At 43.8% G+C, this 144,179-nt stretch overlaps 2 protein-coding genes across 2 annotated transcripts; both read left to right on the forward strand.

Annotated features, from left to right (window-relative positions):
* Window positions 1-14,025: 14,025 nt before the first annotated feature.
* On the forward strand, window positions 14,026-88,338 carry LOC148532440 (sodium-coupled monocarboxylate transporter 1-like). The gene is made up of 15 exons (XM_088467875.1): window positions 14,026-14,376; window positions 21,096-21,161; window positions 23,095-23,146; window positions 24,669-24,736; window positions 34,853-35,007; window positions 36,681-36,821; window positions 43,491-43,620; window positions 53,009-53,097; window positions 54,164-54,273; window positions 65,111-65,178; window positions 67,293-67,379; window positions 77,406-77,614; window positions 82,216-82,319; window positions 83,940-84,028; window positions 88,243-88,338. The coding sequence occupies exons 1-15, from the start codon at window positions 14,026-14,028 to the stop codon at window positions 88,336-88,338; spliced, it is 1,815 nt and encodes a 604-aa protein (XP_088324001.1).
* A 23,394-nt stretch (window positions 88,339-111,732) lies between these two features.
* LOC148532441 (paraneoplastic antigen Ma3 homolog) lies at window positions 111,733-112,479 on the forward strand. Its single transcript, XM_088467827.1, has one exon. The coding sequence runs from the start codon at window positions 111,733-111,735 to the stop codon at window positions 112,477-112,479; it is 747 nt and encodes a 248-aa protein (XP_088323953.1).
* The last annotated feature ends 31,700 nt before the right edge of the window (window positions 112,480-144,179 follow it).

The following is a 144,179-nucleotide window of genomic DNA, read 5'->3' on the forward strand; positions in this document are numbered from 1 at the left end:
ATATCAGATAACATTTCTCAGATCTTCACTTGACCAGCTTTGGTGAACCTGTGCCTACTGTATCCTCAGTTTCCTGTTGTTAGCTGACAGGAGTGGAACCTGGTGTGGTCTTCTGCTGCTGTAGCCAATCCACTTCCAGGTTCAGTATGCTGTGCATTTGGAGATGCTCTTCTGTATACCACTGTTGTAACACATTGTTATTTGTGCTATCATCACATTCCTGTCAACATTATCCAATCTGGCCAATCATCTCTGTCCTGTCTCATTAACAAGGCGTTTTTGCCCACAGATCTGCTGCTCACTGGTTGGCAGGATGTATCAAGCTTTGGAGAGACAAATTGAGTAGTTGCCCAAAGCAATTTCAAAGACTGTGCTACATAAATGATAGAAGCGGATTGGATTCTTTATTGCAACTTCTCCACTTTATCTCTCTCCAAGGCTTGATACGACTCCCCCTCCGTCTCATCTCTAGCTCTTTTTGTGCATGAAAACCCCAGGAGACCAGCCATTTCTGAGATAATCAAACCACTCTGTCTGGCACCCACAAACCTTTGTGTGATATGTACAATAAAGATATTGTTGTACTTTTGCTATTATGTCTTTTCTGTGCGAACTGGGGACTCAGGAAGTGTCAGGGTACCATGCTCGCTATAAACATCTACCTTTGTCAAAGCAATGAGGCACACAAACCTGGTATTCTCACAAAGGACATCATACATTTCATAGATGGTACTAAGCCAAGCTATGTAAGTTGGGCAATATAATGGCTGATAAACTTTAAAATATACTCCAAGTTGAAGAAATATGAAGGAGTCTTCTTATTACAGATGACCATATGTTCCCATATTTTCAAAAGTAGAAATTGCAAGGACATTCTCACTTTTAGTGCAATAATATACACTCCCCCAATGTGTTTACACAAAGGCATATGGTGGTTAGCTACACACCCAATATCCCTGCTTAAGACTCCAATTACATTGTTTGTCAAATCGAGCAACACATACACACACACACACACACACACACACACACACACACACACACACACACACACACACACACACACACACACACACACACACACCATCTCTATTTCACTCCCTTAACCCTTTAATAAGCAACACAATGGACTCTAATGCAAGGATTGCAACGTTGTTATTGAGTAATATTGGGCGCAGTGACATAAATGGGTTCATTGTTGCATATGATGATATTTGAAACAATTGATCGTAACTGCATATAATACTTTATTATATTATAATACTTTATTCTGTGTAGTATTTATGTCACTACAGTGAACCATGATAGAAATATAATTGCCCCTATATGACATAAATAGCATGTGGCCACACCGGGATGTAGTTATGATCCTGGCGATCAAGATGCTGGTGCTCACAATGCCGGTGTCGGCATCCCAGTACCAGTGAGATCCTGGCGCCGACATCCTGATGGTAAGTATTGGGGTTAGGGGGAAGGTTAGGGTTAGGCTACATTATAGGTTTAGACTGCGGAAGGGAGGGTTAGGTTTAGGCTGCAGGGGAGAGGGTTAGGTTTAGGCTGCGGGGAGGGAGAGTTAGGTTTAGGGGTAGGGGTAAGGGTAGCCTACTTACCATTAGGTGTCGGTATTGTAACCCATTCAGGATGCCGGGATCTTGAGCACCAGCATCCTTTACTCAACCCTAGTAACAGTGCTTCATTATCTCTTCATGTTGACTTAACAATTAGCATGACAAACGCACTATTACGGTTTCAAAAAGATAGAATTCGACATTGGTGGCCATTTCACCAATTCTTCTTGAAACAAAGTTGTTGCTGAGTGCATCTGATTATGTGAAAATTCACTTACATTAGGCCCCATCATAGTACTGACAATTTCTTTCACTGCTGGCAGAATAACATTTTCCCCAATGGAATCCAGAATCACACATTGTACAATTAATAATGAAATTTTATAAAAAGCAAGAAGTCACTGATTAGCGTTAAGTGAACGGTTTTAAATTGTGCATCCATTTCTTGAAGATAGCCTTCAAGTCTACTCTCAAAAAAAAAAAAAAATATCCATGTTGGTTTTATCTGGATGTTTCTTTCTCAGATGTCACTGAATCTAGAAGGCTTCATGGCTTCATTTGAAAATGTTTTTTCACAAAGTAGGCTTAATGGTAACTGTTCATTCATTGGCAATGGAACAAATCAAATTTTAAGTAATCAGTTAAATACTGATGCCACTTCCTTTTCTCCATAATTTTGTCAGCTTATGTTACTGTTACTAAGGGCTCTATTTACTACAATACGCATTTTGAATGCAGATCATAGTGTGATATTATCAACTGAATTCACATTGCGAATTCACTCAGCCAATATCAAAGGGATTTACTAAAAATTCCTTGCAGGGACAGAGCTTGCGATAAAGCTCTGTCCCTGTGAATCCCCTCCGCACACTTATCACGGCATTTTCGCAAAAATTACAGTGACAAGTGCCCGCGCATGTGCCGACCGGCTGCCGTTAAGCACCGCCCCGTCGCTCAGCACCGCCCCTGTGATCGCGACCCCCCCGTCACTTAATTGCACTCACCTGCAGGGATTGGGGCTTCGGTGATGTCCTTCATGGCTCCGGTCAGCTGACATCCCATCCTGCACTGGGACCCGGTCACCTGATGACCTGGTCCCAGTGCAGGATGGGAGACCAGCTGACTGGAGGCAGGACATCACCAGACACCGGAGCACCGATCACTGGACACCAGAGCACCGATCTCCGGTTCCTGGACTCAGGTAAGTTATTTTTTTTTTACTTTTTTTTTTTTAGCAGAGATCAGCGTGTGGTCTGTTTAGACCACACAGCTGATCACTGGGGCCGGCTCCGGGCTCTGCTCTGCATGTTAGAGCGGAGCAGGAGTCCCATAACCAGGAAGACCCTGTATAACGCCACCTCCAGGTGGCGTTGTTATTATCACAGGGCTTCCCCCGGTATTTTTTTCACAATTTATTTTTAGTAACTACCAGGCAGATCGTATTTCCCATTACAATTATGGGAAATGCGATCTGATTACTAAAAATAAGTGATCATTAGGGGTTGGAGTAGAATTTTACGAATTCTACTCCAATTGCCCTTTAGTAACTTTAGATGAAACTAAAGTTTTACTTTAGAAAAAATAATGATAATAAATATAGCCCTATAAGACTTACTTATTATTAACACAAACTAGAGAGCTATTTACCACCCACTTGTGATTATTTATACCAAGATGTGGCTAAATTGCCCAGAAAACAACTAATGCCACCATGCCACCCATTTAAAAAGTAACGACCATTAAACAAATAGCAGGTTTTGCACCATTGATTTAAACCATTACATAGCCAACATTTTTCCCAGTCTGAAATCATAAAGTGGCCTATTTATTGATAGTTTTTTTATTTAAATATATGAAAACAGATGGTTGACCTTATTTAAGTATCTCTGAACTTTATCAAATTTGCAGGAGATTTTGTAAGAACCTGTAATTTGACCAGGATTAGGTTTTTGCCTAGGTTTGAACTTCGTCAGGGCCACAAACTGTCATACAATCGCTAAAAATAGGGACACTCTTAAATTACACAGGTTCCAGGGCTGGCGCCAGTGGAAATTGGCAGTCTGTCAAAAACCTGTGAGAATACAACAAAAGTATCCTTTTCACCTCAGTTGGAGCAAACTTGATGACTCATGTTAGTTCATATTAAATCCAGAGCTTCTGTATGTGCATGCAAGGGCGTAACCAGGGGTGTAGAGACCCGCCTCAGGCCCGGGAGAAGGGGGCATGACCTAATTGTGGGAGATGTGGCCACACTCCCTTAGAAAAAGAAAAACCTTTTTGCAGCACCACTCCAATAAGCCTGGGCCATTGCAATTAGTACCCTCTCCCGCAATTAGTACCCTCTCCCCCCTCTCTCTCTGCGCCCTTGGGCGTAACTAGAACTTTGTGGACCACATAGCAAGATCTTAAAAGCCCCCCCATAGGTAAACAAAACCACATACATTTGCCCCTACACAGAGTCCATTCATGTTATGCCACACAGACCCCATTCAGGTTATGCCACACACAGGGCCCCATTCAGGTTAGCGACACAGTAGCACCCCTTCTGCATATTATGCCATGCAGAATGGTGTGGACCATACAGGGAGGCTGTAATCTCTCCCTCCCCATTGGGGGGTGTCCCTTATACATTATGCCACACTGTAATACCCCTTACACTACACAGTAATGCCCCATACACGTTATACCACACAGTAATGTCTTTTATAGATTATGCCACATAGTAGTAGTGCCCCATATAACACATTATTCCACACAATATTAGTGTCCCTTACACCTTATGCCCCCCAGCCAGCAAACTCACCTCCCCATGTCCCTCCAGCAGCCTCTCGCCTTCCCATGTGCACCATCAGCAGCAAGCAGGTGTGGATTTGGGGCCGGGCAGCCAGCTAATTACAGCTGGTGCACTGACAGGCAGCGGCAGACATAGACATACAGCACCAGCATAATTTTAATCTGGCACCAGTCGAGAGCAAATTGGAGCTTCTAGACTGGCAGCCAATCAGGTGTCACCACTGCTGATTGGCTGCCAGTCTGCAAGCGCAGATTGCCTTGCCACTGGTCGTGTTGTCTCTCTAGGACTGCCTGCTAGTGCGCCAGCTGTAATCAGCTGGTGGCCCGGCAACAAATCAACATTGCTGCCACCCTGGCTACTTTCAACGGCTCTGACTGGACCAGCCTACCTAGTGTGCGTGACTGGGTGCAGGGTCAGTGGCAGGCCACAGAGGCAGCTCAGCACCATAGCGGCAGCACATCTTGCACCCGTGGTTTACCCCATTTCCACTGTGGCGCTGACCCAGAAATACCCGCACTGTTCACAACGCACCTGGGTGCAGTGCCTTCACTTGGAGATGATTTCATCACCAAGTGCCGGAAACTCCAGCTCTCCACTGAACGCCAGACCGGAGCGGACCGATGATCAGGGGAGGGGGTCCTTCCTGGGGTGGCGGGTGTACTTTCAGGAGGCTGTGATGTCACAGATGTCACTAGGGAGAGGTTACAGCTTCCCTGTATGAAGTGGGGAAGGAGTAAAAACCGGAATGGTCCGGACAATGCAGGGAGGCTGTAATCTCTCCCTCCCCATTGACAGCTGTCACAGACAGTTTACGAATAATGGCCAATCACCATGCGGTAAACGGGTCCCGGGTCGGAAGACCCGGGTTACCCATTTCCTCTGAGCCTGAGCAGGGTTTTACATGCATAAAACCCTGCTTGAGACTCGGGAAGAAATGCTGTGTCAATCGACCCTGGATTTTTTCCTAGAATCCATTTCCACTGAGCCGCTACCCGGGTTGACATGCCAATAACCCTGGTATTTTGACCAGGGGAAAAGGGGTATGGTGATACGGATACCCTGTGTGCTGCAAAGTCACACCACTTCCCCACAAGGCCAAACCCCTTTTTAGGTGGTGGTGGTGGTGGGGGGGGGGGGGTACACACAGGCCTGGTGGGCACCTGGGCCCACCAGGCCTGTCTTAACAGCATTGCAGGCACTGGGCAAAACAATGCAATAGGGCCCCTACCCACCCATCACTGGAATAAAAATGTAAATGGTCAATAAAATTAAACCTTTAGATGTATTGGTACTTTCAGCAAAATCAATGTTTAAACATAAATAAACAATGTAAAGAGAGGCTTACAGACTCCACCTTCCTCTTTTCCAGCTCGCAGTGCAGTTCCTGCTCTTCACTGCAGCAGCGATTAAATAATGGTGGCCTCTTGAGAGAGAGGGGGCCCAGGAGGTTGTGCACCCCCTTATATCAGCACTGTGGCTGCAGGCTGGGTGGCAGGTAGAGATTGCTGCCTGGCCGCTCTAATTGTGTGTAATTCATCAAATCAGCTTGGGAGCATCTTTCTCTGCCTGCCTCTAAGCCGGCTGCCCTTTGCACGGATAAAGCATCCACAGACTCCACATAGATGCCCGTCCGTCTCAGCCAGACCCTGCTCGAAGGCCCCTAGAATAGTGGGGCCCAGGCAGCTGCCCAGTGTGCCTAAACGTTAAGATGGCCCCTTGGGCCCACCACTCACTAGTTGCCACTGTCCAGATGATGGTGATTAGCAGCATACTGCCTCCAGAACAGCTCCACTCCATGGATCTCTAGCAGCTCCTGTGTCCCTGAGAGACAAGCACTTCGATATATAACATGAAATAATGTCCCGTACTGGTGCCAATAGAGTTTTCCAAAAGAGGAAAGTACTTTCCTTATAAATTTCTTTCCAAATTTTGAATGTATTAGTTCCAATGGTTGCTGTATCTTCTCTTTGGCTGAGTATAATCACTCCAACTCTCGGTGTGCTCAAAGAGAAAAGAGACAAAACCAAATTAGTGCAATATTGCCAGAAAAAAACATGATTTATTCAGTACATTACACTCACATAGAAAAAATTATTTCACCATATCACCACAAAGTCACACATGGTAAATTTCGATCCAGACCATCCTCTCGTCCGTGTATTAAACAGATGGTATAGGGACCAGGGCCGTAGCTAGGGTAGTGCGGCCGGTGCCATCGCACAGGGCACCACAGGTCAGGGGGCGCTGTTCGAGCTTGTCAAATTTCTGTTTATTATCATTCTTGCTTGTAGCTTCCACTTATTTCATCCCCAGCATCTCCTGGTCTCCTATATCTTCCCTGGCCCTTCCCCATGAAGCCATGACCCTTTTTTGGGTGCATTATGTCCCTTTGAAAAATGAGGGGGGCGCCAATGCTCTTTCTGGCACAGGGCACCAAAAAGTCTAGTTACGGCTCTGATAGGGACCAAGGACTGGAGACAGGATACCACCAACAGAAAGTAATCCACCAATGCTTAACGCGTTCGGACGTTGTCCTTCATCAGAAGCATGGTGGTAAGTTGAAAAGGGACCCTTTTTATACCCCTGTGCTGTAATCATCCTCCCATAGACAGGGCTTTCCCTTTCCTGCTATTTTTCCCTACCGGAAGTGTCGCAGAACTCTCTGCGACCGGAAGTAATGCAGACCAGGACGCACCGAAAGTGACGCCGCTTCCTCCATGTTCACGAGCAGCAGCGGATGTTAGACAAGGAACAACATCCACGTTCCACCTTGCTCAGACCAAACGTTCCATCTGTATAAAATATTCAAGATAGTCCATTCTGTAGCAGCAAATATAGTCCATAGCAGCATATCAAAGTATTGGGGGGTCCGGGTCCCGATAAAATATACAAAGCATAAAAATAAACATTAAAACAAAAAAAGCAAATTAGCAGAGAATATAATTAAGAGATTGCTTAAAATAACCAGAGAAAAAGGACAGTTAAAAACAAAGGGACTAAGGTGCAATCGAATACCTTCTAATAAATATTGTTAAAAATCTTGCAACCATTGGAACTAATTCCTTTTAAATTTGTTTCCAAATTTTGAATGTAAGTACTTTCCTCTTTTGGAAAACTCTATTGGCGCCATTTATCCAGACAAGCACTTCGGCCATTGTCTCCACAAGAGGTATTATTCACCAGGACGAGGCTTTCTAACAAGCTCTGTCCAGGCATTTTTACAATGTGAGCTCAGACAAAAATATCACTTCACAGCCACAAAACATCATGTCATGCCAACATGCTGGCATGGTTGATAGAAGTGAGGGGAGGGGTGTAAGGAATCAACATAATACACACCATAAACACAAGCATAAACTGCCTCTGGCATATTAACATTATGACACAGATTGCAATAATACAATATCCAATATCCGGCCTGAGCACAAGTATTGGTTACTTCTGTATGTCAAATATAACCAGTTTTCCTAATACAAAAATATATACTGTATATCTAGTCATATGAATGGATCAAGTTTTAGATTGTCTGTGGATTTGTTTTGAGAATTACTGTTCCTAGAAGAATTTACAAGATTATTGTGCATAAATGTGCTGCAATTCATTGGCTCCTAGTCCTGTATTGTTGTATATGTAAAGTGGAATTTCCAATCTATGCACATGATAAGTGAATAAATATTTGCCATCTTGGCATGTAAAATACTTTTATTCTATCTGGGCATAGTTCTCCAATAAATATTGTGATTCTGCTTGTTTAGAGCCACCTTAATAATAAACAGTAGCAGAACAGCTAATAAACTCCAGCACAGAATGTTTCCAGTGAATACAGAGCTTTCTTTATATAATGCCCACTATTACTATTAGAGATGTGCACAGACCCTGTGTTTTGGTTTTGGTTTTAAATAGTCATTGTGTTTTGGTATTGGTAAAACCACTCTATAGTGTTTTGGATCCAGTTTTGCTTTTGCTTTTGGATTTCTTTTTTGTTTTTGTTTTTATAGTATTATTAACATCAATTACATTATTATAGCTTGCTACTTCCCTTGTAAAGAACAATATTATTTCACTAGCGGGGAAGACATCAGGAGGGGGGACCTAATTTTTTGGGGGGTCCTGACTTTCAGAGGGAATTCCTGTCCTGTGCTGATCAATTTAGGCCTTGTTTTACATTATGGCAGGAGCTCCAAGCTGTGTGTCTCCCCTGTTATAGCGTTATCCCCCCGACTGGTTCAGCCCGGTGCTAGTTATGTCAGAGCTTTAAGTGGAGTCCCCAGGTACTCATCACATTGTTCATTCATGATCTCTGGCAAAACGTGTGTACACTTTAAGGGGCCCATTTGCAATGAAATATTTGTGGCTTATTTGTGGTGTAACCCATACATGCCTACTCTCCCGATTCGGCCAGGAGCCTCCAGAAAATCGGGTGCCGCTCCCAGCCCCCTCGGAAAGTAGGCAAGCCTTCCAACCCCTCCAGTCATCCCCCGAATTCAGCCACAATCTACCCGCAGCGGAGGGGCTGATGACACGATTCAGTGCGGAAATCTCTGCATTCTGTAGCGGGGGTGATGCCAAAATGCAGCGATCTCGTTGCCACACCCCCTGCTCTGCCCATAAATGCCATGTAATGTGCCCCCCTGCTAAGGGCAGCCAGAATATTGGCAAGTATGGGGTAACTGAAAATATTTAGTATCACCCCCATGTATGAAGGAGGGACCGAAGCAGATATCTCCGATACCTGCTGCGATCCCTCCATTCCTGCCGGCAGCCGCAGCCCCCATAGGTTTCTATGCTGCCAGATTCGCCAATTTACGGAATGCCCCCGCAGCTAATGCCAGCTGAAGATGTGGTAGCCTGTTGTAGCCCATGGGCTACACTTCGCATAATTAGCTGGGAGAGGATTCCCCCATGACCTCCCCGGCAATGGCGGCCGTGCATGTGCAGTAGCTCCGGCAGTACTTCTGGCACATCACAGGGATGAAGAAAAAAAATTTGGGGGTGAAAAACACGGGCGCAATCTAATATGAAGCAGCCACCACACGTGACCCACTGTCCCCAACAAGAACAGCTAATAGATAGAGATACACAATACAAATTTTTGGTCACATATATCAGGCGCTAATTAGTTGTTTCATATCATCAATTATAACAAAATAAAATAAAGAAAAGTTCTTTATAATGTCTCGTTTCATACATATACTGATTGTCCGTCCAAAATTTTCTGTTGCTCGTCGGAAAATTTCACTTCCAAAGGTATATAGAAAAAAAGAGAGAAAAAGGGCTGTATAGTGTAGTAATTTTTTAAAAAACTTTTAATGACACATACACTTACAGATAAGTATAAAATTCAGACTTCTTGCTATCACCTATAGCCAAGTCTCACTTATTCTGAGAACACTCAGAGTTAGAACATATATAGAAAGAGGAAATAAACCAAAAAATACCAAAAAAAAGTAATAAAGAGACAGTATTTGCTACAATTACTGTCACATCCAACAGTTTTCTTAATTTATCCAAATTTGTAAAAGGTTTGAACCGTACCGTGGTTAGCACCAGATGTGGTGATATATGTGACCAAAAATTTGTATTGTACATCACAGGGATGGGCTTCCTTTTGCAGCTCCTGGCCCTGCGGGTGCCGGGGGTGATACATTCATGCACTATGATTTGCTTGTTTGCATCACATGCAGCATTATCAACAAGTATTCAATGCTGCTACTATTGACTACACTGACGTATCGTGATGCTGTTTAATGTGCTTCCTTATACTAACAATGTTTGCTACAACTTACAAGCCAACAAAATTTTGGAAGCACGCTCCATAAGGAATCGGATTCCCGGCAGCGGCAATCCGACAGATGAACAGATCCCGGCAGTGGCAGCCGGCAGTGCTGGAAATCCCGATCATCCTCAGGTGAGTAATAACTAACCTAACCCCCCTAACCCTCTTTAGGGGTGCCTAACCCTAACCTCCCCCCCAAGTGCCTAACCCTAATCCCCCATGTAAGTGCCTAACCCTGACCCCCCCTTTCCCCACTGCATAAACCTAAGTCCCCCAGGTGGGTGCCTAACCCTAAGTCCCCCCCCGGGGGTGCCTAACCCTAACCCTCCCTCCCCCTAGCCTAACCCTAACCCTCCCGGGGAGTGCCTAACCCTAAGTCCCCCACGGGTGCGTTAAACCTAACCCTTCCCCCCCACAGCTGTCCGCTCGCGGCGCCCTGCATCCCTTTGATCGGGATGCCGGGCGCCTGTCTCCGGCATCGGGAAAATGATAGGTGTCTAGATTTAGACACCTGTCATTTAACCCACGCCGGGATAAAGCAGTCGGGAAGCCGGCTATCGGGATCACGTCCGCCGGTTTCCCGATTGCATCCCCTCCATAAACTGCTTCTGGTTGTTTGGAACATTAAAGCCAATACTAACACCTTCTAATCCTGTGTCTAACTCTCTGTAGCTCATACACTAACAAATTAAACATTGTCTACATGGAAGGCGACTAGGTGCCCTTTGTTCCTATCTGTTAAATTAAAGAGAATTAACCCTATACACATGCAGCCATCTTTTTGGATCACAAGGGAATCTCGATTTTGTTTAATGATTTTGAGTGTATTTCAAACACTTGCACCCATATGAAATGATTATTCTTCCTGGCAGCTTTTATTGCATATCATTTTTGTTCATGTAATCATTTAAAGAAAATAGTTTTTTTTAAATTAAATGTGTTACACAGTAGAGTAACTAGGGTATTTGGAACCCAAGGCAAGATGAAAAATGGAGCCCCCCATATGTGTGCCGAAAAATGGCCGCGGTCACATGACACAAGGGGCGTGTCTACTGAAAAATGTGGCCTGTCAACATGACACAAACCCCCCTTTCTCGTCACTCTGGGAACATTCCTTTCCATTCCATATGCACCTTAATGCCCTGAGTAGTAGTGCCACTCTTGCAATGCCCACTGTAGTAGTGCCCCAGTATACATAGGGGGAGGGGCCCTAGATTGCACACCCTAAGCACAATGTGAGGTGCTACCTGCTGAGACTTGTAGTGCTGCAAGCAGATAATCAGAAACAAATGCAAGTGCACACTCTATGCTCAGCATAGTGTGCACTTGCATATGTTTCTGATGTAGTGCCCCAGTAGCAGTGCCTCATGTAGTAGTGCCCTTTATACAGTGCCCCCAGTAGTGCCCTTTGTAGAGTGCCTCCAGTAGTCCCTTATACAGTGCCCCTTATACAGTCCCCCCTATGCAGTGACACTTATACAGTCTCCCCTATGCAGTGCCCCCAGTAATGGTCCCCCTTATGCAGTCCCCCAGTAATGCCCCTTAAACAGTACCCCCAGTATGCAGTGCCCCCAGTAGTGGTCCCTATTATGCAAGCCCCCAGTAGTGCCCCTTATACAGCGTGCCCAGTAGTGATCCCCCTATGCAGTGCCCCCAGTAGTGCCCCTTATACAGCGCGCCCAGTAGTGATCCCCCTATGCAGTGCCCCCAGTAGTGACCCCCCTATGCTGTGCCCCTTATACAGTTTCCCCCCTTATGAAGGCCCCCAGTAGTTCCCCTTATACGGTGCCCCCCACAGTGATCCCCCCTATGCTGTGCCCCTTATACAGTGCCTTCCGTAGTGCCCCCGGCCAGTAGTGCATAACACACACACACAGACATACACATAACACTGACTTCACTTACCTGAAACCCCGGTCCTTCCGCACCCCCGGCTCTCTGCGTCTCTGTCCTCCCGCTCGGTCCCATGGGAGAGACGTCGTGATGTGTGTGTAACTGTGTAGTACGGACCGCACTCAATGCCTTCTGCACTACACTGACTGACTAGGTTGGGCCTGCACTGTGGATGACGGCGGCGCCCACCACACGTGCCGCCGGTCCCACGGCGCCCAAGGCACGAGCCCCGGCAGCCCTGCCCTAGTTACGCCACTAGTATTACATTAATCAAGCTTAGTCAGCACTATTTCATTTCTTCAGTGCTCACAAGGGAGCTGAGCTGATGAAAGATTGATAATGTATGAAACTCAGGGAGTACCGACAGCTGAGGTAACAGCTACAGTATGTATGTGACACAGGGAGAGCTGGGGGGAGAGTAATGTATGTAACACAGGGAAATCAGAGGGGATAGTGATGTATCTAACATGGGGATGCTGAGAGGAATGGTAATGAATGTAACACAAGGGGGAGCCTGGGGAACAGTATTGTATCTGACACAGGGTGAGTTGAGGGGTAAGATTATCACCTGTCCAAGATTACTCTGGACAATCCTGAAATCAGCAGTGTTGTCCAGAGGCTTACTAGTTTTGGATAGGTGGCCCAGCATTAAGGACATGATGGGGCTCTGAGGCATAAAGAGGGGCATAAGGGAGCTCAGAGGCATATATGAGGGCATTAGGGACTAACATTATTTTTACTAAAATAATGTGAAAAAGGGTGTTTTCACACCCTTTTTACATTATTTTAGTATCACCTATGGCTATTACAGGGCAATTGGAGCGGAATTCGTAAAATTCTACTCCAACCCCTAAGTATCACTTATTTTTAGTAAGCAGGTCGCATTGGTACAAAAATGTTTTACTTACCTGACTCCAGGGACCGGTGATCAGGCCTCCGGTGATGACTCCCCTCCGGTCAGCTGGTCTCCCATAGTGCACTGCTGCCCGGTCATGAGGTGATCGGGTCACAGTGCAGTATAGGAGATCACCTGACCGGAGGCATGGAGAACACCACCGGAGGCCCGGAGCATGCAGGTAAGTGTAATTAAGGGAGGGAGTGTCCGCGATCACAGGGGGCGGGGCTTAGTGCCAGGGAGGGTAGCAGTGGCGGCCGGTCTGGCGCATGCGCGGGCACTTAGTCACGGTATTTTTTGCGAAAATACCAGGATAAGGCTCTGAAGGGGATTCACAGGGACAGAGCTTTATCGCAAGCTCTGTCCCTGCAAGGCTTTGTAGTAAATCCCTGTGATATTGCCTGAATTCGCAATGCAAATTCAGTCGATAATATTACACTACAATCTGCATTCAATATGCGGATTGTAGTAAATAGAGCCCTATATGAGGGCATTAGGACTCTTAGGCTTATAAAGGGGCATGCATTGGCTCTTTATTACAGTGTGTGACGTATACAGAATACAGATATTAGATGACAAATAAAGTTTTAAAAACTTACGGTAATGTAAACATTATATTAATCTGATTTGTTATTACTAGTTCCTATTCAGGGTTTGGCGTGTTTCCGCACCTAACAAAGCATTGCAGGTGCACCTGGTGAAGCAATAGCTGAATCATGTACAATGTAATCTTGGCCCAGCCCATTAGTGTCTCTTTAAGATATTTAAGTACATTTTCCAGAATGAACTAAAAGCCCCAAACTTGTCATTTTCTCCGGAGTTCTGCCTGAACACTATAAGAAGTAGGCGTAAATCAGCAGGAAGATTTGTTTATTTTAGAGTGTGGAAATTATTGTTCCTTTATGCAAAGTTGTTTCACACCTCATACCAGTTAATAGGCAGAGGTTGATGGCAAATTCCCTCTGGCTATTGCGTCACAGTTGGCACCCGGAGAGATGTGACCCTGCCTACCCTGTGTTTTGTGATTTATAAACCTGTTCTTCAATATAGTTAAATCATACATATAGGATACATGCTAAGAAGTCCACCTGCAAAAGCTATGGCTGATTCCACAGACATTGGTTTATTTTCCACCTGGGATTATGTTGTGTTTGCTGCAGTTTTGCTGATCTCTGCAACCATTGGAGTATATTATGCCTTTGCAGGACGAGGGAAAACCACATCACAGGAATTCCTGACAGGAGGAAGAAGTATGACAGCACTGCCAGTGGCTCTATCCCTCACTGCCAGCTTTATGTCAGCAGTCACTATCCTAGGAACTCCTGCTGATGTATACCGCTATGGGGCAATGTACAGCATTTTTGCTATATCCTATGCACTGGTAGTTCTTATTTGTGCAGAAATCTTCCTTCCTGTTTTTTATAGACTTAATATAGCAAGCACATATGAGGTATGTCATAATTGGATTATTATACTGTATGGTAATAGGTTCTATACGTAGCCCCTGCTCACTGGTATTATATGGGCTAAAACTCTTTTGATTATTTCTTCTCTCTGTTGGTCTATCAATGGTGCCTCCAACCAAGCTTCCAAATGTTAACCCACAATCCACCTGGGGTAGGCATTGGAAATACCCCAATTTTCTCAGGAATAAGGGTTAGTGAATTGTGGGCCTGATTCAGAGCCGCTCGCTAGATGTGATCGCTCGCACGATGTGTATGCAAATTGTGTAGGCAGTTATCACACAGCAATGCATTAGCACGCCCAGTATTTCTTAGAGAGCGATCACATAGTGTATGCAGACACCCACCAGCCTGTTTTAAGACACCTGGGCACATCATGTCCAGGAAGTGTATGCAACCATCGGTACATCGTGTAGCATTGGATGCTATTGCAGCGCTTGAGGTTGACCATACCCTGCCGCAAGCACTGCCAGCACTTCAGTATAAGAACAAGCCAGGTGACGTGTACTATGATGGTGTCTTATAATTATACACACCTCCAAAACGCCGTTGAGATGCTCAGGCATGCCGGCATTTCCACCTCCCCACCCCCGTTTTTAATGGCCAGCCCCTGTTACAACCTACAAACAGCTTCCCCTGCCACTCACTGTGCTGGGTTGTCTAAGTGCAGCGAGCGAATGCATTGTGTACTTTCGCTAAGGTATGCGCATGCGCACAATGCATACACATGCGGACAATGCATATACACTGCATACCAGCGAGAGTATGCATCTTAGCGAGCGGGTCTGAATCAGGCCCTGTGTTCCTTAGGAATAACTGTACTAGACCAATGAATATATATATAACAAAGAAAAATGTATTTTTATTACATAGAGTAAGAGTTACTGGAGAGGTAAAACAGGGACAAATAAATATAAACTTTAAGTACAATTTAACATAAAAATTTTACTTCTTAATTATACCAGCTAAAGTAATAATCATCAATTAGAATCCATGGGATACTGATTATTTCCCCAACATAATACTAGACAAGCTTTCCCAGGTAATTTTACCTCTATATTCCACCCTCACCCCCTTTCTAATAACTTACTCGCACTTTGTTATAATATCCCTATCCATAGCAATCCAACACTTAAGGCCCTACCCACCTTTTGGTAGATGCAATTTCTGTGTATATCTAACTTCCATCTTCAGTCCCCAGTATCCCACCATGCATCCCACTCATTCACTCCTTAATTCTCCAGATGTAATAGTACTATATTTATTTAACACTTGACAAGGAATATAATGCTTCGATAATATCACATCACTTTACTCAACAGTAAATGACTCAACCAGATATGTTTGCAGAAACTTTAGTGCACATTATGTCTGATGCATATATAGGTTTGTGTATCATTTTAAGTATTGGCTTTCTCTTAGGGGTAAATTTACTAAAGTGAGAGTTATTGGAAATTAATTTTAAAAATGATGTTGCCCATAGCAATCAATCAGATTCTGGCTATTATCTTCTAGAAGGTGCTAGTTAAATGTTAAGTAGAATCTTAATGGTTGCTATTGGCAACATCTCGTCTAAAACTCACTTCCCCTTAGTCTTTATATCCAAGATTCTCATAATGTATTAACATCTGTTTGTAGTGTAGTTGATATTATTGTATGTATCCTTTAGTACAGTGATTCCCAACCTCGGTCATCAAGGCACACTAACAGTCCTGGCTTTAGTGATATCCATGATTGTGCACAGATGGTTAAATCCAAATAACTGAGGTACTAATTAAGTCACTTCTGCTCAAGTAAGGATATCCCTAAAACCTGGACTGTTAGTGTGCCTTGAGGACCGTGGTTGGGAACCCCTGCTTTAGTAGGTTTTACTATTAGATAGCTTGTCTACTGAAAGTGGCAGTCGATAATCTTTACTATCTTCAAAAGTGATTGTTGCTGGAGTTGCTATAAATCAGAGGATCCCCTCTCTGTCTCTTGGATCTACTCTCTAAGGGCCGTATTCAATTAGAGGCAAAAAGTCCCGAACTTTTCACCTACCCGACTTTCCGCCTCCTTCACCTGTTTTAGAGGTGAAAACTTTTCATGCGCGTCCCCGCTTTTCACCCTATTCAATTCCAAACCATGCAAAAACGGCAAATGCGGAACAGGCGGAAAGTACTATCTGAAGTGGGGAAGTCAGTCTGTACCCCAAAAAAAGATGCGCTAACATAGGGCTGTAGATGTGTAATAAAAGCTCTAATAAAAGTGTTTGGGGTACTTAAGTAGTTTAAATTGCTTCTTCTTAGCGTCTATGCAAAAGTGGTGAAGAATGGCATACAGCAGGGTTTTTGGTGAAAATAAGTAGGCCAGTCAAATTTGGGGTACTTGAAAATGGGTGCTAGAATATTTAAATGTTTCTAAAGTGAACTTTTAAAAAATTTCAAAAACTCATCTGCTACATGCACCTGCAATCCTAAGAACACCTGACCCATCCTTGCAGACCCCCAAGAAGTCTATTTAGCTAGTTTTTATGCTTGTCCCCCCACTTTTTACTTTTTTGCCCCAAAAATGAAAGTACTTTTTTGCCCCAAAAATGAAAGTACTTTTTTGCCCCAAAAATGAAAGTACTTTTTTGGGGTGTTCTTAGGTTGTTTTTTTTCTTCGAGATTTGTCCTTTGGGGGACTGTCACAAGGGTTCTCAGTCGTTTCCCCACGTTTGCACCCCAAAATAAAGAATTTGCACTTCTTTTCACCTGCTATTCATAGGCAAATCTTTTTTGCTTATTACATTGCATTGAGTTTCTGCATAGGCGAATTCCGGCTGGAATTGAATTTGGAGATAAGTTCCAAACAGGCGAAAAGTGGCAATAGGCAAAACTTTTTCGGCGATTGCGGCTTTTCACCTCTAATTGAATACGGCCCTAAGTATCTATATCATTGTTTTTGTAGCTTTAATAATCACAAATGAATACAGCATTTCCTGTATCCTCTCTGAGATAGTGGCTTATCAATATGTCTCCTTAATGGCCATGGATGATAAACTTTGTTATTACGCTGAGGAGCATAGTTGTTATGTAGCAGTAGTCTATATGGAGGAGCTCTCTTGTATTAAAATCTCTGACAAACTGACTGCCTTTAAGGGGACTAAGGGGGAGATGTACTAAGCCTTGGAGAGAGATAAAGTACCAACCAATCAGCTCCTGTCTCTTTACAGACTATGGGCCAAATGTAATAGGGTGAGAGTTTAGAAAATGTGAGAGTTTAGCAGTAAACTTTCACATTGGTTGAGTTTTATCTTCAAAATGGGAAAACATCTGAATGAGATTTTAAATCGTGAGAGTTTTTTAAGTCTAAAAAAACATGCAAGTTCGCTCTGTTACTTTGTTTTTGGACTCTATTACATTGGCAGAGTTTAAAAAGTGTCAGAAACTCTCACTTTTCTAAACTCTCACCCTATTACATTTGGCCCTATGGGTCTATTTACTAAGCAGTGTTAGGAGACAGAGTGAAAAGTGATAAGAAAGTGATAAGGTGCCAGCCAATCAGCTCCCAACTGTCATTTTTCAAACACAGCCTGTGAGGTGACAGTTGGGAGCTGATTGGCTGGCACCTGATCACTTTCTTATCACTTTTAACTCTGTCTCCTATCACTGCTTAGTAAATAGACCCTTGTGTTTGAAAAAAGACAGTTACTAGAGGATAGGTATGTACTTTATCTCTCTCCAAGGCTTAGTACATTGTTAGGGAAAGTCCAAAGAGCTAGTAGAGTACTTGTTTCCCTTATTGCAGAGATACTGGCGATGTGTAGGATTTATGATTAGACCTGATTACATCCTCTTCTTTAGATCTGTTCGGCAGCTGCAGTCACTGACAGCTCAGAAGCTCAAATTTCTCTCACAGGCTGTTTAGTTGCCCTGACAGCTCTTATCAATCGCTGCCTCCCTCTCTCTCTGGCTGTGAAAAGCACCCATCTGTGGGCAGCACTACAACATCAGTGGGTACCATTGTCCTGACTCTCTCTCTGGCCGGTGGAGCGACACCTCAGCGTTGGGCAGCTCTTTTTTGATACCTCCGGGAAACCATTCCCTCCTCTTTCATCCACCACCTCCAGCCAACTGTCACTCTGCTTGCCTGACAGCTATATATAGTGCCGAGGCAACCTTCCTTCAAATCACCCCATACCTGTTGCATTTACATTGACCCCCTCTTTGCTGACATGCACAAATGGCAATGGGGTTACATATACTCTAGTTACACTATGGGTCCTATTCATCATCACTTAATTGTCACAAAAGCAGATGAAAAAGCACATTTTCACCTGCAATTGTGACAATTAAGTATTCAGGCCATTCATTAAGAAGGTGAAGCAGGAGATATCACAGATATCTCCTACTTACCTTCCGTTTGTGGAATGGCCCGCTGTCCCATACACTAGTATGGGGACAGAATTCATCAAGCTCCGAAAATATAATATTTTCGGAGCGTGACTGCGGAGGCATTCGCCATCTTCACATGGTGAATACTCCCGCTTGGGGTTCGCAACCCGCTCTTCCCTATGGGAAGTAGGACCGGGTTGCGAGAAGGGATCCGTTTGGATCCCTCTGCCCATGTCCGGCTCCTTCCGCTGGACGTCGGGGCTCTTGTGCGCATGCGTGACCTGTAGGTTGCGCATGCGCACCGCCGCCACTGCTCCCACAGGAGCAGTGAAAAGATTCACTGCTCTGAAAAGGTGAAGCCGCTCGCGGGGCCAGCTGATTTCACATCAGCTGCCACCGCGCCGAAGCAATGCTGAATTGCTCCGGTGGCCACAGCGAATTAGAATGTTAATTATCGGGGTCCGTTTGGACCCCGATAATTAACATCATGAATAGGCCCCTATTACTCTTACATTGTCCTGTTGATTGTTATATTTCTTGATTATCCTGATAAGTTACATCTTGCAAGCATTAAGGAAAGAGAACAGAGATAATCAGGTGCCCACAGGTAGAATATGGAAAATGAGTTGTAAAGGACATAAACAGCAGGTGCACAGATGTGAAGGGCAGAGGAAATGTATAGATAGTGCAGGTAAAAACAGAACAAATATAAGCATCAATGGCAAAAGAATTTAGAAAAAGCCCTCAAAAAATATTGGGAAGAAATGCAGTAAGGAGGGAATGGACTTAGGGGAACAATGTGGGAACAGTGTTATGTAACGCACTCTGTACATCAAAAACAAAATAGAGTAATACCCCTTTCACACTACAAGCAATACCCTGGGTTATTGCACGTGAAGGCGCAGCAACCAGGGTTACTGTGCAGTGTGAAATGGACAGGTTGAAATAAGCCGGGTCACGAGACCCGGCATTTCATCTCTGGCCAAGAGAAGGGTTGAACACGGGTTCAACCTGGCTCGCGGTGCTGTGTGAACGGGTAACTCATGCTACCCTGGTCCCGTTCAATGCTTATTTCTTGCCCGAGTCTCGATTACAGAACGGGATTGTTCTTATCCCAGGTGCATCATACTAACTGGCTATACACTGAAAGTACAGTATATACAGTTCATTCAAACAATCAGACCGACAGTTATTTATGCTGAACAAATTTCAGTACATAATATTATCAGATATAATTGATACTTTGCAGTGATACAATAATTTCCTGCAATTTTTCCACGTTTTCCAAGCTACATGGTATCAGATTGATTCTAACATTTTAATGCAATTCTATATGAATGTTTTTATATTGTGAGTTTATTGTTGTCCAATAAATAGCCTACATAATTTATCTGACACCATTGTTTTTTGTGATCCTTAGCGCAGTTAGTTTATTTTGTTTTTGATCTCCTACATGTCTTTAAACCCTCACAGAATTTTACTCTAATGGTGCATACACACGGTCAGATTTTCTGTCAGATCTGAACGATAACGATTTTAAAAATCGTTCAGTCATTCATATCTGAAAGAAAATCTGACATGTGAGCCTGCAACGATGAACGATGCGCGGTCCCGCTTGTCAGATAACAATATCTGACAATGTCTGTGTTTGCAGTCAGATTTGGTCAATTACATTAATTTTAATACTGGCTGAAATCGTTCAAATCGTTGATAAAATCGTGTGTATGCACCATTACAGAGGCTTTTGGATCACAATTGTTTACGGCTATTCATATGGTATTATCCCCAGTATGTTTTCCTAGTTTTTCATTAGTGTCTGAGGTTGTTTTTTGTATTTGTGCTAATACACTCTGTACATAGCTTAATGCCACAAACTGGATAGATATCACCGTGTAAATTCTGGAGAAGAGAAAGATTAGTACAGTCACAAACTAGAGCATCCAGGATTAATGGAATATGTGGAAAGATTTTGCTGACCAAAAAATGAAAGACCTCTAGGTGTTTAACTGGCTAAGGAGTTTCCAGCTTAAACGTAACATTTACTTGTTAAAACAGTACTCAAATACCATATTATTAGATACACATGAGTCTGGTCAGGCAAGTGTACAGTATAGTGCAAGTACAAAATCTAATTATGATTCTATGAAATTTACACAAAAAAAAACAAAATGTAAAATTCAGTACTTTCCTATAGTCAGACTACTGTACGTTCTAATTGATCCACTGCTGGATGTGATTTGTGAAATACACTATTGCATCTAACTTGTCCTTAACATGCAGAATGTGGACTATTGATTCTCTATTATTATTGTACTCTTTCACAGTGATTAATGCAATTTTTCTTATAGTATTTAGAACTTCGCTTTAACAGACATGTGCGGATACTTGGAACAGTCATTTTTATCATAGAGATGGTGAGTGGTAAATTATATTCCCTATATTGTTTAAAGTATAAAAAATATGTTCTGTTGCTTGTCTTGGTGTAACTGGTTAATACTTAATAGAGCACAAGGGAATCTTCAATGGTTCCATGGTGGTGGTATCTACTCTTTATACACTAGAGTGGGACACCATTTGCTCAGTCTAGGTACATAAGATAGAGCAACATATAAAATCATACATTTACAATGAAAAAATGCAAAAAATGGATGCTTAAAAGAAAGGTTGGGCAATTTGAACCTGTGTCCAGACTGCCAGCAATGCTGAGAGGTCATAATTGTGAGAAGGTGCTTCTACGGTTCCATACACACTGACTGTTGTATAAATGTATGAAATAACCTCTGCTCCACACATCCCTCATTCTCCAATTTAATACTTGCAAAATCCTGGGATGTGGTCCTCTTTGTTCCATGTAGGCAGCCATGGCTGTTTGCAAAATAACAAACCGACAAACGCTGGAACCTTTGAAGGGCGACAACGAATGTGACAGGGTCACTCCTGGCCACATTCCATTGACATGAATAAGGAAGTCCCTGGTAAGGGGAGGGGTCCCAAAGTTCCTAGGGACTCCCACCCTGGGCTGACCACTTTGGGAGACCTCAAACTGTCTGTCTCCTTGCTATAGCATTATACCCAAGGCTGGTTCCGCCTAGCGTTAGTTATTTGACAGAAGCGGAAACCCCATGCTGTTTTTACCACCCTATTTTCCAATACCAGCCTAGGCTGAGAGGTCTGAGGCTGGGTACTGATATGGTGGGGGACCCCAGGCAATTTTTTAAATAATTGTAAACATTTCTATACGGTAACCTAACAAACCCTGCACAGATCATAGTGATCTGTGCCATGCTTTAAATCCGCCACAGATTGATGGCAGATTCTATCGGAAAAGGGTATATCCGATGGGGTTTTAGACGGAAAATATACGATGGACATCACCGTCAGACTTCCATTGACACTCATATGAAATCAGATGGTTAGTAAATAATGGATTTTTAGGCAACAATGTGACGGCAAATGCGAATCTTCATAAATTATTTAACCCAAAGTGTTTTGCCTGCGCTGCACTATATTTAAATAAAGATGGATCACTATCATTTTTATGTATTTTTGTAAACTTTGTCACTGCACACCTTCTGCAGCTTGTTAACTGTAGTTTGGTATCCCTTTTTGCTTCATAAATAATTTCCAGTTATTTACAAAACACCTTACAACAGTGGTTACCAACCAGTGTGTAGTACACATCTGTGTCACAATACCAGTGCATGTGTTCCAAGACTTTGCAATCAGACGGGGGAAATATCTGAAAGAATGTTAAAGTTATGCTTTTGGAAATAAAGGTCACCTATAGTTTTATGTAAATATAAACCAAGTAGTTCTGTTTTTCAAACACACATCTAATTAATCACGATTCTCCATTTACTTCTAACATTATTTTAGCCAAACCTCCCAATGTTATGCCGTCCCAATTTGGGCTTGAAAGCATACATTGTAATGTGGCCATGCACCACAGGCCACGGTATGCCACGTCCCATTCTGAAATACTGGGCCACCAGTCTCTCTCCCACTACTAAAAGCACCCCTTCAATACCACATGCAAATGCCACTGGTATGCAAAATGTCTGAAATGTTAAACTGTCCTGGAATTGGGGCAAAAGACTGGTCCACATAGTTTCACATTGGTGTGTCACGAAAGAAATAGGTCGTCTGTGCCAGCCAGTGTGTCACAGTACCAAGATAGTTGCAACCACTTCCTTAGAAGAGAAAAATAAAATGACAGCGATGGATCTATTTGTTGTAAGCTCCCTGCAGCTGTGGACCCTGTGTTACCACCCCAGCCATATGTATTATTATCCAAAACTGACCAGAAAAAAACCATATAACTTCCTCCAATTATGTTTGTCTTTCCAGGTTTTGTATACTGGCATTGTAATTTATGCACCTGCACTGGCACTGAATCAAGGTACGTAAATCATGCCAAACGAAATAATCCGATTAAAATTCCCAGTGCTAGTGCAAATACCTGAAATACATCTATTATTTGGCTGCATGATGCTGGCGGTGACATATGTAGCTATCTGGGACATTGCAGAACAATTACTCCTCCTGACACCATTGAAAACACACTCTGAAATTGAGGTTAGGGATTACCATATAGACAATGACAGTATAGGTTTAGGTTTAGTTCTTTAGTGAAGAATAAAATAGCACAAAATGGCGGTTGTGTTTCGTATCTGTATTCATTTTAGTTCAGGATAATGGCTATTTCTAGGTAGTATGGTTAGCTTGGCCTTTTGTTAAATACTCTCATGAGCACTTCTAAGTGCTGAAATCTCTAAACCAAACTTTGAGATTGGTAAGAGATAATAAAGTGACCACAATGGGTGGAGATTTCACATAGTAAATAAAGCATACTCAATACAGGAAAAATTTACATTTTAACACCACAAAAGTGTAATTCATTATCTTACCATATTTTTTAATATACCTTTTTGTGCCATCGTACTAAACAATACCAGCATTGATTTTGACAAGGAAGCTAGTGTATTTAAAAAAAGCGTATTTGAAATCTTAGAATTAAAAGTACCTATCAAATCCTCCTTACTATTATGAGTTATATGGCCGCTTAAAAAAGTCAAAGAACAGCATACGAAGAGCAAACATTAAAGTTAGTAAGGGGCAGAACAATACTCGGCTGTGATTCGTGTTTGCAAACTTTGAACATATCTAAACGCAATAAAATATAACCAACAAGATCCTGCAGAAATGGATCATGAGGCTGTTCTATGTGGTGTGAGTCTGTTTGCGATACGTTAATATAGGTGTATTTCTGTTTCTTAAAGTAGTAAATGACTCCACTTTCCATTCCATATGTAGCGTATCTAAGGCTGGGTACACACACACTAGAAGAGTTATCTGTCAGATCATCCATGAATTTCAGGATCTGACAGAGGATTGTATAATGAGTACGCACATGCAATCTCCATTTATCTCAGATAAGTCAGTCTGATCGATTGATCGCATCTTTTAGGCAGCTCAGGGTCATAACAAGGCGCAGATGCGCCCGGTTCCGGCCCCTCCCACTGAACGCGCGACATGTCATCACGCGCATGACGTGGTACAGAAGGTGGTGTGACAGGCTGCTCAGGTAAGTACAGCGCTGATCGGGCATCCTGGGCCCAAGGCCCTGTGGCAACTCATTGTATGCGATCAAATTGGTTATGGTATTGTAAACATTTTGCAGCGTCAACGCACTGATGACCGATATGCTGACAGATTTTATTTTGATTAGTCGTATCTGAAATAAACATTATACAGTGTGCAGCTACCTTATCATTGTGATTAGTCTAATGAAAGGCCTGGGGCTGTGACCCAGAGCAAGTTTAGATGGTAGAGGGTAAGCAGTTGGGCATATTGCTATACTTATTGTATGAATAAGTATTATTTATTTTACATAAAGTTGACTAAAGTTTTGTTTATTTCAGTCTCAGGATTTAATCTTTGGGGAGCAATGATTGCAACTGGACTAGTATGCACGTTCTACTGTACACTGGTATGTTGTCTTGCTACTTTTGAATTTGTTATTATATGCTATGATTTTGTCTTTGATAGGCAAATTTAGATTTGTGTCCTCATTTTTATGTTCTAAATATGATATCATTGGTATTATTAAAATAATATGCAACACTAAAAAAAAATAGGACCAATTTTTGATTGTCCTGCATCATACATACATTTTATTCACTTAATCCAAATGTACCTAAAGTGTATTTCACAATACTTTTCCAAGTCTCTTATTTTGCAATCTGCTTGCTATTTCACTTGAATCTGGGTAGACTCAGTGCTTCTAGGCTATCCTCAGCAATTTATGCATACAGTAGATGATATCTCTAGATTATCTTATGGCAAAAATTAGGGGTGTGCACCGGCCACTTTTCGTGTTTTGTGTTTTGGTTTTGGATCTGGATCTTTCTTCGTGTTTTGGATCTGGATTGGTTTTGCCAAAACCACCCTTCCGTGTTTTGGGTTCTGGGTTTTGTGTTTTGGATCTGTATTTTTTTGAAAAAAAGCATAAAAACAGCTAAAATCACAGAATTTGTAGGTTTTTCTGCTCCTATGCTATTATTAACCTCAATAACCTTAATTTCCACTCATTTCCAGTCTATTCTGAATACCTCACACCTCACAATAGTGTTTTTATGTCCAAAAGGTTGCACCGAGGTAGCTGGATGACTATGCTAAGCGACACGAGTGGGCGGCACAAACACGTGACCCATCTAGGCGTGAAACTGCAGTGGCAGACAGGATGGCATTGAAAAACTAGGCCCCAAACTGTACATAATGCAAAGAAAAAAAAGAGGTGCAAGATGGAATTGTCCTTGGGCCCTCCCACCCACCCTTATGTTGTATAAACAGGACATGCACACTTTAACAAACCAATCATTTCAGCGCCAGGGTCTGCCACACAACTGTGGCTGAAATGATTGGTTCGTTTGGGCCCCCACAAAACAAGCTGGCAATTAATCTGTCCCTGCACAAACTGGCTCTACGGAGGCAAGAAGTCGTCCTCATCCTCCTCATCCACAGATTCCTCACCCTCTTCAGTGTTATGTACATCCTCATCCTCACAGAGTATTAATTCGTCCCTGCTGGAACCACAGGTCCCTCTGTACGTTCTGGAGGCTGGTCTCCCTGGAAGAGTTGATCATTCATTTTATGAACATCATCTTCTCCACATTTTGTGGAAGCAACCTCCTACGCCTTTCGCTAACAAGGTTCCCGGCTGCACTAAACACTCTTTCGGAGTACACACTGGAGGGGGGGCAACTCAGGTAAAATAGAGCCAGTTTGTACAGGGACCTCCAAATTGCTTCTTTTTCCTGCCAGTACAGGTACGGACTGTCTGATATGCCTACTTGGATGCTGTCACCGATGTAATCCTTTAACAGACAGACGCACGCTTATCGCTGCTGCTTTGAGGATTCAAGTGCGGCTACAGCCCACACAATTCACAAAGACAGAAAAAAAAAAAGAATATTTTTATTGTTTGTGGAGCACACTTTGAGGGTTACACCACCCTCTAACAGACAGACGCACGCTTGTCGCTGCTGCTTTGAGGATGCAAGTGCGGCTACAGCCCACACAATTCACAAAGACAGAAAAAAGAAGAAGAATATTTTTATTCTTTGTGTAGCACACTTTGAGGGTGTCACCACCCTTTAACAGACAGACGCACGCTTGTCGCTGCTGCTTTAAGGATGCAGGTGCGGCTACAGCCCACACATTTCACAAAGACCGAAAAAAAAGGAACAATATTTTAATTGTTTGTGTAGCACACTTTGAGGGTGTCACCACCCTTTAACAGACAGACGCACGCTTGTCGCTGCTGCTTTAAGGATGCAGGTGCGGCTACAGCCCACACAATTCACAAAGACAGAAAAAAGAAGAATATTTTTATTGTTTGTGTAGCACACTTTGAGGGTGTCACCACCCTTTAACAGACAGACGCACGCTTGTCGCTGCTGCTTTGAGGATGCAAGTGCGGCTACATCGCACACAAGTCACAAACACATAAAAAAAATAGTTTTTTATTTTTTGGAGCACTTCGTGAGTTACACCACCCTTTAACAGACAGACGCACGCTTGTCGCTGCTGCTTTAAGGATGCAGGTGTGGCTACAGCCCACACAATTCACAAAGACAGAAAAAAGAAGAAGAATATTTTTATTGTTTGTGTAGCACACTTTGAGGGTGTCACCACCCTTTAACAGACAGACGCACGCTTGTCGCTGCTGCTTTGAGGATGCAAGTGTGGCTACATCGCACACAAGTCACAAACACATTAAAAAATTTTTTTTGATTTTTTGGAGCACTTTGAGAGTTACAACACCCTTTAACAGACAGACGCACGCTTGTCGCTGCTGCTTTGAGGATGCAAGTGCGGCTACAGCCCACACAATTCACAAAGACAGAAAAAAAAAGAACAATATTTTAATTGTTTGTGTAGCACACTTTGAGGGTGTCACCACCCTTTAACAGACAGACGCACGCTTGTCGCTGCTGCTTTAAGGATGCAGGTGCGGCTACAGCCCACACATTTCACAAAGACAGAAAAAAAAAGAACAATATTTTAATTGTTTGTGTAGCACACTTTGAGGGTGTCACCACCCTTTAACAGACAGACGCACGCTTGTCGCTGCTGCTTTGAGGATGCAGGTGGAATCTAGACGGGATTTGGAACCGAGGACACACTACCTCCATCAATTGTCTAAATCCCACTGCACTAATGTCGGATACCGGACGCACGTCTAACACCAACATAGCAGTCAAGGCCTCAGTTATACGTTTTGCTTCAGGATGACTGCTGTCGTACTTCATCCTCATCGCTAGGGACTGTTGGAGGGTCAATTGTTTAGTAAAAGTAGTGATGTTCCTACTTCCTCTCTGGGATGATGAACAACTCCCAGCAGCAGCAACAGCACTAGTAGGAAGTGGTTCTTGATCTTTCCCTATTTTATTTTTATCAGAGAAAGTTTGGTCCTCCATTTATGTTATATTGATATATATACGTGCGGCTAAAGCGCACACAAACACAGAAAATATTTTTTTATTTTTGCTGGAGAGTAGTGCACTTTGTGGGTTACACCACCCTTTAAGAAATGAGCCAGCCGGCTCTTTACTTATGGGACACAGGCGCACGCTTGGCGCTGCTCCTTTGTTGATGCACGTGCAGCCACAGTGCACACAAGTCACAAACACAGAAAATATATATTTTTTTTGGTTTGGAGTGTACTTTGGGGGTTACAGAACCCTTTAACGGTCAAGCCAGCCGGCCCTTTACTTATGACACAGGCGCACGCTTGGCACTACTTTGTTGATGCACGTGCGGCTACTGCGCACACAATTCACAAACACAGAAAATAATTTTTTTTTTGGTTTGGACTGGAGTGTACTTTCGGGGGTTACAGCACCCTTTAACGGTCAAGCCAGCCGGCCCTTTACTTATGACACAGGCGCACGCTTGGCACTACTTTGTTGATGCACGTGCGGCTACTGCGCACACAATTCACAAACACAGAAAATAAATTTTTTTTTGGTTTGGACTGGAGTGTACTTTGGGGGTTACAGCACCCTTTAACGGTCAAGCCAGCCGGCCCTTTACTTATGACACAGGCGCACGCTTGGCACTACTTTGTTGATGCACTTGCGGCTACTGCGCACACAATTCACAAACACAGAAAATAATTTTTTTTTTGGTTTGGACTGGAGTGTACTTTGGGGGTTACAGCACCCTTTAACGGTCAAGCCAGCTGGCCCTTTACTTATGACACAGGCGCACGCTTGGCACTACTTTGTTGATGCACGTGCGGCTACTGCGCACACAATTCACAAACACAGAAAATAATTTTTTTTTTGGTTTGGACTGGAGTGTACTTTCGGGGGTTACAGCACCCTTTAACGGTCAAGCCAGCCGGCCCTTTACTTATGACACAGGCGCACGCTTGGCACTACTTTGTTGATGCACGTGCGGCTACTGCGCACACAATTCACAAACACAGAAAATAAATTTTTTTTTGGTTTGGACTGGAGTGTACTTTGGGGGTTACAGCACCCTTTAACGGTCAAGCCAGCCGGCCCTTTACTTATGACACAGGCGCACGCTTGGCACTACTTTGTTGATGCACGTGCGGCTACTGCGCACACAATTCACAAACACAGAAAATAATTTTTTTTTTGGTTTGGACTGGAGTGTACTTTCGGAGGTTACAGCACCCTTAACGGTCAAGCCAGCCGGCCCTTTACTTATGACACAGGCGCACGCTTGGCACTACTTTGTTGATGCACGTGCGGCTACTGCGCACACAATTCACAAACACAGAAAATAATTTTTGTTTTGGTTTGGACTGGAGTGTACTTTGGGGGTTACAGCACCCTTTAACGGTCAAGCCAGCCGGCCCTTTACTTATGACACAGGCGCACGCTTGGCACTACTTTGTTGATGCACGTGCGGCTACTGCGCACACAATTCACAAACACAGAAAATAATTTTTTTTTTGGTTTGGACTGGAGTGTACTTTCGGGGGTTACAGCACCCTTAACGGTCAAGCCAGCCGGCCCTTTACTTATGACACAGGCGCACGCTTGGCACTACTTTGTTGATGCACGTGCGGCTACTGCGCACACAATTCACAAACACAGAAAATAATTTTTTTTTTGGTTTGGACTGGAGTGTACTTTCGGGGGTTACAGCACCCTTAACGGTCAAGCCAGCCGGCCCTTTACTTATGACACAGGCGCACGCTTGGCACTACTTTGTTGATGCACGTGCGGCTACTGCGCACACAATTCACAAACACAGAAAATAATTTTTTTTTGGTTTGGACTGGAGTGTACTTTCGGGGGTTACAGCACCCTTTAACGGTCAAGCCAGCCGGCCCTTTACTTATGACACAGGCGCACGCTTGGCACTACTTTGTTGATGCACGTGCGGCTACTGCGCACACAATTCACAAACACAGAAAATATATTATTTTTTTAGCACTTGGGGGGAGCACCCCTGATGGACAGAGCACCCCCTGGACAACACTACAGCACTCCTTTAGGACTGGGACACTGCACAGGACTTTGGAGTGGACACAGCCCCTATGGAGAACTGACTGCACAACACAGTCCAGCCAGCCCCTATGGACTTTGAAGTAGTGTACACAGCCCCTATTAACAACAGCAGCACAGCACAACACAGCCAGCCCCTATGGACTTTGAAGTAGTGGACAACAGCAGCACTACACTACACTACACTACACTACACTACACAGCCCTAACTCCCACCCTCCCTCTTCACTGTCCACAGCCGAGTGAGAAAATGGCGCCGACGCGGGTACCTTATATAGGATCCAAAACCCGCGAGACTCGGAAGGCGGGATGATGACGTTTTGCCTCGATTTCAGATCCGAGTCAGGCGGGAAAAGTCGAGCCTGACTCGGATCGGACTCGGATCGGGGGGGCTCGGGGGGGTTCGGATTTCAGAAATCCGAACCCGCTCACCCCTAGCAAAAATAAGACTTCATTAGAAAATATCAATGTTCACTGTTTCATTCTTACTGTCTGTGAAGAAGAACAAAGTAGGTAAAATTGAAAAACTGTATTACCACCTACAGAACAAAAACACTATATCGTATTCTACTTATGTGCCCACTTCTGCTTGGCTCTGTAATACAGAGAAAGCAAATCATTAAAGGTCACTATTTCTACCTCCGATTGTGTGGGAATTAGAGGAGATATGGAAAAATGGATGAGCGTTACCGTTAGGTTTAGTTTTAGGGTCACCATTAGATTAGGGTTACATAACATTATGTCATGTTCAATGTTGACATTAGGGCAGTGTCCACATGCATATGTCGACATAATGAATATTTACATTGTGAATGACAAACTTATATACCAAACATGGTTTGGGAACTTGTTAATGTTGCTGCTACTCATCTCCTCACACCTGAACCCACAATCGCACACCGTTGTTATCAGGCTTACACTAGCAAGTAACATGAACACATTAACATATCAGAATAGCAGTTGCGTTGGGTATCGTTGACGCGATTAGTGCTGAACTCTGGGGCTGATTCAGACCCGCTCGCAAGTGGGTCGATGGGCGGGCAGTGCACACGCGCGAAGTGCGCGAGCCCCGGAGCGAGCCAGAACTTTACTCACTCGGGGCTCGCCCCATTTTGTAGGTGGGGAGGTGGGGTTTGGCTGGCCAAACAGAGGCGTTCCCGAAGGAACGCCTGCCATTTGAGGGCAGCCCTACTGACATCGCTCGTGATGTCAGTAGTGAGCTTCCTGTTCACTGGGGCTTGCGGGAACGAGACCCTACCACAAGGGTCTTGTCGCAAGCCAGATGGTCGTGATGGTCTCGACCATCGCGACCATCACCTGGCCGCTCGCAAAAGCTGTGGGTGGTCACCCACAGCTTAGCGAGCGGCCAGGAGGCCGGTTAAAAAAAAAAAGCGGATGCCCTGATTCAGAACAAGCGCTCGCTTTTTGTGAGCGGCTCTGGATGAGGTCCTCTGTCCACTCAGTATGTCTCTGCAATAGCGACTCTAATAGTGGTAAGTGTGAATATATCATCAAACTCTTTGGTGATTTAAGCAAAAGTCTCTATCTTTCTTCCTTCAACACATTGATGCATACTGGGTAATACATTATGGCTTGAAGTAGACAGTATCATATTTGTTGTCTTCCAAAAGAGGTAACTTTATAGGAGTGGTGATCAAATCGCAGTGTATGTGCTCAGTATTAGGTAAATCAGCATATGACTTATACGTTCTACAGAATTGGTTGCTGCAGCTGCTAGAGGGATCTCAATCAGCTTCTCACTTGATAGAAATCCTCTCTGCTTACACACAGGTCACTTTTGTCTATAGACTCTCTCTTAGACAAAGTACTAACTATGATTTAGGGATGGCCATCGGCCATCAATGATTTGAAACCATGTATGGTCTATGGCTGATGGCAAGTGGCTTGCCATGGATGGAACAGCACTGATGCCGCCCCATCAATGATGACACCTGCTGTTGAGAAAACCAAGGCAATCTGGCTTTCTATTGTTCAGCAGCAGTATTCATTGTGTAACCCTGGAGGCAGCCCTCTTGTAATAGTTCCTACTGCTTATCTGGTGCTCTGTGCAATAGAAGGAGAATGAAGAAAGTGGACACAGCCCTATAGGTAAATGCATATTTCTAGACACATCAACGATTGTCAGACACTTTTATATTAAAGTGTCTGTATTTGTATTCCCTGATATCTAATTAACATGGATTCTATTTTTTCTATAGTCATTACCAGATGTTCTATTCTACTTAAAAACATGACTATATGCAGTGAAATATGTAATTTTAAAAATATATAAATACTGAAAACAGAATTTAGTGTGTACTACTGATCATATTGAGAAATGTAATGTAAAAAAAAAATTAAGAACAGGATTGTGAAATTATAATCAAAGAGTTTTATTCTTATTTAGAATAATGATATGAAAAGGGTATACAGGTCGAGTCTCCCATATCCAAATATTCCGAAATATGGAATATTCCGAAATACGGAATATTTTCAGCTTGACTGAGATAATGAAACCTTTGATTTTTGATGGTTTAATGTACATAAACTTTGTCTAAGGCACAAATTATTAAAAAGATTGTATAAAATAACCTTCAGGCTGTGTGTATAAGGTGTATATGAAACATAAATGAATTTCATGTATGTACACAAACTTTTTTGGATGCACAAAATTATAAAAAATATTGGGCCTGATTCAGACCGACTCGCGAGCGGCTGTCCGCTCGCAAGTGGGTCGATGTTCTGGACTGAGCATGCGCACGACGGAGGGTGCTCCGTCGTGCGCATGCGCCAGACGCGACGAGCGAAGGAAAGTCCTTCGCTCGTTGTGTCCGATCAAAGGGGGCGTGCTGTCAATGTTGATTGACAGCACGCCCCCTTTGGTAGGCGTGCCGGGGGCGTGCCTCCCTGACGGGGGCGTTCCCACGGGAACGTCTCCCGTCAAAAGCCGGCCCACTGACATCACTAGTGATGTCAGTGGGAGTGATTTTGGCTCTGATAGAGCCAAAATCACTCCGGAGCTTGCGGTTGAAAACCTCAACCGCAGGCTCCGGCTCGCAATTTCGATGGTCGCGATGGTCTCGACCATCGCAGCCATCAAAATGCACGCTCGTATAGCCTGTGGGTGGTGACCCACAGCTATACGAGCGTCCAGAAGGCCGCTCCATTTTCATGGAGCCCGGCCCTCATTCAGAGCGTGCGCTCTGCTCAGAGCGTACGGCTCTGAATGAGGGCCTTTGTCTAAAATGACCTGCAGGCTGTGTATATAAGGTGTATATAACACATAAATGCATTCTGTGTGTATATTTGGGTCCCATTTCCAAGACATTTCATTATAATATGCAATTATTCCAAAATACGGAATATTCCAATATCCAAAATACCCCTGGTCCCAAGCATTTTGGATATGGGAGACTCAACCTGTAATATGAAAATTGTCATGTTTTATTTGCATCATTCAGAATAAAAGGTGCAGCTCCAATTATCTTACCAGAAAGTAAGATTTGTTGGTTAAAGTCCTAATGCCAATTGCAATTACTTTTATTATGAGTAAATTGAGATAGTGGTTTCTCCACTGTACACCAAATGTCAACTTGAGTAATGCAGATAGCTTTTACTCTCCACTGATTTGATTACATTTTTGTAATTATGGTGTTAGGTTATTTGGCATCTCCATTTCGAATATAAAATATAGAAATTAAATCTTAACTAGATACATTTTGTAGTGAATGTTATATATTTATAATTATTATTAATAATAATAATAATAATAATAATAATAATTAAAAAAAAAGCTATTTAAATAAATCCATAAAAATCCTCAACTGGTTCAAGTCTACCCTGCCATTTGATTGAAAAGTCATCAATGTACCTTTAGTAGAATTTCAAACTTTCTCTTATTATACCCTTATGCCCTCACAGGTTAATGAACTACCTATATCCATTAATTGAGATTGTTGGTCCTCTTATGTCCACAAATCTGATAAGCCATTATCAAGTACTTCTGGTACATGTGCTTGTTGTAATTAGAGGGCACATTATCTGCTAAATATGTTAACATTGGGAGCCTCTGTTTTTATACTCACCTACAACACAGAAGGTTTCCATCTGACTTACAAAAGGATGTTAATGAATGTTGTTAAATATATATACTTTGAACTCGGATATGAGCAACACATTTTATTGTATATTACAACAGCACCTATTATTCAGCTGTTTTTATTCTGTTTTAATCTTTGCTAGGTATTTCAGTTAATGCCATATTTGCATCTATTTAATAACTAGTGTCTGGTCATCTTCCTGTTGGCATGTTAATTCAAATGACCCTGGGACTATTATTTAGCAAACTGCTCTATCTGTTCCCCCATGGGGCACTTATCTTATACTTACAATTTCCCTTTCTATATATCTGTACCTTCCCACAACAAAAACCTACAGTACTGTAAGCCCCAGTCCTACTAAAGTAAGCATTAAAGAGGAACGCCACCCAGAATTAAATTGATGTTGCAAAATTCACTCACCACAAACTATAAAAACAGAGCATATCAATTGTTCTTGATATTTAAGAGATTATCACCACCTGGGACTTGATAAATAGTAATTTATCCTGCCTTATTTTTAGAGTGTTGTGTTTACCTGGGGAACTGTAAGCAAATTCTGAAGATGTATAAAGTGTACAAAATCTGTGTGCTGACGCTCTGTTCCCCATTCCAGAGAGATAGAAGATACAGAAGTCCCCATAACAGCTGTCAGCTTTCAGCTTCATGAATAAAAGCTGGAGTGCAATACTGACTCCAGAACAAATTATTTAAATAAATAATTTCCCTGCTAAATTGCCATTGTACCTTCCCTAGGACCGTCACCTTTTACAGGGCCTTCACCGCCATTGGTACTCTGCTTCCACCATTTTACAAGCACTTATAGGATTTTTCAGTGGGTACTCAGTCAGTATTAGGGAATCTAATTTGAAGGAAAGGATCTCATTCTAAGCAACTGCTTACAATTAATAATGATAAAAAGTTCTACAGTATAACATCTTGCCATGTCTTCCTATCTAGGGTGGTCTGAAAGCTGTGATCTGGACAGATGCATTCCAGATAATAATTATGTTGGGAGGTTTCATAGCCGTCATCATAAGAGGTGTGGTGGTGCAGGGTGGAATCCAGACTATCCTCAATGATTCCTATTATGGAGAGAGATTGAATTTTTGGGAGTAAGTATTTTGTAACTCCTTCTGTATTTTATAGCTTAGTGTGTTAATACATTGATCTGAGTCCTTATCTGGAAATCTCTTGTCCACAAACATCTGAAAACATGAAAGGGAAATTTATTCCATCAACTCAGGGAAATGGTCATTCACATGGACTGGGGGCGGGATGTACTATTGCTGTTTTTGTGGTCAAACCTCCGAAAATGACGTATTCAGAGTTTTGGCCGCTTACCGCATTTCCAACAAGCTCCGGAATGCGATTCATTCCAGGGCTTGGATGCATCTAAAGATGGCGCTGCTCAATAGAAGCTTGTGGGCTTCTATTCATAAAGTACTGTGAGATCCCTCCCAGCACCCCCGTGGTGCGTGCGTCACTTAACGCATGTGCAGAAGGACTTCTGGGTCATAAACCCGAGGCAAAGGACAGCTCTTCCCGGAAGAGCTGTCCTTTGTGATTTTTTTCAAGCGTACGAGGGAATTTATGAATTTTTTTCCCTATGTAAACTAACACATTTTAATGCAACTAGCATTAAAAGGTACGAGTTATAGAGAAGCATTCCCAAATCAGTGAAGGCTTCTGTCTGTGTGTTTTAAGAAAGACGTGCACCCCCTCCCCTTAAGCATAACCAGCACCGGGCTATATTATATATATATATATATATATATATATATATGACCCCTACTGTTTTTCCACAACCAGGACCGGCTCAGAAAGTATTTTTAGAACCAGGACAGGCTTTATATAGCCTGGTGCTGGTTATGCTTTTGGGGAGTGGGGTGCAAGTCTTTTTTTTAATTTTTAAAAGTGTTTTTATATGTACACACTGACACATGCACATATCTCATGGATATGTGCATGTTTCTGTGTTACTCTGACCTGCTCAGGATATACTCGCCTATCTGAACCTGGTCTAAAGTTCTGGTGAATTTTAGTCTAGTTTGGCTTGCGAATTTGCAAATCGCAACCTATATGGTGCATACACACGTTCAGATTTTTCCTTCAGATCTGAACGATAACGATTTAAAAATCATTCAGTCGTTCATATCTGAAGGAAAATCTGACATATCTGACATGCCTGAACGATGGACGATGAACAATGCGCGTTCCCGTTTGTCAGATAACGATATCTGACATCTGATGTGTTTGCAGTCAGACTTGGACGATTCCATTCATTTTAATGCAGTCAAAAATCGTTCAATCTTTCAAATCGTTCAAATCGTTCAATCGTTCATCTGACAAATCTGACAAATCTGACCGTGTGTATGCTCCATTACATTTGGAGAGTTGGAATTTTAGAATGGGAAAACATCTGGATGCGATTTGGCAATTTGCGTTATGGGGGAAAAAGTAAAAAATGCAAAAAAGCCTGTTCTCACACTCTATTACATTTGCGATTAGCCAAAATATGCAAATTTACTGTCAAACTCGCAAAAAAAAAACAAAATCGCAACCTATTACATTTGGCCCAAAGTCTCCATCTCATCCTGCAGCCTTCTTTAGATTGCATTTTATTTGTTCTATAAAGTGTAGAACTTTTATGTGTTACATATAAACCATTATTTTCCAGTTCAGCTGTTGGCACCAATGAGTAGATGTTCTTGATGTTATTGGTTATTTGTATGGGTACATATCTCTCCATATATGATTTATACCTGTTCTTTTCTATTTTATGCAGCTTTGATCCCCATCCACTTCGGAGACACACATTTTGGACAATTGTGGTTGGTGGAACATTTTTGTGGTCGGGAATCTATGGGGTTAATCAGACTCAAGTGCAAAGATATATAGCTTGTAAGACCAGATTTCAAGCAAAACTGTGAGTTGCTTTAGTTAAGTGATTTAGTGGTTTCACATTCCAAAACATTCTCATGCATCTGGAAAAGCCAACTATGACTTCAAGCCCTTTAATGAATTCCTTGGTGCTTTTTTATTTCATTAATGTTTCACAATAAGAAGAACAAGTTGGTTGAGTAGATTAAGCAGAAAAGATTTGCTATGCTGAAAGATTACTGCCTTAGAGGTTGTAGAAATATTGGGTTTCATGATAACATAGATTAAGGCGTCCATTTATTAATAATCGCATATGCAATACAATCTTGGCCCGATATTAGAACCCATGATTCCATTGCTGGATGCAATGATAGAGCAGGAATGTATGAAATGGCACCCGCAGGGACCCGTGAAGCCCGTCCATGTGATGTGCTCAGAGTGAAGAGACCGTCTCTTCACTCCTGTGCCAGACTCCTGCGCGGTCTACAAACCATGAATGCATGGCGCCCATTGCCGGGGGACATTTTCCTCCGGAACCCTGTCCTGGTAAATTTTACAAAGTGTACCCCATAGGCTAAAGCAGCACAACTCCATCGTGAGATGGCATAAGCTTGGTAAATCTGATAGCATTGCACCTATGTGGGTTGCGGCTGTTGTCGGAAATGTGGGGACCACAGCAGATATTGGAGATTTCTGCTGTTGTCCCACCATACTACATCTGGGATATACTAAATATTTGAGGGTATCCCCTAAAAACGGGTGTTATAAAAATGTAATGTTAAATAGGTCCCTTATACAGGTAGTTAAAATTAAGACAAGATATAAAGTTTCTCTTACCCATGTCTTATAGGATATTAGATAGTTTAGATAAATATGGAAAAACTGGACAGTTATCCGTGTCTTTTCCATACGACATCTATTTACTAATGCTTTCTTCACTTCATAGTGCTTACTAACAGTTTACTCTGTGTTCTATCTGAGCTAAGGATGGGCTTTTCCCAACCAGTACCTGTGGATATTTGTTTTGTGGATTAGGGATCCCTCTCACCAGTGCTTAGACTGGTCCTAGAGAAGTGATGGAACTCACCCCCCGAATTCTGTGTTTTTTTAAAGAAAAGGGACAGTGTGCGGCAAAAAAAGGGGCATGGTCTTACAAAAGGGTCGTGGTCACACAATAGTATTTCCAAATCAAATTATGCCACACAGTAGCACAATTTTGATTCACCCCTGATTCACATTACATCACATAGTAGTGTCACTTATTCATGTATGACACACAGCAGTGCCCCTTTTACACAATGCCCACATTTGTGCCTCTTATACACAATGCCCACAGTAGTAGTGCCCCTAATACACAGAATGCCTACAGCAGTAGTGCCCCTTATGCAGTGCCTATTGTAGCAGTACCCTTTATACAGTGCCCACAGTAGTGGTAGTGCCCCTTATTCAGTGCCCACAGTACTGGTAATTCCCCTTATGCAGTAACCCCAGTAGTGGTGCCCCTTATGCAGTGCCCCCAGTAGTGGTGCACCTTATGCAATTCCCCCAGTAGTGGTAGTGCCCCTTATGCAGTGACCCTAGTAGTGGTAGTGCCCTTTATTCAGTGCCCACAGTAGTGGTAGTGCCCCTTATGCAGTGACCCCAGTAGTGATAGTGCCCCTTATGCAGTGCCCACAGTGGTAATGCGCCTTATGCTGTGCCCCCAGTAGTGGTAGTGCCCCTTATGCAGTGCCAACAGTAGTGATAGTGCCCCTTATGCAGTGACCTCAGTAGTGGTGTCCCTTATGCAGTACCCCCAGTAGTGGTAGTGCCCTTTATGCAGTGCCCATAGTGGTAATGCCCTTACACAGTGCCCACAGTAGTGGTAGTGCCCTTTATGCAGTACCCACAGTGGTAGTGTCCCTTATTCAGTGACCCCAGTAGTGGTGCCCCTTATTCAGTGCCCCTAGTAGTGGTGCTCATTACACAGTGCCCCCAGGAGTGGTTCCCCTGTAGTAATGCCACCTGTAGAATTAATTCCCCCAGTAGTAATGCCCCCAGTAGTAGTGCCAATAGTAATGCCCCCTATAGCAATGCCTCCAGTAGTAATGCCCCAGTAGTAGTGCCAATAGTAATGCCCCCTATAGCAATGCCTCTAGTAGTAGTGCCCCCAATAGTAATGCCCCGAGTAAATGCCCCCAGAAGCTATGCCCCCAATATGAAGCCGCTTACACACAAAAAAACACAATACTTACCTTAAGCTCCGCTCCCGCGTCCGTCCGGCTGGCCGCTCCTCGGAACTATGGTATAGACATCATGACGTCTCTCCCATAGTGCACTACGAGTGCTGGAAGCCGGAGTTCAGGTGTGAGCTTCAGCTTCCGGCTGGCACTGCGGGGAAGGAGCTTGGTGCCCGCTGGCAACAAAATCTCAGTGGGCACCCGGCAAATGGAGCCTCCTTGTGGCGCCAGGCTAAGGTGGGTCGGAGGAGGCGGAACTGGTTCCGTCTCCAAATAGAAGTGACAGAACGCAGTTCCGGCCTACTCTAACCCCTGCCTTTCACCTGGAACAATGTCTCTGGGCCTGATTCAGCAGAGGACACATTTGCTATGGTAGCAGCTGCGATAAAACTAATATGGTAATACAGAAGGAAGCATCATGCCTACTGCATGCATTACTGATCCAAGTTGCGTTGAACAAACGCAACATTGGATCATCTGACCCATATGGTCACGTAAGCCGCCTACCGCTGATGCGCAAAAGAGGCCAGGAAATCTCTGTCAGCCCACAGAGATCCTGGCCTCACACTCCACCCCAACGGCAGCGACATGCCCCTGTTTTGGGAAATGGAGGCTGTCTCCACCCCCTCCCTGCCCATAAACGGCAGTAGACTGTCAATCACTGAAAGTCTACTGCCGAACTCCATGCGACAATGCAAACCCATACTGTACATGTGCAGTACAGGTCCGGCGCATGCACAGATTATTTAGGACAATCATATCACTGCTCATATTGACTCTGCATTCCCAATTTATAGCTTTCTTTAAGACAGGAGACACCTACCGTATAAGATGGTGTAATTCTTTAGTGTTAGTGTTTGATTTCAAATATCATTATAGAGGGAAGTCTACTGTATATTCAAACTTTTTATAAGATAATTGCAACAATATACCTAATAATAATGCCAGAATGCAACATCTTACTAACTACAATTTCTTGCTTTATGTTAGAAATGACAGCAGGTCACACCACTTTAGCAGTTGGTGCTTGATGCACACTGACACAATTTTTGATCCGTCCATAGTGTTCTCCTCTCATCAGAGCCACCTCTCTCCCCTCAGGTTCAGCAGTTATGGGCTCACACTATTGGTCCAGGTTACCCATGCCTGTTCCTGCTTCACTGTAGTGGCTTGTGTCGCTGAGAACTAACCTTGTTGTTGCTAATTGCTCAGTATATCATTCACTTGTTTGTGACCTTGGCTGTCCTTTTGACTATGCTTGTTTGCTGCCAGTCCCTGACCTTAGATTGTTTGGTATTACCAACCCTGACCTTTGCATGTATATGTTTCTATTTACATTGCTGTGTTTCACTGGCAATGGAAAACTGACTATTTTAAACCATATTGCCATCTTTTTCTTAGCAAAGGTTATTTTATTATAATAAGGTCTAGTTATCTGCCTGTGTGAATGTTTGCTAGAACACCTAAGAACATCAGTTAAGACCTGGTTAGTGTCCTGTCTACATATTAATTGAAATAAACCCCTAATAGTGTAATAGTGATAAACTCTTACTACCGAGAGCTGATGTCCTGGGGGCATCTGAGTACCATTAAGCATGTTCAGCTTTAAAAGAAAGGTGAGTGCTATAGGTAAAGGCCTCTATTAGGGGTTCTAAAGGTCATTATTTTTCCACAGGTATTATTCATAACACATTACCCCACTTATTCACACCTTTAATGCCGCTCATGGCTTATTTAATAAAGGGGCATTTGCTCTGGGTCCACTATTAGACTAACTCACAGGTTTTCAAACTCTGTCCTCAGTACCCAAAACAGTGCATGTTTTCCAGGTCTCCTCACAGAATCGCAAGTGAAATAATTAGCTCCACCAGTGAATCTTTTAAAATGTGTCAGTGAGTAATGAATACACCTGTGCACCTGCTGGGTGACCTGGAAAACGTGACCTGTGTGGGTTTCTGAGGACCGAGTTTGAGAAAGCATTGGACTAACTTATAAAGGAGGTTGTATTGCAGAGGACCTCAAATAAAAGTAACTAAACTCTCAGATTACCAACGATAGATGAGTGGTCACTTTTTTAAGAGGGAAGTTTCTGTTTCCATGTTGGTGTATACAGTAGTCCTTAATTTTCCTTGAGTACAAAAAAAAAATAGTTGCAAGCCTTTCTCATCCGTAAAGTTACCTTTATCTTCCAGTTTTGAAACCATAACAAGTTGTTAGCAGAAGATAAATCCCTAGCATAAGTAGATCTAGCGCAAGAGCCGAGTGATCCCAAGCACAGGCGGGGTTCTGATCCTTCTCTGTGAAAACATTAGCTACCCTCTTAACATGGCCACACATCTACAGATTATCTGTCCAACCTGCCAACTAGTTGATTGGTTGGAATGAAAATCTGGTAAGGTATGAAAGCAAATGACAATCAGCAATTTGCTCCCAAATGCCGGAAAATGGACAAAAACTGCTGTTTGAACAAATTGTTTAGATCAAACATTTAACAAATTTGTCTGAACGACCATTTTCATTTGTTTTCTGGCATTTAGGACCAAATTGCTGATCATCATTTACTCCCATACGTTACCAGATTTTCATTCCAACCAATCAACAAGTTGGCTGGTTGGATGTAAGTTGGTCTAGTGTGTGGCCAGCTTTACTGTTTCATTTGCACCAGTGGTAATCTAAAGAAATATGTATTTTCATCTTGTATGGCTAGCTTGAGAATATGGCTAAACTCTGCATTTTTTTTATACAGTTTCAAATTAATCCTTCTGAATCTTTTAAAGATATTAATGTGGTCTTTGTCCTGTTTCAAGTAATATCCTGCAACCATTTAACTAATAATAACCAATAATGTCAGAAGGCAAAACAATAATACTTGTATACTGTAGGTTGAGTATGAAAAGAAAACACAGTATCTCAAATATTATATAATAGCTATACAATACTACACACAAGTATAATGTGTTTTATATAATATCATTATATACATTGAGTTCTGATGTGATCACTACATTGTTTGTGTCACAGCACGCCGGATGCCGGTGTCCACATACTGGGTTCGACAGCGCTGGTGTCGAGCTATGTCTGCCGGGCAGCGGGCAGGAGGTCCCAGACACCCGCTGCTATAAACCTCCCCCGTTTTTTTCCTTCTATGCAGCTGCCTGGGGCACGCTTCAGCTATTCCCTGGCGGCTTCCCGATTGCGGCTCACATAGGGCCGCGCGGCCGCTCAGTAATAGATTTAAAGGGCCATACAAGCCTCCAGGTGACATCACAAGTGGCACCAAGCCTCCTCCTATATAAGGAAGCATCTGAATGCACTCCTGTGCCAGAGTATAGGCTCATAAACCTTACTCCAGCATTCTCATCTGTGATATTCTGCTCAATCCTGAACTTGGCTTGTTTGTGATCTGGTATTGCGCTTGGTATTCCAGTTTTGACCCTTGGTATTCTCCATGACCTGCATACGTCCGCTCCCTGGTACCATCTTGTCCATTTGTTTCTGACCCGGCTTGTTGACCACGCTGCACGTCTTCATCGTACTCTATTCCTATCCAGAAAACACCAGCACCTGTATAGGGGAACTTAGGACCTCATTCAGAGCCACTCGCTCTGAATGAGGGTGGCCGCTTCTCTGTAAAGAGCCAGCCTCCTGGCCGCTTGCTAAGCTGTGGGTGACCACCCACAGCTTTAGCAAGTGGCCAGATTGATGGTCGCGATGGTCAAGACCATCGCGACCATTGGGGCTTGCGACGAGACCCTTGTGGTAGGGTCTTGTCTGCCACAAGTCCCAGTGAGCTTTCGGCTCTAATAGAGCTGGAAGCTCACCAATGACATCACAAGTGATATCAGTGGGGCCGCCCCCAAACGGCAGGCGTTCCTTCGGGAACGCCTTCGTTTGGCCAGCCACTGCGCCTACAAAACGGTGCGAGCTGTCGATCACCATCGACAGCCGCCCCTTTTGTAGTGAGCCCAGGAGTGAGAGAATTTCTCTCTCACTCCGGGGCTTGCGCACGTGCAGTCCGGCCGCTGCGCGGGTGCAGGGCTTCAACATTGACTCGCTTGCCAGCGCTTGCGAGCGGGTCTGAATGAGGCCCTTAGTCTGAGTGCCGCGACGCAGCTAAGTCCAAACCTCCTTGTGGGGGTCCTGGTGAATATTGCCTGCTCGTTAGACTCAATGCTAGGTCTTGTCATCCCGAAATACGGGTCAGCATCCAATATCTATCCGTGAGTTGTGACAGTTTGTTAGGGAAAGTGCGTGTTAGAAAGAATAAGCATTCTATACTGAAAATTATTACAGACATTAGAAGTCCCCTCAGCAATCTGTGACCTCTATAAAAGCACTCAGCCTGCACCCTTATGCTCTTGTATAGACAGGGACTATGATACTGCTGAGTTATAATTACAGCACTGGGTAAATTATCCAATACTGTATGTATTTATTTCTCCTAGGATGTTGGTATGCCAGCTGTTGTCTTACTGTTTCATATTTTAAACTTTTAGGTCTTTGTACATGAATCTGGTAGGATTATGGGCTATCTTGACATGTGCTGTGCTCTCAGGTCTCATACTCTACTCAGTATATAAGGATTGTGACCCATGGACTGCAAAACGTGTGCTTGCTCCTGACCAGGTACTTGATAAAACTAATATTCACAAGAATGTTCCCAGGAAGCATCGCTGCCAACCAAGTTATGTGCTGTTTCTTCACATCTGTATACTTTGTTTAATCAATAAACTTTGCTTTTGTCATGTATATGATAGGCGCATGAGGCCATTTAGGATGTTTAATTGTCAGGGAATAATTTGCTAAATGCAATGTAAACATGAATTTATCATAGAGCAATCTGATGTGGTAAGCCCATTCTGATGCAGATAAATGTGCTCCAATGGTATCAGGACTGTGGAGACAGGAGACGGGCCTGTGTACAGGGGGTTGAGGGGTTGCATGGCCAAATCGAGTGAGAGGCATGGCCACCCCCCTTCCAAAACTAATGACAGAAAATATGTCTTGTGAGGCGCTGTGCACGACTCAGCGAGAGAGCTTCTGATCAGCAGCAGCCCAGCTCACAGCAGAGTGTGTTCGGCAGGGGAGAGAGACTGCTGCCACTGAGCAGCAGCGGTCTCCTCTCTCTCCATGCCCATTGTGCAACTGACCAGGGCCACGGCCTGGCTAATCAAACAAGCTTGAGCTTTGGAAATTTGTACCCTCACTCCCCCCCCCCCCCCCCCTGGTGCTTCTAAATGTTATCGTGCCAAAGCATTCTACATTCAACAGTGTTTATGGGTTTTTTTTCTCACTTTGTTTAAAAGCTGGCCTCTACAGCTGGGTACACACTAGGATGATGGATCGACATGTACATATGCCCGCCCAGTTGTGATGTCAGTCACTGGCAGCTTCTGCAGCGGTCAGCTGACCACCCGTACACACAGCACGATGTGCAGATATATCTGCCATCGGCAGTGCTGCACAGCTTACGCGACGTCATTCACAGACATGTCGCCTGTACACACTGGCTGCCGCACACACAATATATCGGCCATTCAATTGAATATGATATGTTGGCTAGTGTGTACCATACTTGCCAGTTTCCTGCTCCCAGGAAGGAGTTATGTAAAGTTGGCAAGTATGATGTGTACCCAGCATAACATTAACATAATACTACCCTTTGTAAACAAATGCACATCATGGTTAGACATATAATAGAACTACTGCTGGCAATGTGAGGAGCACCAATATATCCAACATCTGTACTTAGCAAGAATACTGCTAGACCAGTGCTTTTGCCCTGAGAGTACTCAGCGATGTGCAGTACCAGCACCATTTTTTTAAAATATTTTCAATTATTTTAACTAGTTCTGCAAATACAAACGGTGGCAGGGGCGTATCTATAATGGGTGCAGGGTGTGCAGTGCACGCGGGCCCCCGGGTCCAGGGGGGCCCACACCGCAAACCTTGCTCCCATATTATCTAAAACTTACCTCTCCGAGGTCCCGCATCGGGTCTCTCAGCGCTGCTCAAAGCACCAATTTTTCCAGGAATTTTAGCATGCGCTGTGAGAAAATCACCAGGAAAATGGCGGCCGTGCCATTTCCCCGGTGATCTGGGCATGCGCAGTAGACTCTGGGCTCACTATAGTGCCCAAAGTCTACTGATTCTGCAGTGGCCGGCCAGCCGCGTTAGTCTGCAGCCGGCCACCGGGGTGAGAAAAGGGGGCCCATGACGTGGGATGCACATGGGCCTCCTCCTCTCTAAAGACACCCATGAAGGGGGGGATCCAATTAGCCGCGATAACCGTTTTTTCTGCAAAAAGTTTTCACTTGTGAAAACTTTTCTTCAAAATGGTTATCATGCTATCCCATTAGCCACGGCCCAAAGTCTTCCAAAGCAATTATCGCAAATTAGTTTTCACCATCTCTGAGTAGGTGAAAAGTTGTGCAAAATCCCCAATTTTGGTCTAAAATGTCGGGACACCCTCTTTAATGACTATATAGGCAAAAATATTGTTTTAATTAGCTTATTTGGGCCAATAATTACGTCATTTTTGGGCCAATAATTACGTCATTTTTGGGGTGAAAAAGTATAAAGTGCAGTAAAATGGATTCAAAGTAGTGGGTTAGGTATTTTGGGGGACTGTGTGGATGGAGCAGGAGTTTTAAACATTGCATTGCATTACAGCAGGTGTATTTTTAACATTTTCTAAAAGTGCCCTAAAATGACTCAAAAATATACTTACCCCCATTTTATGTTCCCCTAATTTAACTAGAGCATTACCTTTGGCCCCCAAAAAAATATTTCTATCTTTTTTTCTACTGTTATTTATTATTACCAGTTATTTATATAGCGCACACATATTCCGCAGCGCTTTTCAGAGAATATTTGTCCATTCACATCAGTCCCTGCCTCAGTGGAGCTTACAATCTATATTTCCCTACCACATGCTCACACACATACACACTAGGGTTAATTTTGATGGGAGCCAAATATAGCTACCAGTATATTTTGGAGTGTGGGAGGAAACCGGAGCCCCCGAAAGAAACCCACGCAAGCACAGGGAGAATATACAAACTCCACACAGTTAGGGCCATAGTGGGAAACTGAAAAATGCATACCATTTAAGAACTCAAAACCCTTTGATTATGGCCAATAAAAGACTTCTATACTGTTACCCAATATTAGTTTACTTTTTTTTGGGTACAGGCTGATTTCCCCGTTTTCACCCGTCATCTCTGCAAGAATTATCATGCGAATGTGTTATCGTCTGTTTTGTAACTGGATTACACGATAAACGGGAGCGCGCATACATACAATAAGTGGCAAATTTGTGCCATGGGTCCGTAAAGTTTTCGCCAGTGAAAACTTATTGTTATCGTGGCTAATTGGATACTACCCCAAAATAGGGAATCCTGCAAAGCAAAGTAATAATCACACCATATATATTGTGATGTATTGTTAATCATAGCTCTTTTGGTGGTGTTCCACCGAACTGAATACAATGTACTCAAAAAACAAGATTAGCACAGGCTAATAAAGAAGGTGGCTCCTTTTTGTGGGCACTCCTTTAAGTTTAGTATGTATAAATATATTAAGTCAGAGGTTCCCAAATGCGGTCCACAGGGCTTCCCAATAGTTATGGTTTCAGAGATATCCATGGTTGAGCACAGGTGGTTAAATCAAATTGACTGAGGTACTGATTAAGTCACCTGTGCTCACCCATGGATATGTCTAAAACATGAACTGTTGGGGAGCCTTGAGGACTGCATTTGGGAACCTCTGTATTAAGTGATAGATATTAAAACAAATCTTTTATTTACACCTCTATTATTATTAACGGGTACACAGACTCAAGAAAGATGGTTAGTCTGCCCAAACACAGAAAACATATACAAAAATACTAAAAGCGGAATGCACCAATACCGACTCAAGACAATGAATAATCTGTCCAGTCACAAAAAGATGCTAAAAGTATATAGCACCCATAAATTCCACTTACAATAGTTCACTTATGTGTGAGACACAAAATGTCCATTAGTGAGAATTAATGTGTAAATTAAGGACACACTAGGTCCTGTAGCTGTAGGAAATTCTATAATTTAATTCAGGACACGAAGAGTCCAATGGTGAGAATATATGTATTAATAATTCATTGAATAGTTATTCAGTAACTCATTTCATTTGAATCAGAAGACATGAAGAAAGTGTTGTATTTCTGTTTCAATAACACTATGTATCAGGTACCACAGAGTAGAATCTATTACCTTATTTTGATTACAAAGAGCAAATACTTGGTCAAAGTGATATATACCAGCAGGTTCAAAGTGGTGTGTAACAAGTAACAACACATTCAGGGTATATCAACAGTTATTTCTGAAATGATCCATCAGTAAAGAGTGCAACACACTCTGCGTACACACATTTTTTAATATGTTGTTTGTTAAATCCACGCTTCCATTCCAAAGTGAGTGACTCAGCCTTGGGTATACACATATACAGAAGCTGATGTGTTAAGGGGCATACACACTAGACGACTCGCTCCATAAGCAACATCGTTTAGTGTATCCCCGGTAGGGGTGTGCTCAATGTCGTTAACGACATTGAGCACACACACTGAATAATATCATGCACAATATCAATCAGTGCCGGGCTCCCTCCTTCATTCCTGAGCATGCAACAACCTGACAATATCGTCAGGTTGACCTGCATGTTCGGGCAAGGAACGACAAAGACCAACGACCTGCGGGAGCGAGCATCGTTGGTCGTTATCATTCATCATTTTTGTGTACAGCCTGGATGATATAGTGAACGACTGAACGATATCGTTATCGTTCAGTCGTTTAAAGTGCTGCCCCGTTTGTGCCGCCACTTTACAAATTAAAATTATTGCAGCATATATACAGTATGTGGTCACTTGTAGATGGTAAATCACAAGCAGTTCATAACACATACATCACATTTATAGCATGTTAAGGGACTCATATACCACCGATGAATCGGCGTATTTGCGCAACCCGGCATTGCAGTATCAGTGAAATCCAACATGTTGGATTTCACTGAATTGCCAGTCACCATCAAAATATGATCGTGATTGGCACATACGTGAAATTTAACATGGTGAATTTCACCGATCCTCCGACAGATCACGAAACATCGATGGCCGCCAGTCAGCATTTCCGACCAGCGGATCAGCATTTACGATCCCATAGATGGATCCGGCGGTAGGTGTATCGGGGCCTTTAGATGGTGGTTACTGGTTATTCACAGTGTTTTAATTATATACAAGCCAGGTGTTCACTATGTGTCTAAAGTGGTCAATTAACTCCTGTTCAGCTGGAATCAGAGAATATCTTTCTCATGCAGTACACTGAGTGATTTAATACACCCCTAAATAAATCATAATATATCATCACACCCTGCATATACATAATCACTATGCGTGTGTATAGATCATTCTTAGGGTAGTGATAAACCTCTGCTGGATAAAAGGTACAACATTATGACCTCCCTGCCCCTTCTGATTTTCTGTCATGCAACTATCAGACAAAGAATGAAAGAGGGATATTGGTAACTTTGCCAGAAAATGAAGATAAGGTATGGGTATCAGTACTTGTGCCAGGAGTTAGATTGCCCCTGGTATACGTGGTACATTGCAGGGAGAAAAATGCTCAGTAACACAGGTGCCCATACAGAAAAAAGATAGTACCTGATCAAATAAGAGTCTCCTGCTTCTGTATGAGTGCTCCTCTGGTCAGGAGCTCAGCTGATAGGTGCATCGGCATTGCAAACACACCAAAACAACACACGATGTGCAAGATTGATCATTATGATCGATTGAAATCATACACATCGTGCAAAAAAACGTACCGTGTATGGGCACCTTAAGATTTATCAATATACACGCTAAGTGATACTATTATATACATGCGGGATGTGATGATATACTATGATTCCTTTAGGGGTATATTAAATCACACAGTGTACTGCATGAAAACTATGGGGGCGATTCAGACCCAGACGCTAAGCTGCACTCTCTCTCAGCCAAAAGGGGCCGGGTATGCAAATTCGCGATCACACTGTCTGGTGTAAGAACGCACTCTATGTCTTAGAGAGCGACGGCATAGCGAACACAAGCCGGTGTAAAGACGCCCACTTTTCTTTCTTAACACATGTCATCTCCAGGAAGTGTATGATTAATCAGAACCATTGAGAGCCATCGGAGCACCATGCAGCGCTTGAGGTATAGCCTACCCCGTCGCAAGCACTGCGATCACTGTAGGCTGAAATACAACCAAGTGATGTGCACAATGATGCTTCCATGCTAATTATTCACACCCATTAAACTCCGTTTTGACACCCAGACACGCCTGCGTTCTCAGCACCACTCCCCCGTTCAATACCACCTTCCCGTTACCACCCACAAACGGCACTATCTGTCACTCAAAGTTACGTCCAGTCTGTGTACTACGAGCGCACAATTCCCGGACGCAGTGACTGGTTCACGCATGTGTATTTTGCCGCATGTGCAGACAGGCGACAATCGCCCATAGCGTGCGTCCGCAGCTTAGCGATCGGGTCTGAATCGGGCCCTATATTCTCTGATTCCAGCTGAACAGTAGATAATTGACCACTCTAGTCTTATCTGACACATAGTGGACACCTGGCTGGTATATGATTAAGGGGCCTATGTATCAAGCTGATTTTTACATAAAATTATGCAGGAACTGCAGTTTCTGCATAATTTTATGTATCGATCCTAAGTACTACTAGCACAATGCAGGAGATTTCACAGAGATCTCCGGCAAAGTGCTAATAAGCACTGCAGATAGCAGTCCCCATTATTATCAATGGGGACTACGATCTGACCCCTATGTACTAAAATCCAAAAAGCGAAGGGGATATAACTCGCAGGAACAGTGTTTACCGGAACCACTGTCCCTGCGAGTTCCCGGTAGTACATAGCCGGGATATTTTTATTGAAAATTAAAATATCCCTGGCGAGTTGGACCGTTAATAATTGCGGCAGTGCTGTGATTATTAATACATAGAACCCTAAAACACTGTGAATAACAAGGTACCACCATCTAACATGATAAATGTGATTTATGTGTTATGAACTGCTTTTGATTCACCATCTACAAATGACCACATAGATATGTGCAATCATTTGAATTTGCAATATGGCAACACAAACCGGGGCAGCACTAACACACAAGCTTCTGTATATGTGTATACCCAAGGCTGTGTCACTTACTTTGGAATGAGAGTGTGAATTTAATAGTTAATTTACTCAACAAACAACATATTAAAAAATGTGTGTATGCACTATGCAGAGTGTGTTGCCCTCTCTACTGATAGATCACTTCATAATTAACTGTTGATGTACCCTGAATGTGTTGTTACACACCACTTTGAACCTGCTGGCATATGTCACTTTGACCAAGTATTTGCTCTTTGTAATCAAACTAAGGTAATAGATTCTACTCTGTGCTACCTGATACATAGTGTTTTTGAAACCGAGACATAACACTTTCTCCATGTCTTCTGATTCAAATTCAATGAGTTACTGAATAAATATTCAATGAATTATTCATACATATATTCTCACCACCTGACTCTTCGTGTCTTGAATTAAATTATAGAATATCCTACAGTGTGTCCTTAACTTGCTTCTAATTAATGGACATTTTGTGTCTCACACTTAAGTGAACTATTGTAAGTTGAATATTATTGGTGCTTTTTACTTTTAGCATCTTTTTGTGACTGGACAGATTAACCATTGTCTTGAGTCGGTATTAGAGCATTTTGCTTTAAGTATTTTTCTATGGGATACGTTCAGAATCCCCACATCGGGAATTCCGGCGTTCAGAATACTGGCGCCAGCATCCAGACCGCCAGGATCCAGAAGGTAAGTAATGGGGTTAGGGGGAGGGTTAGGGGTTAGGCACTAAGGGGGGAGGGTTAGGTTAAGGGTGCATGGAGGGGAAGGTTATGTTTAGGTTTAGGTTAGGTTTAGGCACCGGGGAGGGAGGGATGGTTAGGTTAGAGTTACTTACCTACAGCCGTCAGGATTGTAACCTGGTCGGTATTCTGACCGCCGGGATCCCGTGCCCCGGCATCCCATACCCATCCCTTTTTGTATATGTTTGCTATGTTTGGGCAGACTAACCATTTTTCTTGAGCCTGTGTACCCGTTCATTTTAATAAAGGTGTAATAAAAGATTTGTTTTAAAAGCTATCACTTAACATATTTACATATACTAAACTTAAAAGAGTGTTTTTTGAATAGTTCTGCAAACAAGAAATTACTGAAATCATTTCAGAAATTAATAAAATAATCATCTGAAGGCTTGTCCAGAGCTGCTATTCTTCTTGTATCTACTTGTAACTTTACATAAGTATGCATACTATAATATAATACACTCTACTAAAAAAATCTCTTATATCGAGTATACAGTGCCAACCACCCCCCTCTTTGTGATTGGCCAACTTATACTGCTTTTATATCGAAATTCCGGGTCTGACCCGGAGGTTGGAACAGGGTTCCAATCCAGATCAGACTTGGAATTTCTCCGGCACTTACCCAGGATATTCCTGAGTTGGTGCCGTTCACACCAGAGCCGGGTCTGCAGAGACCCGGCTTTTCCTGGGTTGAAGTTGGACGCTTGGAGATGACGTCATCTCCAAGCGCCACTAAAGCCGGCCAATCGACAGGCATGCGGCACGATCCAGGTCACCTTGACCCGGATCTCACCGTTTACACTGCAGGGCTTCACGGGTTCTTCCTGTGTTAAACCCTGCAAATTACCTGGGTTGAATTGCCAGGTCACTCGATCCGGCAATCCAACCCTTTCCCCTTTTACACCAAGGAGCTACTCTGCATTACTCTGGGCTTCCAGTGACTACACCAGGGCCTGTGACAAAAGAGACTGAATTGATTGCACAACAACTAATTACATGCAGCACAAGTGATTATTACCATTAGTTATCAATAATTTATCTGCTAATGCAATTAATGTATGTGGGTGAGGTGGAATTAGGAAGGAACACATTCCCTACTACAGTATTATGTTGTACCACAGGATCAGGATATGGCAGCTAGCCTTATCATTCACAGGACTCTCTTGGAGCACTATCTGGTTTAATGAAGACTGATATGTGCGGCTCATATTGATAATAATTACTATATTACTCCTATAAAATAATGAAGTCTCTTGGAAATCTGTTGGTTCACATCTTGATAAAGTCATACCCCTTTAACACCACAGCTAAAACCCGGGTTATTGCCGGGTTAACCAGGTGGCTGCTGGGTGTAAAAGGGGTCAGGGTTGGATTCCTGGGTTGAGTGACCCGGCAATCTAACCTGGGTAGCTTGCAGGATTTAATACAGGAACAACCCGTGTAACCCTGCAATGTAAACATGTAACTCAGGTCGTTCGATCTGGGTCCTGTTTGCAGCATGGGGAGATCCGGATATCCTGGCGCTTGGAGATGATGTTATCCCCAAGCACCGGCAGGAGAGAACAACTGCACCCACGTGCCATGTAAACGATGCCGATTCTGGAATAACCTGGGTTGGTGTTGAGGTGTGAAAGGGGTCTGACCTGGACAGACATAGGACTTTAGTGTAAAAGGGGTATTAATAAGTAATGTGTATAAAATACACCGTATTGCATCGGTCAGGCTCACTTAATATTGCAGTGACTAGCACATTAGATTTGGATGCAATCTAAATGAGTGTTACTTGATATTTACACATTATGGGGTATATTTACTAAAGGGAGAGTTTTTAGAAATGGAGATGTTGCCCATAGCAACCAATCAGATTCTACTTAACATTTAAATAGCACCTTCTAGAAGATAATAGCTAGAATCTGATTGGTTGCTATGGGCAATATCTTCACGTCTAAAAACTCTCAATTTAGTAAATATACCCCTATGACTTTGAGTAGTCCCCTCTCAAGCTGTGCATCTTATATTCTTGTAATAGGTGTCTAATACCATACAACTCTGCATGTTATTACAGCTCATGCCATATTTAGTGCTGGATATTCTCCGAAATTACCCAGGAGTGCCCGGCCTGTTTGTAGCCTGTGCTTACAGTGGCACTTTGAGGTAAATAATTTATATTATCAGATATATTATATACATATATTAGTATTACTGTTCATCATAGTAAGTTTATATACTTGTATACTAAGCTGACTGTTCCAGTCATTTTATGCTTTACAATGTATTGTGCACAGTTTTACTATATACCATTAGTGCCATTGCTGTGTTTATAGTATTTGCCACTTTTGCCCATTTAGCAATGGGAGTAAGCTCTGCAACGCTACAGACATTTTGGCAAGTGATATACAATCGAAGCACCTGTCTTTTACGTTTGTTATAACTTTGTGGCTGAATGCAGTGCATAGCACTGGACTACAGGAACATGCAAAGTGCAAATAGTTATGGCCTATTTTGTGAGAAGTGTGCAAGGATCTAGCGAGCAAAGCTTTCCCCTTTCTGTTTCACTCTATGGGGGTGATTCAGCAAGTATTGCAATTGCAAAGCTGCACGCAGGTAGCTTTGCAATTCCGTCCTTGTTATTATGCAAATGCAGCAGGAGCAGTGGCACCACCGAGGGGTGACACCAAGGTGCAGACTCCCCCCTCAGTGACAGGAGCGTAATTCTACAGTGCAGCACTCGGCTCCTGACACAGTGAGGGAGCCGACACTTCAGACAGGCTGGTCCCCGGAGACAGCCAGCACCTCCGACACCCCCAGTGTGACAAAAAACGGGGTTGGACAGCGATGCCACACCCCCCACAAGAGGCCATGCCCACTTCTCCCCAGCCATCACTACTCCCCGCACCAGGTGTCAGATGAGGTAGGGACGCCACAGAGCAGGAGGTGTATGACACCCCCTGCTGCATTTGCGATCCCAGCACTGCGAATGAGGTCGCAGGCTGGCACTATATAAATTAATGATAATGAGGAATAATCATAATTTCTGAAGTACAAAATGCTAAAGATACATTCTGAAACACCTTCTCAAAGTACAACCTGCAGTATCATACATTTAATGATTTCATGTAGAAACATCGGGTACTTTAATACCCCAATTTATATGAAATAGGAGTAAATAGTTATGTTTTTATATTTTTTCTTGTGACCTATAAAATGTTCTTTTCATTAGCACAGTCTCATCAAGTATCAATGCACTGGCTACAGTAACTGTGGAAGACCTTATAAAGCCATACACAAATCTCTCTGAAAGAAAGTTGTCATGGCTCTCAAAGGGAATGAGTGAGTATCTAAATCAAGTTCTTATTATTCAGTTATTTCTGTTAATTACAAGCTATATTTGGTGATAATGTGTAAATGCAGACGCTGAATGCTTCTTTTAAAGGAAAACCAAAGGTCCTCGACTACCTGTACAAAGAGTTTATACTAACAGACTCTGGGGCATATTTATGACAAATTGCTATATAATCCTAAAATATTTTTATTATCAGATATCAACCAGGAATATTTATTCGAGGACTTTTACCCTTGTACAGTCGCCAAGACATGGGCTCCGATCAGAGCCCGACCCAGTAATGAGTATGTAGTAAAATAGTAAAGAGCTTATACTATCACTCAGAGATGTTCTTGGGAAAACAGTCTGTCCCAGTATTCTTTCGGAGTGCGCACACAGATAAAGGGGGTGTAACCATGAGCCATGGGGTGTGGCCTCGCATTGCGCCCCATTTATGCATGCCAGCCGAGCAGAGCACCAAGAGGCGGATCTGCTCCGTCGGACTATCAGGCCATCGGATCATCAGGCAAATTGATTCTTTCTTTATTAAAAGGGTGACACAGAAGAAATCAGAGATTCACTGGTGCTCACCTAATTAGCGCTGAATACCTCCGTCCCCATAGACCTCTGTGGATTCAGAGGCTTACTGCAATTTTCTAAGTGTTGAAATGTTTGGTTTACTAATGAGACACTCAGCAAAAATGCTGGTTGTTACCCTAAGCCCGGTAATGGGAAATTATGGCTGCGCTTTGTCCTCACATAGACAAACTACTGTGCATGTGTGCTGTTAATGGCAATGTATGTGCATTTTACTGTAAACAGTGCCAAGTTGCTGATGAGGGAGAGAAAACCCTTCAAGAGGTGTAGGACTTTGGCTGGGACAATCTCAGGATTAGTAAATTACAGCACAATTGAAATCTGTATTGCTGCAGTAAGTGGCATTACAGATTTTATTTAGCAGACATATGAAATAAATAGACCCCATGACATAAATGAATGTTGCATTGAAACCTAGTTGTGACATCTGCAATCTAGGAGTGGCTTCATGTAGGACCAACAAAGATAGGTGAGATAAGCACATCCTCCTCCTTGGCACATTCAGAAACCAAGAACCCCACCCACACACACACACACAGATAGAAAAATATTTTTCTGATACAGAGAAGTCTCTTACACTATCTCTAATACTTACAGGATGTGTGCAACTTCAGTTACATCTTCTTGTATTTAAAACACACATTTCTCAGCATGTCATACCTGGTGTCACGATCCGTATGAGAAGTTCCTCAAGTGACGACAAGAGCCAGAGCCAGGGGGTTAGGGTAGCCAGGGAACAACTAGGAGAGTGGCAGACTAAGTCTTCCTATTGCGGCCAAACACAGGTTTGTCCAGACCTGCCCAGAGGCGCGGAGTCTAACTCACTTGGTGGTCTTCACCAGTGACCCCTCCAGTTGGGATTTTGGCTTCACCGCACCAAGTGAGCAGGTCGCGGCCCTCTGGACAGGTATCTGGGAGTGACAGGAAGACCGGAAACTATGCTAGATAGAGTAAGCACTGGGAAAACTAGAAACGTATTAACTCTAAGAAACACTAGAATTGAGATGGTTACTGGAGATAAACCAGATGCAGGATTGATCTGAGAAACACAGGGGATGTAAATACAGGAGTGTACTGTGAATTGTTAGAGATCCAGACACTTACTTGCTCTGAGAAACACAGAGAAATGTGGACACAGTAATGTACTGAGAATTGCTAGAGATCCAGACGCTGACTTGCTCTGAAAAACACAGGGAAATGTGGACACAGGAGTGTTCATAGAATTGCTAGAGATCCAGATGCTGACTTGCTCTGAGAAACACAGGGAATTGTGGACACAGGTAACACAGGGATTCAGCCTGAGAGCTAAACTAGTAATCAGCATGCAAAGCTGACAAATGTAACATAGGGAGGCAGCTGGGGAGCTGAACAGCACACTAATTAACAACACAAGAGCTGTTACATGCAAAACTGGAGTTCAGTGAGGAAGCTGAAATGACACACAGGGAATCAGCATGGGAGGTGAAACAAGTAACACTGGAGGACAGCGAGAGGGCTGAAACAACACACTGGAGATTCTACATGGAGAAACACCAGAGAGTATCACAGTCACTGGAACAGCAAAGTTGAACAGCAGTGACCTGTTCCTGGAGTCAAACTAAATACCCCTGGGTAGCTGGTCATTGGATCAAAGGATCACCTGAGTGACCACAGGACTACCATTGGGAGTGACTAGTCAGGTGATATGGACCAACATGGCTGTGCCCATGCCTGGCACCCTGGGAGCCAGGACACATGCACGGAAGCCCTAGCAGACCTAGGGGCGAATAATCAGTCACCACTCACCTCCACTCCCAGCGACTGAGCACCTAAGCCCAAGGACGGCGGTGTGGAGGTGAGTAGCGGACGATCCCAGGCCACATCCTGACACCCGGGACTTGAACACTCAATCTCATACATTGCAGTCAGACACTTAACACATGGAGCTATTTGCTTCTGCATAGGAAGTCTGGTAATTCTCCCTATATGAAGCTAGTTATTATTGTAAGCATAAAACCATTGTAACTAAGCAGATCTATGTAGTGTATGGCTACGGGAATTGGATGTGTGGCTGAACACTACATAGATCTGCATGGTTTAAACTTGACAATTACATCTTGCTCCATATAGTTAGAATTTACAGGTTTCCTATGCAGTAGCAAATAGTTCCATGTGTTAGGTGTCTGACTTTAGAATGTGAGGTTAAGAGTTCGAGTACATTTAAGAGTTCGAGTGTGGGGTACGTCATTCTTAGCTATGTGTGTGTTATATACAGGGGGATGTATCTGAATGACAAGGTGCGCATAAATCACACTATTACTGAAAGCTCACAAGTTCAATGTATGATTATGGTAAAGGAAGTTTGGTGTTCAAATCCCTTGGTTGGAGTGTTTTGTAAGTGTGCTGTGAATGTGTGTGCATACATATATATACATTAGGGGTGTGCACCGGCCACTTTTCGTGTTTTGTGTTTTGGTTTTGGATCTGGATCTTTCTTCGTGTTTTGGATCTGGATTGGTTTTGCCAAAACCACCCTTCCGTGTTTTGGGTTCTGGGTTTTGTGTTTTGGATCTGTATTTTTTTAAAAAAAGCATAAAAACAGCTAAAATCACAGAATGTGTTGGTTTTTCTGTTCCTATGCTATTATTAACCTCAATAACCTTAATTTCCACTAATTTCCAGTCTATTCTGAACACCTCACACCTCACAATAGTGTTTTTATGTCCAAAAGGTTGCACCAAGGTAGCTGGATGACTATGCTAAGCGACACGAGTGGGCGGCACAAACACGTGACCCATCTAGGAGTGATACTGCAGTGGCAGACAGGATGGCAGTTTGAAAAACTAGGCCCCAAACTGTACATGATGCAAAGAAAAAAAAGAGGTGCAAGATGGAATTGTCCTTATGTTGTATAAACAGGACATGCACACTTTAACAAAGCAATCATTTCAGCGCCAGGGTCTGCCACACAACTGTGGCTGAAATGATTGGTTCGTTTGGGCCCCCACAAAACAAGCTGGCAATTAATCTGTCCCTGCACAAACTGGCTCTACGGAGGCAAGATGTCGTCCTCATCCACCGATTCCTCACCCTCTTCAGTGTTGTGTACATCCTCATCCTCACAGAGTATTAACTCGTCCCCACTGGAATCCACCACCACAGGTCCCTCTGTACGTTCTGGAGGCTGGTCTCCCTGGAAGAGTTGATAATTCATTTTTATGAACATCATCTTCTCCACATTTTGTGGAAGCAACCTCCTACGCCTTTCGCTGACAAGGTTCCCGGCTGCACAAAACACTCTTTCGGAGTACACACTGGAGGGGGGGCAACTCAGGTAAAATAGAGGCATTTTGTACAGGGGCCTCCAAATTGCCTCTTTTTCCTGCCAGTACAGGTATGGACTGTCTGACATGCCTACTTGGATGCTGTCACCGATGTAATCCTCCACCATTCTGTCAATGGTAACAGTATCATATGTAGTGACAGTAGACATGTCAGAAATTGTTGCCAGGTCCTTCAGTCCGGACCAGATGTCCAAACTTGGTCCTGCCTGCCCTGCATCACCACCAGCGGGTTGCTTAGGATACCTAAGTTTTTTCCTGGCAGCCCCAGTTGCGGGAGAAAATGAAAAAGGAGCTGTTGACGTGTCACGTTCTGCTTCAGCTGACAGTGTTTTCACCAGCAGGTCTTTGCACCTCTGCAGGCTTGTGTCGGCCGGAAAGAGAGACACCACATAGGCTTTAAACCTAGGATCGAGCACGGTGGCCAAAATGTAGTGGTCTGATTTCAACAGATTGACCACCCTGGAATCCTGGCAAAGCGAATGAAGGGCTTCATCCACAAGTCCCACATGCTGAGCGGAATCGCTCTGTCTTAGCTCCTCCTTCACTTTCTCCAGCTGCTTCTGCAAAAGCCTGATGAGGTGAATGACCTGACTCAAGCTGGCAGTGTCTGAACTGACTTCACGTGTGGCAAGTTCGAAGGGCTAGAGAACCTTGCACAACACGGATTTCATTCTCCACTACGCTTGAGTCAGGTGCATACCCCCTCCTTTGCCTATGTCATAGGTGGATGTATAGGCTTGAATGGCCTTATCCTCTGAAGCATATAGAGGGTTGAGTTCCACCGCATCACAACCTCTTGCTTCAGGTGATGGCGGGGCAGGTTCAAGAGTGTTTGCTGTGCTCCAGTCTTCGGCACGCAGTCGCTGAATGGCGAAAGTGGGCAGAAATTTTTCGGGCCACCCAAAGCGTCTCCTGCACGCCCCTGTCGCTTTTCAGAAAATTCTGTACCACCAAGTTTATTGTGTGAGCAAAACATGGGACATGCTGGAATTTGCCCAGATGTAATGCCCGCACAATATTGGTGGCATTGTCAGATATCACAAATCCCCAGGAGAGTCTAAGTGGTGTAAGCCACTGGGCGATGATTTCCCTCAGTTTCTCTAAGAGGTTGTCGGCAGTGTGCCTCTTACTGAAACCGGTGATACACAGCGTAGCCTGCCTTGGAACGAGCAGGCGTTTCTGAGATGCTGCTACTGGTGACGCTGCTGCTGTTGCTGCGTAAGGTGATACATCTACCCAGTGGGCTGTCACAGTCATATAGTCCTTAGTCTGCCCTGTTCCACTTGTCCACATGTCCGTGGTTAAGTGGACATTGGGTACAACAGCATTTTTCAGGACACTGAGGACACTTTTTCTGATGTTTCTGTACAGTCTCTGTATCGCCTGCCTAGTGAAGTGGAATCTAGACGGGATTTGCAACCGGGGACACGCTACCTCCATCAATTGTCTAAATCCCACTGCACTAATGGCGGATACCGGACACACGTCTAACACCAACATAGCAGTCAAGGCCTCAGTTATACGTTTTGCTTCAGGATGACAGCTGTCGTACTTTATCCTCCTCGCTAAGGACTGCTGGAGGGTCAATTGTTTAGTAAAAGTAGTGGTGTTCCTACTTCCTCTCTGGGATGATGAACGACTCCCAGCAGCAGCAACAGCAGGAGCGGCAGCAGGAGGAGTAGCAATGCAGGATCCTCCGGAGGAAACCCGAATAGGAGAGTCAGTCATGCCAGTGACATGGCCTGCAGGACTACTTCCGATCCTGACTAAGGAGGAAATTGACAAGGAGGGAGTTGACGGTGTGGTTTGCAGGCGCTTGGATACAACTGGACAACAGGATTTAGGTGTCCCTGGACTGCTTACGGTCTTACCCAAAGTTTCTGAACTTGACAGTAACTTTTTATGAACGCGCTGCAGGTGCCGTATAAGGGAGGATGTTCCTAGGTGGTTAACGTCCCTACCCCTACTTATTTCACCTTTACATATGGTACATATGGCAAGACAGTTGTTGTCCGGATTTGGATAGAAATATTGCCAGACCAAAGAGGTGGAATGTTTGGTCTTCTGCCCAGGCATGACTGTGATGGGCTTTTTCATCCCACAGACAACAACTGTCTCCCCCGGAGCCTGATTTAAACAAACCACATCACCATCAGAATCCTCCTCGCCAACTTCCTCCTCAGCGCCAGCTACACCAGTATCCTCAACCTGTTGTACTTCAACAGTGACATCTTCAATTTGCATATCAGCAAGTGGACTGTGGGTGCTCCTTTCAGCACTTGCAGGGGGCTTGCAAATGGTGGAAAGAGCCACCTCTTACCGTCCAGTGCTGGGAAGGTCAGGCATCGCAACCACCACCACACTTGGACTCTCCTTGGGGATTTGTGATATCTACTTAGAACGCACAGTTCTTCGCTGTGCTTTTGCCAGCTTAACTCTTTTGATTTTTTTAGTGGGAGGAGGGCTTCCATCGTCATGTGAAGCTGAACCACTAGTCATGAACATAGGGAAAGACCTTAGCCATTCCTTGCCACTCCGTGTCGTAAATGGCATATTGGCAAGTTTACGTTTCTCTTCAGATGATTTAAATGTTTTTTTCAAGGTCATTTTCCTGAACTTTGCCATTTGGGATTGTATGTGCCCTCTACTATGACATTGGGCATCAGCCTTGGCAGACGACGTTGATGGCATGTTATCGTCTATGTCATGACTAGTGGCAGCAGCTTCAGCACTAGGAGGAAGTGGTTCTTGATCTTTCCCTATTTTATTTTTATCGGAGAAAGTTTGGTCCTCCATTTATGTTATATTGATATATACGTGCGGCTAAGGCGCACACAAACACAGAAAATAATTTTTTATTTTTGTTGGAGACTAGTGCACTTTGTGGGTTACACCACCCTTTAAGAAATGAGCCAACCGGACCTTTACTTATGGGACACAGGTGCACGCTTGGCGCTGCTCCTTTGTTGATGCACGTGCAGCCACAGTGCACACAATTCACAAACACAGACTTTTTTTTAAATTTTGTTTGGAGTGTACTTTGGGGGTTACAGCACCCTTTAACGGTCAAGCCAGCCGGCTCTTTACTTATGACACAGGCGCACGCTTGGCACTACTTTGTTGATGCACGTGCGGCTACTGCGCACACAATTCACAAACACAGAAAATATTTTTTTATTTTGTTTGGAGTGTACTTTGGGGGTTACAGCACCCTTTAACGGTCAAGCCAGCCGGCCCTTTACTTATGACACAGGCGCATGCTTGGCACTACTTTGTTGATGCACGTGCGGCTACTGCGCACACAATTCACAAACACAGACATTTTTTTTAAATTTTGTTTGGAGTGTACTGTGGGGGTTACAGCACCCTTTAACGGTCAAGCCAGCCGGCCCTTTACTTATGATACAGGCGCATGCTTGGCACTACTTTGTTGATGCACGTGCGGCTACTGCGCACACAATTCACAAACACAGACATTTTTTTTTAATTTTGTTTGGAGTGTACTTTGGGGGTTACAGCACCATTTAACGGTCAAGCCAGCTGGCCCTTTACTTATGACACAGGCGCACGCTTGGCACTACTTTGTTGATGCACGTGCGGCTGCTGCGCACACAATTCACAAACACAGAAAATATTTTTTTATTTTGTTTGGAGTGTACTTTGGGGGTTACAGCACCCTTTAACGGTCAAGCCAGCCGGCCCTTTACTTATGACACAGGCGCACGCTTGGCACTACTTTGTTGATGCACGTGCGGCTACTGCGCACACAATTCACAAACACAGAAAATATTTTTTTATTTTGTTTGGAGTGTACTTTGGGGGTTACAGCACCCTTTAACGGTCAAGCCAGCCGGCCCTTTACTTATGACACAGGCGCATGCTTGGCACTACTTTTTTGATGCACGTGCGGCTACTGCGCACACAATTCACAAACACAGAAATTTTTTTTTTATTTTGTTTGGAGTGTACATTGGGGGTTACAGCACCCTTTAACGGTCAAGCCAGCCGGCCCTTTACTTATGACACAGGCGCACGCTTGGCACTACTTTGTTGATGCACGTGCGGCTACTGCGCACACAATTCACAAACACAGAAAATATTTAATTTTTTTTTGCACTTGGGGGGAGCACCCCTGATGGACAGAGCACCCCCTGGACAACACTACAGCACCCCTTTAGGACTGGGACTCTGCACAGGACTTTGGAGTGGACACAGCCCCTATGGACAACTGACTGCACAACACAGTCCAGCCAGCCCCTATGGACTTTGGAGGAGTGGACACAGCCCCTATGGACAACAGCAGCACAGCACAACACAGCCAGCCCCTATGGACTTTGGAGGAGTGGACACAGCCCCTATGGACAACAGCAGCACAGCACAACACAGCCAGCCCCTATGGACTTTGGAGGAGTGGACACAGCCCTTATGGACAACAGCAGCGCAGCACAGCACAGCACAGCACAGCACTACACTGCACTACACTACACTACACAGCCCAGCCAGCCCTAACTCCCACCCTCCCTCTTCACTGTCCACAACCGAGTGAGAAAATGGCGCCGACGCGGGTACCTTATATAGGATCCAGAACCCGCGAGACCTGGAAGGCGGGATGATGACGTTTTGCCTCGATTTCAGATCCGAGTCAGGCGGGAAAAGTCGAGCCTGACTCGGATCTGTCTCGGATCGGGGGGCTCGGGGGGGTTCGGATTTCAGAAATCCGAACCCACTCACCCCTAATATACATACATATATATCAAAACTGTTCCCCCCTTCCCTTGCAAATCCTGTGTTTGCCATTGTAAACAGAGCTAGATTGCAATACATGAACAAGCATTACGGTACATTGGGAAAAGTACCACCACAATACACAGTAGACCAAATGAGCTTCCACTTGCAAAGGCAGAATTATCATTGGTGTTAATTTGAAGGAAGATAAAGCCCTATTGATTTATTTAAGACTGTTATGACTTTTAATAAGTTGACATGGACTGATGGGGCTTTGAACATGATTAAGACCCATAATGTAACAAAAGTTTATTATTGAGACACTCAGCAAAAATGATTAAAATTAGAAAATTGTGCCTATACACTATCCTTAATTTCAGGTATGTGGTGTTGGACATGGTTGTGACAGAGACACTGCTAGGATGCATCCTGGGTTCGACCACTACTCACCTCCGCGGCAGCGTCCTTGGGCTTAGGTGTTCATCACTGGGAGTGGAGGTGAGTGGTGTCTGAGTATTTTCCCCGGGGTCTGCTAGGGCTTCCGTGCCCGCGTCCTGGTTTCTGGGATGCCGGGCATGGGCGCAGCCATGTCAGACCATATCACCTGACTAGTCTGTCCCAATGGTAGTCCTGTGGTCACTCAGCTGATCCTCTGATCCAATGACCAGCTACCCAGGGGTATTTAAGTCTGACTCCAGGAAGAGGAAACTGCTGTTCAACTTCGCTGTTCCAGTGACTGTGAGACTCACCAGTGTTTCTCTGTGTTATTTCCTTCAGAGTGTTGCTTCAGCCTACTCGCAGTTTTCCAGTGTTTCCTGTATTAGCTTCCATGCTAATTCGCAGTATGTTATTTTAGCTCTCTCTCAATTTCAGTATTCATGTTACAATTCCTGTGTTGTCTTTTAGTGTGCTGCTTTCTTGCAGCCTCTCTGTGTTACTGTGGTGTCTGCTTCCATGCTAATTACTAGTTAGTTCTCAGCTGGATCTCTAGTAATTCCCAGTACATTCTCCTGTGTTCTTCAAGCAAGCCTGCGACTAGGATCTCTAACATTCTCTAGTGCACTCCTGTTTTCAAGTATTCAGTTTGTCTACTGTGTTCAAGTATTCAGTTCGTCTCCTGTGTTCAAGTATTCAGTTTGTCTCCTGTGTTCAAGTATTCAGTTTGTCTCCTGTGTTCAAGTATTCAGTTCGTCTCCGGTGTTCAAGTATTCAGTTCATATAGTGTGTACAAGTATTCAGTTCATATCCCGTGTTCAGTCCATCTCCTGTGCTCAAGTATTAATTTTATTCCCTGTGTTCAAGTATTCAGCACACCCGCTGGTCTCCTGTGTTCAAGTATTCTGTTCCTCTCCTGTTTTCACGTATTCAGCTCATCTGAAAACATTCAGCTCAAGTATTCAGCTCACACGCTGATCTCCTGTGTACATGTATTATAGTATCAATCTCAAGTCTCCTCATTTCTCAAAGGTCCCTAGCCAGGGGGCCGTGACCTGCTTACTCGGTGCAGCGAAACCCACATCCCATAATCATGGGTTAGACTGCACACCTCTGGCTAGGTCTAGCCAACACCTGGGCTTGACCTTTATTGAGGGAACTAGGACTGTCACTTCCCTAGCTGCCTTCTAGCCATCTGAACCTCCCGGCTCTCTGTCCTCCACAGAGTAACTCTTTGTAGTGGATCGTGACAGACACACAAGGAATTGGGGAGGGGGGGGCATGAAGAGAGAAACAGTTGATGAGAAATTGATACACATACAAATTTGGAGCCAGAGAGACTAACACTAATGGAGAAACAGAGACAAGGTATGACAGAGACAGACACCCCAGGGTGGAAGAGACAGATGGGAATCTACACACATTGCCTTTCACCTCTGGTTGGGACACATTATAGTCTCGGCCAATAAAGGAAGCCAGGAGTAGGAAGAGGAGATATGCTGTGCTACCTGTGTAAATGACCATTCGTGGCTTCTCCAAGGCAACAGGTAGGGCACAGGATACAGCGATGGCAATGGAAATAATTGGGACCAGACCAGCAGGCTCTTCAGTTACTATAGACTGTTCCTTTTATTTAGTATGTGAAAATGTATGAAAATGTATAAATGTAAGTGAAAATGTATGATTTTCAGGGAGAGTGATTTGATCAGGATTACCCGAACATTTAAACCGTCTTTAATAATAACTGTTTGTATATCTTCTCCAGCTGCTTTGTATGGCTTACTGTGTATAGCAATGTCAGCAGTCGCATCGTATATGGGAAGTGTGATCCAGGTAAAATAAACTGCTAGTACATCATGTTACATTAACATGTTTATTGTTCTGTCATGTTTTATTAATTTGTCCTATATAAATAATGTAAATGTACCACCTTACTGTATAGCTGCATAATAAGATTGTTTCCCACAATTATTACTTTTAGTGACACCTGCTGGCACATTATTACCATAACAGTTTCATTTCTGTTTCACCTGCGGACTCTTATAACAAAGCTCATCTCATTCTATGTAATTGGAGAGTTGCTACTTGCAGAATGTTAGGGAGGGCCAAGTTTGCCTCCATTCTATTTCCATGAGTTTTGGGAGTGTGTTAAAGTATTTTCTACTTTCACCACCTGACTGGACAAAATGGTGGTAAACTCGGACCTGCACAGTTGTGAAATTATGTATTATTGCAGCAGTTATTGTGCTGCTAGAGCTCTTCTTTCTTTTATCTCTTATCATGATGCAGTTTGCAGTTGGAAGCAATACTGCCGAGATGTATTAACATCTCAGCTATCGGAGTGGGGGAGAGAAGTTTCTCTCACATGTGGATGCTTGATATAAGTGGCACATTCTGGTATATCTAGCACATAGATAGACAAACATAATTATGTTTAGTACAAGTCTTATTGAAGAGACAGTTTTGGATGGAAGTAATAATATTTTGGAAAGCCACATATATGGAGTTCCTGTTAAGTAAATATAGAATCTTGGAATACATATGTTCCTGTATGAATTGCTGGGAAGACTCAATGACTATTGATTATGATTATACAGATACCTATCGTAGGAGTTCCTTTGACCAATGCATCTTAACATGAAGCTGTTTTATTTGTTAACCACTTAACTGGCTAATAATTTTTATAAAAAGTCATAAATTGAAGATTTTTATAATTGAATTAGGTCAAGAACATTTATTTATACTGTAACTTATCCAACACAATTAAAAAAAATAAAATAAATCTTTTGAAACACATATCATTATTCTATATTTTAAAATCGATATATATCGGGCCATCGATGATTGGGTCATCGCAACTTTGCATTTCCCCGACAGCTGCTCCTCTGTATACGGGGTATGCACTGGGGGGCCGAGGGCTGGTTCATTTACATTTCCACAGTGGCTGCTCCTTTCTGCAGCTGAACATTTAAACAGTCTTTAATAATAAATGTTTGTATATTTTCTGTAGCCGGCGGGTGGTGGTGCTGCCAGGGTGCCGAATAGCTGTGATAGGCAGCACGGCAGACAATGGGGGAGGGTGCACAGATGCAGAGGGGTCTTAGGTCCCCCTGCCATTGGTGGTTGCTGGAAGATGATCTTCCGACAGTCATACAGTGGGTATTTCTGACTGTTCGCACTGTTCACACACCAGGCAAGTGGTTAAAGGATAACTGGATGGAAGTCAGAGGGGAGTACTACGCCATCAGCAATCTCACACTATGGGGTCTATTTACTAAGCCTTGGCTGGAGATAACGTGAACGGAGGTAAGGTACCAGCCAATCCGCTCCTAACTGCCATGTCACAGACTGTGTTTGAAAAATGACAGGAGCTGATTGGCTGGTACCTTATCTCCATCCAAGCCTTAGTGAATAGACCTCTGAGAAACTAAACTTACCAGGGGATCCATTGATAGGATCCGGCAGCATATGGAGGAAAGATAGGAAGGTCACTCTATTTCCCATTATGTTTGCTTCCTCTCAAAATTAGTTCTTAAATACTGTAGGACCTAGGTCAGGCCTGGCCAACCTGTGGCTCTCCAGCTGTTGTGAAACTACAAGTCCCAGCATGCCTTGCAATAGTTTTAGCATTCCCTAATAGCAAAACTGTAGCAGGGCATGCTGGGACTTGTAGTTTCACAACAGCTGGAGAGTCACAGGTTGGCCAGGCCTGACCTAGGGCATATTGAAAATCCTGTATTTTATTTTGCATAATTGTAGTAGGAGTTGTGACCACACATAAAAACACCTCAGATTAACTTATTACTGGTTAAATAGCAATCATATACAACTTCATTATAAGTATACCTGTAAGACAGAAAAGAACTTACAACCATTGTTTCAAACTAGGGTGGGTCTCAATAATGATTTTCGTTACTATTCTGTAATTGTACTGTGTTCTATTTAAGGCAGCATTATCAATATTTGCCATGATCGGAGGTCCACTGCTTGGACTCTTTTCCCTTGGGATGTTTTTCCCCTTCAGCAATCCTTTGGTGAGTAATACTTATATTATTTTGGTGCTTGATACTGTTCACAGCCATTCAGTTATCTCGATACAACATGCTATTATTATATCTGTGATGAACCAGCACCCTTGCAGGACACACTGACCTCTGCACACATGACATCATGACATCACACAACAAGGTGGAGGTTTCTGGTTACTCACAAACCTCCCATGCATGCACCACTGCTAGAAATTGTGCCTACATCGTGAAATAGCAACTCAATTATTATTGCCACCATAATTTCATCATTACATAAAATTACACCCTTACAATAATGTTAAAATCATATTGCCTTCTTAATATCAGTTTTTCCTCCACAATATAGTCATACAATAATCACCCCATAAGATAATTATTTATTCACCCCCATAATTAATGAATAATGGTTGCTTTTATACTAAAGGAGTGTATTGTGCCGCCTCTTATGTTCTGTGACCAGACTGCTTTTTCCGTTAGTTTTGACTAAACAGCCTGCAGTTTTGGAAAAACTGGTAGCAGTTTGGCCATTTGATAAATACCACATTGCTGGAGGTTTGCAGCCCACAGTGAGCAAGAAGAAATCTATACTGTTTGTTGCCACTATTCGCTATGGCAGATTGCAGAAGGGAACAGTGGGCCTGATTCAGAGCCGGACGCTATTTGCGGCCGCTCGTTCATAAAAAGGGGCTGGCTATTTAAATTAAGCGCTCGCTCTTTGCTGTCTGTTGACGCCTCTATGTCTGAACGAGCGAACGAAACATGCGCTCACTATTTTGGAAAAAACGCCCCCTGGCCGCTCACATCATACGTCATCTCCGCTATTTATAAGATTAATTGAGTACATCGAAAGTCGTATGAACTGCTCGCAGTGCTTGTGGTTGGATTTTCCTACCGCAATCATGCGAGCAGTTCAGGCTAAAAGACAACCAAGTGACATGGTCAATGACGCTGCTTTGTTAATTATGCACACGCTTAAAAAGCCCGTTTTGACCGTTTGGCACGCCTGCGTTCGGATCTCCACTCCCCGTTTTCAAGCACCTTCCCCTGTTACCACCCACAAACGCCTCATTCTGTCACTCAAATTAGCAGGCATTCGCTATTTTGCGAACACACGATTTTCGACCGCAATGACTGGTTCGCGCATGCATACTAAAACCCATACGCATGCACAGATGTGCGAACATCGCTCGGAGCGAACGAGCGGCTCTGAATCAGGCCCAGAGTGAGACTTCAATAAAGTCGAGTTAGAAGTCACTAAATTTGATTTTCTGTCAGAGATCAAACCAGCTATCAATTGCCATTGAGTGAGCTAATAACGTTTCTCTGATACATAATTTTTATATCAGAATATAGAATCTGATGGCAGGTTTTATCTCTATGAGAAAATCTAAGTTGTTTACAGTCTGTAAATAACCAATGTGTCTGCCCAGTCCCCATGTCTTCTCTATATCCTGAAAAAAACCCCAAATACTAATGATCTAATATCATATATTTATATTTGCCCAGAAAGTACCATGACGGGAGCTATGTTTGCATTTAATAACAGTGTTATGAGCTGTCTCAGTGACCGTGCTCCCAGCTAAAACTTTCTCTGGTTGTCCTACAAGAAGCTTGTACATATGGTCCAGCCACCTACTATACTTAAAGTTGCCACTCTCTTCATGCATACAGTAATATATTAAACCTCCGTGCACTAATGAAGATTTTATCTATCATACATGACTAAAGTGGTCATGTATTGTCGAAACCTCATGTACTGTAAAATCGATCCTGGGTAAATATTTATTTTGATACAAGTTTGCAAATTTATATTTATAATCAATTTTGGTTTATCTGCTGTTCTACAGCCTCTGATCTTTGTATTTCCACCTCATTGTTAATTGAAATTATAGTAATTAAAACAGGTTCTATAATTGTTCTGTGTGTGTTTTAGGTCAACCTTGAGACATTATTAATGTTGCTTTAACAAAAATATTAAATTAACTTCAGCAGGTTTTAATCTGTTGTTTCCTGTGTTAGTAACTGTATCTCTACTTTAGAGGGGCCCATTTATCACTGAATATTTGAGGTAAAATCCTTCAAATATTAAGTATCCCCCTGATGTATTAAGGAGGGACCGCAGCAGGTATCTCCGATACCTGCTGTGATCCCTCCATTCCCGCAGGCAGCCGCATCTCCCATAGGTTTCTATGGGGGATGTGATGCTGCCAAATTTACCAATATCGGGAATGCGATGCATTCCCAATATTGTCCCCCGCAGCTAATGCCATCTGAAGATGACGTTAGCCGCCGTAGCCTATGGCTACACACCACATAATTAGCCGGCAGAAAGTTCTTCCGAAACCCTCCCCAGCAATGGCCGCCAGTCACCGACACTGCGCATGCGCAGCAGCTCCGGCACTGGCCGGCAGCTCTCCGGAGACATCGCAGGGACGGGCTCCTTTCGGAGCCTGTGTCCCTGCATGTCCTGGATGATACATCCGGCCGCTATGATCGCATTTTGCAATGCGATCATGGGCGGTACTGACATGCCCTGATCGCATTGCAAAAGCGATCATTAATAAATGGGCCCCAAGGAGAGATAACTTGCTATACTAATGCCATATGTGTTGGGTAACTAGACATTTTGGTGCCCTGTGTGAAAAAGAGCATTGATGCCCTTCCCTCCCCCCTCCTCAATGCCATATTTTAATTTTACTGATCGTTTGCAACAAATGCCCAATTCTACTGTGGCAGTATGGACCTGGGTTTCTAGATGTGGGGCGACATTCACCATGAATGGTCCCACACTACAAGAAATCTTGCAGAGAACCGACGTTCAGGTGTAAGGAACTAATAAATGAGAGACACCATAATACACTGCTCTAAATGCAAATATTTTTTAAATGAATGCACCAACCACAAATCTACTGTAATGTAGCAGGAGCAGGGATACAAGTGTAAGATCAGCTTCCATCTGACTGACACAAAGTAAGCCACATACATTGTATTTCCATAAGCCATTATATTGTTCTATCATTTATTTGCTGCATTCTTTTAAATGTTATTCTGATTTGTCATTTTGAGAAAAAAATATAGCTATGCAATTAAAAGTTCATGCATAGCCAGCACATTACAATTCACCTCACAGTCCAACAGCCCATCCTTTGAAATATATAAATGTATCCCTCACAAACAAAGTAGTGATAACTGTTAGTTTTAATATATTATACCCCGGGGATGCACATCACACCCTGTTTGTGTTGCACTAAACACAATTTATTAATTAATAAATCCATGGAGGGTACATATATAAAATGTAGCAATAGAGGTAATTATGCTGGGTCATGTGTGGGGGTAGGTATAAGGCAGGCACCCGAACCCTGTGCATTTAATCCACAAATGACCCCCCCCCTTTCCCCATTCACTGTGGTGCCCATTAAGAACGACCACTCACCCATTGCAGAGTCCCAGTCGGTGGATCCTCGGTCTTGTCAGGTAGGATGGGAGGGATGGGGTGAAGCAGAGAGTACCTGGGGCACTAACATCCAGCAGAGCCCGGGCTTTTCTCCAATAGCCCCCTCCTCAGCCTCCTCCCCCGCTTATAATTTAAGTGTGCCCAGGACTGCTAACAGCCAGGAGTCTAGTCCTGGGCCCACAGCCTGTGGGTGAGGAGTTACAGACTACCTAGGTTGGCGCAGCTGGGTTCCTGCTGCAGCTGCCCGCCCCCACGGCTTCTCGCATTGCACTGTGGGAGACATCAATTATTATTTGTGGCATATCCCCCGAAAACACCTGTTTTCAGGGGATACACACAAATAATAAGTATCCCCCAGATGTATTGGACATATCTACTGCAGTGTCCCGTTTTTAGAATCCTATGGGGGCTACTTTCTAGCCAAATTTACCAAGCTCTGGAATGAGATGCATTATGGAGTTGGTCCCAGCATTTGAAGAAGGCATTAGCCATTGTAGCGTATAGGCTACATTTCGCAAAAGGAGAACCAGGAGAAAACTTGGCACTCTCCATTCGGCTTGAGCGGCTAGCAGATTGCACATGCGCAGTAGTGCGGCAGTCGCCAGCAATTAAAAGTAAAGAGATTTCATTTTACACCTTAAAGGGACAAGTTCCTATCGGAGTTCCTGTCCCTGCATGTAGGAGATGATGCATGCAGGCGGCAGATGAATTCTTATTGTCATGAACAGCAGTGATAAAAAATTATAATTAGCGGATCAGAAACCCGATAATTAGTGATTGGGCTCCTTAGCAATAAATATTCATCTGGCACTAGTGTGTACCTTTACAATAAATATGCTTCTGACATAGTGCATTCACTATGGTCTGGCTTATTACCACAATTTAGTGCTATGATACAATTATACAAATAATTCTGGGTGAGTGACGACCCTTTTATTTCACAAACACTTTTACAACTATGTAAAACTTAGGGGTCTATTTACTAAGCAGTGTTAGGAGACAGAGGGCCTGATTCAGAGGCGCTCGCAAAAAGCGAGCGCTCGCTTTGAATCAGGGCGTCCACTTGTTTTTTCTGAGCTGGCCTCCTGGCCGCTCGCTAAGCTGTGGGTGACCACCCACAGCTTTAGCGGGCGGCCAGGTGATGGTCGCGATGGTCAAGACCATCACGACCATCGGGCTTGCGACGAGACCCTTGCGGTAGGGTCTCGTTTCCGCAAGCCCCAGTGAACTTCCTGCTCTAATAGAGCAGGAAGTCCACCAGTAGGGCCGCCCACAAACGTCAGGCGATGTCAGTAGGGCTGCCCACAAACGGCAGGCGTTCCTGCAGGGACGCCTCCGTTTGCCCAGCCACCCCCCCCTCCCCGCTTTCCAAACGGGGCGAGCTGTCAATCAACATCGACAGCCACCCCTTTTGGATGCGAGCGCCGGAGCAAGTGCTTTTTGCGCTTGCTCCGGGGCTTGCGCACCCCGCGCATGCGCACCGCCTAACAATCGACCCGCTTGTGAGCGCATAGCGCTTGCGAGCGGGTCTGTATCAGGCCCAGAGTGAAAAGTGATAAGAAAGTGATAAGGTGCCAGCCAATCAGCTCCCAACTGTCATCTCACAGGCTGTATTTGAAAAATGACAGCTGGGAGCTGATTGGCTGACACCTTACCACTTTCTTATCACTTTTCACTCTGTCTCCTAACACTGCTTAGTAAATAGACCCCTTAATGTCTTAACTTGGGGCCTCATTTATCAACAATTTTTATCATACACAACAGGTGTTAAAACTCATCGCATATGATAATGGTGCTCCAGCCAATCAGCTCCCAACTGGTATCTGTTTATCATACGCACCATTTTTAATTTGCACCGAGTTTTAACACTTGTTGCATATGATAAAACTTGTTGATAAATGAGGCCCTTGGATTCAATTACTATTAATATCTTAACAAGGATCCAATCATATTCTTCCTTCACAGCAGTGATGACTCTCTAATCCTACAGACCTAATACCACAGTGATCCACTATAACCAGCAAATGACACAGTAATCATTATAGCAAACAGTGAACTACAGCCCTATCACACTGTCCATCCAAATAGATGGTACACTCTAACCTAGCAGTGCTGGGTACAATTATATTTAGGCCTTTAATGGATTTACTTGAATGTTGATAAGTCCAGGCCATGGTTGGAATGGTTAAATAAGTGCACTGATGTGCCCTTTCAAGTGACAACAATTGTGGCCCTTTATTGCAGCACTATTAACAGTGACGTCTGGGGGTGCGGGGAGCGCAGTCTGCACCCTGGTGTCACCTGTCAAGGGGTGACACCAAGGTGCAGACTCCCCCTCACTGACACGAGCTCCGCCTTCCGGCTCCTGCAGTGGCCGATGGGAGAGACGTCATGACATCTCTCCCATAGTACCAAGCGGAGGATGGAGGAACAGACAGCGGTGGGCGTGGCAGGAGCGGGGATTAATGTAAGTCAGTGAGTGTTTTGTGTCTGTATGTCATGTCTTTGTCTGTTTTGCACTACTGGCCGGGGGCACTGAATAGGGAGGACCACTACAGGGGTACTGCATAGGGGGGATCACTGCTGAGGGCACTGCATAGGGGGGTTCACTACTAGGGGAACTGTATAAGGAGCACTACTGGGGAAACTGTATAAGGGGGACCAATACTGGGGGCACTGCATAGGGAGGACTGTATAAGGGGCACTGCATAGGGGGACACAGTATAAGGGTGCACTACTGGGGGCACTTCATAAGGGGCACTGTATAAGGGTGCACTACTGGAGGCACTGTAGAAGGGTGCACTACTGGGGGCACTGCTACTGGGGAAATTGCATAAGGGGTACTACTACAGTGGGCGTTGCAAGGGTATGCAATTTGGGAAGGCGACTGCCTAAATACCGGCAGCCAGCTTCCCGACTATCATATCCCGGCAAGGGTGAAATGCCGGGCGTCTAGATGTAGACCGGCACCCGGCATCCCGATCGCAGTGATGCCGGGCGCCGTGAGCGGACAGCCGCGGGGGGGGGAGGGTTAGGTTTAGGGCTCCCGGGGGGGACTTAGGGTTAGGCACCCCCCCGGGTGGGTTAGGTTTAGGCTAGGGAGAGGGAGGGATAGGGTTAGGCACCCCTGGGGGGGACTTAGGGTTAGGCACCCCCCCGGGGGACTTAGGTTTAGGCAGCGGGGAAGGGGGTGGTTAGGGTTAGGCACTTAGAGGGGGGATTAGGGTTAGGCACTTGGGGGTGAGATTAGGTCGGGCTTCCGCTGCCAGGATCTCTGCTGATGCCGGGCTGGCACTGCCGGGAATCGAACCGGCGGTATTTCATACCAATTCCGTTGCAAGAGGAACACTACTACTCTGGGCATTAAGGTGCATATGTAATGGAAAGGAATGTTCCCAGAGTGAAGAGAAAGGGGTGTGTGTCATGTTGACATGCCCCATTTTTCAGTGGCCACGCCCCTTGTGGCATGTGACCACGGCCATTTTTTCGCCGCAAGCGCAAATGGGGGGTGGGGGCTCTCTATTTTACATTTTGACCTGGTCTCCATATACCCTAGTTACGCTACTGCCCACGTCGCTTTGCCGAGTGCACATCAGCCCTCCCCGCACCGGCTGACAAGGCGGGGATGGACGCCACTGACTGTTAACTAACTGTATAGCTGGTTTTATCTCACTATAGGCCTCATGATAAATGATCAGCCCCAAACTGTCATTTTTCAAACAGATAACAGTCGGGAGCTGATTGGCTGTAGCACCATTATCATATGCAACATGTTTTATCACTCCTTGTGAGTGATAAAACTTACTGATAAATGAGGCTCCAAATCTAATGACCAGATATGGCATTACAGGTCCCTGCTCCCTGTCTATACAGTGTTGCGAAAGTCTCTAACAGCTGATCTCTGTGTAACTTTATCAACAGCAAAGGACTGAGGGGCCTATTCATCAAATGATAAATGGCCCGGTAACCATGCGGAAACGCATATTTAGGTTACCGGGCCATTCATCATCAGGGGTCCGGTAGGACCACCTGATATTCAACAAACTCCGAAAACTGAAAGTTTTCGGAGTTTGCCTCCAATAACAAGCACCATCTTCAGACAGCACTTTTTCTCGGATCCCCGCTTTTTCCTATGGGAACGAGTTCTGGGGATGCGAAGAGGGATCCGAGCGGATCCCTCCACCGCCGCCTCACTACCTCCCTGGCGGCTTTGCACACTAGTGACTTCAGGTCACGCATGTGTAGCTGGGCCAACGGGGAAGAGGTACGTAATGCTGCTACTTCTGTTGCTGCGATACTAACCGAGGGGACAGCTGCTTTTCGGAGCAGCTGTCCCCACACCGAAGCAATGATGAATTGCTCCGGTGTCAAGTTAGATACTTAAAAATCCCTCGCAGCGAGACCATTATTTAATCATCGGGGCCATATTGCCTCTGATGATGAATAGGCCACCCAGTCTCTCGCTAGCACACACTCTATGGGATATATTTACTAAAGCGCAGGTTTATAGAAGTGGAGGCATTGCCCATAACAACCACTCAGATTCTAGCTATTATCTTCTACAAGGTTCTACATAAATGTTATGTAGAATCTAATTGGTTGCTATGGGAAACTCCTCCAATTCTATAAACCCGCACTTTAGTAAATATACTCCACTATGCCTCTATGCACTAAACAACACAGTTCTGCTCTTGCAACTTCCACTGCTCTCAGAAGTCCCTCACAAAGCATTTTCCAAACAGTCCTTCACCTCCTACAGCTCTGGTGAGAAACATTCAGCACTTATAGAGGTGCCTCTGCAGAATGCCAGCCTCCAATAAGCTCTGGTTCCATCAAATCATGGTCCTTCAGCGGCAGCCCCTTTCTGCTCATTGCCGTTCAATAACACCGCTGTGTACAGAAGACAATCTCCGCTCCCTCGGATTTGCAGGCTGTTTAGCCTTATGGGGGAGCAGTGGCGGTTCTAGGGGCGCGCTAACAGGGCCGTTGCCCGAAGTGCCGGCCCCTAGAGGGCGCTACTGAGTCCCCAGGAGAGAAAAAACATCCCAGAAAAAAATGCATCGCTGGTCCCCGCCCCCGCTAGCCACCACAGGGAGGCTCCATTTGCCGGGCCCCACTAATATTTGTTATCAGCAGGCACCCGGCTCCCTTCCTGCAGCGGCAGTCAAAAGCCAGAGCTCACTCCTGAGCTCCGGCTTCTGGCTCACCCAGAGAGCACTATGGGAGGGACGTCATGACATCTCTCCCATAGATCCAAGGAGCCGGAGCTCACACCTAAGCTCCGGCTCCCACAGAGAGCACTCAGGGAGGGACGTCATGATGTCTTTGCCATAGATCCGTGGTGGAGCCGTGGTCGGACCGGATGGCAGCGAATGCAGGAGCAGGGCTTAAGGTAAGTATGTGTTTGTTTTTTAATTGTATTTTTTTTTTCAGAAGCACCAGCACTGGGGCATGGCTATAGGGGGGCATTACTACTGGCGGCACAACTATAGGGGGCATTACTACTGGGGGCATTACAACAGTGGACACTACTAATGGGGGCATTAATATAGGGGACATTACTACTGGAGGCACTACTATAGGGGGCATTACTACAGTGGACACTACTAATGGGGGCATTACTAATGGGGGCATTAATATAGGGGGCATGACTAATGAGGTCATTGCATGGGGGGAACCACTTGGGGGGCCATTGTGTAAGGGGCACCACTGCTGTGGGCATTGTATTAGGGGCACTACTACTGTGGGCCTTGTGTGTAAGGGGCACTAATTTGGGCATTGTGTAAAAGGGGCACCATTGTGTGTCATAACATGAATAAGGGACTACTGTGTGGCGTAATTTGAATTGGGGATAATGTATTGTAAAGGGAATTACTGTGTGTGGCACAATGTATTATACAGGGAATTACTGCATGTGGCATAATGTATTATACAGGGCATTACTGCGTGTGGCATAATGTGTTATACAGGTTATTACTGCATATGGAATAATGTGTTATACAGGGCATTACTGCATGTGGCATAATGTGTTATAAAGGCCATTACTGCGTGTGGCATAATGTGTTATACAGGGCATTACCCCATGTGGCATAATGTGTTATAAAGGTCATTACTGCATGTGGTATAATGTGTTATAAAGGGCATTATGCTGTAAGACATACTGTGTAAGGCGCATTACTGCACGTGGTAATTATTCGCCACGAGGGGAGAGCTTGGGGGAAGCCCAGCACCTTCGCAAGTGCTGGACATGCCCCATAGTGTGATGAATTGGGGGTGTTCTTCAAGGACACGCCCCCTTTCTGGAAGCGCTCACGCAGAGGAACGCCATCTAAAAAAAGTTATTTTTCTTTTTTTGGGGGGACAGGGGTGCGTAACTGGGAACTTTCGCCCAGAGCTCCACAATGTCTAGAACCGGCCCTGTGGGGGAGGTAGTCCTTGGGGGGTTGCTGTGGCAACAGTCAATCATCGAGTCACCTTGCATATGTGTGGGGTATCACAGAATCTGTACTCAACAAATGGCACAAACTGTAGTCAAAAAATGCTTATTTAATTTAGCCTCATATTTTCTTCAACAGGGTGCTATTGTAGGTTTGATTGTTGGATTTTGTATGTCATTATGGGCTGGAATAGGAGCCCAAATCTACCCTCCATTGCCTGAAAGAAGTAGACCTCTACCACTGTCTACTGTAGGATGCAATTTCACCGCTACTGATGAAAGCTATTGGAATTCAACTACGGAAATGCCACTGCTAACAACAATTCTGCAACCTGAAATCACTGAGAGGTAAGAGAACTTTATATTATTTTTTTGTATTATTCCATTCTTGCTATCAAAAGCAATGGAAAACTATGTACATTTTTCTTTAATATGCCAGATATTAACATGGAACTAAACCTAGGCAGTAGGTAGATTACAAATCTCTTATGCAGGTCTTGACTGCCCCTATGTCTGGCCTGCAAACATAACCACAATGACTACATGAGACACCAGTGTTGGGTGAAAAGCTAAGCATAGCATTAAATAAACAACCTGGGTTTGCGTCCTTATATTGTACCGTAATAAAAAAAAAAACATTAGTACATATGCATTTGACTTGACACAGGGCTGGTGCTAGGGTGTTCTGCGCCCCCCTTCAAACTATAAATTTGCGCCCTCCCTTTCATTTCTTATAAAGAGAGAGCACGCGCCGAAGAAAACAAAAAGGCCATGGTCTCAAAAGAAAGAAAAGTACCCCCAATTTAAATTACTCCACACAGTAGCACAATCTTATTCACATTACACCGCACATAGGGGGAGATTATTATTATTATTATTGTTTATTTATATGGCGCCACAAGTGTTCCGCAGCGCCTTACAAAGTACATAACCAAAAAAGTGACTAACAGTACAATACAAATACAATGGAGGACAAGAACAGGTATAACACACATTGCTAAATTGGTGACCATAACACCCAAATAAGCAACAGAGCATAAGCAACCAAGTGTTAGGTGCCCTAGTGGGGAGTAAGAAGTAGATGAAAATAAAGTAAGGAGTAGCACAAGAGGGCTGAGGGCCCTGCTCGTAAGAGCTTACATTCTAAAAGGGAGGTGCAGACAAACAGGCACAGATGGGGTAGACAGGGAGAAGGGAGCATGGAGTAGCGGGTTAGGATGAGAGCTGGAAGGCTTTGATGAAGTAGTGGGTCTTGAGAGTGGGTCTTGAGAGCCTATTTGAAGGATTGAAGAGAGGTGGAGAGTCTGATGGAGAGAGGGAGAGAGTTCCAAAGGTGGGGAGCAGCACGGATTGGTCAGAGAGGTAGGAGGACAGCCATGAGAGGGCAATGTCACGTAGACCAAGGGAGTGAAGGATTTGCAGCAGGAGAGGGTGGTCAACAGTGTCGAAAGCAGCAGAGAGGTCAAGGAGAATGAGCAGAGAGTAGTGGCCTTTGGATTTGGCAGCAAGGAGGTCATTGCTGACTTTTGTGAGGGCAGTTTCAGTGGAGTGGAGAGAACGGAAGCCAGACTGAAAAGGGTCAAGGAGGGAGTTGGAGGAAAGAAAGGTGGTAAGGTGGTTGTAAACAATACGCTCAAGGAGTTTGGAGGCAAAAGAGATGAGAGAGATGGGCCGGTAGTTGGCGAGAGTGTTAGGATCAAGGGTAGGTTTTTAAGAATGGGGGAGACAAGGGCATGTTTGAATGCAGAAGGGACAGTGCCAGATGAGAGGGAGAGATTGAGGAGGTGGGCAAGATGGGAACAGGCACAAGGAGAAAGGTAGCAGAGGAGACGTGAAGGGATAGGGTCAAGGGGGAGGTGGAAGGGGGAAGGACCGGATGAGTGCCATGACTTCCTCTCCGGATATGGGGGAGAAAGATGTCAGAGTAGGTAAAATGGAAGGGGAGGGATGATCCGGGAAAGGAGGAGGTGTAGTGCTGGGGGACTGGTGGGATATGATGTCATGACATATGGAGTCAAATTCAGATGTAAAGTAGGTAGCAAAGTTAAGGGCAGGGAGCAAGAAGGGAAGGTGAGAAGGGGGTGAGCAGAAGTGTGAGTTCAAGGTGGTAAAGAGACGCTGGGGATTTGAGGATTGGGAGGAAATTAGGTGCTTGAAATATGATTGTTTAGAGAGGGAAAGGGCAGCACTGTAGGATGAGAGAATACATTTGAAATGGAGAAAATCTGCCATAGCACGTGATCTTCTCCACTATCGCTTGGCGGTTTGTGAACACTTTTGCATATCTGGTGCATCTGGAATGCCAGGGTTGATGTGTGGATCTGCGAGGATGAGTAGTGATTGTGAGATAAACTAAGCTCTTGAAAGTGATACATTGGAGAGTGATAAACTAACAGCCCCTTAGCTCCTAACTGTCATGTTACAGGCTGTGTTTGAAAAATGACAGTTAGGAGCTGATTGGTTGGTAGTTTATCACTCTCCATTTTAACACTTTCCAGAGCTTAGTATATCTGCCCAACAGTGCCCCTGATTCACATACACCACATAGTAGTGTTCCTTATTTACGTCATGACACACAGTAGTGCCGTTTTATACACCAGGGGCCTGATTCAGAGCCGGACGCTCTGAGTCAGGGCGTTTTTTTTTTTTTGGAGCGGCCTCCTGGCCACTCGCATAGCTGTGGGTGCCAGGATGATGGTCGCGATGGTCAAGACCATCGCGACCATTGGGCTTGCGATGAGACCCTTGTGGTAGGGTCTCGTGGCCGCAAGCCCCAGAGAGCTTCTGGCTCTAATAGAGCCGGAAGCTCTCTCACTGACATCACTGGTGATGTCAGTGGGGCCGACCACAAACGACAGGCGTTCACTTGGGAACGCCTCCGTTTGTGAAGCCACCCCCCGCCACGCCTACAAAACGGGGTGAGCTGTCGATCAACATCGACAGCCACCCCTTTTGTAGTGAGCCACGGAGCGAGTGCTTTTTGCGCTCGCTCCGGGGTTCGCGCGTGCGCACTGGGCCACCATCGACCCGCTTGCGAGCACTATGCGCTTGCGAGCGGGTCTGAATCAGGCCCCATGTCCACAGTAGTGCCTCTTATACACAATGCCCAAATTACTCCCCCATATACACATAATGCCTACAGTAGTAGTGTCCCTTACACGCAATGCCCACAGTAGTAGGGCTCTCTGTACAATGCCCACAGTGGTAGTGCCCCTTTACAATGCCCACAGTAGCATTGCCCCCTATACAATGTCCACAGTTGCAGTGCCCCTATACAATTCCCGCATTAGTAGTACCCCTTATACAATGCCCATAGTAGTAGTGCCCACTATACAATACCCACAGTAGTAGTGCCCCATACAACATCTGCAGTAGTAGTGAACCCTTTACAATTCCCACAGTAGTAGTGCACCCTATACAATTCCCACAGTAGTAGTGCCCCTTACACAATGCTCACAGTAGTAGTGCCCCTTACACATAATGACACACCAGTCCTGCACCAGCCGCCATCCGACAGCTCCTCATGCTTGGCACTGTGGGGGAGACGTCATGACGTCTCTACCTACCACCGCTGTGGTAGCCAGAAGGCGGAGCTCAGGAGTGAGCAGGTAGGGAAGGGAGCTGCCAGGCTCCCCTGGTAACAAAATCTCAGTAGGCGCAAATGGAGAAGGCAGTGGCAGTGCCTCTCCAGCCCGGCACCTCCCAGCTGTGCAGGACCTGCTGAACGTATCACACTGGCCCTGACTTGATGTGATTAATAGGATAAAATCCTCTGATTTTGCATGGAGGAGGTTATATTTCATTAGGGCATAGCTGAACGTGTGCTGCTATCAGTTTTGCAGCACGAGGAGGCAAGAAAATGGGGAGCGGGAAAACCTAAATGAGCTAGATGAAAAGTGTGTCAGGCATCAGTAACCCTCAGTAGCGTTCCAGGCGTGACACGAGGAAAAGTTTTAAGTGACTTACCAAAGGTTAAAAAGTTTTACTAGCTAGGACCAATACGTCAATTCCAGACAAAGTTATGCCTCAATATTTAATAATTAAAACAACAGTTCATAAGTGCAAATAGCAATCAATGGCAATAACCCAATTGACCAGTTTCGCAATAGTCAGTAAAGTTATAGCAATAGATATTACTTTACTGGTAAGCTCTTCGGTGGAGCAGCCCCCTATTGGCTCCTGTCCCGATCAGTTTCTCCATATATAGCCCCAATACTGCTTATGTCATCTCTGCAAGTAGCAGCAATGACAAAGTTAACAAGCAATGGGCATAATTATTCATAAATAAGCCCCAATGACTTATGATATGAAATGTGATCTCCCTTCTAAAGTTGGGTACATACTAGATTATACATTGGATGATTTGCCATTTTAAGGCAAATTGGAACAACAAATCGTCCACATCGTCCAGTGTGTGCGCACCATTGCTCACTCCCGTGCATCAGTCATCGCATCTTCACATCTGCCTGCAGCAGATTGGATAACTCCAGTGCCTCACGGGATCTGGCGCACCGAGAGGGGCTGTTTGGTGCGACTGCAGCAAAGATGTGCGAGGACACAACTATATGCTTTAGATCCTCATTTATTCCAAAATGCCCTTCATACCTCCCATTTTTCCTAAAACAAGATTAAAGTAATAAAGCAGGAAGGAGCTAAGCGATGCAGACAAAGGCTTGCGGGGCCACCTAGTGGCCAACACAAATGTTGGTAGACTGATTAATGTCCATGGACTACATTGAGAATAATTGTCTGTATGAAATAAAACTGATGAATCATTGTATAATACTTTAAAATATATTATAACATATTGCAAACGGATATTGCTGTGAGTTTGTGATCTGTGTTTATATCTATGTGTCTTCCTTATTTCCACTCATCCTATAACAATGAAATATTATGAAGGGTACTACAATGACTACACTGTCCTTACTCCTTGTCTTGTGTCTTAGGCCAGAACTTGCTGATTACTGGTATTCATTATCATACTTATATTTGAGCATTCTGGGGACCCTCATGACTGTTTTTGTTGGGATAATTGTTAGTCTCCTCTCGGGTATGTATTGAAATGATGTTGTGTATATTTCGGGGATCACAAAACTGATCATCCATGATGTATTACTGGCATTTGTTTTGATCAGCAGCAATATGTACACTACTAAAAAAACACTTTACACTGTATAATGGGTGTGTACATACAGTAGGTAGTGTACACTCTGATAACAGACCTGTGTCAGTGTTACAATGACAGTGGAATACACTAAGTTTCCCCCCCCCCCTCCAATCCTGCCAGACCACGTTCCCACAACTCCGCTGACCAGCAGGTCATGCCCTTTCCAGCTTCCGGAAATCAGGTTTATCCTACAGAAATAGTCTTAGCATGTATGTGCAATTCTCAGCTTCCTTTTACCCTAACTTCAATCCATCACCAAAATGTATTGTCACATCCACATTACATATGTATCAGCGAAATTGTGATGCAAGAAAACTCACAGATAACATTACATAAAATATACATTAAGAATTTAAACAAAAAATCACAGCAGGAAAATAACTGTTCCGCAACCTGCTAGTTCAACACCCAATGCACCTAAGATTCTTACCAGAGGGCAATAGAGAGAACATAGAGTGACACAGGTGGCTAGCTATTGCCTGATGGTTGTTGTCTTGAGATAACTGATAAGTGGAAAAATGAAGGGGGAATTTATCAATTATGATTCATTATTCAAATAATTATGAACTTTAATATATAAGGCAGGACTTTAGAAGTCTCTATCTATCTATCTTTCTATCTGTCTATCGTGCATACAGCCTAAGTTTCAGTGAAGCTGAAACATTCATGTGTAACAGGGTGTTAGCTGTGTAATTAAAATAGTGCTATAACTTGTTCTACTGGCAATTAATTGACACAATAAAACACTTCCCAAGGAAAGTTGGCAGGATGGGGCTGTAGTGATGCAATTTGTGTCCCCATGCCCCCCACATCTTCGCCCTGGACCTCCCAAGTCATGAAAGGAGCAGAATAAAGAAGGTAAGTACAGTATGCATTAAAGGTCTTTATTGAGAGTTGAAGTCGATCAAACTAGAAAGTGCAGCTTAGCACCTTAGAAAAACCATGTTGCTCTGCAGGAACCAGATTTAAAATATGTGAACAGACTAAAGGCTCGATCCAATTAATTTGCAAGTTCCTCATGGCACGAGTAACTGCGTCTGAATGTCGCACTTACGGTACCACTGTACTCGCACATTTTTGTTTGCAGCCTCATAGGGCATAGGGCTGCAAGCAAAATGTGTGAGTCTGGGGTGCCGTTACAATGGCAATTTACACCCTTTGCTCCTAATTAGATCAGGCACTCTGAGTCGGGAGGGGTCATGCTCAAGCTGAACTCTATGTTGCAGTGTTAAATGAAAGATACCCGGTATTTATGAGTTTCATGTAAGAGCAGACAATATTTTCTGTGCAGGGAAAGGACATAACAGGTATTTGCCTCCGATCACCTCATCATGGTTTCTCCAGGTGCAGATTTGCTCTATTTAGCTGGATTTGCTTCTAACTCTAAGTTAGGCCCTCAGTGACTGTGACTAAAGTAACTTCAGGTCTGTCATTGTACTTTACACTGTTTTGAAATGTATCAATATTTAGAATTGTCATCAACCATATTCATCTATTTTACAGGAGGACTGAAACAAAATGTAAATCGTGAGTTTCTCTTTGGAAGACAGGATTGTGCATTTGACATGTTGTGCTGCCTTAGATCTCACAAAGTAAGAAATCAACTGCAAATGGATTACATGTCTTTTATACATAAGACAACAAGGGGCCTATTTATCATTAAATATTCGTGGTATATTTCCCAAAAGTAGCAGTATTCGAAGGATACCAGCAAATAATAAGGATCCCCCAGATGTAGTATGGAGGGAACACAGCAGATATCTCTGATACAGTATCTGCTACGGTTCATCCATTTTCGTCAGCAATGCAGCCCCCATAGGTTTCTTTGAGGGCTACTGTGCAGCTAGATTTCCCAAGCAATGGCATGCAACACATTCTGTAGCTTGGCCCCTGATAGGTAACTCTGGGCCTGTTTCACTTCGGATCGCTATTCTGCTTATACGCACACAACTGCGTTGCTAATATCAACGGTGTTATTTAAATGTTTGCGATCGCAGCCTGACATTAGGACGCCCACTTCCCCTTACTCACATCCGTATACTTTAACAACATAGAGAAACAATCTGTAACATTGAGTAACATTGGACAGTTAGAGAAGCCCAGACCTTACTCAGGATTTGGTTACTTCAGCGCACGCTATGAGTCCTCAGGCAGCGTCTGGTTTCACAGTGGCTAATTTATGCGCGCCCATGCAATGGCATTGAAACGCACTGGCACGCCTGCGTTCAGCCGACCACCCCCGCCGTCAGCACCCCAAACGGCACTTCCTGTCAATCACTCTGCCATGGATCTGCGTATCCTCTGTGTTCGCAGTCCCAAGCAGAGTGGCGCCGTATGCAACAATCGACCGATTGCGTGCGCATAAGCAACTGCGTTCCTTGGTGGATCAGGCCCTCTATCTCCAGATAGCGTTATTCTATAGTAGACTATGGGTTACTATCTTGCATTGTTGCCACGCATGCGCAATGTGCACCAAGGACCCAAACCAGGGAGCACTGTGATAGCATTACACTCTCACACTGCTACCAGCTCTTCGCTAGGCAGTGGAGTAAGTTCATCCCAGACGCCAGGAGGCAAGTTATAATTTGGTGCCCCCCATCATAGCCGCTGACACTGTAATGCCAGACGTGTCACACTGACATTCTTAGGAGCAGCGACACCAATGAGTAGGGACAGGCTATAGATAGACGGAGGAGAAAGCTGATGGTTCGAAATGGAGCTCTGCACTAGAGTATGGTGGCTTCTCAGGTGCCGGGAAGAGGTTCCATGTATTGCACAGCCCCAAGTGTGGTGAATATATTGTGGGCAATGGAGGAGGTGCCCCTTCAGTGCTGGTGCCCGGCGCCTCCATTATCTCCCATAGTTCTGCCCCTGCCGCTAGGATGGGCTCTTATCAGAGCCATCTAATGGCAAGAGCAGAATAGTAAATTTACACAAAAAATATTTATCGCATCCGCATGAAAAATTCGGATTGTGATAAATATCCCCCAAATCATTTTAAATATAAGGATTTATAAAATATTACTACCAGTATAGTACCTCATGCTTTAGCATGTGGAATTGCTAAATTTTAAGCCAGTACCACACTGGTGGGCAAGTACAAACTGAGCGGTGATTGGCAATGCTACATCTTCTGTGATTTTGGCTGCTGGGTTTAAAAAAGTGGCAATAATGTTAAATACAAAACATGCCTCGTTATGAATTTAATATTAATGCTGGCTTTGAAAAGCTCCACTTAGTAAATTAACTCTATGGCCCGTATTCAATTTGGAGCGAAAAGCAGTTTTCGCGGGTGATGTAATTTTCACCTTTTTTGGTTTTACCCCATATTCAATTTGAAGGACTTTGCGCCTAGGCGGAAAGTCAATGCAATGTACCAGGTGATAAAGTTTTGCCTATGAATAGCAGGCAGAAAAAAGTGCAGAATTGGGGTTTTGGGGTGCAACGTTGCGGGAACACCAATACAGCCTTCAGACAGTCCCCCAAAGGTAAACTGTGTCAAAAAGTAAAAAAAAAAACACTTAAGGACCACCCAAAAAATGACTTTGAAAAAGGTGGCAAAAAAAAAATTTGGGTACAAGTATGGCCCAAGTGTTTTTTTGATTACAGGTGCTTGCGGCAGGTGGATTTTTCACGATTTTATCCAACTACACTTTAGCAACTTTTAAATATGCAGACCCCCATTTTCAAGTACCCAAAATTTGCTGGGAATAGTTATTTTCAGAAAAAAATGCTCCTGAATACTATTCTGCACCACGTATTGAAAAACGCTATTTAGCAGCTATTGAGCCCGTTTAAAAACCCCAAATACCTTCAGCAAGCCAAATCGGGGGGTATCATAGTGAACCCCAATGTCAGAGCATCTTTTGGGGGTGTCAGACTGATTTCCCCAAATCTGACAGCACTTTCCGCCTATTTCAGTTTAGCCGGGTGCCGTTTTCACGTACTTTCATATTGAATATGGGGTAAAGAGTGCACGCGCGAATACTTTTCCGCCTGCCAAACAGGAGAAGTAGGCGGAGAGTCCGGGCCGCAAAAAAGTATCGCGGCTCGGCTCATATTGAATACGACTCTCAGTGTTAGTTTTGGAGTGTGGTACACCTGTAGTATCCCCACAATTGGTATTTGATTGGTGCATTCAAATATGTGGGAATTAAAAAAGTGGCAATAATGTTAAATTCAAATCATGCCTGGTTATGTATTTAATATTAATACTGGCTTTGAAACGCTCCACTTAGTACATTTACCTCTATGGGTTAATTTACTAAGAATCGTGTTTGGTCGAGATTGCAATCTCAGGTGTGTTTTTTGCCATTTTTTACAATTCGTAAATTTACTAAAGGTAAATTCAGGTGAGAATTTGTGAAACTCTCAGCAAAACTTGGGTGAGAACACAGACAGAAATAAATACACCATCGGCCAGAAGTCCTCGGGTATCTGTTTATGCCTCAGATCCCCATCATGCCCCTTTATATGCCTCAGAACCAGCCTCTTCATTCTATATATGCCTCAGTGCCCCCTCCTACCCTTATATGTCAGCTTAGAGCCCCTTATGCATCTTTGTATGGGTGTGATATGAATGACCGTCGGATGTTAGTCAAAATCCTGACGCCGGCAGCCCGATGGGTGAAGATCCCAACAGCACCCGTAAGCATACTATTCCTACCCCTTTCCCCCCCTAACCCTCCCTTAGGGGTGCCTAACCCTAACCTCCCCCCCACGGGTGCCTAAACCTAATCCCCCCTCCCCACACCCTAAATGTACCGGGGGGGTGCCTAACCCTAACCTCCCCCAGGGGTGCCTAACCCTACCCTTCCCCTAGCCTAAACCTTACCCTTCCGGGGGGTGCCTAGCCCTAAGTCCCCCAAGGAGCCCTGAAACCTATGCCTCAGAGCCCAACATGCACCTTTATATGTCTTAAAGCTCCATCATGCCCCTTTATATATCTCAGGGACCCTCTTATGCCCCTATGTAGGCATCATAGCACTATTATGCCCATTTGTATGCCTCAGAGCCCCATCATGCCCTTATTTGCCAACCCAGAGTACTTCATACACCTTTATATGTCTCAGTGCCGCTCATACCAATTTATATGCCTCAAGATCTCGTCATGCCCCTTTATATGCCTCATTACCCCCTCCTGCCTTTATATACCAGCCCAGAGCTTCTTTTGCACCAATTCATGGCTCAGAGCCCTTCATGCACCTTTATATGCATAAGAGCCCCTACATGCCCTTTATGTGTCTAAGAGGCCCTCACATCCCTTTATACGACTCAGAGACAGCTCCCTTATGCCCCTATATATGCATCAGAGCCTCCTCAACTCCCTATATATATATCTCAACGTCACCATTGCCAACACTTACCATGTTTTGGTTGCTACTTTTGGTATTCTGGTTGCAAAGAGATGGTTAGGATGAGCCAACAGCACATGTGCACTACTGTATGCTTTAAAGACTGCTGAATGCGGGATTCCAACACACCACCCATCTTGGTTTAGGGACAGATCATATATCTGTACTGATCCTGGATGAGTGGTAACTCTAAGCACTGCAAACACCAACTCTTTTATAGCTGTTAAAAGCCAAACAGAACATTCTGAGGCCCTGATATCTGCAGATCAGTAACCTTTTGTAGAGTCCTGGTTTTATTAGGGGTTCAGGCTGGGGAAGCCAGGGAATAATTACATTTTTTAAAATGATTTAGTAGAAAGTTGAATCATTCTTTAAAAGTACTACATGATTAACTATTACTGCTTTGTATGAAATATCTAATATACTACTGTAATATATCATTTTTTTTTTAGGATGACAAAACTGAAGACTTGAAACCACACTTAAGAAACGGACATGACAATCCTGCATTCACACAGGATGATTTTAGTCTTTCACAACTTAAATGAAAATCCATGATAAATAAAAGACACCTCTGTATATGTCACTTATTTTTATCTTTGCTATTATGCTTATACTACACCATTGCAAGTGTTAATATTGTCTAGATCTCCTTGATTATCTAGAACTTGTTGATGTGATGTGGTTTGGGTTACTGGCGAGACACAGACCACAATTACAGCCTGAGCTGAGATCTGGGTAGGATGAGGGAAATGTGGCTCCTCTGTTGTGGTCTGATGCATTTAGGGACACGTGGAGCAGTGTCCACAAGTGATCGGGGAGAGGTTAGGGTTAGGCACCCCACGGGAAGGGTTAGGGTGCGGGAATGGGGGTTAAGCACCACCGGGAGAGGTTAGGTACCCCGTGGGGAGGTTAGGGTTAGGCACACCAAGGGAGGGTTAGGGGGCCGAGGGGGAGGGCTAGGGTACTTACCAGCCGTAGTAGGGATTCTGAACAGCAGGCTTATGTCATCAGGATCCTAACCGGCGGCTTTTCAGCCATCGACATATAATACCCAATCCCAAGTGATCATAGAGCACGTTTGTACATGGACGTGGAGGCGCAGTGGATACTTTTTATTGTGTAACTGGTGAGGATAGGGAAGGATGTCCTATATAACATAGGTGTATTGGTGGTTTGTGTGACCAACCAATGACAGAGAAACATAAGCTGGGGGGCTGCAAATCAAGCAAATAAAATTAAAAGTTATCAAGGGGCAACAATTTTTTAATTAGTTTCTTATTGGGAAATTCATCAATACGTATTTAATTAAATTGTGCTTTGAGGTCACCCTTAGGGTCAGTTGTGTGGTAGTGCACCTGGTTGCGCTTCTGTTTGGCCACATATTTTATGAAAACTGGTTTTGTCTATCACATTGACCAAAAATAGTTTGAATTGGTAGTGGACCACCAACCGGTGATATTCCTGCAAATGCCCCGCCGGCACCCAGTTTGGGAACCACTGGTTTAAAGGAATATTTTCAAATTAAGAATAACAACATACTCTACAAAACCTCACTGAAAACTGAATGCCATTAGCCCTTCTGATAGTTAACATTGCCCCTACTGACTTTCTTAAAGATCTTTGTCTAATTTTCTTATTTTGTTAATATGGGCCTGATTCATTGGACTAGCAGCTGCCACATTATGCTAATGCTGCATCCGATGGGCTGTCTACTGAGATGCACCCCAGCTGTGTCTGTAATCCGCTGCAGTGCTTAAATAGTCACACCATCCAGCAGACATCGGCCACAACATTGGACCTTAGAGCAACCCTATAGTGGCTCAGAATGTCCAACAATACATTGCCCCCGGTGCCAGTGGAACTGGGTCTTCTGAAGCATTCCCTGACACCGGCATGCCCCTGTTATGCCCAGTGGCGCCAAGAGAAGGGTGGGTACTAACTATCCAGGCCCAGGCTTGTAGTGGGGACTTTGACTGGGGCAGTACACCTGTCAAACCATAACGCAGGTGTCCTAAGGCGAGCTCAGGGAGGACAGAAACCTCCCGCGGAGCAGAAGGGCATTGTCCCACTTTGCAGCACTGCTGAGGTTGACAAATTTGCAGCGCGCAGCTGACTCAGGATAATTAGCTAATGCGCAGGATGCATCTAAAGTCAAAATACGTCCACTACCGGCTTTCCAGATCCTAGTCTTGCATCTGAAGATGCAGCATCGGTTCACTATCGCGACCATCGTTCAGTTTATCAGCCATCTGAGTAAGGCTAAGGCTACTGAGAATAGACACCTCCTCTCCGCTGCCGAGGCCAGTAAAATCTACATTGGAAGACAAAGACACTATCCTCTGTACTCCTCGAAATTGGGTCCAACACGCCCCTGTTTGCGAGAACGCAGCCAGTCACAGTCTCATCCCCAAATGGGACAGGCTGCGGCATCCAGGGCACTGCAACTGGAGCCAAAGCACCATTGCAGGACATGTGCACTGAGGCTCTGTTACATGCCCAGTATAAAATAACAGGCAACTGTGTAAATATCACCCTAGTGTCCACCCTTGAATCAGTCAGTGTCCAAAATTACAAAAGAAACATTCATAGATTCATAGAGCACACCTGTGTGTAAATCGGGTCCAAAAAAAAAGACATAAACTCGCATTAAATACTATAGTGTAACTGAAGTGCACGTAGTCTGCCAATATTTGCAATCTGTGCATGCGTATAAGACGCAGTGCGCGTGCGCGAACTAGTCCATGCGATCGGGAAGCGTTAGCACCCTGAACATAGATGACCCACAAGCATGAGTGACAGGACGAGCCGTTTGTGGGTGGTGACTGGGTGGTCGATGGTAACGGGGCTGTGGTGGTGGGAACGCAGGCGTGTCTGTGGGTCTTAACGCTGTTTTGGGGAGTGCATAATTAAGACCCAGCATCAGCATACATGTCACATGGCTGAATTACACACTGCAGCACTCGCAGTGCTTGCGGTAGGGTATGGTCATCCACAAGTGCTGCGTATGGGTCCGATGTTACTCGATGTTTCATGAATTATAGTAATCATTTTTATAGTCAAAACTCTGGAGTAAAAAGTGAATGGTAGGTGAGGCACTGCCTCCCCTGTCTACCTTCTGTGCACATTCCTGATCAAAACACACCAAATTTCCAGCACTATGGGGCAGATTCAATTAGCACCCCGCAGCTAATTGCCACGCCAGTCCAATTCACGCGCGGGGAAAAAACACATTGATTCTGCAGTTGACACGGAATTAATTTGTTTACGCGCGTGAGTCCTGATTTTATGGCGCAGGGAAAAGGCTATTCAATTGAATAGCTTTTCCCCGCGCCACGGGGATTTTGGACGGCAATTAGTCGCTGGGACAACCCCGCGGCTAATTGAATCTGCCCCTATATACTGCTGCACCTTTGTATAATGCCCACATGAACCCTGTATGTGTAAATCTGGCTCTGACACTAGCCAGTGCCTCCCCAGCCATTTACCTCACCGTACGTCACTGATGAACATTTATATATCTCATGGTCTGGTTGCAGAGTACCCATGTATCTGAGCTTCTATTGGCACATGCAGTAGCAATATTACATTTGCATTTCACTTTATTATACCCCTTTTACACCGACTTGAGAAACCCGGGAACGAGCATCAACCCGGGATTTTTGTTTGTGTAAACACTTGCAGGGTTGAGCACAGGTCGTTCCGCACAGGTCGCTCACATGTCACCATGCAGTGTAAATGGAGTGACCCGGGTCACGATGACCCGGGTCATGCCGCATGCCGCCTGATTGGCCGGCTTCAGTGGCACTTGGAGATGACATCTACAAGTGTCCACTGCTGGGCCGACCAGAATGGAGCAGCGCACCCCATCCACCCACCCTGCCTCTGGACCACTGCGGAGAGAGGTAAGAGGGTCGCGGAAGGGGAGGGAAGGGAAGGGAAGAAGCTCTAGTGTGAACGGTGGTGTAAAAGCGGTATTAGTTGCCACATAAGTTTACTCATTTTGCTACAAGCAGATGTGTTGTAACAAATAAACTCTGATACAGAGTGTTGCCATTGTCTACACTAGTCTATAACAAGCTTATATTTTTTATGTGGCAACTAATAGAATGAATTGCAACATGAAATATTGCTACTGCATGTGCCAATAGAAACTCAGATACAGTGCATCATGATTACTGATGTCATAAGTTTATTTACTAAACATACAGAAAGAACACAGAGGAATAACAATAATGCAAAGCACACTGACATTTATTGTGTTTATTCAAACAATAATCATATAATAATCATAAAATTTCAAACTATTTGCTGACTCCTATAATAGAGAGGACAGGAAGCAGCTATTTTAATACACTGGTATCTTCATTTCTTTTTACTTTCTTATTTTTCTGATAAAGAATAGATTATGTGGAGTAAATTTACTTAAGTGAGTTTTTAGAAGTGGAGATGCTGCCCATAGCAACCAATCAGATTCTACTTATCATTTAAATAGCACCTTCTAGAAGATAATAGCTACAATCGGATTGGTTGCTATGGGCAACATCTCCACTTCTAAAAACTCTCACTTAAAGAATAGATGATGTGGAGTAAATTTACTTAAGTAAGTTTTTAGAAGTGGAGATGCTGCCCATAGCAACCAATCAGATTCTACTTAACATATAAATAGCACCTTCTAGAAGATAATAGCTAGAATCGGATTGGTTGCTATGGGCATCATCTCCACTTCTAAAAACTCTCACTTAAGTAAATTTATCCCTGTGTGTATGGTATACTATCTTTTTAATCTATTGTAGGAAAAAAATCACTCGCATGCTCAGCACACACTGGGCACTGGCAACATTTTCATGGCTGTGATCGTATCCAGATGTTTTTAATAAGTAGGAATATGGGGCAGGCGGGTGGAAGTTCCTGCAAGCAGAAGATGTCCCTAATGCCAGTGCCAGTGAGTGACAATAGCCCATCACTCCCTGACCCATGTCTCTGCTATACTTGCCCATTCCCATTGTCATCATGGCCATATATGTGTGTGTTTGTGTAAATGGAATTTTGTGCAAATATTGTATGAAAAACATAAACACATTATCACATCAGCTCCAACAATGTATTACTATACCCCCAAATTCATTTTAATGTATCCCTCTGGTAACAATAATATACCCCTATACAATGACTACAACCCCTATCCCCTTTAATATTAATATATTCCCCACCAGACAACAATACCATTAATCCTCCCCACTTTGACATTACATTAATACACCCCTCCCCATATACTTACCTCAGTGTGAGGAGTGAGGTAAGCCAGCACACTGACTGCGGAGCTGCAGAGGAGGATATGCTCATAGGCACAGACAGGCTGGCTGGCCAGGGAGAGGAGACTGGAGAGGAAGCAGGATGGAACAGGAGGTGACTAGGGGAGAAGAAGTGCAGGGATAAGGTATAGTGGAGAAAGGGGCGGGGTTTCACTGAGAAAAGAGGGTGGAGTTTCACAAAGAAAAAAGGGACGGGCCCTCGGAGACAGAAGCGTGATGTAACATAAATGGACAGCAGTAGTGTGGCCAGCCCTGACGATTATCACCAACAGCCACATAACTTGCTCATGTACAATATGCACTGCTGGAGATACGCTGAACTGCAAGCCCCGCCCCCTCATGGAAGGGGGCAGGTCTCTTGGCCGCGGGGCCCACCGGGGAAAACCCCGAATTTGCGGTGGCCCAGTCTGAGCCTGAGTGTCAATATGCATACACTTAATGCCAGTGTGTTTAAATTACTTTATTTTTAAAGGTCTGGTATTTGGCTACTTTCCAAACACTTAAATGAGGTAGATTGATGTCTGTGTGGTCTAATCTAGTGTTGGGTCTGAGGCATCTCCTAGTAAGGCTAATTCTCATTTCTATAAAAAATACTTTGATCCTCTTTACAGGTTGGAACTTTTTTATTCTACTGGTGTGTACCTCTACTGATCTTTTGGACTTCATCTGAAACTGAGACTTGGAATGAAGAAAATCACAGAACACACTATTGTGCTCTGTGAGTAACTGACTGTTGCTGCATGGCCGAAGGCTGCGCTTTGACTGCCTCTCTGAGATGGTGAGAGCCAATCAGAGATAGCAATGTGCCCAATTGCTTAGCAGCAGCCTAGAGAGGTGAGGAAGTCAGGGACTAAATAGGGTCAGGTCTGAGGCAGACAAAGATTGAGAGACAGCCTCCAATGAACCCATGAAGACGCTCTGATACAGACACAGTAGCCAGGAAGGAGCCAAGAGAGGCATAGCTATCAGGAATTTAAAAAAAACAACAACCATCGAAACACCATCAAATGATTTCCATTTGATGATGGCAAACTTTGGACTGCCACCGTCAAATGGTAAAAACACTACCATTGGAACAAAACTATCGATGGTTAGTAACCATCAGATTCCAATGTCCATTCCTATGCTGAACCTGCAGGCAGACTCCGTACACCACTCCTCCACCATGAAATGCTCTCTCTGAGAAAGCTCAACAGGAAGCCCAGGAAATACAGGGTACATTGTGCAAAGAGGACATTGCTCACCACCATGTTCGGTAGCTGGGGAGAGGTGTGCATGGAGGCTGTAGAAATATGCACAGGTGCCCCAGCCCTGGGGACATGCTTCTGATAATGATTATGGTAGCTGCAATACAAATCTCTCATCCATGATCCTCCTGCCCTTCCCAGCACATCCCAGTGACAAGGCTACAGCTGCAGGGCAACAGCAGTGGGGGTTGTGACACTGGTGAGATGCAGGGGGCAGGAGTGAGAATCAGGGGGTTATGAGATGCAAGGGGCTGTGGCAAGATGAAATTGCTCCCATGCGAAGCTGGGGCGGGTCGCAAGTTGGCAATATACAATGATATACATAGCCAGCCATGGAAGCTCTCCTTAGGGCTCATACAGAGTGATGTGTAGGGAAGTGCATATATACAGTATACAGTAGAACATAACTAAGTGCAAGATATGTGACTCCCATCTTCAAGACCCTGTGCTGCTTGTGCTAACAAGATCTAAACGTCTTGCAGATGTATGAGTGCTCTTGGTGTCTTAAAACTGTAGCCTGAAACAATGAGACGTAAAAAACAACAAAATAAATATTGTACCTGTGTTGACTTTATGCATGTACAGTGTGAATTCATGCAAGATACGCTCTTCAGTCAGGCATACGTTCAGCTGTGCATCAGCCTCTCAGTGTGTACCATACTCGCCAACTCTCTCGGAACGGGTGGGAGGCTACTGAAAATCTCCTGGAAGAGTAGGCAAGTCTCCCAGAGCTAGCAGCCAACTGCCCACCCCACTCTTCATAGCTACCTACAACCCCACTTACAGCCGCCCACTTACTGAGATATAGGATGCGTTTCATAGCCACACCCCGCTTTACAATAACTGTAATATCGGCACTGTATAATGGAGGTGGAGCCACAATGACATGATTGCCTGACACCGCCCACCTATACCAATGTCAAATCCTCTGCTGTGATGAGTCTGCCAACCTGGCTGTTTCCTTCTGGAGGGGGCAGCCAAAAAGTCGGCAAGTGTGGTGTGTACTCCCTCATAGAAGAGAAACAGTCCTATATAACTGAGCTGCACATATACTGTATGTGTAATGCCCCAATAATCCAAGACCAATGTTACTGAGCTATTCTGTCAGAAGTAACAGGAGTAAATGCCTTAAAAGTAATCATTTGCATAGGTTATAGAATTTTGAATATCTTTTAGCAAAATCAATGTCAGTTACCTTGGTTTGATGTGGCTACATTCATCTGGAAGTATATTATTGACTGATACCAAAAAGAGAAAAACATTTGTCAAATATTTAATCACCTGAGATTCTTGCTTGTTAGGGCATCCAAGATGTAAGTGACTTGATATTGTTCTGTATTTCCTCTCCAATACTAGAGAACCCCCGGATTGTGACACAGTAATAATGCTCCACATTCCAGCCATAACTAAAACCTAGCTACTAGAAGACTAGGATCCTGTTTATAAAAGAATATTTGTGGAGGTACCTGGAAATAGTTAGGATCTCCTCCCCTTAATGTATCTACGAATGACCACAGCAGATATCAGTGATATTTGCTGTGATACACCGCAAACTCTGGAATGCGAAGCAGATGGTGCATGTACAATAGCAAGAGCGTCCGGTGACGCCAGCTGAAGACGGGACCTAGCACCACTAGGAACCGAAGATTAGATTGGTGGAGTAGGAGGTGCTACCACCGTGCGAGGAGGAAGGAGCATGGCTAAAGTCGCTTAAATTGACACCAGCTATCCAGAAAGCTCATGTAGGTATTGACCCACCTGATGTTGTGCTGCCCCTTGGTTGTCCATATGGGTGGCAAGCAAGTGTAATGCCCCCGTAGCCTGGGACTACTTAGCTTCCATTGGGCCTGTGGAAACTGGAACCTTTGGCTTAAAGGAATCCCCTACTGAGGGGATGGAAGCTGAGGTCCCTGGAGGAGAGAGAAGGTGGAGGCATGGGGCATGTATATATGATCTCATCCACGAATATCAAACGTTGACAAGATCTGTCCAAAGGCGCAGAGTCTAACCAGCTGAGAGCTGTTCACCAGTGACCCCTCCAAGTGGGATATGGGTTTAAGCTGCACCCAGCAAGCAGGTCGCGGCCCTTTGGACAGGTGTCTGATACCGTGGGAATAGAGACAAATAGACAATGGGCCAAGAGATTATGGATACCTAATTTAAACCTCTATGCAATCCTACCTATACCTTCTAAATCCTGCCTATACCTTCTAAAATTGTCGCAATTCAGCGCAATGAGTTGCACAGTACATAAAGGCCTTCAGACTTTGAATGTGGTTCCAAAGCACAAAAAGTTATTATTCAGTATAAAAACAGATGGTTACACGCTGTGATCTAAAGACAATTAGCGCAAATAAATCATACAGACCCAAGGTACAGTTGTTACATACGCACGCGCTCTGGGCCCAGATACCGGCATCAGCATTAGAAACCTCCGTCAACAGCACAGCAAGAAGGCTCAAGACTGGGGTCAGAGAGCGCACATATATACTCTTTCAGGGATTGGCAATACAATAGGCAAGTTTGGCATGATTCCATTTTTTCTTCTTAAAGGTGTTTCTGTTACAGGATAGTTTATAGGACAATTTCAAATAGACACAAACAGCCTCCAACCGCCCTTTGTGTCCTTTTTCCAGCTGCATGCTAATATAAGCTGCTAACATTACAGAGTACATTTTAATGTTTTAACTCTCTATAGTCCATAGTTTGCAGACGCATGTTCCGATCTTCTCACCGATGATACCAGAAATCTGTGGGGACACAGTGGATCAGTACAACACCAGACACAGTCTGCTTACCATGTATTAAACCTTAGATTTCAAATAACCTTTATTACACAACATTAATAATCTCCGAATAAACCTTGAATATTACACTTTAATACTTGGGAACCTTTCATGTAAGTGTGCAGTGTGTAAGTATGGGGAATTGGGAAAAGACGCTAGTTAGCGTTGTGCGACTATGTGATTTGTGGAGCACACTATGGTGCATGTCTTGCAGTGATAAATAGTTTATATGTTTTAGCGACTGTCTGTATTTATATGGTGAGGACTTTTAACTTCTTTCTATTGCGAATCGCACAAAGCTAAATAATAGCATCGCCGTATGTACTTATAGTGACGAGTTTCACTAAAATGGCGCTGGGCGGCCAATCGCAAAATGGCGTCTCATTGCCATTCGCAAAATGGCGTCACGCAGATCTAATTTTAAACCGATCCTATCTCAGCAAATTATCCAGCTTTGACAGTCCACCCTTTGATAGCAAACAACATGCTATCATACTCTGATTTTAAAATTAATGTTAGGCTTACATTATGACATATTATTTAATGTTATATTATGGGATGGCACAAGGTGGTTCTTAATCCATCAATAATGTGTCTCTATGAGGGGACATAAAACTACCTCTATACGCACACCGCGGATCTTGAGAGATCATGGGAAAGATTTGGGGATGCAGCAATCCTATAAAGGAAGTCTTGAGGGGGAATAGGGACTTACATTATTTTAAGATGTTTTAAAATAACATTTTAATAACGAATTTCATGTATGTCTAAATCTTTATATGATGGTACCTTCTAGTTCAGGGTTGTAATGCAGTTCTACATTTACCTCAGTATTCATATTGTCACTGCTGACCACCATCATAATTTCGTTCTTCCGGTTTAACTTATATTTACATTTTCCACACTTCAACACAGTAGGAACACACCTGACACATATGCCAATTACTATTATGACAACTAGTATGAGGATCAGGAGTTTACCTATGCATGCAATCATTTACTGGACCCATTCTCCTAGACTTGAGAACCATTTCCCTGGGTTCAACCATGAAACCCATTCCTCTACTTTCTCCTCTACTTCAGCCACTGAAGCATTATGGTTCTTTTGAAATTCCCATTTTAGCTGCAGAATTTCATCCATCTTCTGGTCTATCACCTCCTTGGGGTCGCTGGTATCATTTGTGACATAAGTGCAACACTTTACTCCAAATTGGGTGGCCAAAGTTGCGCAATACCCTCCAGTGACAGCTGTTAAATAATTTAACACTAGTCTGTGTTGCACCAATTCTTTATTGTACGCTTGCAACTCCCTACCTGTATACCTGAATGTGTAATCATACATCTCAGTGATATTATCTATTAATTTAGCAAGATCTTGGATATATCTAAAATTTAGTGTACCCCAAGCGATCCTGGTGGGAACCAATTGTACCAAAACTTGAAAGCCAGTTGTCTTAGTAATTAACTGTGTGGCTTTATGCACATCACCAGGTATCATATTTCTTTTGCCTCTGTGTTCATACTGGGTGTGAAGATATGGTGATGGGGTGTTTTTATGAATACCAAGCATTTCATCATGTGTGAGGGTCATAACCTCTGGGACTACTCTTCCCAAGTAACACAAACCTTCGGAACTCGGAGAGAGCCACTTATACTGTTTCCTTTGTTTCCTTCCACATATAAAATATACATCATCGGGGAGAACATAAGGAATAGTATGCATCATTATCATCACACACATTTCCCTAGCAAGTGATCCTACTTCTGGGTCTCCCATTTGACACATGCAAGTTTCTGGTTGTAATATCTTGGCACAGTATCCATCTGGTACCCTACCAATCATTTCTTTGATGGAACTTAGTGTATATTTATACCGGAAGTGTCTTCCACCTGACCTAATTTTGCGTAACAGTTCATAATTCAGAGGCTCTTGGTCAGCTCTTTGTGAGAAGGTCATCGTCTGATTATTCCCAGTCACCTACCAACGTCCTGGTTCATTGGAGTTGGTGATGTTTAAACATAATAGTGATTTATCTACTTGGTACTGGTGGAGTTTAAAATGGGGTGGTTTGGTACTAAGAAATTTTCCATCTAGTGCATGCCCTCTTTGTGATTCTATAATTTCAGAGACATTTAATGGGAATGGCACTAATCCTAAATTATGCTGTCCTTGGGGCATGTGAGAGCACACCCAACAGTCAGTTTGGTTCAAATTTTTGCCCACCATGGTGTGATAATCCTCTAAAGGATACCCACCCCAATACTGATTATATTTGGGTTGACACCATTGGATGCATCTCTCATCAATTACGGTCCCACAGAACTCACACATACAATAATCTTCAGATGATAGACCTTCACACTGTCCCCGAGTATCCAAAATAGCAGATCTCTTAACGATTACAGTACTAAGATTGGTCAAACACTCCCCTGATTGGCATAGCACTCCTCCTTTCGACTCTACTTCATCAATTCTGCCATCAGCTCCCATCTCCTCTATTGGTCCCCTGTCACAGAAACCAGAAATCCCCGAACAAATCAGGATGATGGAAACTCTGGAAGAGAATATAAAAATTATCACAGCAGACCAGTCCATTGCAGCAGCAAGGACCTGCAAATTTCTTTAGCTCAGATATCTCACTGCAACCTTTTAACCCTCCCGGAACAAGCTCACGATCGACAGGTCCACGTTATCAGCCTCGTCTCTGCCTTGTTTCTCCACCGGTTGGTTGACCTTCTTACAGTGAGTGGAATTGACCCAGATATCTCTCTTGGCCACCTTCAAAGATGTGGTACTCGTCAGCAACACCTGATACAGACCTTCCCAAAGATCAGTCAAACAACCTGAACGCAAGAAATTTCTGATCATAACATATTCTCCAGGTTCAACATCATGACAGTTTGTTTCAGGCATATCATGGGACAACAATTTCAGTTTCTGCTGTTGCTGTTTTAACTTACAGTTAAAGATACCTTACAGTTACCTTGTTGTTACCTTTCAAATCTTCCTGTGGACTTATAATCAAATGAGGTTGTCTACCAAACAGTATTTCAAAGGGGGACAGATTTAGAGGGGGTCTAGGAGTGGTCCTTATGCTATGTAGGACCAAAGGAAATGCTTCTGGCCATCCTAGTCCAGTCTCTGCCACGATTTTACTTAATTTGTTTTTAATAGTACCATTCATCCTCTCCACCTTTGCACTGGCTTGTGGTCGGTAGGGGGTATGAAGTCGACTATTAATACCCATCAGCTTACACATATTTTGAAAAACATCACCTGTGAAATGAGTACCCCTATCACTCTCGATAATTTTAGGGATACCGTATCTGCACACAAACTCCTGAACAATTTTCTTGGCAGTAAACACAGCAGTATTAGTGGCAGTTGGGTATGCCTCAACCCATTTGGAAAACACATCAGTGCACACTAATACATACTTGAGATTCCTGCAGGGTGGTAATTGGATGAAATCATTTGTATTGATTGTGGGATGGTTCAGTAGGGATCGTTTTCCCAATGTTTTTCCTCAAGCAGGTCAGACAGGACATTGCTCTCTTTTCAGCTTGAGAAGAAAAACCCGGTGTGCACCAGTATGCTCTCACCAATTTACACATACCTTGCTAAAAAAAAAAACAACCAGTCGCCTACACAATAATGCGACTACCACACAACCGTATGACAACCTTTAGCTGTGTACACAAAAGTGCGTCTTTACTGTGCGCAAAACTGCGACTCAGCCACGTGTTCAATACTGCGGCACCCCTTTAAATGTTAGGTTCTATCAACAAAGGAAAACAATCTTTTTCCTCTCTTGTCCCTGGATTCTAGTCAGCATCCCTGGCTCACACAAAAACGGGTAGCGAACTCTCAGCACCGAGCGGTTGCAGGTAAACCCTGCCTGTGGCCACTCCACCCTTTGGTGAGATATCGATAACCATATGTGCCATGTGAGTGGGTAAGTGACTTCACTATGAGCCCCCAACTAACGATACTTCCTTTGAACCTCTATACACCCCTGCCTACACCTTCTAATATCCTGCCTATAAACCTCTAAGGATGATGCTATTTTGCGTATGCAGTCATACAGTAAATAAAGACTCCAGACCTAGAACCTGTGGTTCCAAAGCACAAAGTATTATTCAAGTAAAAGTACAGTCAGTTACACGCTATGATCTTAAATACAATTCTAGCGCAAAAGAATTATACAGACCCAAGTACAGTTATACATAAGCAGCGCTTTCTGGACCAGATGTAGGCATCAGCAAGAAACCCCCATCAATCAGCATTCAGCACGAAGACTAGAAACCCAGGGTCAGAGCACACATATTTATACCCCCCAGAAATAGACAACACAATAGAGAAGTTAGTTGCTAATACCATTGGTCCTAAAGGAGAGGGCATATGTTACAAGGCATCTAACAGGTGGGATCAAATAGGCACAGTCCAGCCACTAACAACTGGTGGTCTCTGGTTTCCCGCCTCATGCAAATCCTAACAATTGGTCATATAATCTATATTTTGTTGCTTGAAGTCTCTGCGGTCCATAAGTTGAGAATGCCTGTTGTGATCTCTACATCAATGTTACCGGAATACTGTTGAGAGAGTACGCATCAGTACAATACCAAACATGGCTTACTTATCACATATAAAACCTTAGTTACAAAATAATCTTTATTTCATAGCAATTTTAGTAAATGAGCATACTTGAATCTTATACCTTAAAGCTTATGGAACATTGTATGTGAATATGTAATGTGTGAGTATGTGGGGATTGAAGTAAAGACGCTAGTTAAATTGGGGCAGATGCACATGCATGAAGCTAATATTCGGCATTTTCATACAAGATCTTATGCATTCACTAATATGCGACTAGTTAACAGCGCAATTGTGCGTATTAATGTGTGTATGAGAAATGGTGTAAGATGCAATCGCATGATGCTAATAGTAATATCGCCACATGTACTAAAGTGTGAGTTTATCTAAAATGGTGCTTGGGCGGCCATTCAAAAAATGGCATCTTGCGATCTCAATTCCAAGATGGCATCTTGTGGCCAGTCGCAAGATGGCGTCATTGCGATCCAATTTTAAACTGATCTTGTCTCAGCCAATTATCCAGATTCGACAACTTGGACCCTCCAACCCACCCTTATGTTGTGTATATGAAACAGGACATTCACAGTTTAACAAACCAATCACTTCAGCGACAGGGACTGCCACTTGTGGCTGAAATGATTGGTTTGTGCCAAGGCTCAAGTCTAACAATTGGGTATTAGTCCCGCTACGGCCTTGAGGGCCGGTATACCTTGGCTTGATGCAGCTATGTAGCAGCCTTGAGGGCTGAAGATAACTTATAGGCTATGGCCTGTGGGCCAGTAGGATGAGATGCGGCCTTTGGGTCGGAAGCAGCCTTCAGGGCTGGAGGTGCCTAGTTTGCTATGGCTTGTGGGCCAGTAAGATGAGATGCGGCCTTTGGACAGGTAACAGCCCGGGCTGGTTGTGGCCTGAGGGCCAATAGGTTAAGGTGCGACCTTTGGGCCGGTAACAGCCTCTGGGGTGATTGTGGCCTGAGGGCCAGTAGGTGCCTTTTGGCCGATAGCAGCCTCTGGGCTGGTTGTGACCTGAGGTCCAGTAGGATGAGGTGCGACCTTTGGGCCAGTAGCAGCCTCTGGGCTGGTTGTAGCCTGAGGACCCATAACAACAGTCACTGAAAGGAGTCACAGCCTATGGGCTGTGAGGTGGCCTTCAGGCTGTGCAGCAGCCTTGAGGGCTGGATGAACTTGGCAAGGAGACACTGGGCTGCTCTGAGTGCCGCCAGGATGACACCAGCAGTGGTACACTGGGCAGAGTGCTCTGGCCGCTGAAGTGCACTTAGTGCCGCCGGGATGACACCAGCGATCGTACACATGATTGCGTACTTCAGGGCACTGAAGTGCACTTAGCAGGGCCAGCTCTAAGGGTGTTCGACCAGTGCAGTCGCACAAGGGCGCCACCCATAGAGGACGCACACCTCCCCAACATCCCGATTTCGGTGGGACGGTACTGTCCCGCTGTTCCACCCATGGGCCGAAGTGACCTGCGGGTGGTCAAATTGGGAGGTTGGGGACCCCCACCACCGCAGCCTCCAAACAACATCATGCAAAGGGCGCGGCCTATGGAAATGAGGCAACACCCCAAATTTCAGTCATGTGCGGCTGTGCCACGCGTGATTACAGGGCGCTATGTACTGGGCCGGCACAGGGTGCTCAGACCCCGCTTAGTGCTGCCGGGATGACACTAGTGATTGTGGACAGGACAAAAGCTAGCCAGCCCCTATATATATGGACAACAGACAACCAACCCCTATGGATGGACAGGACAACCTCCGTCACAACAACAGCCAGCCAGCCCATTATATGGACAACAACCAGCCCTTAAGCAACACAACTGTAGCCAGCCCCTGTGCACAGCAGCACAGCACAGCTCCCAGCTCCCTCCCTCTTCACTCTCCACAACCAGAATAAAAAATGGCGGCGATCGCTGGACCTTTATAGTATCCAAAACCCGCGAGTATCAGACAGTCGGATTATGACATTATGCCTTGTTTTCAAATCCGAGTCAGGCTGGAAAACCCGAGCTGACTCGGATCCCCTAAGTTCAGGTGGGTTCGGTTCTCAGGCAACCGAACCCGCTCATCCCTAGTTCATATAATATGTACTTGTCTTGCAATGTCTTGTACTGTAAGTCACTGTTCTCTTGTTCTGCTCAACTGTTTATGTACTTTGTTAGGAGCTGCGGAACCCTTGTGGCACCATATAAATAAAGGATAATAATAACAATGATAATAATACCCAATGTGTAATCAGTTGATGACTATTGTGTATGAAGTGGTAGTGTGGGATCGGTTAGCTCGGCTTGATGCAGACCTTTTTAAACAATGTGGCGGCTGCTTCTTAGCAGGTTGGAGCTGAACATTTAAAGCGGCACTTACATTCAATGTAAAAAGCCCAGCGTGCTTTACACTGAATGCGAGTGCCACTGTAAATTTTCCTGTTTAAAGCCGTCGCTTTGAATATATAGGCCAATGTCTCCTTAGGCCTGTTTTAGAGTTGGGAATATAGTAAGAAAGAGCAAGTAAATGTGCACCTTGGTAAAACCATGTTGCACTGCAAGTGGGGCAGTTTTAAAATGTGCAGAGAAAGTTAGATTTGGGAGGGGTACGTCCAATCTAACATCTAAATTGCAGTATAAAAATAAAGCTATCCAGCATTTGAGAGCTACATGCAAAAACAGCCAGGATTTACCATGCAAAAATAATGTATGTATATGCAACCCTTGTATTGCAACATGGTTTGTCCAGGTACACAGTTATTTGCTATTTCTTACTCTATTCCCAGACCTAATCAGGCCATATGTGACCAATTCCACTTGCGGTGGACAGATGTCTTTAAAAACCTACACATCAGGCACTGGCTACTGACTGTGAACAAAGTACCCCATGTTCTCTGTGTGCCACCTTCTCATCTGTGGTCCAAGCTTATTATGAGAGCATCCAGAATCACCATCTCCTTTCTTTACAGATATCTCACTGTTAGGATCCGCAGGTAGCGGATCATCTTGGTGGCAGTTCCCAGTCTTGGTCACTACTGGAGACTGTATCTAATCCTGTTTTGTCTGTGTTCAGTTCATAGCCTGTTATTCCTGTCTGTGTTTTTATTTTAGGTGTTACTAATCACCTGCCTCTCTGCAGATCTCAAGTGCACATCAGCCTGTGATTAGGAATTACTCTCTGCTGGAGACGGCACTGATTGGGTCCTGCTTATCTTAAGTTACAGCCAGCCCTGCACTGTGTGCCAGTTATACTGTCTAAACATCAGTACACAAACTGTTTCCCAACTTCCAAGCCGCACTATTGCACAGCCTGCCTCCTGGCTTCCAAGCCGCACCAGTGCACAGACTGTCTCCTGGCTTCCAAGCCGCACCAGTGCACAGATTGTTTTCCAGCTTCCAAGCTGCTCCAATGGCTCCTAAGCCGCATCATTGGCTCCCAAGCCGCAACTTTGGCCTCCAACCACTCTACTTGCTCTCCAGCCACATCGTCGGTACCTTGCCGCACCAATGGCTCTTAAGCCACATCATCGGCTCCCAAGCCCCATCATCGGCCTCCGGACCACTTTACTTGCTTTCCAGCCACATCATTGGCACCTTAGCCACACCATCGGCTCTTTAGCCACACCATTAGCTCCCTAGCTGAACCATTAGTGTTCAAGCCGTACCATTGCCGTTCAGCCATACCGTTCCTACTTTGGACTATTCTTTTATATGTTTTTGCCTGTTTTTTGTGAAAATAAAGCCACTTACTTTGATTTCACCCTACGTCTCCTGGTGTCTCTCTCCTTAAGGTATGTTGGTCTTCTGGTCCCCCAGACAATCATTACACTGTCACCTTTTACCGCAGTTGAAGAGAAGTTGGAGTCAGCTCTCCATAGAACACTCTTAATGCCCAGAGGGAGGGTATCTATCAGACTGCTTATACTACTGTATGTCGCAATGTCTGTACCACTCAGAGATGCAGTTGAAATTGCTTCATAGGTTATATCTTACACCTAATAAGCTGCATACTATCTGGTCCCACAGCTCCAAATTTTGACAGCATAAGTGTGGCACTATTTGCACATTATACCACATTTTTGTGTACAGGAAGTATTTAAATTGAAATCTTGAAATCTTTAGTTCTCAGCAGAACTGTGCACCCAGAGCCGGGGTGGGTGCTCCTCTTTATTTTTACCCCTTCTGTCCCCATTTTGGTTCATATTTTGGTGGTGACCAGAATGGCCATGACTCAATGTTGGAAGTCTAATTCTTTCCCCTCCATTGCTAGGATTGTATCTAAGGTTCACTATCATTTTGAAATCAAGGTCACCCTTGATGATGTGGTGTTCCTGGCACAAGTTCTACTCTGACAAAGAGGGTGCGACATTTTCAAGTCCAACCTTCATTCAATGTCTTACCTTTTGTCTTAAATAAATCCTTTAATGTTGAACTGCCTTAACTTGTATGCTTAGTGAAATATTTAGTTATCATTATGATTCTAACCATGATTGATTTTGTTACCCTATTCTCTTATTGGGAATGTTTTATACCCCCCTCCAACGATATCCTCTGAATCCAACATCACTTACCTAATGTTCTTTTATTTAAATTAAATTCAATATTAATGATAGATTAAAAATATAGATAATAAAAATATAATTTGATATTCAGAAAAAAAGGAATTGTACTAATCCTTAGGTCAGTATTTAAATATAAGGAATTTCCATTTACAAATCCTTAAATATTTACTGTGCAATCCTCAGCTCATTTGACTCTTTGCAACACATGTGCAATTCTCAGTTCCTGTTACTTTTTGTAAACAGTGTGCAATCCCATTTTTCTTTCCAGCCTGTATGGCTCCCAATCATATTATATTCCTTCATATCCCCAGTGTAATAAATACTGTTAAACTTTCAGCAAGCTGTGAATACTAACATAATTCTATACACATTGGAGTTGGAGAGTGGGGGCATTCCAAAAGTTGACAGCAGACACAATTGGTGATCTGGTACTTCATCATCTGTCATTTCTGTCTGTCTGCCCACTTAGTGGTTACACTCTAATGGCTCATGCTGTTTGCTCCCTACTCACCCCTGTGGGATCCATCGTTATGAACCATAGGGATTCTCTCTATCTTATCCTGTATTCATACTACCCTTTCTCTGTCTTTGGTTTTATCATTGTGCTTATGGACCTGGCCAGCCCCAGAAAAAACACACACATTGTCCCTGACAGGGAAAAAAAAGACACACATTGTCCCAACAGGAAAAAAATAAAACCATATTGATTCAATGATTTAGTGATTGCTCCAACATAATTCGTCGCCACCAAAACCAAAATAATAAAACAAAGATTAATTTTTATTGTCCCCCCCTCCTCCCTTTCCACCCCTGTCCTCAGCACCTTACAGAAGACTGAAGGGCCAATGGCACATGAAAAAGTGAAGTGTCATTAATTTGACAGGCACCTACCTTCCAACATGTATTCTGTTCGATCTGCTTTGCCTCTGTTGCTTCTCCAGAGCATCGTATGAAGCAGAAGCTATCCACTTAAGAAGCTTGTATCTACTATAATATACATATGCTATGTAATTGTCTGATATTTTAAAGTTTTTACTATACTAATAAAAAAATAAGTGCCCCAAATATTACATTTAAAAAAAATAAATATTGATTTACAAAAAAATCTATCACTTATACTGGCATGAAGCTTACTAGATGTGTGCTTTTATTTCTATAAAGTTGGAAAGAAGTGAAAAAGTGGTGGGGCAGAGGCTCAGTGGGGGGAAGAAGCAGTGGGCAGTGTGGGAAAAGAACAAGGAACAGTTGGGGGAAGGAGCAGAGTTCAGTGAGGGGACAAAGTAAATATCATCTGGGTACATCAGGGCCATCTTAACAGCATCTTAGGCCCTGGGCAGAGCAATGCACTGGGGCCCCTAGAATTGGAAACCCACAGCCTCCACCGTCCAATACTTACCCCTCCTTCGTTTTCATGCCATCTTTCCACATACTTCCATATAGTGACTGGCTATCAGCACTCTGATTGGTGGATAGCTACAGCCATCCACCAATCGGCAAGCTGACAGCCATTCACTGTCTGCTGCAGTCTGTACGGCTGTTAAGAAATGGGTTCATAACACATATACCAACAATATTGCAATGCAAAATATCCACCAATAAAAGAGAATAAGGGCACACTGTCACTAATGTGAACAAGAAGGTCAGTGATAACACATTAAGTGTATTTACTAAGCAGTGTTAGGAGACAGAGTGATAAGTTTTAAATAAAGCAGCGAACATGTGTCACTCCAAACTTTCACATTACACCTGAGCATTATCACTACATGCAAGTGATTGTTTATTGTTAAATAGTGTTTGCAAACGAGTGGCCGGGATGACGTTTGAAGATGCTTTTCCTAAACTGTTGGTTTTACTACACAGTGAATGGAGCTGTCCATCTCTGAGAGGCAAATGTTATTTCTACTGCCTGTAACGAGCTCAATTAAACAGCTATTAACTAGGGGTGTGCACCGGCCACTTTTCGTGTTTTGTGTTTTGGTTTTGGATCTGGATCTTTCTTCGTGTTTTGGAGCTGGATTGGTTTTGCCAAAACCACCCTTCCGTGTTTTGGGTTCTGGGTTTTGTGTTTTGGATCTGTATTTTTTTTAAAAAAAGCATAAAAACAGCTAAAATCACAGAATGTGTGGGTTTTTCTGCTCCTATGCTATTATTAACCTCAATAACCTTAATTTCCACTCATTTCCAGTCTATTCTGAACACCTCACACCTCACAATAGTGTTTTTATGTCCAAAAGGTTGCACCGAGGTAGCTGGATGACTATGCTAAGCGACACGAGTGGGCGGCACAAACACGTGGCCCAGCTAGGAGTGACACTGCAGTGGCAGACAGGATGGCAGTTTGAAAAACTAGGCCCCAAACAGTACATACTGCAAAGAAAAAAAAAGAGGTGCAAGATGGATTTATTGTTTGTGGAGCGCACTTTGAGGGTTACACCACCCTTTAACAGACAGACGCACGCTTGTCGCTGCTGCTTTGAGGACAGTATCATATGCAGTGACAGTAGACGTGTCAGAAATTGTTGGCACGTCCTTCAGTCCGGACCAGATGTCCAAACCGGCCCTTGACTTATGACACAGGCGCACGCTTGGCGCTGCTACTGTGTTGATGCACGTGCGGCTACATCGCACACAAGTCACAAACACATAAAAAAAATAGTTTTTTATTTTTTGGAGCACTTTGAGGGTTAGACCACCCTTTAACAGACAGACGCACGCTTCTCGCTGCTGCTTTGAGGATTCAAGTGCGGCTACAGCCCACACATTTCACAAAGAGAGAAAAAAAAATAAGAAGTTTTTTATTGTTTGTGCAGCGCACTTTGTGGGTTACACCACCCTTTAACAGATAGACGCACGCTTGTCGCTGCTGCTTTAAGGATGCAGGTGCGGCTACAGCCCACACAATTCACAAAGACAGAAAAAAAAATAAGAATTTTTTATTGTTTGTGGAGCGCACTTTGAGGGTTACACCACCCTTTAACAGACAGACGCACGCTTGTCGCTGCTGCTTTGAGGATGCAGGTGGAATCTAGATGGGATTTGGAACCGGGGACACACTACCTCCATCAATTGTCTAAATCCCACTGCACTAATGGCGGATACCGGACCCACGTCTAACACCAACATAGCAGTTGTAGCCCTATTATAATATAGGGTAGACACATGTTAGGGATTGTGACCCCTAGTTGCACTGGGAGTGCTGTCTGGCACCCTGGTGCAATTGACCCACATGTATATATGTATTGATAAGTAATGTTTATGTTATTTGATGTGACATATGTGATTAATAGTGATTTGAGGGTTTGGTCTGTAGATTGTGAGGGGCGGGGTAAAGCCACAGCAGAGGCAGTGATGATTTTTCTTTTTACACACAGGGGCTGTATTAGAACCGGGGGTGCGAGGACTGGAAGTTTCCAGATGCAGCGCGAGCAGAGAGAGAGCTCGCGCTGTGAGCGGGAAGGATAGTGTCGCGCGGCGCTAGTTTAGATATATATAGGGCTGCGCTGGCGCACAAGTCCAGTCTGCTGTTCCCCCCTTGTGTGCCCGCATCGCACTGACCTGCAGGAGCCGGCGCTCTGGTCAGTGGATAGCGGGGCCAGTGAGGGGCATCTGCGGTGGAGCTGAGGACCGCCGCTACTACCGCTGGTGGTAGGCGGGTGTAGGTCCGGCTCCTGAAGACGGGGGAGTGTCAGCGAGGACCTCCCATCGCTGTTGGCCGCACAGGAGACGGGGCAGAGGAAGCTGTCATAGCGGCTACTGGCCAGTAATAGGAGATCGGCCAGCCGCCAATCAAAGCCGGGGGCGGAGCTCTGACGTGTCTAATGAGCAGCAGCAGCAGTAGCAGCCTGTCAGAGTCACAGCTGTGCAGGAGAGGCCAGCCTTAGTTCAAGCAGCGCTGAGAAGGATGTGAGTAGAACAAGATTACATACTCACTAGAAATAACTACAGCAGTGCATTGGGACATAATAACCCTGAGGAGTAGAATACTCTGGTATATTTATTAAGCCCCTCAGATACTATATATTATAATAAGGGGCATACTCATTTATTCAGGCTATCGCTATCCCTATGCCGGATTATCAGGAGGGAAGGCATCTACATAGGGAACAGCTTATAGTCGCTGAACGATAGGGAGAACTATCTTTATGAGTACAGCTGCTGGGACTATAATCCTTATGGAAGCAGCTTCTAAAGCATTCAACCTAGCATCAAGGGTGTGCCCAAGCCAGGATTTAACATTTTATCTTGGCAGCCTATAAACATTGTAGTACTTATATAGCACATTGCCATCTGCTTTGGCTCTGCACCATAACCACAGGAGGAGGGTTTCTGTTACAGGAAAGGAGTTTAATACCACGTGTTCTTATACCAGTTTACTTGGAACACATATAAATATATTTACATCCGAGACTTTACACAAAGGCACAGGAGGAGAACCGAGACTTTTAATATATTCCAAATTATCATATCATTAAATAAAAAGGGACGTATAAAGGACAGACTTTATCTACAAGGTACTACTGGGTATGAAAATAGTACTGGACTCTATATATGTATTGGTGGATAGCTAATGTCACAACCATCTATATAATTTTGCATTATAAATGAATACCATCTGTGTAAGCTATATGAATACATATAAAAGTGTTCTAAAAGGAAATAACTGTCCTTGTTGAGTAACATTTACCTTGTGTATCACTCGGAGAGCCGTGGAATAGTGAACATCTGTCAAAGAAGAACAGAGTAAAGGTGGTAAATGATATAAGAAATAAATGTGATATATAACTTATGCTTATTGAATGACTGTACACCCACACTATAGTTCATATTAATAAGTGTATTACACCAAAGAGTTAATTAGGTTTTCCCAGACAACCTGTAATCATCTGGGTGGAGGCACATTTATCGTAGGGGACCATATACCATACCCCTGTCAGTAACTTAAGGGTTACATTTGGAGGCGCACTGCTGAGATGCGAGTTATAAACTCAGGTGCAGGGCAGATGCAGATTTAGCTTATTAGCCAATATGGCTCAATTTGTGAGAAAGGGGGCCTGGGAAGGCAGGTGGATGGAGTTGCTCCAGAGAGGAGTTGAGTATTATATGGGGATCTTACAGACCCTATAGAGATAAGGGATGAAGATGCAGGGTGAAGAATTTGAGTAGATGATGTCCAATCCTGTACCAGCAGAGCACCCTCTGTGGTTACAGGTGAGGACAAGGGACTAATCCTCAGAGAGATAGAGAATGTAGTAGAGGAGATATGGGGACCGGCTATACTAGCATGATATAGGAGATTAAGAGTTTTTTCTGGTATACAACCAGTACCTGCTGGGGAAGAACAATATGATGCATGGAAAGAGGCGGCTGTGCAACAGACTGAAGAGTGGAAATGCCCTGATCACATAAAAATACAAACGGTAGTTGAAAGCTTGAGGGGACCTGCCATGGGGGTCATTCAAGCCGCTAGGAGGAGCAATCCTGATGCCACTCTAGAAATCTATTTCGAAGCATTAGACTATGCATACGGGACACTGGAAGATGTAGGTGATCTAACCTCAAGGCTCCATCACACATTCCAGGAGCCAAGAGAGAAATTGAGCACATACTTGTTTAGATTGGACAAGCTTTTGTATAAAATAGTGGAGAAAGATGGAATAAAAAAAGAAGAGGTTGATGAGAGTAGAATGAGGCAGTTACTGAGGGGTGCTCTAACATCAGACCCTGTAGCCCAAAAACTTAGATATTCGGAAGTACGGAAACCACCCCCGACTTTTAATGAATTAATGAAAGACGTTAAGCTGGAGGAAACAATGATAGAATTGCGAGAAAACACTGTAAAAAAAGTAAAAGTGGTAGTACCCGCCGTAGAAACCCCGTCCTTTGAGTCAAAAATACTTAAAATGATGGAAGAACAGAATGAAAAAATAGATAGGTTCATAGCCTCACAAAGTGCCAATTCAACCCGACGAGGGGTGAACACTCCTATCACTTCAAGTAGAGGAATGGGCCGAGGAGTCCGGCCTATAAATAGGGGGTGCTATAGATGCGGAAGAAGGGGACATTTATCATATGAATGCCCCCAAAATATTGTACACAATGAAAATTTTCATCCAAATCCTGAACAGGGCAGAGATCTCAGGGAGCTGGGAAACGGACGGGGGAGGTCTGTGACCCCCTCACAGGCCCCCTAGAAATTAGTACATGCGCTATGGGGAACACTTGGTGGAATGGCGTTCTACCTGAAGGCTTAGTAGGACCCACCCCAATTGTGTCTGCAAAGGTAAATGTATTATTAGACAGTGGCTCCCAGGTGTCTATAATTTTTGAATCATGGTATCGGGAACATATGTTTGAAATCCCCATCAAGCCTTTAACTGGACTAGTAATTTGGGGTTTAAGTACAGAGAAATACCCTTATCTGGGGTATGTCCATGTAATATTGGAAGTGACCAGTGCTGATGGCAAAGAGGTTCAGATACCGTTTATTGCCCTAATATGCCCGGAAATCCCAGGAGGGAGAAGTGAATTTCCTATTATAATTGGAACCAACACCAACTTATATAACAGGCTTGCTGAATGGTGTCAAGAAAATGAGGCAACACCTTCAGTTAATACATGGAATGTGCAGACAGGGATGGGAGGTGTAGAGTGTGATGAACAGAGTGGGTTTACTGAGTGCTTCCGCCATAGCGACATTTCCCTCTCAGATATGGAATACTTAATATGTGAGTTAGAAAGAAGGAGATCAGTTTTCTCTCTAGGGGAATGGGACTTGGGAATAGCAAAAGGGGCAGAACATCAAATCAAGTTGACGGATGAAACACCGTTCCGAGAACGTTCCCGGCGAATTCCACCTGCAGATTTTGATGACGTCAGAATTCATTTAAAGGGGTTACTAGAGAATCAAATAATAATAGAGTCCCGCAGCCCATATGCGTCTCCGATAGTGATTGCACGAAAGAAAAATGGTGATGTACGCATGTGCGTAGACTACAGGACGTTGAATCAGAGGACTGTGCCAGACCAATATGTGGTGCCACGAATTGATGAAGTCTTAGATTGCTTACAAGGGAGTACTTGGTTCTCTGTATTGGACCTCCGAAGTGGGTTCTACCAAATACCCATGTGCCCAAAAGATCGGGAGAAAACCGCGTTTATATGCCCCTTGGGTTTCTTTGAATTCTTAATGATGCCCCAGGGTATCAAGGGGGCTCCGGCCACATTTCAAAGAACAATGGATCGGATCATGGGAGACATGAACTATAGGGAAGCCATTGTTTATTTAGACGACATAATAATTTTTGGACATACTCTTGAAGAACATAACCAAAGATTATTGAAAGTCCTTGACCGACTGGAAGAAGGAGGGTTAAAACTGTCGTTAGATAAGTGTTGACTGTGTCAAGAGTCGGTGAAATACTTGGGCCATATCGTCAGCAGGCATGGAATAGCCACAGATCCTTCAAAAGTTGAAGCTGTGAATAATTGGCCCATACCCACAAAACTGAAAGAACTACGTTCTTTTTTAGGATTTTGCGGGTATTACCGCCGATTTGTACCTAACTATTCTAAAATAGCCATGCCCTTGACAGACCTGACTAAAGGGTACCCACCTACAGGTAATTCTCCAAAGAAATCTCCGCAAGAGCTCAAATTATACCACCAAACAAACGAGCCCTTTGGGAACAGATGGACCCAAGCATGTGACGAATCGTTTGCGAAACTTAAAACCTGTCTAACAATGGCGCCCGTTTTAGCGTATGCTGACCCCCTGCTACCCTATACTTTGCATACGGATGCTTCCCAAGAAGGGATAGGGGGGGTATTATACCAGACCCAACAAGATCAGTTAAGGCCTGTGTCATTTGTAAGTCGGGGATTGTCACCCAGTGAGAAAAGGTACCCTACTCACAAACTTGAGTTTTTAGCATTAAAATGGTGTGTTGTGGACAAATTCCACGATTATCTATATGGTGTTTCTTTTGTGGTACACACGGATAATAATCCGTTAACTTACATTCAAACCACTGCCCGACTGGATGCTACAGGGCATAGGTGGTTATCAGCATTGGCTCTCTATGACTTTAAGCTGAAATACCGGCCTGGTGTTAATAACACCGATGCTGACTCTTTATCCAGAATTCCAAATCAAGTGGCTGAGGAGATAAAAGAAGAATGGATAGAGGTGCCGGCTGGGGATGTTAAGGGAATGTGCCACAACATGAGAATAGACATTGAAAGCTGCCAAAATATGGTTAGCAGTTTAGGGGCCTCTGAGAAAGTCCTAACTCTCTCATATTGCTGGTTAAGTATAGACGAGTTAGAAGGAGTGCCCAAGGTGGATCATAGGAAATTGCAAAGGGAAAAATTGAAAGATTCTGAGATAGGACCTTTGTTTGAAGAGCTTAAACAACATGCTGATATTTCTGCAAGTTCTTCCAATACCTCATGGGAAATTAAATTGTTACGAAAACAACGAAGCAGACTATTTATAAGAAATGGACTCTTATGCAGATTTGATTCCAAAACAAAAAAAAACAATAAATCCCAAATAGTGCTACCATATAAGTATAGGAAGACAGTGATGCATGCCTTGCACGATGACCATGGCCATCTAGGAATAGAAAAAACTTATGGGTTAGTGGCGGATAGGTTTTTTTGGCCTGGTATGCGAGCAGAAGTTGAAAATTATTGTAAAACATGTGGGAATTGTGTTCTACGGAAAACTTTACCTAATAGAGTAGCACCATTGGGACATATCCAAAGTGCTGGTCCAATGGATTTAGTATGTGTTGATTATTTAACCCTAGAAGTAGATGCTGGAAAAAAGTGCAATGTGTTGGTGATAACAGATCATTTTACTCGATACGCACAAGCCTACGTGACACCTAACCAAAAGGCTCTAACCGTGGCCAACACGTTATGGGACAAATATTTTGTACATTATGGCCTTCCGAATAGGTTACACTCGGATCAAGGAAGAGACTTTGAGGGCAAGTTAATAAAAGAGCTCTGCAACATTTGTGGCATAAAAAAATCTAGAACCACACCTTATCACCCCCAGGGTGACCCCCAACCAGAGCGTTTCAACCGTACGTTACTAAATATGTTGGGCACCTTGAATCCGTTGGATAAGAATAAGTGGAAGAAATACATAAATAGACTGGTACATGCCTATAATTGCACCAAAAATGAATCCACAGGGATATCACCCTACTTTTTAATGTTTGGGAGGGAAGCTAAACTCCCTATTGATGTGTGTATGGGAATCAATCCAAATCCCAAATCACCCATTTCCCACACCAAGTATGTAGAGAATCTTAGGAGGGAATTACAAACTGCATTTGAATTAGCCACCAGAACAGCCAACAAGCTTGCACAAAAGAATAAGACCATGTATGATCAAAGGGTCCGCACTCAGGAGCTAGCTCCTGGAGATAGAGTACTCCTCAGGCAATTAGGGGTACCTCGGAAGTTTAAGCTAGCCAACCGATGGAAGGAGGAACCCTATGTAGTGGTGGAAAAGTTTTCAGATTTACCGGTGTATAAAATTACACCAGAAGACGGGTCTAACAAAATGTACACTTACCATAGGCAACACTTGCTTCCTATTGGAAATGAGGTTAGACTGGATCGTTTTCAGCCTTTAGAGGTGGTGACATCTAAAAACAAAACAAAAGAGAATGAGATAAAACAAAAATTAAGCCACTTGGACTTAAGCGATACTGAAGAACAAGAGATTGAAAATGAGAGACATGGATACTTTTATATGGAACACCCTTTTCAAATGGAATACTTACCTGAGAATCAGCCAGAAAGAGTAAGGAGTGTAGGGGACAGTATAAATAATTGTGAAACTGTTAATGAACTTCCTATGGAAAGGAATGAGAAAAGTTTACAAGAAAGTTGCTCTGTTTTTGAAGATGTGGATGTGGGAAAATTAGAAAGAAGTACAAGGCCCAGAAGGAAAATAAAGCCACCCCTGATTTTGACATATGATAGTCTGGGGGAACCTAAAGAAATGACTAGATTAATACATCCTAGCATAGTTCTTACTTGGCCCTACTTTGGGTACTCTGGGACTTGGGGATAAATAGTTGCTAGTAATAGTGTAGATGATGATAATCTTTTCATTGGATTTGCATAGATTATCAGGGGGAGATAATGTAGCCCTATTATAATATAGGGTAGACACATGTTAGGGATTGTGACCCCTAGTTGCACTGGGAGTGCTGTTTGGCACCCTGGTGCAATTGACCCACATGTATAAATGTATTGATAAGTAATGTTTATGTTATTTGATGTGACATATGTGATTAATAGTGATTTGAGGGTTTGGTCTGTAGATTGTGAGGGGCGGGGTAAAGCCACAGCAGAGGCAGTGATGATTTTTCTTTTTACACACAGGGGCTGTATTAGAACCGGGGGCGTGAGGACTGGAAGTTTCCAGATGCAGCGCGAGCAGAGAGAGAGCTCGCGCTGTGAGCGGGAAGGGTAGTGTCGCGCGGCGCTAGTTTAGATATATATAGGGCTGTGCTGGCGCACAAGTCCAGTCTGCTGTTCCCCCCTTGTGTGCCCGCATCGCACTGACTTGCAGGAGCCGGCGCTCTGGTCAGTGGATAGCGGGGCCAGTGAGGGGCATCTGCGGTGGAGCTGAGGACCGCCGCTACTACCGCTGGTGGTAGGCGGGTGTAGGTCCGGCTCCTGAAGACGGGGGAGTGTCAGCGAGGACCTCCCATCGCTGTTGGCCGCACAGGAGACGGGGCAGAGGAAGCTGTCATAGCGGCTACTGGCCAGTAATAGGAGATCGGCCAGCCGCCAATCAAAGCCGGGGGCGGAGCTCTGACGTGTCTAATGAGCAGCAGCAGCAGCCTGTCAGAGTCACAGCTGTGCAGGAGAGGCCAGCCTTAGTTCAAGCAGCGCTGAGAAGGATGTGAGTAGAACAAGAATACATACTCACTAGAAATAACTACAGCAGTGCATTGGGACATAATAACCCTGAGGAGTAGAATACTCTGGTATATTTATTAAGCCCCTCAGATACTATATATTATAATAAGGGGCATACTCATTTATTCAGGCTATCGCTATCCCTATGCCGGATTATCAGGAGGGAAGGCATCTACATAGGGAACAGCTTATAGTCGCTGAACGATAGGGAGAACTATCTTTATGAGTACAGCTGCTGGGACTATAATCCTTATGGAAGCAGCTTCTAAAGCATTCAACCTAGCATCAAGGGTGTGCCCAAGCCAGGATTTAACATTTTACCTTGGCAGCCTATAAACATTGTAGTACTTATATAGCACATCGCCATCTGCTTTGGCTCTGCACCATAACCACAGGAGGAGGGTTTCTGTTACAGGAAAGGAGTTTAATACCACGTGTTCTTATACCAGTTTACTTGGAATACATATATATATTTACATCCGAGACTTTACACAAAGGCACAGGAGGAGAACCGAGACTTTTAATATATTCCAAATTATCATATCATTAAATAAAAAGGGACGTATAAAGGACAGACTTTATCTACAAGGTACTACTGGGTATGAAAATAGTACTGGACTCTATATATGTATTGGTGGATAGCTAATGTCACAACCATCTATATAATTTTGCATTATAAATGAATACCATCTGTGTAAGCTATATGAATACGTATAAAAGTGTTCTAAAAGGAAATAACTGTCCTTGTTGAGTAACATTTACCTTGTGTATCACTCAGAGAGCCGTGGAATAGTGAACATCTGTCAAAAAAGAACAGAGTAAAGGTGGTAAATGATATAAGAAATAAATGTGATATATAACTTATGCTTATTGAATGACTGTACACCCACACTATAGTTCATATTAATAAGTGTATTACACCAAAGAGTTAATTAGGTTTTCCCAGACAACCTGTAATCATCTGGGTGGAGGCACATTTATCGTAGGGGACCATATACCATACCCCTGTCAGTAACTTAAGGGTTACACAGTCAAGGCCTCAGTTATACGTTTTGCTTCAGGATGACTGCTGTCGTACTTCATCCTCATCGCTAGGGACTGTTGGAGGGTCAATTGTTTAGTAAAAGTAGTGGTGTTCCTACTTCCTGAAAAGGTTGTCCTATAGAGTAGGACAGCAGAAAGAAACTACTTCTTGGGGGCATTCTTAATAGATCATATACAAAAAATTATTACTTAATACGTAACCTTTATTGATGGATGCACTAAAAAGGACAAAGACAGACAGACAACAGTAAACAAAAACCATGGTATATAAATATTTTTTTAAAGAAGAGAAATATCAGCTCCACGGTGTTTAGTACCATATATAACTGTAGAGCATATAATTTATACCACAGTATTAACAAATCAAGTCTAGCCTTCGTGTATAAAACACAAAGTAGAAGTGGGACTGGATATATAGTATAATATCCTATTATATCCCTTTACCATCCAATTGTGATGAGAGAGAATCTGGCGAAAATATTCAGTATGCTTGATACCATGAAAATCAATAATCAATTACCATATAGACTGGTTCTTGTGTTCAAGCAAAAATAGTGGCAGGCATCTGAGATTGCAATTCTTGCACTCTAGTGCATAACCATAGAATCTTTGTTAAGTATAAATACAATGGTTCATAATACTAGTACTAAAATGTACATTGCAACCTTCATACACCAGAGAGATATATAATTGGTAATAATAGCCCTATAAGTTAACTGTTTCCTAAGTTAATATTTCATACATATGCATATTATAATAGTCCTCCTCTGAGTAATAACTTTTTATGCCAATCCAGGATAGGTATATATAGCTCCATATACTAATGTTAGGCAGCTAATTCGTGCAATCAAAATGAGATGGTCATCATACAGCATAAATAAGATATAATGATAATCAGTAGTTACAATGAAATCAAACAGTCTGCAACCGATTATCCCTTATGGAGAAGTTGATAATATCACAATCTTGTAACCTAAGGGGTTCGTTTTGCTTCAGGATGACTGCTGTCGTACTTCATCCTCATCGCTAGGGACTGTTGGAGGGTCAATTGTTTAGTAAAAGTAGTGATGTTCCTACTTCCTCTCTGGGATGATGAACAACTCCCAGCAGCAGCAACAGCACTAGGAGGAAGTGGTTCTTGATCTTTCCCTATTTTATTTTTATCAGAGAAAGTTTGGTCCTCCATTTATGTTATATTGATATATATTATATATGATATTTAACGGTCAAGCCAGCCGGCCCTTTACTTATGACACAGGCGCACGCTTGGCACTACTTTGTTGATGCACGTGCGGCTACTGCGCACACAATTCACAAACAGAAAAAATATATATTTTTTTAGCACTTGGGGGGAGCACCCCTGATAGACAGAGCACCCCCTGGACAACACTACAGCACCCCTTTAGGACTGGGACACTGCACAGGACTTTGGAGTGGACACAGCCCCTATGGACAACTGACTGCACAACACAGTCCAGCCAGCCCCTATGGACTTTGAAGTAGTGGACACAGCCCCTATTGACAACAGCAGCACAGCGCAGCACAGCACAGCACAACACTACTCTGCACTACACTTCACTACACTACAAAGCCCAGCCAGCCCTAACTCCCACCCTCCCTCTTTACTGTCCTCAGCCGAGTGAGAAAATGGCGCCGACGCGGGTACCTTATATAGGATCCAAAACCCGCGAGACCCGGAAGGCGGGATGATGACGTTTTGCCTCGATTTTAGATCCGAGTCAGGCGGAAAAGTCGAGCCTGACTCGGATCGGCCTCGGATCGGGGGGGCTCGGGGGGGTTCGGATTTCAGAAATCCGAACCCGCTTACCCCTACTATTAACGTTGATAAACATCTGACTCCTGCAATAACACTGAAGACTTTCCTTTCTGGTCTCTGCACTTGTACTTAGTTCTACCTGTTTGTTTAATTCCCTCTCTGCGATTGTAACTGAGAAAGATTATACTGTATATAGTTTTCCTGTTGTTCTCTAACCTGGATATTTATTTTATTACTTCTTATGAGGCTGCGTGTATCCTTGCTGAGGGGTAATTAGCCGGTCCCCTATCTGACCCTGGGAGCTGTGCCTAAATGGTGAGTATGTTAGAGGAGGCTGTCTTTACTACTCACTGCACCGCCCTGGTCTTCCTCCAGCTCAACCCCCGACTGAGAGAGCCAGGCCTCCATACACTGCTACACCCAGCTGGTCACTGAAGGGAGAAAGCCGAGCTCTGATGCATCTCCACCTGGATCTGCTTCCCACTCTCTGCCTCTCAGTCAGCACTGTTCCCTGAGGGGATGCAGCTAGACAGCACTTCACCCCGGTACTGTCCTGTCACTCCGGAGCTCCGGTCCCCGCAGACTATCCAGTCATGCCGCCAACAAGTCTCTTCTGACACTGAGGTAAGAGATACAGCGCAGGTCTCAGACACACCTCCTCCAATGATCCATTGCCAGACCTTATATAACCTTCCCCCAGTCCTCATATCAGCAGGGATTTCCTCCTTTTTCTGTTTAAATAGGAGAGCCCCCGGCTCAAGCTCCTCCCACAGCACCACATAGTCCAGGCTGTAGGAAGAGTACACTAGTTCTTTATTAGAGGGGGGAAATATAGTACTGAGCAATATAATGGCATAGAGACGTGGTGCTATACGTTCACATAAACATGTCCATAATATATGAATTTATACTTAAATAAATAAAATACTATTTTTTTAACTATTTAACATTGTGTAAATATATTATGAATTAACATATGATTTACCATACATATATTGTTCCTATATAAATACATGTAATTTCATATATATAGCAGGGGGATTATTCAGTCTTGAAATAACATTTTCCAGTCACCTATTTCAGCTATACTGGGGTCCCACATGCCCATATGGTAAGATAATACTGGGGTAGAGCAAACATCATTGGGGGGTGGGAGCATAGGTAAAGTGGGGGGAAGCAGAGTTCAATGAGGAGGTAGGAGTTAAAAGAACCACAGCAAGTGACTGGGGACATAAAGCTACAACCCCATTGTAACAGAGAGAGGCTGCATGTGGCCAGTTATATATTATAGATGTGATGTTCCCACAGGAACCCCAGTCATCTCTTCTCTATTATGTCAGGGGTTGGGAAAGTGTCCCCAGCAATCCATTACAACTGTAGACAAAAAAAGTTCTAATGCGCACTGGACAGTGCCCACAGCTGGCGCCCAGAGCATGAACTCCGTTTTCTCTGCCCATGCTACATCACATGCAGAGAGCCAAATAACTTACTACATTTTTTTTTTCATGTAAAATGCATTTAACATTTTAGGTCTGGTATTTCGGAGGCCCATAAGGATGCGCCAAGTGTTTTAAACATCGCACGTGGCTGGTGCAGGTGGTTTTTTAAAACCGCAAATAAAATGCCTGCGCCAGCCACGTGCAATGTTTAAAACACTTGCCGCATTTTATGGCCCTCCGAAATAACAGCCCAAATACATTAAACGCATTTAAAAAAAAATAAATGAATAAATTTGACCGAAATCTCAGCGATCGTTTTTCGCCAGAGTACACAATTTACAATTTTTTTTTACTAAAGTATCTTTAGGGGGGCTGTCCAAAGGGTTCTGTAAGAAATCCCCACATTTTTACCCAAAATTAGGGATTTTGCATATGTTCCCCTTTTTTAAAATGGAAAAAAGTGTTCTCCATTTTCACATGAAAAATCTGCGATAAATTATCGCCGATGTGATAATATCGCTGAAAAATCGGTGATATTATCGCAGGTGCGATAATATCACCGATAATTGAATACAACCCATAATATTAAATGTTAGCCATAATTTGTGATTGGCCTATACTCCCAGTAGCCAATTTGGGGTGTAAAAATGTGGCTTATTACTTAACTTTACTGGCTAAACAATTTTTTTTCATAGTTGAGAACATATTTTTTTTAAAAAAAGATGTAAATATTTTATTTAAAAAATATGAATTGTGAGGTGTTTAGTTAAACTTTTATCTGTCTTTATCCACAGGTAGACCACGTCTTGCCTGTTTAATGCTTTAATTTTTAGGCCTATAGTAATTTAGCAGTGATATACTGTACATTCTCTTTAACATAGTAAACACTTGCATAAATTATGCAAATTTTGTTTAACATGTATGAGATCATAAATGGCAGTCATTGTGATGTCATGCATTCCATGTTATGCTGTTTATGTTGTGCAGTTCATGCTGTGCATTTGATGTTGTACATGTGATGTGTATACAGCCATGTACAGCTTATGCTCTAAATTCTCTTTTCGCAAAAGAGGTAAGTTTCTTAAAATTTGTTTGTACCCATCTTATACTGCTTGCTTGTGCTAGCACTTGGGTTTCACCAGTGCTGGCAATCCCAAATTTCTCCTTTTTAATTTTTTTTTATATTTGAGTGGTAAAATCTATTTTTGCACCTTAGGATTTAACCAAAGAAATAATGAAGTGGAAGAAAGGGAAGAAAAGTCATCAAGTGTAATGTCCAAGAGCAGAACACTGCCTACCCACTTTTGCTAGGTGACCTTACTAGTCACTTAGGGTAGCTTAGACAGTTATCTGGTACAAGGACAATCTATATAAGGAAAATATTGAAAAAACAAAAACAAAATCCATTTTCTATTAAACAAGATTCAAAGGTGTATTGTAGAACCAGGTAGATTGTCAGATAGTGTATTGTAGAACCAGCTAGATTGTCAGATAGTGTATCGTAGAACCAGGTAGATTGTCAGATAGTGTATCGTAGAACCAGGTAGATTGTCAGATAGTGTATTGTAGAACCAGGTAGATTGTCAGATAGTGTATTGTAGAACCAGGTAGATTGTCAGATAGTGTATTTTAGAACCAGGTAGATTGTCAGATAGTGTATTGTAGAACCAGGTAGATTGTCAGATAGTGTATTGTAGAACCAGGTAGATTGTCAGATAGTGTATTGTAGAACCAGCTAGATTGTCAGATAGTGTATTGTAGAACCAGGTAGATTATCAGATAGTGTATTGTAGTACCAGGTAGATTGTCAGATAGTGTATTGTAGAACCAGCTAGATTGTCAGATAGTGTATTGTAGAACCAGGTAGATTGTCAGATAGTGTATTGTAGAACCAGGTAGATTGTCAGATAGTGTATTGTAGAACCAGGTAGATTGTCAGATAGTGTATTGTAGAACCAGCTAGATTGTCAGATAGTGTATTGTAGAACCAGGTAGATTGTCAGATAGTGTATTGTAGAACCAGCTAGATTGTCAGATAGTGTATTGTAGAACCAGGTAGATTGTCAGATAGTGTATTGTAGAACCAGGTAGATTGTCAGATAGTGTATTGTAGAAACAGGTAGATTGTCAGATAGTGTATTGTAGAACCAGGTAGATTGGCAAACGGTGTCACGTGCAGGACAGAGAGCTCTAGACAAGTGATAATAAAGTGTATACAGACAAATTCTGTATTTTAGTCTAGGTAAATGCAGTTCTACAATTTTAATGCTGCTGGTTATAGTTTAAAATGAAGTACATGCTTTACTATATATATTAAATATTTTATTTTGTTTGAAATACAAATTATAATAAATATTTTATCTCTTTTCTCCAATGTTTGTTTTTTTGTGCCCCCTATCTATATTATTATTTGTAGTTGGAGTCTGAATTATGCCCCAGCTCTACACAGGACATTACTGCTGCCACCACCAGCAACCTGCCAAAAAAGGCGTCTCTTAAGGTAAACTCTTAGTTACCTCAAATTGCAGTGGTCTGTAACCTGCCTGATTTGTCAGTGCAATCTGTGTATCCTGCTGGCAATAATACATCATCATAATGGGGGAGATTTATAGATAAAGTAACAGCCAACCAACTTCTGTCATGTTTCTAGCACAGCCCCTGTACAATGACAGTTAGAAGACGATCAGTTGGTACTTTCTTTCTCCACTTTATCTCTCTCTGGGGTCTATTTACTGAGCCTTGGATGGAAATAAAGTGAACCGAGATAAAGTACCAGCCAATCAGCTCCTAACTGCTTTGTTACAGGCTGTGTTTGAAAAATGACAGTTAGGAGCTGGTAGGCTGATACTTTGGGGCGGATTAAATTAATCGCGAAAATCCGAGATCAGCTAAAAGTGTTTGCCAATCTGGAGTTTTTGCCTGTTTTCAAAGTATCGCCGTATTCTATTCTAGGTCATTTTGCGCCTAGAAAACTCCATAGGCAAAAACAGGCAAAAAAGCTTCTCCAGCAAAAGGCAGGAGAAAATAAGTGCAAAATCCATATTTTGGGGTACAAATGTGGGGACTTGGTTCAGAACCCTTTGGACACCCCCCTAATGACTAATTAGGCAAAAAAAATATCTTAATTCACCCCAAAAAACACGTAAGTTTTGGGACAAAAACTTAACAAGTGTTGGAAAATGGGTAAAAAGTAGGGGGCCTGGTATTTTTGGGGGGCTAAAAGGTAGAGACAGGTGTTTTATGATTGCAAGAGGCTGCAGCAGGTGTATTTTTTATTTTTATTTTAAATCTTCACTTAAGAGACACCAAAATATACTAGTACCCATTTACATGTACCCCAAATGTAACTACATTACTTATTTTTCTCAAAAAAACATTGCATTATATAATTTTTACACACTTATGCAAATATGCATATAACAGCTCTTTGACTCAATATAAGATCACTAAATACTTTTATTAGGGCTATTTATACTCTTCTATATTGATTCCCAGGGTCAGTTGGGCTTTTTATGGGGTACAGACTGATTTCCCCCAAATATGCTGTACTTTTCGCTAGTTTTGCTAATAACTACATTCGCCTATCTGCACTTTAGACTGTTTTGGAATTGAATAGGGCAAAAAGTGGGGACGCGCATGAAGAAAACATCACGTTCAAACAGGCGAATGAGGTGAAAACATTGCGATTTGCACTGACCTTGACTCTTCTCAGCTAATTGAATCCACCCATTTATCTCAGTTCACTTTATCTCTATCCAAGGCTTAGTAAATAGACCCCTCTAAGATTTAATAACTCTCCCCCATAGTGAGGACCTCAATACAATATATTGGTAAGACAGTTGTAAGCACTGAACCAGTCTGATAATAATTAAATCACCTTTCTATTTAAGCCATGAACTAGTAATAACAATTTTTCTTATATGTATATGCTTTTTATTAATACTATTTAGTATTTGTTTGTTTTCTATATTGATTTTTTTTATAACTTCATTTAACAATTTTATAGCTTGCCCACGAGTGTATGTATTTCTGTATGTATTTGACAGCATAGTTACTAGCATGTGAAACTCACAGTATGCTTCCACAATACATTTATGTGGTCACATGGTAGACTTGCTGTATGTCATCAGTGTCCTAGATACATAACTTAAACCTACTAATATAATGTTTCTAGGAAAGTTTTCATGGTTGTGAATTATTTGTGATGGCTACTATTTTGTTCCTTTTCTCTATTACTTTATCATATACAAGATATGACATATCTACAGTATCTACTGATCCTAGATCAATATTTTATAATCCATTAATAATTGATTTATAGGAACAATTCCCTAATATCTGAGACAGAGTTAGAGACTTATTTAGAATCTCCTTTAAAATTACTTCTAAATTGAAATTTTAATTATGAAAGTGAATTTCTTGCTCTGACTTCCCACTGTAGCCTTTTGTAATGATAATGTATAGGCTAAAGTCAGACATAGGGGTAAAGTTACTAAGCAATGGCTTTCTTATCATGTTCAAACAGGAAATTTAGGAAGTTATTACTATTCAAAGAAACTCAGTGCATGTTGCCTTGAATAGTCTTGCTGTTTTTAATTTCCCTGCTTAAATATGAGGAGAAGCGGTGACTCTTGTAAGCCATCACTTAGTAAATTTATCCCTAAGTGGTTGATGAGATGTTTGCTGCTGAGTAAAATTCTCCAATCTGAAGTGAGGATAGAAACCTGAAAACCACCCTCTCAGATGTAACTACTACTTCTGTAAACCAACTCTTCTTGTCAGTATGGGTGTGACTAATGACTGAGCACCATTCTGTAGTAAGTCTTCAATGTCTAAAGATAATCAACAGTGCTGTGTAACACCTGAGACCTAATTTGATAATTTTAGGTAACATTAGGTAAATATCACAAATATATATCAGCTATGCAAAGTATAAAATAAAAAATCTATTGATAAAATATACGAATTTTATAATATAAAAAACAAACATTATTGGCCAATGAAACACACATGAATATAGATACACATATACAATGTGTCTAGAAAACATATAACATCAAAAAGTGTTTACAAAATAGCCAATATCTTTTTGTGCTTTCTTTTGGCTTGCAACCACAACAGCTGCGTAGAAACACTTGCATCAATTAATTCAATTAGTACTTATACAACATTCTAATTTGCAGCGCCAGTGGCTATAGATTCATATTAGTCTTCAATGTCTGCTAGTCTGGAATGTCCCAGCTTTTAAGTGAATGTGGATAGAACAATCTGTAGCTATTCATATCATCAGATGCACAGATTATTTGTGTGCTGGTCTTTTGGGAGATCATAACCTGTCATGGAGGTGTGTGAGGTCAGGGTTGCATGTGACAGGCTGTACCAGGCTGTACAGGATGGCAATAGAGATAAGAAATTGCAAAATGAGAGTTTAATGATGGAAGCAGCAGAGTCCAAGCAGCAGAATCTGACAGCTTTGCAGCCCCCATAGAAACCAATGGAGGCTACGGGTGCAGTAGGAAAAGCAAGGACTGCGGCAGATATGGAGAGATGTGCTGCAGCCCCTGCTTCATAATTCCAGGTGATAATTAGTATTTGCAGGTGTCCCTTGAAAACGGGTGTTTTTGAGGTATATGCCGCAAACATTGAATGATAAATAGTGGTCTATTTATTAATCAGTGATAACCCCTTCATCTGCTTATTAGCAAGTGAAATAGGTTATCACAGCTTTATCTTAAGAGAAAAACTGTGATGTGTTATGGATATGGATTAGTTGCCAGTGAGGAGAAACAACATAGAAGACTCAGCTCTCCCAGCTGCTGCTGATCAAGCTCCTCCCCATTGCCCCAGTGATTACAGCTGCCATTTGCTGGCCTCTGAACCATGCTAGTGAGAATGCAGGTCCTCTACAGTCAGCACATGTGCAATAAAGAATTACCATATGATTGCCGAGGAGCCTTTTGAAGGAGCATTATGCTACTGACGAAAGCAAAGCAATTACTTTGCATAGACCCCCCTCCATTGTGCCTATTATGATACATTTTCTTGGTACAATATTATGTACCACTACCTACCCTCCAACATGACCCATTCCATTAGGTACAAAATGCTCTGTTCCTGGACTTCCCACCTTATGTATGATTGCAGTCACCTGTGTTGAGCTAGGTAATTGATGAGACAGGTGTTTCAACACAGGTGACTGCAATCATAGATTAAGAGGGAAGTCCAGGAGCAGAGCTATTTGTACCTAATGGAATGGGTCATGTTGGAGGGTCTGCCACTACATTCAGAGGGTCAGTGAACTATAGGCCCACTAAGTACATGCTGCCATACTTCAGATATGAGCAAGGGTATAGATTAGATAGTATACTGGAGAGGTTACAGCTATACACAGGCTATTATAGATTGTGCACTTTCAGGCACCAGCTATGTATTGTAGTTTAATACAAAGTGTCTCCATACTTGTGTTACTACCAATTCCCTCACTATGATATGGATACATTTCAGAAAGGATTGAGGCCCTAGTGATGTGAGAGAAATAATCATTTTGTTTTTATTTTACTTATTTATTGGTATATGGACACTTAGGGCAGGGGCATATTTATAATGGATGCAGGGTGTGCGGTACACATGGGGCCCTGGGTACAGGGGGCCCCCACACCGCACACCCTGCACCCATATGTTTTAATTACTCACCCCTCCGAAGTCCTGCGCCGGGCTGTCTCGCTGGAGAAAACACCTGTAAAATGGCAGCTGCTGCCATTTTTCCAGTCTTCAGCGCATGCACACTAGGGAAATAACCCTGGTGCGACCTGCACATGGGCTGTAGACTCCGGGCACACTCTAGTGCCCAGAGATCACAAGTGCTGCTGTGCTGAGCACATCCGCCGGACAGAGAGTGCACACGGGCCCCCTCCTCTTTAGAAACACCCCTGACTTAGTGGGTGATTCAGTAATAGACGGAGATACAAAGCGACACGCAAGCAGCTTTGCAAATCCTTCCTTGCAAATGCAGCAAGAGGTGTCTGACAGCCCCTGCTGCATTAACGATCTCAGCACTGTGGCCATGGTCGCATACTGGGATAACCATTGCTACTCAGCTCAGGCTGAGTAAACCTTAGCTTACGCAGGCTGGCTGGCTTGTGAGGCCAGGAAACTGCATCTGTGAATGCAGATCCTGGCCTTGCCATTCCCAGAAAACGAGGGACAACACGCCCCCATTTGCAGGAAAGCTGGCTGTCCCTGCTACCGCACCACCCCGTAAATGTCTTTTTCTGTCAATCAGGCAGAGACATACGGGGACCTGTGTGCGATGATACAGGACCTGTTCTGCACATGTACAGAATGGGTCCTGTGCATTTGCAGATTCCTGATGATCAGGAATCTGCGTTCAGCATTGCATATACGTATAATGCTGAAGGGCCTTTAGTTCTGTAGCATATTTTATGAGATTTCCTCTAATATTATATAAGATGTTCCCTTCAGTAGTTGATAATTCTTATTGGTTTCCCAAACATTGACATTGATAAGGGCAATTACCCAAGGTCACATTACCTAAATGTTTTTTGTTTTTACATGAAAACCCTTGTTCTCTGCACCTGCTTAATGTGCTTCTTTGTGCTATAATTTCAGGCCCAAAACAAAACTGGCAAAGAGAAGAAAGTGCTGACTACAAAATGCATCAACATCAAGACTGACCCATCATTCAATGTGAAATCTGATTGGCTGAAGGTGAAGCAAACCATAACTAATAACTAGAATGATGATCCTGTAACCACTTACCTGGAATGGTCACATAGGGTATAACCACAGGCAGGTGGTCTTTCCCTGACACTGTGCCGTCCCATACAACTGCAGTCTCTCATCCTCATTGGACATTTCTGGCAGACTCAGATTGGAGAAAATCATTTCCCCTTTCTGGAAAGGCTGTGACATCAGCGTGCTGCGACAGCCAATGTTACATGTCCTTTGTGCACCTTAGAATGCCTTCAGGTCTCCATTCTGAAACTTCAAAAATGCTTGGAGGGGCCGCAAATAAGGAGATCTAGGATCATTGGGGTGGGCGGGGGTTTGAAATGTCAAATAGAGATCTATGGTCACTGAGGTGGTGTGTGTGGGGGGGGACACAGGTAATGCTACAGGGGGTGTACAAAGTTTACAGAAGTGATGGGAGTAGAAAACGGGTGGTGGGTTAATGCTTCAGGGGGCACCACCAGCAGCGGGAAAGGATGGTTAAAAATGCTACAGGAATGGGGAGGATAATGTTACTGATGTCTTAGGATAATTATTCAGGGGTCTGCTAGACACACCCCCAGGATGGTGCTAGTTTTTATATACAAAAATTGTTTTATTACTGATTTTCTTAACCTACTTTGTTAATAAAAAAACCAAGGCAATTCTGGTGGCAAGGAACAATGGTTTATATTGTATTTATCAGAAGCACAATGCTATATTGTATAAAATATATGTTAGGTCCTAAATAATGGGAGCTTCAATTGCTTAATGTGACTGTACAGTTCTTGTTTCTTGATGACCACACACTGTTTGGGGAAATCTGGGTAGCACTGAGTGATTCATCCAGTGGCGTAACTAGGGTATTTGGAGCCCAGGGCAAATTTGAAAAGAGAGCCCCCCCCATGTGCGTGCGCCAAAGGCGCGCGCGGCAAAAAATGGGTGTGGTCACTTAAAAATGGGGCATGTCAACATGACACACCCCTTTATTTTCAAACTGAACATTCCTTTCCATATGCACCTTAACCCCAGCAGTACCCCTTATACAGTACCCCCAGTATGCAGTTGTGGTCCCTCTCATGCAGGCCCATAGTAGTGCCCCTTATACAGTATCGCCAGTAGTGGTCCCTCTTATACAGCCCCCAATTAGTTCCCCTTACTCAGTACCCCCAGTAGTGGCCACCCCTTATGCAGTGCCCCCAGTAGCAGTCCCCACAATGCCACGTAGTGTTCCCCCTGCAGTGCCCCCTGTAGCAGTCCCCACAATGCAGTGCGCCCAGTAGCGGTATCCCCTTATGCAGTGCCCTTTTATATAGTGCCCCCAGCAGTAGTCTCCCCCATGCAGTTTTCCCAGTAGTGGTCCCCTTATGCAGGCACCGTGTAGTGATCCCCCCTATCTAGTGCCTCCTGTAGTGGTCCCCGCTGTGCCCCTAGCAGTAAGCCCCTTATATAGTGCCCCCAGCAGTAGTGTCCCCCCTCCCATGCAGTGCCCCCAGTAGTGGTCCCCCTGATGCAGGCTCCCAGTAGTGACCCCCCCCTATCCAGTGGTCCCTGTAGTGGCCCTTCCTATTATTGCCCCCAGTAGTGGTCCCCCGAGTGCAGTGCCTCTAGTAATACTAGGCCCCTTTTAGAATGCCCCCAGTGGTAGTCCCCCCCCAAGTAGTAGTCCCCAGTAGAGGTCCTCCCAATGGCACCCCCAGTAGATGTTCCCCCCACTAGTAGCCAACCCCTCCCCCGTTGTGCAGATAGGTTTAAAAATAAATAAATATATATAAAAATATACTTACCTGATTCCACACTGCTCCTGCTCCTGTCCGCGATGCCGCTCCCGCCCTCCAGTCCGCCTGGGCTGGCGCGCTCAGCATTATGGGACTGATGTCATAACGTCATGACGTCAGTCCCATTACCCACTGCAGGAGCCGGACGGAAGTCCGGCTCTTGCAGTGGGTGCTGCAGCAGTCAATGAGAGTCTATCTGACTCTCATTGGCTGCTGTTTAACACACGCATCGCCGCCAGCACTGGCGGCGATGCGTGTGTTATGCACAGCCTGAGCCCGCCTCCTGGCGCTATTGGGCAAGCGCTCAGGGGGAGGGAACGGGCTCAGGCGTGCAGCACAGGACCGGCACTGGAAGACTAGCGCCGGTCCTGTGCAAATGTGTAGCGCTGACCGCACTCATAGCGGTCGGCGCTACACTGGCTATCTAGGGCGGGTACCGTGGCCGGTGGTGCCCCCCGCGCTGCCGGTCCAACGGTGCCCAGGGCATGAACCCCGCTCGCCCTGCCCTAGTTACGCCACTGGATTCATCTCAGACTGGGGTACATGTATAGATAGAGCATGGGTTGATCTAAACTGCACTTTTCTAGCAAGCAGCATTGTGAAACCCTCCCGGTATCATCTACTCACTATCCCAGAGAGAATAGGTGTTTGGTGCCATCAGCTTGTGCACAGATACCCAAAAGGATATGAGGAAACCGCATTAAACAAACCTGTTCTAGTGACATAAATTGCATAGACCATCCATCTGCATCCGTGTGTGTGCAGGTATGGTGCAGATGGATGTAGGTTTAGTGTAGTTTGGGGAATGTTGTACGTACAGTACTGGTAGGTTAATTGGCTTCTGAGAATAAATGTAGCCCTGTGCATGTTTCTATGTGGTAGGGAAAATAGATTGTAAGCTCTGCTGGTGCACGGACTGATGTGAATGACTGAAATTGTCTCTAAAATAACTGCAAAATATGTGTATTAATTAATAAATAATATGACTGCAGTATAGTTACTTTTGTCTAGAATTATACTATCCTGCAGAAACATTGGCTGCTTTGAGCTTAGTCTAGATGAAGTTTTATTTTTCCACACAGAGTAAAGACAATCCAATTACACCCATTTTTGGCTTGGTGACTTGGATTTGGATTTTCTTATCTTCACATTAGTTAAAGATTGTGTGTTTTCATCTAGATTCGAGGAACATTCAAAGGCTGGATGAAGCTATGGTGCATCCTAAAACCAGGAGTGATGCTTCTATATAAGTCCCCCAATTTACAGCAGTGGGTTGGCACCATCCACCTGACACTGTGTGACATTAGTGAGTACCCATCACAGAAAAATGGATTCAGTTTCAAACTCCGTCATCCTAATAAGCGATCTATATGGGGTGTTACGGTAAGCAGAGCTTTGTACACTATTACATTTGTAAGACATTACAACTACTGATAGAAATATCATGTTAAGGATCATGTATTTTAGTGCATGCTGGCTTAGCAAATATACATTTGACAAGATCTATTGTATAAATCATAGGATTCACAGTAATATGAATATTGTATGTGTGGTTGACTTAATATATTGACTATCCCCTACAAATAATTATATCTGATTTTTAGGGGCCTAATGGTGAAACTATTCCATCCTTCACACTACCTCTCCCAGTCCACTACATGATCATTCGTGCACCAATAGAATGGAATGGTAAGTTATGTTCCTATGGGGATGGGGATAGTTTTGCTATAAGGAAAGTGCCTTCCTCTTTGTATTGCTCTGTGACGGTTTTGTTACATTTATTGCTGCCAATTACAATCTGAGCCAACAGCTCCCACCTAGAATTTATGGATTAAACATGCAGCTCTCCATATCTGCACAATGGAGCCATGTACCATAGGCCTGATACAGACTTGTACCTTATCATACAGCCACTGTGCTAATGCTGCAGGAAGCGTCCTGTGTAATAGGTACATCCTGCCGGCTTCTGTGATCTGCTGCTGCCTCCACGCTCACTTGTGTGAACATCGCCCATTTATGTGACCCTCAGGTTACTCAGGATGGCCGTATATTTCATGCACAGTGAAGCTGTGTCAGAAGATGCAGGCACTGGCCTTGGCACGCCAAGAAAACATGGCTGACGACGCCATTTTTTTGGGACATTGGCTGTCACTACCCCTTCCTTGTCCCCAAATGATGGCAGCATGTCAATCATGCTGTGGCTTAGGGGGCACTGTGAGGGATCTCACAATATAAGATCTGCACATACATCACAACCATCGGAGTTGTATGGGAACCATCGGGTGTGTGCACAACTCTGTATCAGGCTCACACTACAGATAGGATGGTGCCCAATTCTAGCAGCTTCTCTTCTTTTTTTTTTAAAGGCTTTAAAGCATCTGATGTAATATAAACCGGCTTACAGGAGCATTAAGGTCACATTACTCTGTAAGATGGGCAGTAAGCACACATTGGGCGTGATTCTGAGTCGGACATAATGTTGATGTTGGACGTAGAGGAGTGATGTATTTTCTTCTATGCATGTGTCCAGAGTCCGTGCACAAAGAATCGTGACTGAGATACGCGGCCTAGAAAATGTCTTGAAAATGTATTGGGCATGTCTGTGTGGTGACTGGGAGGTGGCTGTGTGGACACAGAGATGGTCCAGAAGTAAAGTCACAGAAGTAATACTGGGAAAGATGCACTCATGGGGGTGAAGTGTCCTACTCAGAATCAGGCCCTTTGTGGCTGCTATGTATAGTGCAGAAGTAATAAACTGGGGAGTAGCAACCATATGTTCCTAAGTTTCATGGAAAGAGAGGACATGGACTTGAATATCAAGTGACTACATATCTGAAACTACACAAGACATACTTTACGAGGGCTGATTGAAAAGTAATGAGACTGATTTTTTTTATTCAGAATCAGGTGACTCCACAAGATCTGAAAAGTTTATTTTTCAAAGTAGCGTCCGTCACATTCAGCAGTAGACTGTTTGGTGACATCACTGTTAGTGTTGCAGCTGTGGCATTTTTCACTTCATCCTCTGTTGAGAACTTCTTTCTGCACAGTTGTTTTTTGAGGTTTGGGAATGCCCAGAAATCACAGGGCGCTAAGCCCGGGCTATATGAAGGGTGTTCCAGTGCTGTCCCATTCATTTCAGTCAGTGCTGCCAAAGCAACAGCAGCAACATGTGGTCAGGCATTGTCTTGGAGCAAAACCACTGTTTCTTCAGCAAATGTGGTCTTTTCTTCCTCATGGCTCCATGCAAATGGGTTTCAGGACATTTCATAGTAATCACCATTAATTGTCTGTCCATGGTGAACCCAGTGCTGTAGGATCATACCATGCGCCTTAAAGAACAGCAGAAGCATGACTTTACACATCGAAAGAATCAAACAAAATATTTTGGGCAGAAGCAAATTTGCGCGTTTCCATACACTGGACTGTTTTTTGGATTCTGGATCATAGTGACGAATCCACGATTCATCACACGTCACAATCAATGTCAGGAAATCGGGTATCCTCTCCGACATTCAAATGGTGTTCTTGCATGATTCATCTCGTCGTTACATCTACTCTTCTGTGAGATTTCTGGGTACCCACCTAGCACACACGCGATGCATTTTCAGTTCCTTTGTCACAATATGCTGAACCCGTTCGAATGTGATGTAATGTGATGTAATGTGAAGCCGAAATTTTGCATACAGTTAACCTTCTGCCATTTTGCAACATCTTGTTGACATCTGTAACCGCGGTGGTTGGTCTCCATAAACAGACTTCATCAGTCACTGACATATTACCCTCTGTGAAGTGCTTCCACTACCGAAATACTGCAGCACGTCTAATTGTTTCTCCACCGTATGTTGCCGTAACATTTCATGAGTTTCATTTACGCTTTTTCCAAGTTTATCGCAAAATTCAATAACACATCTCTGAAGTAATCTCACAGCAATGTCTTCCTCATCCGCCATGACGAAATGTACAAAGATCTTCCACTTGCTGTGACCAAACAAAGAAGACTACTGCAGTCCAACCGTAGGTTCAGACACAGCGATGTATGACCTTCACAATAACCAGCATAGCGTTGCCACGTATACCTATGGGACAGAAAAATAGGCAGTCTCATTACTTTTCAATTAGCCCTCGTATAATAATTGTGACTTAATAGAAGGTTTTTACTGATAAATAAGATGGGATGCATGACATATCGCATTTTGAATGCAATGCATCCTGACACTCATCGCAAGCATAATGGCATTTACTAACACAGTATGCTTTGAAAAAAATCACAAAGGAAAGCTCTCAAGGTAAAAGCTGTCCTTTGTGATAGAAGGACTTCTGGGTTTAGGACCCAGGAGCCCTTCTGCACACACTTCAAGTGACGCATGTGTTACCTGGGGTTCTGGGAGGGATCTGTTTTGGATCCTTCGCAGGGGGAAGTATGAATAGAAGCCCATAGGATTCTATATGATAATGCCTTCTAAAGATGGAGTTACGCACCGCATCAAAGTGGCTTGGTGCATATGCAGTAAGCGGCCAAACCTCCAAAAACATCAGTTTTCAACACAGCCTGTGATATGGCAGTTAGGAGCTGATTGGTTGGTACTTTATTTCCTTTCTTTTTATCTCCATCCAAGGCTTAGTAAATAGGCCCCAAAGTACCAATCAATCTGCTCCTGTCATTTTTCAAACACCCTATAAAGGGACAGTTAAAAGTTGATTGGTACTTTGGGCCTGATTTACTACGGATTGCTATTGCGATCGTAGCTGTGATTATGCACACATTACTGAAGCGAAAATATGATATTTGCAACCAAAAAGCCAGTATAGAGACGCCCACTACCGCTTTCGCATATCTGTAAGGCCTTGCAGACCTGCGTATACATCGGTACCATCGAGTAACATCGTCACCTCATGCACAATAACAACAGGTCTGACCTTACTCAGAAATTTTAACTGTTGTCGCACGCAGTGAGTACTCAAGCTGCGTATGCCATTGCAGTGGCTAACTTATGCACGCCCAGGAAACGGCGTTCAAACGGACAGGCACACCTGCATTTCTCCAACCACTTACCCGTCACCACCCCCAAACGCTGACGTCCCATCACTCTGCAATGGCTTTATATCTGCGGAAGTGATTGCAGTCTGATCACAATGCTAACTCACACACGCGCACTGTGATGCATGCACAGTACGCACCATCGACCGATCTGCATACGCTGTTGCACAGTTGAGATCCATAATGAATCAGGCCCTTTATCTCTATCCAATTTATCTCTCTCCAAGGCTTGATACATAGATCCCATAGTGAAATTCTTTTGACAAATATAGAAATATTATTCCTGTAACATGAATATAATGTTGGTGTATAATGGAGGCGTACTTTGACTAGATTGTTATAGTAATATACAAATAGAGGTAAGTACAACAATCACCAGCCTTGTGTGTGCTCAGGGGGTGAGTGTACGTTTGTGGTTCCTGGGCACTTCCAGCACTTGATCACTTGTATGCCTACTTACAGTATAATGTCCTCATTCTCTTTATACTAGGAAGCTGCTGGTTCGATGCAGTAGAGTTTGCTATTAAATGCCCCAGTATTTTAAAAACATCTATGACACAACAACATGACAAACATGAAGAACTGGGAGAGGTGAGTTAAAATTCCATAGCATGCTATTGATCCATGCTACACAGACATATGCTGTGCTCAATGAGTGATCCAAGACTGGGGCCTGCCTTTATTCTCTAATATAATTTGCTTCAAGTGACATAAGTCACCCATTGTTTGAATCTTACATTATGCTAATTCACTCACTTAACTACTAACTAGAAATAACCACACGGACACCTATGTGGAATTGAAAGAGGACACAGACAACATTTATTGATCAAATTGTAATTAGAAAGATGGTGGCAGTAAAAAAGCAGTGCTCCAATGCGACAGCCCGGCAAATATATTTGACTAAATAATAAGAGGCGGATCCCTGCCCAGTGCAAATTGGCCTGAGGCAGAACCCTTCTCCCTTAATTGGCACAGCCTTGACCCCTCCCTAAGATGATGGCCCGGTCCCCCCCTAAGGAGAATGACCAACTTGCTGCTACCAAAAAGCAAATGCTACCCAGGCACTCTTACGCTATAATAGGCCGCCTAGGAGCACTGCTTCCCGCCAGGCTGCACCTCCACCTGTTGGAAGGAAAACATGAAAATTGCACAGTCCAACAACATTAAACAAGAATTGCATATAAAACAGCTTAGACAGGTGGGTGGGGTTCCAGAACTGGAAAAGAGGAAGATGACTCCTCTTCCAGACTATTTATAATGAATAGTAGGGAACCTGCCCCTTATTACTGCCATAGGCTATTATTTTGATGGACACAATCCTGACTACCCTCATCTCCTTTAACCCCTGGTGAACTAGTAATATTCCATCACTAATCAGGGTGCTTATCTTTTCTTAAACTTATTCAAGTATTCGGGTCTATTTTTATTGCTAATTGGTAGTGACAGACACTTATGTCTAGCACTTGTCTGTCTGCTCCAGTCTACAGTAAATCAAATGAAAGGATCTGCAATACATATACTGTATACTTGTACCATACTTGCCTAAACTCCTGGAATGGCCGGGAGGCTCACAAAAATTGGGTGGCGCTCCCAGCCACCTGGAGAGAGAGATAAATCTCCCACAGGCTGGGGCCATCCAGCCGAGGCCACCCCCTTCACCAATGTAGTGGGCGGCACAGGCGGACGATGATTCAATTTGCGTTGAATCACGTCATCGTGCCTCTACCTACCACTTCACAATGCTGGTAAATGCTGCATTGCATAGGTGGGAGCGATGCTATGATGCCACGTCATCACGCCCCCAGAAACACACCAACCACCACTGTGCCCAGCCCGCTCAGCAGTGCCAACTTGACTGCTATTTTTTTAGTTTTTCACACATAAGAGCACGATCCAGTCTTTCTGCTCTCTCTGAGCAGTAGGATCACTACCGGTGTCATTGCAGACCGTCAGGGGCAGAACTACAGCCTTTGCAGGGGATGCGGCAGCTACAGGCCTGGCAGGCTAAAGTTTCATGCATTGTGACTTTCTAGTTAAAATGAATAATTATTTGAATACAGAGCTCATGTTCGTGTTGTAGTATTTATGCATGTTATATTCTTTGTGATATGAAAAGTATAATATTTTTAGTGTTGCAGTAGAAAACGTGCACTTGTAAATGAGGGTGAATAGTGTTGGGTCAGTGTTGGGGTATAGGGGAAAATGCATGGCAGCATTTTTAAAGCTGTGCCGCCATCTAAGATGATACTTTTCTAAAGGATTCCTCCACCTAGGTGGGGCCCCTTGGATTCCTAGTGCCGCCATTTTTCCTAGTATGACCATGTTCCTCTCACAGCCTTGAATGAAAACCCACAAAAGGGTCTATTTAGTAAACCTAAAACTGGCTTTTATCCAGCATTTTAGCTGTAGAAAACAATATATTGGACTTTGTTGTCTGTAGTAAAGAGAAAAGTGCAGTCAGTTCACAGATTTATCCTCATCTCTTGTTGAATACTTGCTGCCATCTCTAGATGGAGTTATGAGCGCTGGCACTGGTAGAGAGAAAAGATATTTCTCCGCTTTCTCCCACATTGCAACGCTCTCATGGGTCACTCCCTGATTGGTGCTTGTACTGGGATACAGGTATATGTTGCAGGGTTTACATTTGCGTAAGACAGCAAAAAGAGCCCACAGCCTGTGAGGTGTCTCCGAGCTGGGACAGGTCTTTTTTGCTAGTCTTGTCCTGGCAGGTTATACTTTTATAAATTCTGTGCAATCTCTGTCAAGAAAAGCCAAATATATGTTGCTGATTTTGTGCTTCTTACTAAATAGACTCAAAATCCTTTCAAGGTCATGAAGCCTATTGCATTTGTGTTTACATTTATTACTGTAAGTGCTTTAAGTGTACTGTAAATTGACATAAAAAATGATATGACTGACAGATGCGTGGCCAGCAGAACACGGGAGAGAGTGAGTGCACTGACCCCGGGCTGCAGGAACCTTCTGGGAGTGAAGGTAAGATTTCATACACACAAAGAAACCATGGGTGTATCTAGAATGGGTGCAGGGTGTGCGGGGCACACGGGCCCCTGGGTCCAGGGAGGCCCAACCGCACACCCTGCACCCATACCTCCAAGTACTTACCTCTCTGATGTCCCATGTCGGCTGGAGAGGTGCTACACAGAACTCCTGGAAAGTGGCCCCCTCCTCTCTAAATATGCCCCTGAACAAACATATGTACAGAAATCCACTTGCTTAATGTTATTCTCCTGACTGAAACACTTTTAAATAGAGGACTGATTCTGCCACAGAATTAGTATGGGTGGAATATATGAAGTTATAACTCATTCCATTATTTCCCCAAGGTCTGGTGTTCACAAGGTTTGGCAAATCCTCTGAAGTCTTGCACATGCTGGTACCCATAGACAACATACTGCCTGGCCACATGGGCATAAGCATGGAGTGTGTGGCAGATATCAGGGGACGCCCCAGGCTCATGCTGATTCATACAGTTCAGAGAGTCATCGGGTCCCACTGCCTTTGGTCCACCCCTCCTTTTGGTGTTATGTTCCAGACTATGCACTAAATTCTACATTGTTAGTCTATTAGTGGGTCAGTTTTTGGTTAAAAATAGACAAGACAATATAATGCCAGACTGCAGAACACCAAGTGCTTCATGACCCGTTATCCTCCTGCTGTTGGGATGTTCTCCCTTCAGGCTTCTGGCATAGGTATGAGAACCAGTGACTTTTCAGTCCTCAGTATTTCATACCGATTCAGGCTGCAGCATATGATGGTGAATTTTATAAACGGATTACCAGACATCCACTGCGAGAGTAGTGATGTGATCTGTGTATATTACACAGTCACTATTACAAAATAGAATAAGTGTTCCATGTATGAGCATTGACAATAAGCACTTACAGTTGTGTACTCAGGATTGCATACATACAGCAGAACAACTTCATCATCTTGGTCTTTCTGGACTGAACATAACATACAATATGTCCAAGTATAATAAGTGAATTCTTGCTGCTATTTCAGAACAACTAACCACCCGCAGTACCAGACATGTACAGAAGGTGACAGCAAAACTTCCCAGCCGCAGCACCACATGTGTACAGGTGGCAAAACAACTGCCCACTCGCAGCACCACATGTGTACAGACGGTGACAGAACAACTACCCACCCGCAGCACCACATGTGGACAGGTGGCAGAACAACTACCCACCCGCAGCACCACATGTGGACAGAAGGTGACAGAACAACTACCCACCCACAGCACCACATGTGGACAGAAGGTGACAGAACAACTACCCACCCGCAGCACCACATGTGGACAGAAGGTGAAAGATCTGGGAACCAACAAGGAATTAATGAGGTGAATTTTTGCTAATGTTACATGTAATACAGTGTACATTATGTTCATAGCCATTTCTACCTCATGACCATTACATACATTTTGTATTTACATACCTTAGGTTGTCCTTTTATTTCTATAGATTAGAAATTATTACCTTTATGTCCGGGTCTCATAAATGACACACACTGGGACAGATGCAGCGCTGATTGCAGGTTGCCCATAATTGCTCCCGCATTGCATGCACAGAACTAAATGCCTATAGTCACCAATTGCAGCATTGTACTCATCTCTGTGGCTGGACCACCCATTGTATAGCTGTCCTCATAATCTGTGCACACTTGCTCCAGCCCCAGCCTTGGTACAATTCTGCATAACCTGCAATGCCGTCAGTACATCCTCTTTGAACTTACCCCACATAACATCACCCCAGTTATGATTACTCAGTTGCAACTGGAGATGCAAAGAGATGCGTACGGCTCGGCATTACCTGTAGTTGTGTACACAGAGGACCCCAATTACTAATGGTCCTTATTACCAGCAGCATATTTAGTTTAGTATTACAGTGATAAGGAATATGCCTTTGGTATTTAGCATTACTTACTCCTCCAGCGAGGTCCAGCGACATCCCTCTCCTTGGCGGCATCCTCCACATTGTTGCTGGCAGCCTATCACTGTTAGCTATGAGCTGTTCTGTCATGCGCGATGTCCAGTCTACACCTACACCCAACGTGGACTCGCCAATGCCTGGAAGGCTGTTGCTGTTTCCTCATTGCCGGCAATAGGGTCCATGTCGCTATCACAATCTATCGATGGCGGAAGGGGTACGGTAACAGCTTACTGCTGTTTGTTAAATACTGAAAGGAGGACTTAACCTCTTTAGTCTCATTAAATGGAGCCCTTAGTTCCAGAACATGTGCGCTGAGAAAACAAGATACACTGGAAATGGAATTGTGTTCAACTCTGCATCACTCCCAGTGAGTGCAACAATGGGCTTTTCAAAGGAATTCTAACATACCTTATATACAAAAATGTTTTATATTTTGGTAGGGTAATTATTCTATTCTTGACATTTATTATATATTATTGGTATATTTGGTGTCTATTTCATGTAGTCTGTTCACGTGTTCTGTACATTGCTATGAAATAGACAGATCTATTTAACAATTCTTCTTTCTTTTCTAGAAACACCATTTCCCTCCGTCATGATATAATGAAATATGCCAATTTCATCCGGCAAAGGGCCTTTTACTTCATCATCCTTATGCTCTTAGTTTATATCAGCACAGCCATCCTGTGCAAATGGCAAATGGAGTCTAACTTGGAAATGGGCCATATGGAGATATGGGAAATGGAGTCTGACTTGGAAATGTATGATGTAGAGGGGCCTGGCCTGGACAGTCATGGAGTAGGGCTTCTTGTTGCTATCCAGCCTGCATATCCAGCATATACCTCCTGTCACCTTCAGAGGACTGCCTTTACCTCTTACCAGCATCCAATCTCCTGCTGCCCTGAGTGTGATTTTGTCAGGCTCCTATTGCAGTATGACTCTCCCCGCCGCTCTGTTTCATTCTGGAGCCTCTGCCAGCTTCGGACACCAGACGCCACATTGATGGTCTTCTGCCAGCTTTCCTACTGACTGTGTGTCACAACCCTGGCAAGTTTTTACCTTTGCTTTGAGACTTACCTCTGCCAGCTGCTCCATGGATATTTGTTTGTAATTAACCTGGGAGATCTGCTCTGAATCATGCTGGTTGTAATATTTCTGTGTGTGCAGACTGCTCTCCTTCCCATAGTGATTAGCCACCTGGACTCTCCTCCTGTCTGTGAGCATTACTAGTCTTAATTGGAATCGCAGGTGTGGTCCTGATTCTCAAGGGCTGCAGAGATGATTACTCCCTCTGCATGTTGTGCCTTCCACCACTCAGAATACTACTGCCAGACCACCTGTCCGTATCCTCCAATTGCTGCCAGACCCAGGGTATATAAATCCTCCCCTGATAGCATTCTGAGCCTGAACATCTCATTACGTTCCATGGTGTACAGCTTATGCTAAAGCTGTACCTCTGAGTACAAGTGTATCCCAGGCTCCTGCTGGTTCCTAGACCAGTTCTATCTGAAAACCTGCTGAGTCCAGCAATCCTGCTACCACCATCTCCATTCAGCTTCCCAAGCTGCAACAAGTAGCTTCCATGCTACCATCTATCATCTACGGCTCCCAAGCCACAACCAGTAGCTTCCACGCTACCATCTATCATCTACAGCTCTGAAGCCGCCACCAGTAGCTTCCACGCTACCATCGATCAACTACGGCTCCCAAGCCACAACAAGTAGTTTCCACGCTACCATCTATCATCTACGGCTCCCAAGCCGCAACCAGTAGCTTCCACACTACCATCTATCAACTACGGCTCCCAAGCCGCAACAAGTAGCTTCCATGCTACCATCTATCATCTACGGCTCCCAAGCTGCAACCAGTAGCTTCCACACTACCATCTATCAACTACGGCTCCCAAGCCGCAACAAGTAGCTTCCACGCTACCATCTATCATCTACAGCTCCCAAGCTGCAACCAGTAGCTTCCACACTATCATCTATCAACTACGGCTCCCAAGCCACAACCAGTAGCTTCCACGCTACCACCAACCACCGACGGCTCCCTAGCCACGACAAGTAGCTCCCGTGCTACTATCACTCACATCATGGCTCCCTAGCCACTCTAAGTAGCTTCCGAGCTACCATCAGTCCCCTTACGGCTACCCAGCCACACCGAGTAGCACCCGAGCTACCACCGCTCACCTTACAACTCCCTAGCCACTCCACATAGCTCCCGTACTACCATCAGTCCCCTTATGGCTACCCAGCCACACCTAGTAGCTGCCGTACTACCACCGTTAACCTCACGGATCACTAGCCACACAGATGGTAGCCACTCCCGTGCTACCATCAGTCTCTACATGGCTTCCCAGCCACACCAAGTAGCTTCCACGCTACCATCTATCAGCTACAGCTCCCAAGCTGCAAAAAGTAGCTTCCACACTACCATCTATCATCTATAGCTCCCAAGCCGCAACCAGTAGCTTCCACGCTACCATCTATCAACTACGGCTCCCAAGCCACAACAAGTAGCTTCCACGCTACCATCTATCAACTACAGCTCCCAAGCCACAACAAATAGCTTCCACTCTACCATCTATGGCTCCCAAGCCACAACCAGTAGCTTCCACGCTTCATCTATCAACTATAGCTCCCAAGCCGCAACCAGTAGCTTCCTCGCTACTATCAACCATCTACGGCTCCCTAGCCAAACCAAGTAGCTCCCATGCTACTATCACTCACCTCATGGCTCCCTAGCCACTCCAAGTAGCTCCCAAGGTACCACCGTTCACCTTATGACTCCCTAGCCACTCCACATAGCTCCCATGCTACCATCAGTCCCCTAACGGCTACCCAGCCACACCTAGTAGCTCCCATGCTTACCACCATTCACCTCATGGCTCACTAGCCGCACCGAGTAGCTCCTAAGCTACCACTGCTCACCTTACGACTCCCTAGCCAGTCCACGTAGCTCCTGTGCTACCATCCGTCTCTACACAGCTTCCCAGCTGTACCAAGTAGCTTCCGTGCTGCCATCCATCTGCAAGCCCAACTACTGGTACCCTGTCCAGCTCAGTAAGCCTTCCTGTCAGTCCTAGTCTGGTTCCTCCAAGTTCCTTCTGGTCCCAGTCCAACGTTCCAAGTTTCCAGTTCCAGTCATTCATCATCAAAGGCAGTGAATCCGGTTCATCACCA

The sequence above is a fragment of the Taudactylus pleione genome, unplaced genomic scaffold (genome assembly GCF_031769625.1).
Source record: "Taudactylus pleione unplaced genomic scaffold, aTauple2 ptg000077l, whole genome shotgun sequence".
In the NCBI taxonomy this organism is placed as follows: Eukaryota; Metazoa; Chordata; class Amphibia; order Anura; family Myobatrachidae; genus Taudactylus; species Taudactylus pleione.

What these genes read in the sequence shown, in the direction of transcription:
- LOC148532440 (XM_088467875.1), top strand. Translation starts at nt 14,026, where the DNA reads ATGGCTGATTCCACAGACATTGGTTTATTTTCCACCTGGGATTATGTT. An exon ending in TGCACTGGCACTGAATCAAG is followed by an intron (nt 23,147 to 24,668) that starts GTACGTAAATCA and finishes TGTTTATTTCAG; the next exon opens with TCTCAGGATTTAATCTTTGG. An exon ending in ACCAGATTTCAAGCAAAACT is followed by an intron (nt 36,822 to 43,490) that starts GTGAGTTGCTTT and finishes TTAAACTTTTAG; the next exon opens with GTCTTTGTACATGAATCTGG.
- LOC148532441 (XM_088467827.1), top strand. Translation starts at nt 111,733, where the DNA reads ATGGGGGTCATTCAAGCCGCTAGGAGGAGCAATCCTGATGCCACTCTA.